At 32.5% G+C, this 130,363-nt stretch overlaps 6 protein-coding genes across 11 annotated transcripts; 3 read left to right on the top strand and 3 right to left on the bottom strand.

Annotated features, from left to right (window-relative positions):
* Positions 1-23,214: 23,214 nt before the first annotated feature.
* On the bottom strand, positions 23,215-36,161 carry LOC111418132 (Ubr1 ubiquitin ligase). 2 transcript variants are annotated; one of them, XM_023050955.2, is made up of 2 exons: positions 35,960-36,161; positions 23,215-28,848 (listed from the first exon to the last, which is right to left on the bottom strand). In XM_023050955.2, the coding sequence occupies exon 2, from the start codon at positions 28,834-28,836 to the stop codon at positions 23,557-23,559; it is 5,280 nt and encodes a 1,759-aa protein (XP_022906723.2). In that variant the 5' UTR covers positions 28,837-28,848; positions 35,960-36,161; the 3' UTR covers positions 23,215-23,556. The 2 variants fall into 2 exon arrangements, with proteins under 2 accessions (XP_022906723.2, XP_022907463.2); XM_023051695.2 differs by lacking the exon at positions 35,960-36,161 and adding an exon at positions 35,872-35,953.
* Positions 36,162-38,229: 2,068 nt separating this feature from the next.
* LOC111413062 (ras-related protein Rab-33B-like) lies at positions 38,230-39,159 on the bottom strand. Its single transcript, XM_023044275.2, has 3 exons — positions 38,857-39,159; positions 38,530-38,805; positions 38,230-38,465 (listed from the first exon to the last, which is right to left on the bottom strand). Exons 1-3 carry the CDS (start codon positions 39,067-39,069, stop codon positions 38,301-38,303), a joined length of 654 nt encoding a protein of 217 aa, XP_022900043.1. The 5' UTR covers positions 39,070-39,159; the 3' UTR covers positions 38,230-38,300.
* Positions 39,160-39,478: 319 nt separating this feature from the next.
* On the top strand, positions 39,479-41,235 carry LOC111413061 (TNF-receptor-associated factor 6). Of its 4 annotated transcripts, none has more exons than XM_023062323.2 (5): positions 39,479-39,577; positions 39,667-39,803; positions 39,860-40,172; positions 40,229-40,764; positions 40,813-41,235. In XM_023062323.2, the coding sequence occupies exons 1-5, from the start codon at positions 39,572-39,574 to the stop codon at positions 41,000-41,002; spliced, it is 1,182 nt and encodes a 393-aa protein (XP_022918091.1). In that variant the 5' UTR covers positions 39,479-39,571; the 3' UTR covers positions 41,003-41,235. The 4 variants fall into 4 exon arrangements, with proteins under 4 accessions (XP_022918091.1, XP_022920589.1, XP_022903482.1 ...); XM_023064821.2 differs by having other exon boundaries at positions 39,510-39,603; XM_023047714.2 differs by lacking the exon at positions 39,479-39,577 and having other exon boundaries at positions 39,584-39,803.
* LOC111415321 (SET domain binding factor) lies at positions 41,045-68,705 on the bottom strand. Of its 2 annotated transcripts, XM_023048075.2 has the most exons (14): positions 68,090-68,705; positions 67,953-68,038; positions 67,744-67,899; positions 67,554-67,682; positions 66,219-67,369; positions 66,137-66,151; positions 65,860-65,968; positions 58,610-58,930; positions 57,384-58,558; positions 56,503-57,321; positions 49,779-51,132; positions 49,515-49,724; positions 49,022-49,462; positions 41,045-42,189 (listed from the first exon to the last, which is right to left on the bottom strand). In XM_023048075.2, exons 1-14 carry the CDS (start codon positions 68,142-68,144, stop codon positions 42,097-42,099), a joined length of 6,114 nt encoding a protein of 2,037 aa, XP_022903843.2. In that variant the 5' UTR covers positions 68,145-68,705; the 3' UTR covers positions 41,045-42,096. The 2 variants fall into 2 exon arrangements, with proteins under 2 accessions (XP_022903843.2, XP_022904556.2); XM_023048788.2 differs by lacking the exon at positions 66,137-66,151.
* A 3,846-nt stretch (positions 68,706-72,551) lies between these two features.
* On the top strand, positions 72,552-81,279 carry LOC111414465 (leucine-rich repeat-containing protein 24-like). The gene has a single exon (XM_071199891.1). It carries the CDS (start codon positions 72,826-72,828, stop codon positions 74,548-74,550), a length of 1,725 nt encoding a protein of 574 aa, XP_071055992.1. The 5' UTR covers positions 72,552-72,825; the 3' UTR covers positions 74,551-81,279.
* Positions 81,280-93,330: 12,051 nt separating this feature from the next.
* On the top strand, positions 93,331-94,020 carry LOC139432146 (trypsin-2-like). Its single transcript, XM_071200508.1, has one exon. The coding sequence runs from the start codon at positions 93,331-93,333 to the stop codon at positions 94,018-94,020; it is 690 nt and encodes a 229-aa protein (XP_071056609.1).
* The last annotated feature ends 36,343 nt before the right edge of the window (positions 94,021-130,363 follow it).

Below are 130,363 nucleotides of genomic sequence, written 5' to 3' on the forward strand. Positions count from 1 at the left end.
TATTTCTATAACTTTATATGTTACTAAAAACGTTGGGTTGGGTCTCATATTACAATATGTATTTAAATAGTTAAAATAAAAATTGAAATAAAACTATAGGTATATGTAAAGTAATACGTGTAAGGGAATATAAAATTATTCCGTAAGGAATAGCAATTTTCATCATTACCTATCGGAATTGTCTTGCTCGGATAGGATCCAATATAATCTTTCATCTCGCATAGGAAGAACAGCGTATCGTGAGACCCTTAGTGTCTCCACCGGAAGTAGTAGCGCCACATTCGCTGTTTATCGGGAAGTCTCCCGCCTCCGCCCCATCGAAATTGGTTTACCTTTGACACCGGTGAAATATAAGAAATATTACTTTAAACGACGTGCGCCCTGCGGGACAAATCCCATGGCCTGGGCGGATGTATCGCGTATCCCCGTTTACCTGGAATATTGATAAGGGAGCGACAGGCTGGGAACGAAACGGGAATTGGGAAAAATATGCGAACCATTCTGACCCTCGCTCGTCTATAGCTTTTGCGTTTTCCGAACGAGGTCATATTATTATAACAATTACGATTATCTATGTGACAGATATGAAATTTTAATTCCAAGAAGACGAGGGCCGGCGTCGCGACGTCATCCACGTCTTTATGCACCCCCCTTAACCCACACACTTCACCGGCGCCTGCGGAATGTCTGATCAACGGGGGTAATATTACATTCTTAGCGTCATGAATGATTTGTGTTCCCGTTTTAATAGAATAAAAGGCGGGAGGGTTCCCAAGTCTCCTTAAAGGGTAGATGCAGGAGCGCGCATCTCATTCTCTCAGCAATTAGAAAGGTGAAATACGAATTTCGCCAGCCGAGTTGGTTGTAAATGGCTTTAATTACTTTCGGTTGTCGGTCTTACTCCGCGGGGGAGGCGAGACGATCGTTACGCTAAGTATTGGTTTAATCCGGGATTTACTGCGGAAAAATAAGCTTTATCGGCGAAAAACTAGCTGTGGGCTACGTTTTTTGTTTATCGCGGACAAACTTTGCGCGACTGACGCGGTAAAATGCACCACCTCGTAAATAAATTCGGTAACGAGCGACTCGACTTGTTTCACTACGCCATAAATTATGCTCAGCCCTGGTTTTAATTATGCAAAAGTAATTCCATAATTAATTCCCTGAGAATTCTAACACATCTTACCCTAGTCATCATCTCAAATTTTTACCAAAGTTTTCGAGAGAAAATTGCTGTTGCTCTTTAAAATTAAATCCGGGGATTCCATCGCATTGGGAAGCGGGACTCAATTTCGGTATCTCGGCGAACACTCGCCTGACAAAAGCCTCTGGGAACATTCTTCTCCAACGACGTACACCCACGCACAAGACCTCCCGAAACCCTCAAAACGACGACTAGGATATATGTTACATCAATCGAGTTAAGATAGAATACGAGTTCCTCAACTCACGATAATTCTTTTATCTTTTTATGGGAATCTCATTAAAATTGAATCAATGAATGATCTCGCCATTCTCATCGACATTGCCCTTTCCCCCTTGGGTTCCGTAGCAATTATTGCAGGTACGGTGTAAGTGGAATTGCCACGATTACGGCACGACCATGTAGCTATGAGACGCAAGGAAACGACTAACGCGTTTACTTTGGGCCGCCGACACGACGTAATAACTATAATGACTGTAGGGAGGCTAAATGAGACAGTTTGCGTTACCCGTTACCTGCCCGTCCTCCTTTTGCACGCCTTCTCTTCGTCAGGTCGGGTCTAGACCAGCCGGAAGGGGATTTCAAATAACTGGAGATATATGAACACCTGCACATCCGCTCTAATACGGCACGTCCGTAATTTCTTCCACCAGCAGGGAAATTACGATCGCGCATCTTATTGGGGCGGCTGTGCACGGTTATGTGCCATTCGCGAATAACTTTACGACTTCATGTGGATTAATACGACGTAATTTTGAGTGTTTTTGCGTTTATAAAGTAAGTTCGAGGGAAACAGGATGCGAGGAGAGACTTCGGGAAGGGTAGTTCCGGTTAGGATGGGAACAGAAGGTGCATCGGGACAGAAGATGGCCGGCTTAAACAGGAAGAGACGCCATCTGACGACGACGACGCCCAACTTTGAAGAGAGGAAGTCCTATGCTAGCTTCTACTGAAACTAACTGCCGACGACCGTTAGTTCGACGTCATTAACCCATTATGTCATTATTACGTCTTTCAACTGTAAACTACTTATATTCCGGATTACTGTTTTTGTGTTGTGTTATGCATTTAACTATGCTACTCATAAACCAATAAACTTCATCAAGTATTTTGCATTTATACATATTTTTGTTCAAATTTTCATTCAAAGAACATTATCAAGTTTGTTGTTTTGGTCATTTTGACATTGTTTCTGCAAAACGGCAATAAGCAAACTTAAACAGCTTATAAATTATGGTTTTCTGATCCATTAAAAACAATTTCTCTACATAAAGTGTTTCTCCATCTGTTTTAGCTTTTGAGCAACGATTGATTCTTTAATAGAAAGCAGTTAAGTTTGATATTTTGGTCATTTTGACATTGTTTCTGCAAAACGGCGATAAGCAAACTGAAACAGCTTATAAATTATGGTTTTCTGATCCATTACAAACAATTTCCCTACATAAAGTTATTCTCTATCTGTTTTAGTTTTTGAGTAACGATTTATTAAAAAGAAAGTTGTCTAATTTGATATTTTGCTCATTTTGACATTGTTTCTGCAAAACGACGATAAGCAAACTTAAACAGCTTATAAATTATGGTTTTCTGATCCATTACGATCAATATCTCTATATAAAGCTTTCCTGCATCTGTTTTAGCATTTGAGTAACCATTGATTCTTTAATAGAAAGTAGTCAAGTTTGATATTTTGGTCATTTTGACATTGCTTCTGCAAAACGGCAACAACCAAACTTAAACAGCTTATAAATTATGATTGTCTGATCCATTACGAACAATCTCTCTACATAAAGTTTTCCTGCATCTGCTTTAGCTTTTGAGTTACCATTGATTCTTTAATAGAAAGCAGTCAAGTTTGATATTTTGGTCATTTTGATATTGTTTCTGCAAAACGGCAATAAGCAAACTTAAACAGCTTATAAATTATGGTTTTCAGATCCATTACGATTAATATCTTTACATAAAGCTTTCCTGCATCTGTTTTAGCTTTTGAGTTACCATTGATTCTTTAACAGAAAGTAGGCAAGTTTGATATTTTGGTCATTTTGACATTGTTTCTGCAAAACAGCGATAAGCAAACTTAAACAGCTTATAAATTATGGTTTTCAGATCCATTACGACCAATTTCTCTACATAAAGTTTTCCTGCATCTGTTTTAGCTTTTGAGTTACCATTGATTCTTTAATAGAAAGCAGTCAAGTTTGATATTTTGGCAATTTTGACATTATTTCTGCAAAATGGCAATAAGCAAACTTAAACAGCTTATAAATTATGGTTTTCTGATGCATTACGAACAATTTCTCCATATAAAGTTTTCCTGCATCTGTTTTAGCTTTTGAGTTACCATTGATTCTTTAATAGAAAGCAGTTAAGTTTGATATTTTGGTCATTTTGACATTGTTTCTGCAAAACGGCAATAAGCAAACTTAAACAGCTTATAAATTATGGTTTTCTGGTGCATTACGAACAATTTCTCTACATAAAGTTTTCCTGCATCTGTTTTAGCTTTTGAGTTACCATTGATTCTTTAATAATAAGCAGTCAAGTTTGATATTTTGGTCATTTTAATATTGATTCTGTAAAACGGCGATAAGCAAACTTAAACAGCTTATAAATTATGGTTTTCTGATGCATTACGAACAATTTCTATACATAAAGTGTTCCTGCATCTGTTTTAGTTTTCGAGTACCCATTGATTCTTTAACAGAAAGTTGGCAAGTTTGATATTTTCGTCATTTTGACATTGTTTCTGCAAAACGGTAATAAGCAAACTTAAACAGCTTATAAATTATGGTTGTCTGATCCATTACGATCAATTTCTCTACATAAAGTTTTCCTGCATCTGTTTTAGCTTTTGAGTTACCACTGATTCTTTAATAGAAAGCAGTCAAGTTTGATATTTTGGCAATTTTGACATTGTTTCTGCAAAACGGCAATAAGCAAACGTAAACTGCTTATAAATTATGGTTTTCTGATCCATTACGATCAATATCTCTCCATAAAGTTTTTCTGCATCTGTTTTAGCTTTTGAGTTACCATTGATTCTTTAATAGAAAGCAGTCAAGTTTGATATTTTGGCAATTTTGACATTAATTCTGCAAAACGGCAATAAGCAAACTTAAACAGCTTATAAATTATGGTTTTCTGATGCATTACGAACAATTTCTCCATATAAAGTTTTCCTGCATCTGTTTTAGCTTTTGAGTTACCATTGATTCTTTAATAGAAAGCAGTTAAGTTTGATATTTTGGTCATTTTGACATTGTTTCTGCAAAACGGCAATAAACAAACTTAAACAGCTTATAAATTATGGTTTTCTGATCCATTACGATCAATATCTTTACATAAAGTTTTCCTGAATCTGTTTTAGCTTTTGAGTAACCATTGCTTCTTTAATAGAAAGTAGGCAAGTTTGATATTTTGGTCATTTTGACATTGTTTCTGCAAAATGGCAATAAGCAAACTTAAACAGCTTATAAATTATGGTTTTCTGATGCATTACGAACAATTTCTCCATATAAAGTTTTCCTGCATCTGTTTTAGCTTTTGAGTTACCATTGATTGTTTAATAGAAAGCAGTCAAGTTTGATATTTTGGTCATTTTGACATTGTTTCTGCAAAACGGCGATAAGCAAACTTAAACAGCTTATAAATTATGTTTGTCTGATCCATTACGAACAATTTCTCTACATAAAGTTTTCCTGCATTTGTTTTAGCTTTTGAGTAATCATTGATTCTTTAATAGAAAGTAGGCAAGTTTGATATTTTGGTCATTTTGACATTGATTCTGCAAAACGGCAATAAGCAAACTTAAACAGCTTATAAATTATGGTTTTCTGGTACATTACGAACAATTTCTCTACATAAAGTTTTCCTGCATCTGTTTTAGCTTTTGAGTTACCATTGATTCTTTAATAGAAAGCAGTCAAGTTTGATATTTTGGTCATTTTGACATTGTTTCTGCAAAACGGTAATAAGAAAACTTAAACAGCTTATAAATTATGGTTGTCTGATCCATTACGAACAATTTCTCTACATAAAGTTTTCCTGCATCTGTTTTAGCTTTTGAGTTACCATTGATTCTTTAATAATAAGCAGTCAAGTTTGATATTTTGGTCATTTTAATATTGATTCTGTAAAACGGCGATAAGCAAACTTAAACAGCTTATAAATTATGGTTTTCTGATGCATTACGAACAATTTCTATACATAAAGTTTTCCTGCATATGTTTTAGTTTTCGAGTACCCATTGATTCTTTAACAGAAAGTAGGCAAGTTTGATATTTTTGTCATTTTGACATTGTTTCTGCAAAACGGTAATAAGAAAACTTAAACAGCTTATAAATTATGGTTGTCTGATCCATTACGATCAATTTCTCTACATAAAGTTTTCCTGCATCTGTTTTAGCTTTTGAGTTACCACTGATTCTTTAATAGAAAGCAGTCAAGTTTGATATTTTGGCAATTTTGACATTGTTTCTGCAAAACGGCAGTAAGCAAACGTAAACTGCTTATAAATTATGGTTTTCTGATCCATTACGATCAATATCTCTCCATAAAGTTTTTCTGCATCTGTTTTAGCTTTTGAGTTACCATTGATTCTTTAATAGAAAGCAGTCAAGTTTGATATTTTGCTCATTTTGACATTGTTTCTGCAAAACGACGATAAGCAAACTTAAACAGCTTATAAATTATGGTTTTCAGATCCATTACGATCAATATCTCTCCATAAAGTTTTCCTGCATCTGTTTTAGCTTTTGAGTTACCATTGATTCTTTAATAGAAAGCAATCAAGTTTGATATTTTAGTCAATCAAATTTTCGTGGAAATCTTTAGTGCCACGATTCTGATGAACTTTGATGAACATAACGTTGTCGTCGATTTCAGTTCATGACAGCTACATCTCCTCACATTTTCAACACCAAATAACGTTTCTCCTCTTCATTATGAACAAAGATTTTGATTCAGTTCTTGCTTGAAATCTTTCCATTTCCATACTTCCTTTTTTTTCATTTAGTCCACGACACAATATGGGCTTTTATTGTCTAAAATATAAAGTGCAAAGCTCTAATATTACCTGTTTTGCATTTTAGTGTTAAAAAGAGACAATAAAACATGAAGTAATCTAAATGTTTAATAAAAAAGCAATATTTGAATTAAAAAAATTGATTTTTTTATGTCATTACATATGGAATTCGAAGAACTCTTCCAACATTTTCACGTTTTATCCCCTCGGAGGGTGTTCTGCTGCGAGCGTGTGCTTAAATATTCGCGGTCGGATAACCACGAATGGACCGTAATGTTCCCGGGGCCATTCTCGCAATACGCCGTATCCAGGTATGGTGAAATTCAGCGGAAAGGAACGCGGCGGGGCCTAATCGACAAAACACTCAATTCGAAAAGTTGACGCCATTTCATGAAACGACTGCCGTCCCCCTCGACCGACACGACGCGATGGGAGCACATCTCTTCCACTGGAGATCGACGACGATCTCGCCGATGGAAGATAGCGTCCGTCAAAAAGATAGGTTTTCATCTACCGGAATTGTCATCATCCCGAACAATGCATAATATTTCTGCCGAGGACGTGAAACGTTATTAGAAACATTTCTATGTTATCCGTTCGAAACTCGGGGCCACTTCCGTTTCTCCACCGGCGTAGTTCTTTTTATTTTAAGAAAATACGAAATAGAACTTTTTTCAAAATAATATACTTTACGTCTGCAATAATGAATACGGATTCAATTTGTGATGAGCAATCGTTATGGTTCAAATCAAAGTCAGCAGTAAATCATAATAACGGACGTTAATTACTGGTGGACGCATGTTTGGTGGTTCTGGGAAGCAGATGGGACACGTGTCGCCGTTTGTCCGGTTCGGTTTTTAGACCCGGTCATTAATTCGATAATAGTCGGGCTTAGGTTTGACCAGACGTTTGGCATCTGGGCCATGCATGTCCCTGGTCGCGTAAATGTGCACGTTACGTCTCTCCCATAAATGCAGATAATGAGAGGTGACGTGCGATTGCAAATTTTGACGTGGTAACAACGATGAAATTATCTCACATGAGTATCATTCCTTAACCCTTGAATAGACGAAAAATAAGAATAAAAATATATTGAACCGTTTTTGTGTTGCATTCATGCACGTGTCCGATTTGAATCCCATGAAAGGTGAAATATTTGTTTTATTTATTGAGAATTTAGACTAAAACGTCACTATTAATGAGATGCTTCCAGCATTTCGTGGTCGTTGTGGTTTCCGGCAATATATACCGTCAAAGCCAACAAAATATGGTATAAAAATCTTTTGTCTTGCTGACGCAAAGCTTTTTTATACTGCCAACATGGAGATCTATTGCGGCCAACAACCTGACGGACCTTACAAAATGTGATCATGCGAATTTCAGAGTCAATTTATGGAAGTGGAAGAAACATGACCACAAATAATTGGTTTACAAGTTTAAAACTTGTAAAAGCTTTGGAAAAGAAGAAAATATCATACGTTGGAATTGTCCGAAAAAACAAGAGAAAATTACCACCAAGTTTTGCTTTGCCAAAACGTAGAGATAGTATGACAGCATTTTCGGTTACACAAGAAACGAAACCCTTGTCTCCTACATGCCAAAAAACGGTAAGACTATTGTATTGCTATCCAGCTTGCATACGTCAAGCAATGAAGTGGCAACTAATAGACAACGGAAACCGGAAATTATCGAATACTATAATAGTACAAAATTTGGAGTGGATGTAGTGAACAAATTGTGCGCTACGTACAACGTTGCTAAAGCAACAAGGTCGATGGTCATTTTTTATCATTTATTGAATGTAGCAGCGATAAATGCTAGAATTGTTTTTTTGGGCAATGGCAACGAATATATTTCAAGACGAGACTATCTAAAAAAATTATCTCTCAGTTTAGTTTCAGAACAATTGACGAGGAGATCGCTTATTCAGTCATTACCAAATGAACTGAAAACCATGCTAGCAAAGCATAAAACAGCAATACCAGACGACAACAATCAACTTGGAACAAGTCGAAGATCTGTCAAAAGGAAACGATGCGAAGCTTGTTACATAGAATCGAAGAAGGACGCCAGAACAACCTTTACATGCGAAAAGTGTAATATAGTAGAAACAACGAGAGCTGGAAGTGACTTAGCGTTTAAAAATGGTATGAATCAAGATTATATATAGATTATATATATATATACGACTTATACGGTACTTTAAAATACCGGTAGTTCTAAACACTCATTTTAAACTGTAGTTATCGATTCGGCGCATTTAGAGCTGTCGGTACTTTCCACTATACAAGGGTATACAAGAAAGAATCTGTATAAAAAACGTCGCAATCCGCACTGTAAGATTTTTAGGTACACTTTAAACTTATTCATCCAGATGTGAGGTTAGAAGTTTAGTGAAAAGTGGTGCTGTTGAATTTTGTTGTTCAAAAAGGTATTTCTTTGATAAATGGTTATTAGGTGTGATTATTACAGATCATTTTAAAAAGAAAACATTGATCTTTAATTTAAAATAAGTTTCATTCCTTAATTTCAATAAATACGGCTTACAAGAATTTTTAAATTAGCATCTTTTTTGACACTTTTAGGTTATTCGAAAATGTAAGTTTTGTTTCAACTTTTTTTTCTCTATATTTTTCCAATCCAACCCAACAATTATTATACATCATTTTAAAGAGAAAGCTTTGAGCTTTAATTTAAAATAAGTTTCATTCCTTAATTTCAATAAATACGGCTTCCAGGAATTTTTAAATTATCATCTTTTTTGACACTTTTAGGTTATTCGAAAATGTAAGTTTTGTTCCAACATTTTTTTTCTCTATATTTTTCCAATCCAACCCAACAATTATTATACATCATTTTAAAGAGAAAGCTTTGAGCTTTAATTTAAAATAAGTTTTATTCCCTAATTTCAATAAATACGGCTTACAAGAATTTTTAAATTAGCATCTTTTTTGACACTTTTAGGTTATTCGAAAATGTAAGTTTTGTTTCAACATTTTTTTTCTCTACATTTTTCCAATCCAACCCAACAATTATTATACATCATTTTAAAGAGAAAGCTTTGAGCTTTAATTTAAAATAAGTTTCATTCCTTAATTTCGATAAATACGGCTTCCAGGAATTTTTAAATTAGCATCTTTTTTGACACTTTTAGGTTATTCGAAAATGTAAGTTTTGTTTCAACATTTTTTTTCTCTATATTTTTCCAATCCAACCCAACAATTATTATACATCATTTTAAAGAGAAAGCTTTGAGCTTTAATTTAAAATAAGTTTCATTCCTTAATTTCAATAAATACGGCTTACAAGAATTTTTAAATTAGCATCTTTTTTGACACTTTTAGGTTATTCGAAAATGTAAGTTTTGTTTCAACATTTTTTTTCTCTATATTTTTCCAATCCAACCCAACAATTATTATACATCATTTTAAAGAGAAAGCTTTGAGCTTTAATTTAAAATAAGTTTCATTCCTTAATTTCAATAAATACGGCTTACAAAAATTTTTAAATTAGCATCTTTTTTGACACTTTTAGGTTATTCGAAAATGTAAGTTTTGTTTCAACATTTTTTTTCTCTATATTTTTCCAATCCAACCCAACAATTATTATACATCATTTTAAAGAGAAAGCTTTGAGCTTTAATTTAAAATAAGTTTCATTCCTTAATTTCAATAAATACAGCTTCCAGGAATTTTTAAATTAGCATCTTTTTTTGACACTTTTAGGTTATTCGAAAATGTAAGTTTTGTTTCAACATTTTTTTTCTCTACATTTTTCCAATCCAACCCAACAATTATTATACATCATTTTAAAGAGAAAGCTTTGAGCTTTAATTTAAAATAAGTTTCATTCCTTAATTTCAATAAATACAGCTTCCAGGAATTTTTAAATTAGCATCTTTTTTTGACACTTTTAGGTTATTCGAAAATGTAAGTTTTGTTTCAACATTTTTTTTCTCTACATTCTTCCAATCCAACCCAACAATTATTATACATCATTTTAAAGAGAAAGCTTTGAGCTTTAATTTAAAATAAGTTTCATTCCTTAATTTCAATAAATACAGCTTCCAGGAATTTTTAAATTATCATCTTTTTTTGACACTTTTAGGTTATTCGAAAATGTAAGTTTTGTTTCAACATTTTTTTTCTCTATATTTTTCCAATCCAACCCAACAATTATTATACATCATTTTAAAGAGAAAGCTTTGAGCTTTAATTTAAAATAAGTTTCATTCCTTAATTTCAATAAATACAGCTTCCAGGAATTTTTAAATTAGCATCTTTTTTTGACACTTTTAGGTTATTCGAAAATGTAAGTTTTGTTTCAACATTTTTTTTCTCTACATTTTTCCAATCCAACCCAACAATTATTATACATCATTTTAAAGAGAAAGCTTTGAGCTTTAATTTAAAATAAGTTTCAATCTTTAATTTCAATAAATACGGCTTACAAGAATTTTTAAATTGGCATCTTTTTTTGACACTTTTAGGTTATTCGAAAATGTAAGTTTTGTTTCAACTTTTTTTTTCTCTATATTTTTCCAATCCAACCCAACAATTATTATACATCATTTTAAAGAGAAAGCTTTGAGCTTTAATTTAAAATAAGTTTCATTCCTTAATTTCAATAAATACGGCTTCCAGGAATTTTTAAATTAGCATCTTTTTTGACACTTTTAGGTTATTCGAAAATGTAAGTTTTGTTTCAACATTTTTTTTCTCTATATTTTTCCAATCCAACCCAACAATTATTATACATCATTTTAAAGAGAAAGCTTTGAGCTTTAATTTAAAATAAGTTTTATTCCCTAATTTCAATAAATACGGCTTACAAGAATTTTTAAATTAGCATCTTTTTTGACACTTTTAGGTTATTCGAAAATGTAAGTTTTGTTTCAACATTTTTTTTCTCTATATTTTTCCAATCCAACCCAACAATTATTATACATCATTTTAAAGAGAAAGCTTTGAGCTTTAATTTAAAATAAGTTTCATTCCTTAATTTCAATAAATACAGCTTCCAGGAATTTTTAAATTATCATCTTTTTTTGACACTTTTAGGTTATTCGAAAATGTAAGTTTTGTTTCAACATTTTTTTTCTCTATATTTTTCCAATCCAACCCAACAATTATTATACATCATTTTAAAGAGAAAGCTTTGAGCTTTAATTTAAAATAAGTTTCATTCCTTAATTTCAATAAATACAGCTTCCAGGAATTTTTAAATTAGCATCTTTTTTTGACACTTTTAGGTTATTCGAAAATGTAAGTTTTGTTTCAACATTTTTTTTCTCTACATTTTTCCAATCCAACCCAACAATTATTATACATCATTTTAAAGAGAAAGCTTTGAGCTTTAATTTAAAATAAGTTTCAATCTTTAATTTCAATAAATACGGCTTACAAGAATTTTTAAATTGGCATCTTTTTTTGACACTTTTAGGTTATTCGAAAATGTAAGTTTTGTTTCAACATTTTTTTTCTCTATATTTTTCCAATCCAACCCAACAATTATTATACATCATTTTAAAGAGAAAGCTTTGAGCTTTAATTTAAAATAAGTTTCATTCCTTAATTTCAATAAATACGGCTTCCAGGAATTTTTAAATTAGCATCTTTTTTGACACTTTTAGGTTATTCGAAAATGTAAGTTTTGTTTCAACATTTTTTTTCTCTATATTTTTCCAATCCAACCCAACAATTATTATACATCATTTTAAAGAGAAAGCTTTGAGCTTTAATTTAAAATAAGTTTTATTCCCTAATTTCAATAAATACGGCTTACAAGAATTTTTAAATTAGCATCTTTTTTGACACTTTTAGGTTATTCGAAAATGTAAGTTTTGTTTCAACATTTTTTTTCTCTATATTTTTCCAATCCAACCCAACAATTATTATACATCATTTTAAAGAGAAAGCTTTGAGCTTTAATTTAAAATAAGTTTCATTCCTTAATTTCAATAAATACGGCTTACAAAAATTTTTAAATTAGCATCTTTTTTGACACTTTTAGGTTATTCGAAAATGTAAGTTTTGTTTCAACATTTTTTTTCTCTATATTTTTCCAATCCAACCCAACAATTATTATACATCATTTTAAAGAGAAAGCTTTGAGCTTTAATTTAAAATAAGTTTCATTCCTTAATTTCAATAAATACAGCTTCCAGGAATTTTTAAATTAGCATCTTTTTTTGACACTTTTAGGTTATTCGAAAATGTAAGTTTTGTTTCAACATTTTTTTTCTCTACATTTTTCCAATCCAACCCAACAATTATTATACATCATTTTAAAGAGAAAGCTTTGAGCTTTAATTTAAAATAAGTTTCATTCCTTAATTTCAATAAATACAGCTTCCAGGAATTTTTAAATTAGCATCTTTTTTTGACACTTTTAGGTTATTCGAAAATGTAAGTTTTGTTTCAACATTTTTTTTCTCTACATTTTTCCAATCCAACCCAACAATTATTATACATCATTTTAAAGAGAAAGCTTTGAGCTTTAATTTAAAATAAGTTTCATTCCTTAATTTCAATAAATACAGCTTCCAGGAATTTTTAAATTATCATCTTTTTTTGACACTTTTAGGTTATTCGAAAATGTAAGTTTTGTTTCAACATTTTTTTTCTCTATATTTTTCCAATCCAACCCAACAATTATTATACATCATTTTAAAGAGAAAGCTTTGAGCTTTAATTTAAAATAAGTTTTATTCCCTAATTTCAATAAATACGGCTTACAAGAATTTTTAAATTAGCATCTTTTTTGACACTTTTAGGTTATTCGAAAATGTAAGTTTTGTTTCAACATTTTTTTTCTCTATATTTTTCCAATCCAACCCAACAATTATTATACATCATTTTAAAGAGAAAGCTTTGAGCTTTAATTTAAAATAAGTTTCATTCCTTAATTTCAATAAATACGGCTTACAAAAATTTTTAAATTAGCATCTTTTTTGACACTTTTAGGTTATTCGAAAATGTAAGTTTTGTTTCAACATTTTTTTTCTCTATATTTTTCCAATCCAACCCAACAATTATTATACATCATTTTAAAGAGAAAGCTTTGAGCTTTAATTTAAAATAAGTTTCATTCCTTAATTTCAATAAATACAGCTTCCAGGAATTTTTAAATTAGCATCTTTTTTTGACACTTTTAGGTTATTCGAAAATGTAAGTTTTGTTTCAACATTTTTTTTCTCTACATTTTTCCAATCCAACCCAACAATTATTATACATCATTTTAAAGAGAAAGCTTTGAGCTTTAATTTAAAATAAGTTTCATTCCTTAATTTCAATAAATACAGCTTCCAGGAATTTTTAAATTAGCATCTTTTTTGACACTTTTAGGTTATTCGAAAATGTAAGTTTTGTTTCAACATTTTTTTTCTCTATATTTTTCCAATCCAACCCAACAATTATTATACATCATTTTAAAGAGAAAGCTTTGAGCTTTAATTTAGAACAAGTTTCATTCCTTAATTTCAATAAATACGGCTTACAAGAATTTTTAAATTAGCATCTTTTTTGACACTTTTAGGTTATTCGAAAATGTAAGTTTTGTTTCAACATTTTTTTTCTCTATATTTTTCCAATCCAACCCAACAATTATTATACATCATTTTAAAGAGAAAGCTTTGAGCTTTAATTTAAAATAAGTTTAATTCCTTAATTTTAATAAATACGGCTTACAAAAATTTTAAATTAGCATCTTTTTTGACACTTTTAGGTTATTCGAAAATGTAAGTTTTGTTTCAACATTTTTTTTCTCTACATTTTTCCAATCCAACCCAACAATTATTATACATCATTTTAAAGAGAAAGCTTTGAGCTTTAATTTAAAATAAGTTTCATTCCTTAATTTCAATAAATACAGCTTCCAGGAATTTTTAAATTAGCATCTTTTTTTGACACTTTTAGGTTATTCGAAAATGTAAGTTTTGTTTCAACATTTTTTTTCTCTACATTTTTCCAATCCAACCCAACAATTATTATACATCATTTTAAAGAGAAAGCTTTGAGCTTTAATTTAAAACAAGTTTTATTTCTTAATTTCAATAAATACGGTTTACAGGAATTTTTGAATTAGCATCTTTTTTGCCACTTAGATTATGCGAAAATACGTTACTGAGGTATTTTGATAATGTTTTAATTCTGTTTGATTCTGTCACAAAGTTTCAAAATGTTTGACTTCTTGGGACACAAAGAGTTAAGTAAGTATTATTTAAACAGTGGTTCATAATTTAGTCATTAATTATTAATTTATTTCATTTTCAGCTTGTGAAAACACAAACGTTCACAAGACGTTTCGATTTGAGGTTATAATTATAGAGTGACATCCCTTAGAAGAACAGACGTACTTTTTCGACGTGGCTATTTAAATTGTACCGCAGACATATTAAACTGATGCTATCTCTTTCTAACACACATTACTTTCCAGCGGTTTGTGAACTTTAATTTACTAGGTATGGCATTTGTAAGAGCGGAAAACGATGATTTACTGCCAGCTCTCGTGGCGTCTACTATAGCTATATATGTTTGAAAAAACACGTTAAATCAATTTGTCAAAATTGTCTTGAGTAGTGAAAGAGACGTGGATAATGAAGTCAGGTTTAAAATACTTTAATAAACCAACCTGTTGTAAAACAATTTAATTTATAATTCAAAGTATGTATAATATAAAAATTGAGCTGTTTTCTGATATGGGACGTGTATTGGCGTTACGTATACAGGCGCTTCTACCCAAGGGTTAAAAATATTAATGTGATTAATTAGTTTAGTAAAGTACATCTTGTATGTTCAACAGATCTTTGTGCCACTTGACTCTGGTAGCACACGGTAAGAAAATCCGAAATTCGCCGAGTCGGCTATAAAGTTTTATCCGATAAGGGGGCGCGCGGTGGTTGCTGGAGCGGTGCTCGGCGACTGCCGGAGGCTGTAAATTACAGGGTAGCATCGACGCCAGGGGCACGAACGAGACTCGCCGCCAAATTTAATATTATAAGACGGTCGCGGGAGGAGACCCCGTAGTCGTCTCGGGCTCGGCGTTCGTGGGGCCACTTAACTACTCTTGCATTATCAATGTCGTCCATCTTAGGGCGTGCTCGCCGCCCCCGAGACGTGCGGGTCAGACCCTGCACATATCTCATAGTCTAATTTCCGGTGGGTAGCTGACTAATAGCGCGACTGAGCCGCTCGCTCTCCTCCAGCTTTTACATAAGTTCGGAACCACCGAACCGTTTCCGGCGCCTCCGAAACGTTTATCATTTACGGCTATTAGGTCACTTTTGAAAAAGTTACTATAAAAAATAATAATTTCGATCAAAAGAAACTAAAAACTACTCGGGTTAATTACGAAACTTCTTTCACATTTCTTTTAAATCACGTCTCAACTATTAAATTTAATTAATCTAACTTATCTCTAATTCATCTTGGTTCATTTTTAAGTACCACATATTAAATACAAATATTCGATATTACCCTCTTTCTTTTAAAGCACCATCCTAGTTCAACTTTTCTAAAATTCAATATTTTCCGAGACTTAGCTTCGGTATTAACGTCGCTGAATTCGTGGATGCGTTATGAAGCGAAGAACCCAAGCAGTTCAAGGTTTTGGGGAGAACAATCATCAAATCGTAATCAAGACGAGTTCTAAATCACAGTCCACGAATACCCCGTGACTTTGCCAGCTGTTACAAAGCATCCGACTGCGTGAGTTTACTATTCGAAATCCGGTCTTTCCGGAGACAACATTAGCCACGCGACGGCGATCTCGGAAACGTTTATTTTTCGACGGATTACGGATTTTGGGATTTGGACGATAATAAAACGATTAAAAGTTTCAAATTGCGCTATGGTATTGAGGTTCGAGGTACTGTAGTCGTTGCCATTATATTATTGTACTTTATCTTTCTTGTGTAAACGAGAAGTCTGCACTACTTATTGAGGAGTGTTTATCTTTTCTAATTGAATACATTATCATCGACGTGTTTGACCAGGAACCGTTTGAAGCGCCCGTTTGGTGTCGTGTCGTTCCTCCGTTCAGTACATATAGACGGTAAACGTACCAGTGTTGTAGATCCATGTTAATTGAAATTACCATTTCAGTAAGGAATGTATCTAGGGAGATATGTCAAATGTCAATGCATTTTTATTACGTTTGAAACTGTTTCGAAACTTCTAATAACCAGAATATGTCGAGTATAATAGGTATGCACTTTTGAGGTTCAGAAAATTCAGAGAATTTAATAAGTCTTCAGCTGGAAATAAAAATTTTCAATGACGATACTAAAACCGAAAGCTTCCATAATTTATTCAAACTATGTCTACAACAAAACTTTTGTCTTTCTAATGGTGTGATGGACATATTTTAATATTCAAAGTTACATAAATTATTGTTATTGTATAAGTTGCCAATTAAACAGTTTTATTACATTATCGAGTTCAAGTAAAATCCAATGCACCTCGCCATCGGAAGTGTTAAGTTACACTTTGGCCATCGGAAGTGTTAAGTTACACTTTGTAAAATTTTTCATAATACAACGATGGCCTTCCTATGAGCCCACCATTAAGTGGAACCATGGCTGACCTATTTATGGATGATATAGAGAAAAATTATATTATCAACAATAACAATCCTTATCTTACAGAAATCATAACATTTTTATTAACCCTTTGTGTCCCGACGGTACTTTAAAGTACCGCTAGTTTCAAACACTCGTTTTAAACTGTAGTCTATACAAGAAAGAATCTGTATAAAAAATGACACAATCCGCACTGTAGGGTTTTTAGGTATACCTATTTAAACTTATACATCCAGATTTGAAGTTAGAAGTTTAGTGAAAAGTGGTCTTGTTGGATTTTGTTGTTCAAAAAGGTATTTCTTTGATAAATGGTTATTAGGTGTGATTATTACAGATCATTTTAAAAAGAAAGCATTGAGCTTTAATTTAAAATAAGTCTCATTCCTTAATTTCAATAAATACGGCTTCCGGGAATTTTTAAATTAACATCTTTTTTGACACTTTTAGGTTATACGAAAATGTAAGTTTTATTTCAATATTATTTTTCTCAATATTTTTCCAATCCAACCCAACAATTATTATACATCATTTTAAAGAGAAAGCTTTGAGCTTTAATTTAGAACAAGTCTCATTCCTTAATTTTAATAAATACGGCTTCCAGGAATTTTTAAATTAGCATCGTTTTGGACACTTTTAGATTATACGAAAATGTAAGCTTTATTTCAACATTTTTTTTCTCAATATTTTTCCAATGCAACCTAACAATTATTATACATCATTTTAAAGAGAAAGCTTTGAGCTTTAATTTAGAATAAGTTTCATTCCTTAATTTTAATAAATACGGCTTCCACGAATTTTTAAATTAGCATCTTTTTTGATACTTTTAGGTTATACAAAAATGTAAGTTTTATTTCAACATTTTTTTTCTCAATATTTTTCCAATCCAACCTAACAATTATTATACATCATTTTAAAGAGAAAGCTTTGAGCTTTAATTTAGAATAAGTCTCATTCCTTAATTTTAATAAATACGGCTTCCAGGAATTTTTAAATTAGCATCGTTTTGGACACTTTTAGATTATACGAAAATGTAAGCTTTATTTCAACATTTTTTTTCTCAATATTTTTCGAATCCAACCCAACAATTATTATACATCATTTTAAAGAGAAAGCTTTGAGCTTTAATTTAGAATAAGTCTCATTTCTTAATTTCAATAAATACGGCTTCCACGAATTTTTAAATTAGCATCTTTTTTGATACTTTTAGGTTATACGAAAATGTAAGTTTTGTTTCAACATTTCTTTTCTCGATATTTTTCCAATCCAACCCAACAATTATTATACATTATTTTAAAAAGAAAGCTTTGAGCTTTAATTTAGAATAAGTCTCATTCCTTAATTTCAATAAATACGGCTTCCAGGAATTTTTAAATTAACACTTTTTTGACACTTTTAGGTTATACGAAAATGTAAGTTTTATTTCAACATTTTTTTTCTCAATAGTTTTCCAATCCAACCTAACAATTATTATACATCATTTTAAAGAGAAAGCTTTGAGCTTTAATTTAGAATAAGTCTCATTCCTTAATTTCAATGAATACGGCTTCCAGGAATTTTTAAATTAGTATCTTTTTTGACACTTAGATTATGCGAAAATGTTAGTTTTTGCTCAATATGTTTTTTCTCGATATTCTATCAGATTTTGATAATTTCTGATAAATAAATATTCAAATTTACTGCGTCCACGAAAATGTTGTAGCGTAAGTTCAAAAGAAAGAGGAAGTTGCCAAAATTGTTCTGCCAAAGCTAGACCCCACTCAAAATGTACTTTGTGCAATGTTTATTTATGTTGTAATGAAAGAAAGAACTGTTTTTGTATACTGAAAATATATTTTAATGCTTGACGGTACTCTCAAGTACCATTATCCCCCTGGAATGGGGGGATTGCATATTTTGCTAAAATTGATTCCAAAGGCCTCTACTGAATGTATTTTGATAGCGTTTTAATTCTGCCACAAAGTTTCAACATTTTTGACTTCTTGGGACACAAAGGGTTAAAGATGATCATCAGATCAACAACCTTCACGAATACATAAATAGGCTGCACCCCAAAATTAATTTTACAGTGGAAACTGAATCGAAAACCAGATCAATTTTTTCGATTTCACACTTAACGTTGTCAAAATAAAATAAAATTTGATATATACAGAAAACCTACCCAAACCAGTACTATTATACCATATGATTCGTACCACGATCACAACCAAAAATTTGCAACTTTTAGATCGTACATACATAGAGTCTTCACCTCGAATCTATATAAGAACAACAAGAAATACAAAAGGAATTCCAAATTATCCAACAAATTGCTACCGAAAATGGTTTTAGACACCAACAAATTAAAAGACTAGAAAAAACAACTTCTCTTCACAACACAAAAAACGCAGAAACTACTACAATATATATACAACAACAATATAATAATGTCTTTCAAGAAAAAGAACACCATTAGAAATTTGTTGATTAACAACAAAGACAGAACACCTCTATTATCCAAGAGAGGAGTTTATATGTTACAATCTGATACATGTTCAGCAACATATGTAAATGAAACTGGGAGAAGCCTGCAAACCAGAATTAAAGAACATAAAGTCAGCCCAAAATTCAACTTCGATAGAGATTTAACCTTCAATAACCATGTGTTTCAAGAAGATAAAAATGTTAAACTTTTACACCAATTAGAAAAATGGAAATTATCGAATCTTACGAAATTAATAGCTTTATCCTGAAGAATCCATTTCCTAAACTAAATAAATACAATTCAATTAAAAATTAATAATATGTGCAAGTGAACGAGAGAAATGAGCTTGGTGGCGGCCCATTTTCTGCACCACTTACACCCCACGCCCCTTAAACTAAACTTATTAGTTATCTACTTTACCCACAATTCATCTTGTCACTGTGAACTTGAATTTAACCTCTAATATCGAGACTTGATTTATAAATTCAATGTTTAACAACAGTTTTATTTTAATGATATCAAGTTCATTCTAATTAACTAGTTAAGAACCTTTGTTTGCAGATATCTTAATGTGAATATTGTATATGTTTTGCAAAGTTTTAATGTTGACGTGAGTTTAATTTTTAAGTTTTTTTATATACATTATTTTCAATGCTACTTTAACCTTAATTTTTTCTAATGTTACTATCTTATATTTTTGTACATTGTAGGGTCTAATCTACTGATGAAGAGCAGGGCCCGAAACCAGGATAAATTAATAAATTATCACCAAAATATCATTACATAATTTTTCTTTTAAAATATTAACACATGGTGAAAATGGATATATCCTATTACAATAATATAAATATTGTTATCAAGAATTACCTTGTAGCCTATGCTGAGAAGTTGAGTTCCAGCTTTCATACTATCTCAAAGACTTCCGATTTGCTCTTGATCCATCTTTGACTATTCTTCGTAGTCTTAAAGCCTCATAGATGCCTAAGGCAAACATTTCTTCGAGAATCAGGTACCATGAGAGATGCCTGAAAAAAGAAAAAGAATACTTTAAAGATGTTAAATGATACTAGATTACAATGTTTATTGATTAAGACAGCATTGAGGCTTGTTGGTGTATCCCAAAATGGTAATTATTGGTCAAAATCACCTCTGGGTTATTAGAGAAAGCAATGATAAATTAGTAACAACAAAGGAGATGTTTACCATAAACTTCGAATACTTTTGACAATATAAAAATCTTATTGGTGTGTATCAAAATGGTATTAATCGATTGGAAACACCTTCAGATTACTTGAAGAAGCTAAGATAAGTTAATAATACTAAAAAAATATTTTACAGAAAGTTCAAAAATTTCTGAAAATGAAAAAAAATGATTAAATACAACTTTAGGAGAATGGCAGAATTAAAAAATAATATTGTGAAGTTGTTACAAAGTATTTCAAAGATACCAGGAAATAATAAAAGCTTGTTGGTGTATGTCAAAATGGTACTAATTGATTGAAAACACATTTAGATTATTTCATGAACCCAAAATAAGTTGATAACACTGAAGGAATTGAATACCTGCTCAATGCGCCTCACCTCCATGTGTGCAAATGATTTAAGTACATTTTCTCTAATGTTATTAAAGACTTAGACGTTCGTCCGAGTCCTTTACTAAAGCATTGCCTATAATTTCTATGTATAATGCCTTTGTAAATAGTATTTTGTGTTTCGGAATCCTCACTATGTTATTATGTTAATAGAATAGAGAAAATTTAGATTAAGTTTCTGAAATACCTTTCCTATCGATTTCGGCATCCTTATACAAATTGTGCCAAATCTACCATATGCCCACGCTTCAGCAGCGTAGATATTGCAGTGATGGTTATTACAACTTCCCATATTTTCTCTCAAGAATTGACTTGCATGTTCCTCCTCGTCGGTTACAATATGATTTCTTATTTTACACACCAACAGCTCAAACCAGTTCTTATAAGAATTCTCCAATCATATGGATGGAAAGAGCATTATGTAGGTTGGACATACTTGTCCTCACGCCAAACAATTTTAGACGTGTTATTCGAAGCGCCATACTCAGTTTTGTACCCATTTCAGTTTTTTTTAAGTTATATATGTATAGTATAGTTGTGAGGTAGCTCCTAATGGGACTTGTCCTGATGAGTCCTAGATGAGAGTCCAAATGAGAGGCTAATTGCTCGAAAGGCTTTAAGATCCCATTCTTTGGTATAAAGGTTACTGTAACCCTCCTCCAGCTAATGGGGGCTAAACCTTCATCAAGTGTGTTTTCATATCTTCTAGGCTCTATTGAAGAAGAGCAGGAAGATACCATCGAGTCCGAGTTGGATCCATCAACTCGTTCTGTACAACCTGGTTGGGTATCTGCCAGTCATGTTTGGTAGGAGAGTTGTTTAATTCCACTTGGTGTAGAAGCGTTGAAAAATCTTGCAGAGAACCTGGAAAATTAACATCCATTAGTAAAATGATTCTTCTGCATCCTTGGCAAAACTGCCCTCGTTCTTTTTTAGAATAGTGATAGAGAGATAGTACAGTGATAAGGAAACATTTAAAGTAGGGTTTGCAGCGCGCCGCGAAGTGATGGGGAAGAAAGTAGCCAACTTGCCAAGACCTGCATAATTTGATATTTAGTTTACAATGGAGCGTTTTCAAGCCTATTTTCAAAACGGTGAGATTTCGGCAAACGGGCAAATCATAGGTCCATATTTTTTTGAAAATGAGGCTGAAAATGCCGTTACCGTTAATTCTGTACGATACGTTGCAATGATTCAGAATTATCTAACACCACAACTTGAAGGCCTTCCAGGGAATGAAGACACACTTTTTCAACAAAACGGGGCAACAAGTCACACTACAAGAATTTCAATGAATGCTGTATTTGCTTTGAAACGGCGATATCAGTTGGCCCCCTCGGTCTCCCGACCTAACCCCCTGCGACTTCTTTCTTGCAGAACTTCTTTATGCAAAACTTTTAGACACGACTCCTAGAACGCATAAATTTGAGGAGGATATTTGGCGGATGTAGTATTCAAAAAATAATTTTTTTGACTTTGTAAACCAAATTATGGCAAATCATGCAGGTCTTGGCAAGTCGGCTACTTTCTTCCCTACCTTAAATCTTTCCTTTTCACTTCCGAACCCTGTATTTCGTTAAGGCAAAAACCTCTCCAGCCTTGTCGCTTCTTTTGACGTACCAGACGTTTGAATTCTGACTGGTGAGTTTTAAACACAGTCTAGTTTGTTTTGCTTTATTAAAAGCCTTCTTGCAGGTGAACCTCAGTGAATGGAGATGGGAGATCTTTCACCTTCACTCTTCTCTCAGGAGATGCACTGTGGAAAGCCTGAATCAGTGTGTCACAAAAACATCCCTACGATACTTAATGAGGCATTTGAGACACTTATGGGTTCTTAATTCCATCTTTAAGATACAGTAATCAAATTTTTTTATGTCCATCATTTTTTGGCATAGCTACTTGTATACGAAATTCCAAGTCTACCTCATTTTCAGGTATTCTAATGTGCTATTTCAGATCCTCACACGATTATTTCCTTACATTTTCAGAAATCTGTTCAAAAACACAAGGGTCCACAAATTTTAAATATGTCACGTTATGCTGTAAATGTTATTATGTAAAGTTACAAAAAAATTCTAAATATTCATTTATCTACCTCTGACATCCTCAACCCATCCTACGTTTTTTGTTAATATATTAAACCAGTCTAAAAAAAAATCATTCTTGTTGTAGCGCCATCTCTTAATGGAAAGATTCTTATTTTATTTCTAGGGTACTAATTTAGCTTGTAACGATTTCTTTACTTTATTTTTATTTCTATTCACAAATAGATGGAGCTCCACAAAACGATCAATTTTCCACAATCAAGATTTCATCCTAAAAATTTATATACAAAGGTTGAAATTAGATAACTAATCTTACTCAAAAATTTTATTTCTTACATAAACTTACGCACATAAAACAACAAAAGAAAATCTTGTAACATTCCATATTATTTATGTTGTTGAAACAATTATGAAAATAATAACCTTTCCTAAGTTATCTTGAGATTCAAACACACCACAACGGTAATCAAATATTTAATAGTTACAAAAAAAAAAACAAATTGATAGATAACAATAGGTATACAAAGTAATTTACATTTACATGTAAAATATATTTCTCGAGAGCGTCATGGATAAATTATTTAATAAAGACCTACTGCTCAAAATAAGTACTAAATAAAAATTATTAATTAATATTTTCCAAGGTATTTTCCTAGAGGTGTTGCCACATCGTTGGTAATATATTGCTGATATTACTCGATTCGATCGAACGTGCAATTTCCTCGTGAATCGTGTGATTCAACCACATGTTTTGGAACTTTTTGTACAAATCTTGGCTAAGTTTTAGAGGGTTACCACGTTTCAAACCTTGATCTGTTTCTCCATAATCGTCTAAATACGGCGGTGCTAACAACAAACCGCGATTTGGGCTGGCTAAGAATAAAATTTCACAATCCCTTATACGCAAAAAGATACCAACTCCAGCCCCACATTTATACGCGTGATAATTACAAGCCCCAACAACAACTTTGTTTACCTCAGTTTGACAACAATAGTTTTGCGAACAAAGAATTTCCCCGCAAACTAAGCACATCGTAGGATTTCTTGAATCATCATGATCCCTGTTTGGGCAAGTAAACGAAGAAACCGTGTTAATTAATTCGCTGTAATCGACTGGTAATTCTACCAATTTGTTTATAGCTAAAGGTTCTAAAGGTTGCGGTGCTGGTTTTTGGCAAGTTAATAAAGATTTTAATTCGGGGTGTTTTAACCAATTATTAACTAAGTAAAGTACTTTATCTTCTATAAATAAATCGTTAATATCAGTTGGTAATCCCAAGTATACGCAAATATTTTCGTAAGTATCACCTCCAACTTCAGTTAGAATTTCCCCTGGGGGGTGATCAGTTAGATGTTGATACAATAAAACCATACAACGTAAAAAGGGGATACACGCCCTTTTAATTTCGTCGTAGTAATATTTCCAATCATCGCATTCTTTCGTTAATATCGAAATAATTTTAGGTGTATAATCAATAACTTCGCCGTCTACTTCCATTGATCGATCGCCGTCATTTAAACTTTTTAATACTAAGATCTTAACGATATGAACGGTTAAAAGTAACCTAGCAGTGTGTAATTCTAAAGTTCCTCCGGTTGGTATACACAAATTTTTGCCACTGGTGAAAATACTAGGCAAAGAAAATGTTAATGAGACTAAAAATCCAAAAGAATCCCATTCAAGAATCGATGGATCATCTTCACGACACGCTATTAATAAAGATAGAAGTTTCGCGGCGTGTGATGCTATCACTTTATCGGTCAAACAGGTATTTCCTAACACAGCCATAACCCTAACGAGAGATTCAATACAATCTCGATGTCTGCTCGATAAATTCCCCAATAAAGGTTTATTTGCGTCACGCAATATCATTTCAATAGTGTGAATCGTGTAGGCGCATGATTTCCAAGCCATTGGTGCTATTCTGCGGTCATCTGGGTGTGATCCAACATTTAAACCTCTTGTATATGGCGCTTGGGCGTACAAATCGATTATTTCTTGTAAATTATCCGATAACTCAACAGAAGAAATCGGGAATATTTCTTTAAAGCTTTCTTTTTTATCACCTAACGATTGCAACTCTTCAAAATTCGGTGGTATACAAATTTGGTGCATTCGATCCTCGCAAGATTCGCCGCAATCTAAATAATTTCCTATATTTTCGCATTCCAAACAAGGGTTACTCGCGGTTTCTTTGCAATGAAACGATCCGTGGCAAGTCCCTTTAGTTTGGCGTACTATATCGTTAATGGCCGTTAACCATTCGGAAAAATTAACGGGTTCCCCTTCTTTGGAGGGCGAATGAAAATTAGTTAAAGAAGGTAAAAGGGGAATAGCCGTGTTGCTTAAACATTCGCAAAGAGGGCATAAAAATTCTTGTTTTTCAATATCAAAACTAGCGGGGTGTCGTAATCTATATGGTCTTCTGTTTTCTTTTTGCATCACATTAACGAAGTAGCGTTGCCAACAAGCGCTGTGCATAACATGGCCGCAAGTGCTTGTGTATGGGGCGGGACCTAAATCTGAATTTAAAAATAGTGGGTCCCCACAATCGTGTTCTACGTTTCTATTTCGGCATAAAACCGTTGCTTGGTGTACGAAAGCGGCTAAAACTAAAGCAGGCCCTTCCGCGGTTACTTTTTGTTCTTCTTGGCATAAAATACAAACGTAGTATTTATCAGGAACTGAGGGTATTTTTTTGTGTTTTCCCAACAAAGCGGTGTTGTTGTTTTCGAGTTTTTCATCGATAATACTAGAGGGTTCACCCAATTTTATGTTGGATTGTTCTTTATCGGTTAATTCTGAATTAGTTTCTTGAAATAATTTCGCGTGTTCTTTAATAAACGAGTTTTGCATCGCGGCCATTTGGGCCATAATTTTCTCGCGTCTTTGCGCGGCTAATTTCGCCCTGCGTTCTTTTTCTTTATCCTCTTTTTCTTGTTCGCTCTCCATCGAGATTTGTTCGGATGCCACCTCAACGTTCTTCCCGACTTGTTTATATAAATTTAACGTCCATTTAATTAGATCTTTATGGGCCTCAACTCTCGGGCTTTTCGATAACTCCTCTAATAAATATTGTAGTTTGTATTTAACGGATTTTTCGCTAAATATTAAAAACGGGTAATAACCGGTTTGTTCTTCTTGCAAAGCGTATCCGATTAGGTGAAGAACTTTGTGGAGTTGTAACTCGGAGAAACTCACGGCGCGTAAATTCACTGATCGCTCTAAAACTGTTTGCATGATGTGTAACATTACGTCGCATTGTAATAAGTTTACGATTAAACTGAAGTTTTCGCTTAATTTTGGGAGTTGGGGTGGGGGGCAACATTCTAATTCGCCCGCGGCTTTGCGCCGCTTTCTTTGTGCCTCCTCGGATTTTGAAAGTTCTTCTCTTGTGTAGTGATAAAAGAAAATGTTGTATTGTTCGAAATAAGGGTCTTTTAATTCGTAAACGCCTTGCCCGGTTCCTTGGGTGGGTTTTTTAAATTTCGCGATGTCATGGGTCACGTCATCGATTCCGGTGTCGCGGGGAACGATGTTTTCAGGGACTATTTTGTATAATTCGGAATGAAGTAAAGGTTTGATGCATAAATGTTGGATGATTTCTTTTTTGATTCGTTCTTGTTGCGAAACTTTGCTAATCCCGGGAACCCAACGCTCCCCGATTATAACGATAAGTAATTGAAGGAATTCTTCAACAAGCGTGATTGTTTGTCGAATACTATCTTCCTCGCTTTGTTTTGGGTTACCACTTTCGAAATTTAAACTCGCCCATTGGCACAAATTATATTTATTTAACAAGTGTATCATGAAATCGTTACTTTCAATTAACGTAGCCCCAATTTGCAACAAAATTATATCCCTATCTAACATCTCACTTCGACACTTCGCGTTATGATAAAAATAAAGTTGATTTAATAACGCGTAACCGTTTCTTCTCCACATCCCGGCGTGCACTTGCGCGATCATAACTTGGGTTCGCAAAACCGGCTCAATAATCTCAACGGGAGTCGGTTTATCGATTTTAAATTCAGCCCCATCAAAAGACAAGTTATATTTTTCCAAGTGTAAGTGCAACCCAGCCAAAAATCTCGATAAAGGGAGATGAATCGAAACCGGTTTTGACGCAACATCGTAATGAAGACAGGTCACTGTATGATCGGCTAATTCGCGTATATCAAGACTCGTAGAGAGCTCATTACAAGGATGATCGTGTAATTGTTTCAAAGTTAATCGATAAGCTTTAATCAAAACAACCCGATCACTCCCACACCACTCCAAAGCCAAAGAAATACAATAAGCGAGTTTAATGTGTAAATTAAAAGCGGTTTCCCACTCTGGCTCATACTCCATGTGTTGCCCAACTTGTCGCACGACCGAATCCATTCCTTGCATCATCGTTAATAACTTTAATAAAAGCGATAATCCTTGCAAAAAATTAATGCGTAAATCGTCGCTCCATTCCTGCGGAACCGAACTTAATAAATATCGCAAATCATAAAGCATGTATTGAGCCCGTTTAAACGTTTGGCTAGTCGCGTTTCTTTCAAACTCGAGTTTACCGTTTTTATTGCATTTTCTGCTACACTCCGAAATGAAAGTGTTCAATAAAATAAATAGAGCGTCATCGTTTGCAATTAAATGATGAGCGATCGTTGGGACGGTGAAAATTTGCACCGAAAGTGACGAGATTGAAAAGGTGTGTTCGTGATCGTCTTTAATAAAATCTTTCATGACGTTTCCAAAGTTTTTCATAAAAATTTTCGCGAAAGCTTTTTTATTTTCGTACTCTAATAACATCCCGGATATAATTAAAGTGTGCCAATGCGTTCTCGCGCTTTTCCACAGTTGAGAATCGCGGAGTAAAATTCCTTTAATTATACACGGATCCGCTTGTTGTGGTTTTAAAGCGATTTCAGAAAAAATCGATCGAAATCCTTCGCCGTGCCCCAAAAATGTTTGCAACCACGATAAAAGTTTCATCGCAAAAATTTGATGGGCCACAACGTGAGCGTGAACAACTAAAACTTTTAACGGTTTATTCCCATGTCTTGAGGTGTATTTCTCAATTTCAGATTTTAAATTACTACAATGTTGAAAATCGGAACATTTAACGATAGCTCTACCTTCCCTATCGATATTTGTAACGTATTCAATTGCAGTTCTTTGTGGGCATTTAATAACGCGATTTAATGTGCTAATAACTTGTTCGAAGGTGTGGCTTTCGTCGTTATACAAAACCGTACAATATGCGTCGAAAAGATCGTCTTCATCTAGATTTGATTTTAATCCAAAATCGGCTGAATGTTCCAGCGTTAATAAATTATACGCATACCATAAAACAGCATCATAAACAATTCTCGTTCTTTCAACCAAACTTTCCGGAAGTTGTACGTGTAATTGTTCATGTTGAAGTCCTAAAGCGTGAGTTTCACAATATGGATCTTTCTTCCACGCTTCGGTATCGCCACAATCGCAACAACCCCCACCGCACGAAGCCCCCATCTTGTATTTGTGATTTCGATGCTCGGATTTTTTGAAACAATTAACGCACAAAACGCACGTGTTATCCATCCCGCATTCTCTACAACTATAAGTTGGCTCGCCGTGTTTAAAAACGCGCCCGCAAACTGACGGTTTTTTATCTTTTTCCGTTAATTGTTGCCAAACCGCGACCGGATCTCCATTACAAATGAATTCTTCTAAAGGTTGAAATAACTTTCGGGATGCTTCGTCTTCGTTAAAATTAAAATGAAGGCAATTATCGTTCATCCCAGGACTGTAAAGGCGAGGGACCCAAGTGCGCCAATACTCTTTGAAGTGCGAACTTGATAAAACACCTTCTTCAAACTTTTCCATCCATTTCTTTACTATTTCTTTCGTTACCATTTCTTGATCTGATATCATCTCGACGTCGACTATATCGTCCATTTTTTATTTTTTCTAAAACAAAATTTAATTTAATTAATAAAAAAATTTTTTTATTGTATTTACTCATTCAATAAACAAATATTTAAATTAACCTTTGTTTCATTTATTAAAGTACACAAAGTATAAATAAATATGTAGTGCTTTCACACCAAAGTAGGGTATTATTTATAATTTGTTGCGAAACATTAATCTCGCAACGTGCGATTAATAGATCAAGTTCTACCAGTTTATTTTTTTACGACTTGGAGTGAAACCAACTTAAAAATCTTTGAATATTTGATTTATAAATTTAAAACTAAAAACACTAATTTACAAGAAAAATCTCGAAGACTGATATTTTTTTTATAACGTAGAATGTTGTGTTGATTCTGAAACTGTCTTCAGTTTTTCTTCATCACGTCTAGTTTTTGAGATATATCCAAAATTAATAAAATTATTACAAACAACTTTTTTTAATAAAGAGGTATTTTAACTGTTCCAGGCACTAAGTACTAATGATGGTATAAAGTTGCAAGTAAAAATGAAATTAGAATATAAAAATAAAACACAATTTATGAACTTTACACTTGCAGAGATTATTTAATTTCTATCGGAACCGGTTTCGAAGTTTATAACTTCATCTTCAGCCGAAAATGTCAGAAAGTGAACCCAACAGGTATAATCATTTGAAATTTGAAATGTTGAAAAATTTGTTAAATCATCAAATAATAGCGAGAATATAAAATATGCGTCGTTAAATTTGTGGTGCAAATGCGTGGTGCGTTATAACAACATTACAATGAAATGTTACAGCAAATGAGGTATTAAAGATTAGATGTCTCTGTCTGTTCTTGGCGGAGCGAGAAGAAAAGACTCAGGAGCGTTTTTGATTCATTGATTTTGTTGAGTTGTTTTAGGTTGTAGCAAAATAACGAAGAGTCCGATTTATGCCATCAATATCTCAAAATGTTCATCTGGATCTCTACTTCCATGTTCATATAGCTACAGAAGCACACTATGCAAAATAAAAAATATACTGAACATGAACCATTACTATGCTTTTTAATTAACGATTTTCTACGTTTTTGGGTATATCTCGAAAACTGGACGTGATGGAGAAAAACTGAAGACAGTTTCAGAATCAGCACAACATTTTACGTTATAAAAAAATATCACAGTCTTCGAGGCAAAAATTGATTAAAATTTGTAAACTACTATAATTAATCTAATTAAATTAATTACGCAAAACTAAGCGGATAAAGAGATAGAGGTTCAAACATCCCCGTGATGTAGTCCAAGATAAGTAAATCGTAATCTACAAGATACACAACAACACAGTGAGAGGCCTATCAAGTACTGATAAACTGTAATAACAGTTATATAACATTTACTTTCTCACGGTTTTATTCCTCCCACCACTTTTCCGAATACATATTTAAAATTAGAAGTGAATATAACTCAAACCAATTCCTTGCAAGTCAATAATTTCTAAAACGCAAAAATTAATCCCGTTTATTACTAAAGAAAAAAATTTTAGGTGTGCAATTATCAAATTAAAAAGGATTTGAACGAGAGATGCAACTGAGAATTCATTCAACTCGTCTATAAAACTTACAATTTTTTGAAAAATTGAATTCAAACTTGAAACATTCACAATTTATAAAAGAAGGTATGTACTATTACATAAACAAAACTGTGCTTGAAAAACTTTATGCATTTTTGAGATAATAATTATTGAACTGAACCCCAATTACACAAAGTTAATATTCTTATTAAATTATATTTTTATACGATTTATAAAAAAAAGTATGTATAGGATGTCCCAAATTCGTTGTCCGAATAGGCTATCTTCGAACCTAAAAGAGATAGAAAAAAAGTAGCTTACGTTATACCTTCGCATTCATTCTAAAAAATTGTAGTATATTTTAAAAAATAACGTTGCTTAATGATAACCATATATTAGTATTATGATAAAAAAATCAAGGACAGTAGAATCTAACAGGACAGCTACATCCATTGTTGTTTTGTAGCCCACTACGGGTTGGTTGCCCGAACTCTACGTCACATTATTTGCCACGCCCAGTTAACTGTCATTGTGTTCTATGTGTTTGCTGTTGTGATTTTAAAGGTTATATAATAGGCATTAATACGTCTAAAAAACTTCAAAAATATAAAAGCTTTCCTACTCTGCACGACATGGCACCAGTATAACGTCATAGTGCAATTAAGTGTAAGTAAGTGCAAGGTTATGGCAACTGAGTGCAGGTTAGAAAAGTGTGTAAAGCGTGATCGCAACGAATAGGTTTTTATCAAAAAAGTTTATAATATTTGAAATGGACGAACAGATGAGATGAAATCATCGCAGAATGTTTTTTGTGTAGGGATTCATCCGACAGTAATGTAGAATCAATTAATATATGTTCTTATAGAATTGTCAAGCACGTGAGGACAACCATAAAAAATTATTGCACTGAAGTAAAAATAAAACAATTTGGACATAAATAATTGATTTTATCTCCATCTTCATTTATTACAAAACACGCTTCCAAATATTCCGCCATTTTAGTTACACTGAATTGCACTGCACCTATTGAACTTAATCGAAAGCAAGTACAACAAAATCTGCACTAACTTGTACCGGCTACACGAAATTGCACTGCGTATGAGTGCAACTGCACTAAACTACACTATCCCCAACATCTACACTAAACTGCATAGTGCAAGTAGTGCAGTCCCAACGAACAAAGCTAAAGATTTACTTTTGAAGTTAATATGAATACGTTTATGATTAAGTTACTTTGAGGTAGGTTAGTTTTGTTTACAAATGTCAATCAACTCTGAAAAAAATATTGGGTAACGTTATGATAGGTCAGTTTCCTTTTGTACCCCAATTATAGCGTGAAGGAATGTTAAGACTGGTAGCTCTCTTTTGAAACTCCATTAAAGCGTGAAGGAATGTTAAGACAGGTTAGTTTTCTTTTGAACCCCAATTATAGCGTGAAGACCCTCCAATTAAAGCGTGAAGAAATGTTAAGACAGGTAGTTTTCTTTTGACACCCCATGAAAGCATGAAAGAATGTTAAGACAGGTAGGTTTCTTTTGAACCCCAATTATAGCGTGAAGAAACTCCAATTATAGTGTAAAGGAATGTTGAGTAAGGTTAGTTTTGTTTTGAACCCCAATTATAGCGTGAAGAAACTCCAATTAAAGCGTGAAGGAATGTTAAGACAGGTAGTTTTCTTTTGACACCCCACGAAAGTGCGAAGGAATGTTAAGAGAGGTAATTTTCTTTTGAACCCTAATTATACCGTGAAGAAACTCCAATTATAGCGTGAAGAAATGTCGGTTTTCTTTTGTACCCCAATTAAAGCGTGAAGGAATGTCAAGACAGGTAGTTTTCTTTTGAAACCTCAATTATAGCGTGAAGGTATGTTAGTATAGGTCAGTTTTGTTTACGGCTGTCAATCACCCCGGAAAAAAATTTTTGGGTAAGGTTAATTTTTCATAATTTTCGAAATTCATTGTAAAATTTTTAGCAATCGATTGCTATGGCGGTAATTAGAGGGGCGTGGATTGACTGTTAGCGTCAAAATTGACGTGTTACATGTCTACTTCCCATAGTAATGGACTGCCACCAAAGCTACTGTCATCGTTAGTAGCATTATATGTAAAGCCGACGTTACACGTAGCAATCGACTGCTATGGCAGTAACTACAGATGGGAGTGGTTTGACTGTTAGCGTCAAAATTTACGTGTTACGTGTCTATTTCCCATAGTAATGGACTGCTACCAAAGTTATTGTAATTGCTAGTAGCGTTATATGTAAAGTGTGGGTCACACCAGTCGCGAGTTATGGAAGCAGCTACTGCCATCAGCAGCCATCAAGTAGCTTGGTGTGAGCATAAAATTCGCCGCTGGCACCGCCTTGTGAGTATTCGTCAGCGGCTGGTGAAATTGGACATGTTCTATTTTGGTAGCCAGGCAACAGCGACTCATGAAAGTACTGAGAAAAGTAGAAGTGGTAAAGTACTGATTGTGAGTAAAACAAAGCGATACACTGTTGAACCCAAATTGTTCATCACAGTCCTGAAGAGTGCATTCAAAACAACTGGATTGGACCCAAAAAGGCATAAACTTAGGATAGCTTTGGAGATTGAGGGGTTGATAGCTGTGTATATCTTGGCTATGAGGTTCGTGTATCGAGAGATAATCAAACAAACGAACTAAACAGAAGGATCACACTCTTATGGGCAGCCTATGAGAAACTTAGAGACATCTTCAGGGAAAAGGCCAAGGAAGGCTTTCAATCAATGCGTGTTTCCGGTTGTGACATACGGCTCCAAAACTTTAATATTAACGATAGCCACTGCCAGGAGGGTCCAAGTAACGCAAAGATAGAGGGAGAGGTCGATCCTGAGTGTAACTCTGAAGGACTATATACGAAATGAAGAAGAAATGACGTAAATGATGTGGTCAACATTGTGGCAAAGCTTAAGTGGAACTGTGGACAAGTGGACAAAACGGTTGCTTGAGTGGAGACCGTAAGCGAACAGACGAAGTAGACGTCAAAAGAATTACCAACAATTGGATTCAGACAGCACAGAATAGAATCAAATGGAACAGAATAGGGGACGTCTTTGATTGTTGATAATTCCTCGTCTTCAACGTCCATTTCATCATCTTAATCTTCATTTTTTTTTTTGGAATCTGACATATTTTCACTGGTATCAGTTTTATACGCACTGTTTGTGTATTTACCCTGTGTCGGAAAAATACCCATTTTAGAAATGCCTACCTGCCGAATATTTACCCAGCGCCTATCACTTATAATCTCTGATTGGGGTTCAGTTGGCAGTGATGCTCGTTAAGTACTTCTAAACTAAGCACACTCACACCCACCCTTAACAACTGCTTAATTAATTGTTAGAGTGGACCCACAGACGATATGGTTGTTGAAAGCGACTAAACGAAATAGCAGGCAGTGTGACCGAATTGCCCGTGCTGCTTACAGTGCTACTGCCCGCCGCTGATCAGCAGCCTAGTCACTGTATAACCAGAAGTGACGCTGGATGTATCCCGCCAAATCTGTCGCCATATTGTTGCGAGGAAGCAAGGTATTGCTGCTATTGGTGGTAAATTAAGTTGTTACAGTGCCATTCACAGAGGTCATAAAACGAGACGCCGCATCAAATAAATCGTCAGTGTCATTTCTGGTTATTCTGTGGCCTAGTGTGACTCGCGCTTAAAGCCGACGTTACACGTAGCAATCGACTGCTATGGCAGTCACTACAGAGGGGCGTGGTTGACTGTTAGTGTCAAAATGTACGTAATATCTATTGCCATTATAATGGACTGCTACCAAAGTTACTGTCATGGCTACAAAATTTTCTACTTTTGATATAACGTAGTTTTTTACGTTAACAGTCAAAGTTCCCTAAAGTTCTCTATACAATGTTTTAATTGGTAACTGCATCTTTGGTAATAAGCTCATAGGGCGAAAACAAAAGACAATAGCCATAAACAAAACTGTGCTTGAAAAAAAGTTAGCAACTTTTTGCAATCATTTTTAAGAAATCGCATTCTTAAGATATCTTGATAAAACATTCACTATGTTTTATCTATTCACTAGTTTTTCTTAAAATACACTGCACTTCAAAATTTTTATTTGTTTTTACAACAATAATTATTGAACTGAACCCATTTCTTTTTGTTTTCACCAACTTAACAAATTTCTACAAACATTTTCAAAAAAATCAACACATTTTGTCATCAAAAGTATTTCAGATATTGTCAATAACATGCCAGTTGATTCATCAACTTAAAATTTTTATTCCAACCTAAATTAGAATAAGTTCTGTATTGCGCAACACAGTTTGGTGGAGGAGCTTGAAGCCATGACAAAAATTCAAAGTCCACAAAACGGATTTCCTTTGCTTTTTTCATATCCAATGAAGCTAGGTAAAGATTATAGTGCAATAGATGCTATTCTCTTCAAACAAGTTTTCATTATAATAGATTTTAATCAAGATTTTGATTTAAAAAGACGTCTATGACTTCATTTATAAATCTTACATTCACATCTCTGCATTGTAATAATATTGAATCTTTTGTGCCATTCTTTTGTAATAATATCAGTACATTTAATTAATAATTTTTGTATATTTCAATTATTTATCCAGCTCCTTGAATGCAATGGCAGTTTCAAGCCAAAACTAATTAAATTTAACTTTCATTTATATAACTAAACAAATAGAATTTAATTTTCTTTGTAATATATAGGGGTAATTGTTTTATCTACATCTATTCCATTCTATTTGGTCCCAAGATACCAGTTGTTTGGAAACTCAAACTTTATTTCTGATCCAATTAATCCAAACTTTGTAGTAATTATTAAGGTTCCATTTAGTATCCAAAAAGAGGTTCTCCAATATTTAGGGTTAAATGAATTTATAAAAACTTTGAACAAAACATTAACTGTAAATAATTAAAATTTAAAAATATAAAGTGATTGTGTGAATAACACTTAATGAGATTAATTGATTAAAAATTAAATAAACACTTTAATGTACTAAATCAACTTTTTAAAAGATAATTATTAATTATGAAGGTAATCTATTAAATTGTGTGGGCAATTTGAAAATTAACATATTGTGAATTGCGACAAAGGACAATTAATTGGTAGAAAGAGAGTCTACAAGGACTAATTGCAAATGAAATCGTTACACTTTGGTATAAATTAATTCCGATACGGTGGGCTATTTATATGTATACACAAAAAAATAAGATGTTTCAAAATCTTGCAAGTCAACGTAAGACAAAGGTTTATTCAAAATTATATTATTGACCCCCTCAACAAAACACATTGTCCAGGAAGTACATTGGCGTTATGTAAATCGAAGTTTTCTAAACGGCTGTTTAAAGCAGGTGAAAATGTAGGAAGTAAAATTAGACATTTTGAATGTGTCATACTCGAAATGATCAATGGAATGCAATGAGGGAATGGCTAAAAATTGTTTAAACTTAATTCTAAAAGGAAAATCGATCACGAAAACTTACTCTTTTTCCTTATCACATTAACGATTTATTTTTAACTGGCACCGAAGCAATGAAATAATAAATACGCACTTGGACGTGTTTCACTCACCTTGTGGTGTCTCCTCTTGTCTACGTCTTTACAATTACATTTACCCTGCTTTTCGAATTGTATCACCTTGATAAGTTACAATTAGCAAAGTTTATTTATTTGTTCAACGTTGATAACGAGGGTTTATTCTGTTCACTAGCAATTTTTCGTTTACTCAATAAAAACGACACGATATATGTCATATGTAGGATTTTTCTTTTAACTTACAGTTTTCGATAACCTTAAATGTCAATGATTGTGCTACTAAATGACAGATAATCGTTCAGAGCCATCTATGTATTAAACTATTAATTAATACAAAAAAAATTAATTTTATTTAATAATTTGATAAATAATTTTGAATTTAATAGTAAGATTTAAACTATTTATTATTTTAAATTAAAAATATTTAAATTTATTTACCTTGTAGTTATTTACTTGAAATGTATAACTAATCAACAAAAAGCGCCATCTCTTGGTGTAATTGATTATTAATGTTAGAAGAAATAAATTTATGAGAAATGCAAAATTATAATACGTTTTATTACAATACTTGTATAAAATCACATACTTTTTACAATATTTAATAAATATCAACAATACCAGTTGTTTGAATAATCCATATTTGACGATTCTAAATGATCGATTTTTGGTCTCCTCATCATGGGTTTTTTATTTTTTAATAAGTTACAATTAGCAAAGTTTATTTATTTGTTCAACGTTGATAACGAGGGTTTATTCTGTTCACTAGCAATTTTTCGTTTACTCAATAAAAACGACACGATATATGTCATATGTAGGATTTTTCTTTTAACTTACAGTTTTCGATAACCTTAAATGTCAATGATTGTGCTACTAAATGACAGATAATCGTTCAGAGCCATCTATGTATTAATCTATTAATTATTACAAAAAAAATTAATTTTATTTAATAATTTGATAAATAATTTTGTATTTAATAGTAAGATTTAAACTATTTATTACTTTAAATTAAAAATATTTAAATTTATTTACCTTGTAGTTATTTACTTGAAATTAATCAACAAAAAGCGCCATCTCTTGGTGTAATTGATTATTAATGTTAGAAGAAATAAATTTATAAGAAATGCAAAATTATAATACGTTTTATTACAATACTTGTATAAAATCACATACTTTTTACAATATTTAATAAATATCAACAATACCAGTTGTTTGAATAATCCATATTTGACGATTCTAAATGATCGATTTTTGGTCTCCTCATCATGGGTTTTTTATTTTTTAATAAGTTACAATTAGCAAAGTTTATTTATTTGTTCAACGTTGATAACGAGGGTTTATTCTGTTCACTAGCAATTTTTCGTTTACTCAATAAAAACGACACGATATATGTCATATGTAGGATTTTTCTTTTAAATTACAGTTTTCGATAACCTTAAATGTCAATGATTGTGCTACTAAATGACAGATAATCGTTCAGAGCCATCTATGTATTAAACTATTAATTATTACAAAAAAAAATAATTTTATTTAATAATTTGATAAATAATTTTGTATTTAATAGTAAGATTTAAACTATTTATTATTTTAAATTAAAAATATTTAAATTTATTTACCTTGTAGTTATTTACTTGAAATGTATAACTAATCAACAAAAAGCGCCATCTCTTGGTGTAATTGATTATTAATGTTAGAAGAAATAAATTTATGAGAAATGCAAAATTATAATACGTTTTATTACAATACTTGTATAAAATCACATACTTTTTACAATATTTAATAAATATCAACAATACCAGTTGTTTGAATAATCCATATTTGACGATTCTAAATGATCGATTTTTGGTCTCCTCATCATGGGTTTTTTATTTTTTAATGATAAGTTACAATTAGCAAAGTTTATTTATTTGTTCAACGTTGATAACGAGGGTTTATTCTGTTCACTAGCAATTTTTCGTTTACTCAATAAAAACGACACGATATATGTCATATGTAGGATTTTTCTTTTAACTTACAGTTTTCGATAACCTTAAATGTCAATGATTGTGCTACTAAATGACAGATAATCGTTCAGAGCCATCTATGTATTAAACTATTAATTAATACCAAAAAAATTAATTTTATTTAATAATTTGATAAATAATTTTGTATTTAATAGTAACATTTAAACTGTTTATTATTTTAAATTAAAAATATTTAAATTTATTTACCTTGTAGTTATTTACTTGAAATGTATAACTAATCAACAAAAAGCGCCATCTCTTGGTGTAATTGATTATTAATGTTAGAAGAAATAAATTTATGAGAAATGCAAAATTATAATACGTTTTATTACAATACTTGTATAAAATCACATACTTTTTACAATATTTAATAAATATCAACAATACCAGTTGTTTGAATAATCCATATTTGATGATTCTAAATGATCGATTTTTGGTCTCCTCATCATGGGTTTTTTATTTTTTAATTTATGCCCCAACGTGATAAATATAGCTTCAATATGATCAGCTTGAGAGTCAGCATTTGCGGAAGTTTCAAAGTACTAATAAAGTAATAATTTATAAATTAATTATTTTTAGGTTAGAAATACAATTCTTGGTTCTTACAGGCATATAATGTTCATCAGCGAATCTAATAGCAACATCAATACTAACAGCCTTTGGTAAATCGCATTTATTTCCAATTAAAATCCTAATTATATCAGCTTTCTCATCATTATAAGGCATATTTAAATTCACCTCTTCAATACACTTTTTCACTTCATCAAATGATGCTAAATCTGAAACATCATACACAAACACTATAGCATCTGCGTTTCTGTAATAACTTTTTACTAAGGAGTTTCTAAAACGTTCTTGACCTGCAGTATCCCATAATTGCAACTAAAAAATGATTTAATTTAGTATTTGGGTTTTAATACATTTTTATGTTACTTTAATTTCTTCTCCATCTAGATTTAATACACGTTGGCGATAATCTAACCCAATCGTACTTTCAGGATCTGATAAAACTTTACCTTCACAAAATCTATAACTCAAAGTTGTTTTTCCAACAAATGCATCACCAAGGACTATAACTTTGTACGTTTTAACGTCACTATCTAAAGAATTTAATACGCGGATGTTAGAGGAAGGATCCAAATCCATTTAAAATGCTTATTTTTACTTAATTGTGTTTAAACATGTTTTTTATTAAGATTATTTTTATTGTGGGTTGGTGTTGGTAGTAGTGATGTGTCAAAATCTTAAACGTCAATAATAAAAAGTTAGAAAATTAATTAAATTTGTGCTTTTAAATGATTTTTATTATTATTATTAATTCTTATTTTTAATTGTTGTATTAATTTATTAATTTTTGTAATTAATAAATAACTAATTGTTTTAAATCACATTTAGTTGGTAGTAATGAGCGTCAGTTTAACGTCAAAATAATTTCAATTTTCAAAATAAATATAAAATAAGATTAAATAAATCTAATTTTAGGCTTAAAATTCGATAAAATTGATTTTTTACAGGAATCTATTACATTACCATAAATGGGATTGAAATTGAAGTTTCCTGCTTTAGTAGCATAACAAGCAGTAGCAGGAGTAGCAGGAATGTAGTGGGAGTAAATCACGTATTAACACCTGTTAGTCAATCCTAAAGAATGCAGGTTAGTGGTGAGATCACATTACAAAAGTAAAACCACGTAAAATTACGATGGCTGAAAATGCATCTATTAAAAACGAACTACTTGCACAGGAAAGTTCCATCGCGGACAGCATTTCCGCCCCGGAAGCCCGGTTCGAGTGCCCAATTTGCTTAAATTGGCTGAGAGATCCCGTGTTAACATCCTGCGGGCATCGGTTTTGTAGGAGATGTATTCAACCTTGGTTAGAGTAAGAATTTTGATGTTTTTTTTTGAAATAATGTTAATTTTTAATGTTTATTTGAGGAGAGATAATCCCACTTGTCCCGTTGATAACATGAAACTTCAAAAAGATCACGACATCTTCCCCGATAATTTTACAAGAAGAGAAATATCGCAGCATAGAACAAAGTGTCCAAATATCGTGAGGGGTTGTTATGAAGAATTATCTCCATTAGACGTCGAAGCTCATTTAATAATTTGCAAATTTAATCCGCCCCAATTACCAGATAACGAAAAATTAAGATGTTTATTTGTTGATTGCGGGTGTGAGGAGAAATTCGAGGATGAACCCGAACGCCAAAAACATTTAGAAAAAGATATGCAAAGACATTTAACGGTATAATTTATTAATTAATTAAATTAATAAATTAATTTTTAGAAAAATTGTTTTAGTTGATGTCTCAAACTTTAAGTAAAGTGGTTATTAATAATACATCATCAACTTCAGCTTCTGCAATAGCGCAACAAGCGAATTTTTGGGATCCACAACCCAAAGGCGAACAAAACTCAAATTTTACCTCAAACGAATCTATTGATGCTTTATTAAAATCTTTGTACGAAAAGATTGTTATTTTAGAACAAAAAAGCCGCGAACAAGACATTATCATTTCAAACATGTCCAATCAAATCGCCGCGACGAATTTGGCGATGTCTAAAATTGCATTGAGGCACTGCAACGGGTGTTATTTATGGTTTATTAATGATATAAAAAATAAGATTAATACAATGAGGAATAATACTTACACGATGTTTTATAGCCCAGGTTTTTATTCTTCACCCAATGGATATAAGCTTTGTGTTCGTTTTAATTTATCAACAAGAAATAATAGTTATATAGCCGTTTTAGTTCATATGATGAAAACGGAACATGATAATGCATTAGATTGGCCGTTTAGTGGAAGAATCAGCGTTTCGATTGTACATCCAAAGTAAATATTTTTAATTTTATAATTTTTGTGATTTATTCGAGTTTTTAGCGACCCAAATAAAAATATAAAAGAAACGATGATGACCCGGCCTGAATTAGAAGCGTTTCGACAACCCGTCCAAGAATTAAACACAAAAGGCTTTGGTTACACCGAATTTGCTTCATTAGAAGACATCATAGAGCAAGGATTTATAGACGCAAATCAATTAATTATTAAAGTTCAAGTACAACCTGTGTAAGGTGTAAATATTTATTAAATTAAGGATTAAATAAAAAAAATCTTTTCATTTGTAAATTAAATGGTCGTTTATTTCCATTATTTTTTTTTTTTAATCAAATTAACTTTGGCAGTTAACCCATTAAAAGAAAAATGCGATACAACAAATACACATGAGAAAGGAACCGAGAATGTAGTACAAATTAATTAATCAACAAGAGTATCACATGCAAATAGTATTAACAAAAAAATAAAGAGGTTAATTAATTTGAATGATTGAAGGAATGTCCTTATAAAACAAGAAAATAATGATCGATGGATCGCTTAAACGTGGATTACTGCCTTAAAGTGGATTAAGGTGATGAAATAAAATTAAGGTTAAAAATGAAATGGAATAAATGGAGAATTCGTGTTAATTAGAGAGCGTAAAAGGAGAAAACATCCTTACGATTTAGGTTCTGCGCGAAGACATCGAACACGGATTATTGCTAACATTCATACAATAAAAATGTACTATATAAAAATCACAAACACAACTGACGTTATAATATCGTTTTTTTTTTTATAATCTATTTAAGAACAAAAATTGTTTACTATAAACTTAAAAGAACAAAGAAAAAATAAAAGATCTCTTGGTTTTGTTGAGATTAATTCTGAGATTAAATCTGAGATACTATTTTTTTTTTAGATTTTGCATTTATCTTTCATTTTTTAATATTAAAATACACATAATGATATATCACAACGGCGAATAAGCATAGACTTAATTAATTATTTAGTTAATATACTCAATAATTTTTTTTTCTGTTGGTGAGGTTCCTTTTTGAGCTTATTTACACAGATATAATAAAAAATATAAAAGTCAGTAATATGTATACAAATTGATTATTAAAAAAAAACTAGAAATAAAATATAATTTGCGCATAAATATAATTTACTACTTTTTAAATAACATATAAAAAAATATAAATAATGACTGGTTTTCTTTTCTATTTTTTTAAACCTTTTTCTTGTTCTATTATTGTCTATTTAAACAAATCAAAAATCTACGTGACTATACAAACTTTGGGTGAAACGGTTTAGAACTATTCTGATTTTCTTTTTTTTTAATTTAATTTATTGGAGACAAGCTTGTAACTTTTCTATCCATTCTTGAGCCGTCGTTGCATCAACTGCACAAAAATTATAAGTTCTCCTACTTGTACGCAACTAAAAATAAGAATAAAAGTTTTAGTTCAATAAAAATATGCAAGAATCCAGCGATAAATAACAATTAAAACTAACACTAATACTAAATGTAGAACTAGAAACATTCTGGTTTAGCCAAACATCTCTTAAGACGGCTAAACCTGAGTGTTTTTAGTTCTAAATTTAGTGTTGAATGAACGATTTTGGAGTTGTAAAAATTCATATCTTTTTGGAAAATCGGCTGCGAATGACGAAATTTCCACAATTTGTTATTAAAAGTGTACTAATTACGATGAAATGTGCTAAATTATTATTAAAATAAAAATGAAAAAGTTGATTGAAGTGAAAATGCCGAAAAATGAACGATTTTGGAGTTGGATAAATTCATATCTCTTTAAAAAATGAGGTTGGAATGATTAAATTTCAACAGTTTGTTACTAAAAGGGTGCTAATTATGGTGAAATGTACTAAATTATTATTAAAATAAAAATGAGAAAGTTGTAGGACATTAAAGTGAACATGTCAAAAAATGAATGATTTTGGAGTTGGATAAATTCATATCTCTTTGAAAAATGAGGTTGGAATGATTAAATTTCCACAGTTTGTTACTAAAAGGGTGCTAATTATGGTGAAATGTACTAAATTATTAATAAAATAAAAATGAGAAAGTTGTAGGTCATTAAAGTGAAAATGTCAAAAAATGAACGATTTTGGAGTTGGATAAATTCATATCTCTTTGGAAAATGAGGTTGGAATGATTAAATTTCCACAGTTTGTTACTAAAAGGGTGCTAATTATGGTGAAATGTACTAAATTATTATTAAAATAAAAATGAGAAAGTTGTAGGACATTAAAGTGAAAATGCTGAAAAATGAACGATTTTGGAGTTGGATAAATTCATATCTCTTTGGAAAATGAGGTTGGAATGATTAAATTTCCACAGTTTGTTACTAAAAGGGTGCTAATTATGGTGAAATGTACTAAATTATTATTAAAATAAAAATGAGAAAGTTGTAGGTCATTAAAGTGAAAATATCAAAAAATGAACTATTTTGGAGTTGGATAAATTCATATCTCTTTGGAAAATGAGGTTGGAATGATTAAATTTCCACAGTTTGTTACTAAAAGGGTGCTAATTATGGTGAAATGTACTAAATTATTATTAAAATAAAAATGAGAAAGTTATAAGTCATTAAAGTGAAAATGCCGAAAAATGAACGATTTTGGAGTTGGATAAATTCATATCTTTTTGAAAAATGAGGTTGGAATGATTAAATTTCCACAGTTTGTTACTAAAAGGGTGCTAATTATGGCGAAATGTACTAAATTATTATTAAAATAATAATGAGAAAGTTGTAGGACATTAAAGTGAAAATATCAAAAAATGAACTATTTTGGAGTTGGATAAATTCATATCTCTTTGAAAAATGAGGTTGGAATGATCAAATTTCCACAGTTTGTTACTAAAAGGGTGCTAATTATGGTGAAATGTACTAAATTATTATTAAGATAAAAATGAGAAAGTTGTAGGACATTAAAGTGAAAATGCCGAAAAATGAACGATTTTGGAGTTGGATAAATTCATATCTCTTTGGAAAATGAGGTTGGAATGATTAAATTTCCACAGTTTGTTACTAAAAAGGTGCTAATTATGGTGAAATGTACTAAATTATTATTAAAATAAAAATGAGAAAGTTGTAGGACATTAAAGTGAAAATGTCGAAAAATGAACGATTTTGGAGTTGGATAAATTCATATCTCTTTGGAAAATGAGGTTGGAATGATTAAATTTCCACAGTTTGTTACTAAAAGGGTGCTAATTAAGGTGAAATGTACTAAATTATTATTAAAATAAAAATAAAAAAGTTGTAGGTGATTAAAGTGAAAATGCCGAAAAATGAACGATTTTGGAGTTGGATAAATTCATATCTCTTTGAAAAATGAGGTTGGAATGATTAAATTTCCACAGTTTGTTACTAAAAGGGTGCTAATTATGGTGAAATGTACTAAATTATTATTAAAATAAAAATGAGAAAGTTGTAGGTCATTAAAGTGAAAATGTCAAAAAATGAATGATTTTGGAGTTTGATAAATTCATATCTCTTTGAAAAATGAGGTTGGAGTGATTAAATTTCCACAGTTTGTTACTAAAAGGGTGCTAATTATGGTGAAATATACTAAATTATTATTAAAATAAAAATGAGAAAGTTGTAGGTCATTAAAGTGAAAATGCCGAAAAATGAACGATTTTGGAGTTGGATACATTCATATCTCTTTGAAAAATGAGGTTGGAATGATTAAATTTCCACAGTTTGTTACTAAAAGGGTGCTAATTATGGTGAAATGTACTAAATTATTATTAAAATAAAAATGAGAAAGTTATAGGTCATTGCAGTGAAAATGCCGAAAAATGAACGATTTTGGAGTTGGATAAATTCATATCTCTTTGGAAAATGAGGTTGGAATGATTAAATTTCCACAGTTTGTTACTAAAAGGGTGCTAATTATGGTGAAATGTACTAAATTATTATTAAAATAAAAATTAGAAAGTTGTAGATCATTAAAGTGAAAATATCAAAAAATGAACGATTTTGGAGTTGGATAAATTCATATCTCTTTGGAAAATGAGGTTGGAATGATTAAATTTCCACAGTTTGTTACTAAAAGGGTGCTAATTATGGTGAAATGTACTAAATTATTATTAAAATAAAAATGAGAAAGTTATAGGTCATTAAAGTGAAAATGCCGAAAAATGAATGATTTTGGAGTTGGATAAATTCATATCTCTTTGGAAAATGAGGTTGGAATGGATTTTATAGGATGGATTTTATAATCGAAATACACTTCGTTGTATAGCACCGATTTCACAAAATAATATAATTCATCTAAACAACCTGACTTTTATTTGATTTAATAACACTTAAGATGCCCCTGGAGACAACACTTACATATATAAATCAGAGATATCCCAAAAACTACAAACACTTTTAAGAATGTACCATTCTTAAAAGGATGAAAAATGAAGATAACATTAACTTCCTACATAGTGCCATCAATAACGAAGTAACCCCAAAATCATTCAAAAGGCTACAAAATTGATCTAGAAAAAAGACTCATAAGAAAAAGGTTAAGACAGCTTTACAAATGACTTGACTCTGTTGATCTAACCATAAAAATGAAAACCCAACTAAGAAGACATTTTAGTTGGAAAGTTCATTTTAGTTTTAGTAGAAAGACATTTTGACTGATAACAATAAAATCATTAGTAATCTAAAACGCTGTAGAATAGAACAAGGAAAAAAGAATAGTCGAAACGATATAATTAAGAATAAAAATACTTGTTACATGAAACAACAACTCCTCCCTACTTCTAAACAAATTTCAAATCTTAAAAACACTATCAAGAAAGAAAAATTAATAATAACGTTAGGAGACAAAAAGTCTGGGGTTATTATTTTGAAAAAAAGACCAATACTTACAAAAGACAGAAGATTGTTTCTTAGAAAATAAAGTATTAATAATTAAATCCAATCCAACCTTAACTTTTAATAATAAATTATAAGACATAATATAATAAATTACTAAACTATTAGAGTCGCTAATTATTATACAGAGATTACTACTTAAAGATAACTCAATAAATAATATAGAAGTACAAGATATTATTACTTTTATAGAAACTGTATGAAGTCATTTACTGATGAACCCAAATTCATCAACAAGGTCATCTTATTTTATAGAAGATACATACGTTGATGACATATTCACCATTTTCGAAAGAAATGACGCTCCAGCCTTTCACAAAATTTTTAAAAATCTATGTATACTAGAATTTACCTCAGAACTTGAATCCCAAGGGAAATTAAATTCACGAAAGTCTTAAATTTGATATTTTTAGAAGAAAGACCTACACTGACGTGAACATCCCTAAATTATCTTTTAACTGTTTAAAGCTATAAATACGCCAATTTTAGATTCATGTTTATCAGAATGTTAAATATGCCTCTGGAAGAGAAAAATATTGTAGTCGAGATCTATAAAATATTAAAAATAGGTCTAAACAATGACTTCAGTTTAGCCAATATACAAATTTTTTTTAATAAAACACAAGTTTCGTCAATGAACTTATATATCCCACTGTAAAGTCAAAAACTCAATATCTAGCCAACTCATTCAATCCATTACTGGAATAGAAATTCAAGAACAATTGGAAGAAATACAACATTGTACTCGCGATCAATTCAGGTAAAATATCAGGTCAACTTATACAGGGTCCTGCAACTGTACCCTAGGACAGTCATATTTTTTTGAAGAAACCAAGGCCTACTATTTCACATTTTAGGTAAAAAAATGAAGTAATCATTAGAAAATTTTTTACAAAAAATCTGAGCACGCTCTGCATTAAGCGCCTTTTGAAATGGGCATATACCAAATTTTATCAAAAATGGTTACAAATTAACATCGTTACAGATAACGAAAAATATAATTTTTCTAAGTAAAAAAATATGGGGGTGCCATTTAAAAAACTTAAGTTATGGTACCTAATTTCCAGAAATTTCCAAAAGTCCAAATTTCGAAAAGTTAACGTGCCATAGTAAAGTGACCAAAGGATCTATACAACCGTTCTTGGCACCAAAACATACTCCATCATGTTGCTTAAGCATGTTCTCAATCCTAAATTGATATCCCAAAAATCGAGTGTTCTCTGATTTTTTGAACAAATGTCTGCTGGAGCATATTTTTCTAGAAAAATTCGTATAACTCGAGAAAGAAAGAATCAAATTGCAAAAAGTAAAGTTATTTATAAACCTTGAAAGCAGACAAATCCAAATATGTAAAAATATACAGCGTGTTCTATTTAAAAAAATAAAGTAGGTGTCGACGTCCGGTATAACCGGAAGTGCTAGAAATCTGAAAATATTTTAGTCGAAGAGAACGCAATTGATAATGCTTAAGTCTGAATTCTCAAATTTTTATTTTGGGCAGAACCCCAGAAACGTCTAATGACCGGTCTTGCTGAGACACCTGTATATCCCAATGTAAAGTCAAAAACTCCATGTGTAGCCATACCATACAATTCATTACTGGAATATAAATTCAAGAACAATTTGAAAAAATACAACATTACACCCGCGTTGAAATCAGGTAAAAAAATTTCAGGTCAACTTATCAATAATAAACATAGATTTAATTTCTTAGAATTAAGCGGAGTGTATCTATATATAGGTCAGACGGGCAGGAATCTGAGAGTCAGAGCACGACAACATCTTACTTAGGATTCCTCCACTTTCTTCAAACACCTGAAAGAATACGAGCACTCTGCAGATATGAGTTTACTAAAACATGTCAACAAATCCATGGAACTTGACCTATTTGAAGAGTTTTTTATACATTCTCAGAAGGATAATCTAGGATAATGCCAGTGTCTGAAGACGCACGGCTAAACCCGAAACTTTCCAGTTCTAGGTCTAGTGCTAGTTCTAGTTTTAGTTCACTAAAAATATAAAACATAGTGATATTAAAAATAGGATAAATTTAAAAAAATCGTGGAGGTCTTAAGCGCCCTTCACACGATCAATATATATTGTCAATATCTAAGTATTGACAATATTATTGAACATGTGAGTAGAAAGATTGACATACTTATTGCCAATATTAAAAATATTGATGGGATGGTTTGACGAAAACGAAAATATTTTATATATTGATAGTCTGAGGGAGATATTGACAATCCTACGTTAGTAGAATTATATTACGAATTATATCACGTAATAATGAATTCAGACAGATATACTTTAATGGATGAAAGTGATGTTAACTCCCCTGATGGTTCATTAACAAATGCAAACATGACATGACATTTTTGACTGCCAACGCAAAACTAAGTATAGTTCGTTTTTTTTCTATAATACTAACTTGTCAATGTAAATTTTTTAGGGTTTCTGTTGGTATTATCTAGGACCCTTACAAAATTTATGTTGTTTTCCTGATTTTTAGTAACATTTTCAGTAACTAAATAATTGAGGTTAAAATACTAATAAATTTTTAGATAAATACGATTTTAACCAAGTACATATTTATTGTAAAAACGTGCTACATAGTAATTAAAGAGAACAAAACACCTTTTTGTAGGTAAATAAATGCCAAATACACACCCCACAACATTTCTTTATGCACGTTTTCTTTTTGAATAACGTCGGCAGAGTCAAATAAACGTCAGTGTGACATATTTATTTCAAAACATCATATAACAAAACTCCCTGTTAGTTTTGCCAACTTTACAACAATTTGACAGGTATTATAGAAAAAAAATGAACTATAGATTGTTAATAAATATTGATAGTCTGACGCAATTATAGTTTGTCAATATTTACTGGCCATATTGACAATATTTTATTGACAATATATATTGATCGTGTGAAGGGTGCTTTAGTGTTGAGAAGTATGAAATAATTTTTATATCAAATTAAAGCCGAAATCTTCCTCTTTCAGAAAATATGAAGGATATTGTTATAGCATTAATGAAATTTGGTAAAAAAGAAATTTTTAAAGTAATGATTTTTGAGATATAAGATTCAAAAAATCATATTTTTGAAAATTATCAAACAATTTCTATATCAAATTAAAGCTTAAACCCTCCCTTTTAAAATTAAATTAACTTCTACAGTTTTTCTTTACAAATTTCTAGATTTTTTCTAGTTCTAGTGTTAGTTCTAGTTTTAGTTCAATAAAAATATACAACAATTTAAAGCTGAATAACAATTAATTTAAAACTACAGCTAAACCCAAATCTTTTTAGTTCTAGGTCTAATGTTAAAAATTTAGCAGTTTAAAAAAAAAATGATTTCCTTACATCAAAGAACGATTTATCATCCGTTTTTTTCGGAGCACCCGGTGTAGCTTGCGCAGACATAACGGACATAACCTCAGCTAAATCAATGTATCCTTTACAATGTGAATCAACCATCGTATCATAATATCTCAATTGGTGTTTAATCGTATCCAAAACGAACCATCTTTGTTTCCAACCTTTCAGCAAAGCCCCCCGTTTATAAAGGAAACCCTCGTGAGTCCTATTTTCGGCGACATTCGACGAAAATTGCTCGTAAAAGTGCTGGCTGGAAGTTTGTCGCGCACTTCCTGAACTCACCGAACCGTTATCTCCGCCACTAACGGATATCGCGGTATTCATGGCGCTATCCGTTACCGATTTGTACTTTGTGCAATTTTTTGGGACCCTTTCAATGCATTTTTCGTGGCAGCTATATCCGCAATCAACGCATCTCATTCCCGTCTAAACATAACAACTTTATTAATAATAAATTAAAAAATTGATTGGTTTATACCTTAACTGGTCCCCATAATACGCTTGAACAATAATCGCAATAAGTCGGTGTTGTATAATTATACCGATCAAATCTGTGCGGATGAGAATAAACCAAAGCGGCCTCCGCCGCTCCAACCATTTTACCACGCATCAAAATTTCTAAAGTTGAACGTTTATGAACTAAACGCCCGTGAGATCGAACTAAAGCTGTACTAAACGATGCGTGCCTCTAAATTTAGATTATCTTGTATTAAAAAAAAAATTATAAAGTTATAAATCTTACCGTTAAAGAATCAGTACTAGGAACCTCTAATTTTTCCCACAAAATTTTCCATTTTTGCGGCAAATGCCCCATTTCCGTTTCTAATTTATGAATCTCCTCCAATAAATGTGTAAAAGCATCCGGAACGTTTTTATTAGCATTATCATAACCCATTGTAACAATTTTTCGCATCGACTTATTATTAACCCCATCAGCAGCTTCAATTTCCTCCTCCTGTTGAGTATCCATTTGAATAATCTCCGGGTCATAACTCGGCCCATGCGAAAGCTCCTCATCCAAATAATACTGCCACAATTCCAAACAAGCTAAATGCGATTGTGGGCGAAGAACCGGATGTTCAAAATCAGGGGTGTACATAAAATTAAAAAAACCCGGACTTCTCGCATGTTGTTTTTCGATATAATCAAAAACGCTTTGTCCCAAATTTGGTCCTAAAGAAATCCCCGCCATCCGACCACCTGGATAAACATTTTCATCATCCGAACAAGTATCTACACTTTTATGATGCGAAGTTAATGATCCTCTTTTATCTTCGACCGCGGCAACCCCGCATTCGACCCTTTCTAACTCGCAATCAAAAAGAAACGTACGAAAACGACACGAAACCGAATGATAAGCAAGAAATCGTAGGTAATAGTCGTTAAATTCAAAAGCCATGGGGAATTGTTTTTGAATTTGATGAATTACGTCGAGGAATTGGAGAAAAGTTGGGGCAAAACCGCTCGCTTGTGAATTTGCGTTTAAATTTGAACGGTGACTAAATCTATGTCCAAATCCAATCCATTCCTTTTCAACTAAAATCCTAAAACCCTCTATAGTACGATAAAACGGATCTAAACAAAGTTGCGCGACCGAAGCAACTTGAGCTGTAACATCCCAACCATCCTCAAGACAAATCGCAACACTCGAACCTTGAAGATCTAAAAGATCAATTACAGCCCCAGAAAGTTGCATGATATTTTGTAATTGCTGCAACCATTCCGAATTTTCAATCAAACGATAAAAACTTTGTTCAGGCTCTACCGTCGTCGAACTTGGAATGCAAGCTCTCATTAATTTTTTAAACGCCGCTTTAGTGTGTCTTACATCGTAATATTCAACGGGAATAAAATCAGTCATCGAACTACCTTCGATTCTAGCACCCTTCATTTGTGCTTTTTCACCTAAAATATATAACGCAGCCTTTTGTAACGTATGAACACTCGCTGCCGCTTCAACGTCCGTCGAATGTCGGATATTTCCTCTTTGTTGTTGCGTTGTACTTAGAGAGGCTTGAGAATTTTGTCTTCTATCTTTTAACGAGCTTCGATTAAAACTTTTTGGTCCTTTTCCACCACTAGATCTAGGAAATACACTAAAACAAAAATGTTAAAATTAAATTAATTAATGAAGTATTAAAATAAGTGCAAATTTTAGAAGTTTTTGAATTAAAATTAGATGGATTCCATGTTGCAACTAGAAGAAAATTTCTAGAAGATGTACTCTGAGGGATATCCAGTTAGCCACCAAACAAAGTAAGCAGATGGAAATAAAACTCAAATATGATGGAGGGGGCCAAGGTGCTAGCCAAAGAGTTATAAGGAGATTATAATGTAACATTGTGGTCATTAATAAGAAAGAATCTGGATTGGTTCTATCGATTTAATGTTAAGAGTACAAAATCGGAAATAAAACTAAAACTAGAAATTTCCGGATGTTTCTAGTTTCAGTTTTATTTCTAATAACACTGGCCGTGGACGCCTATGAACGAAATCGTGGTATGATACGGTACAAAACACAAGTTAACCCCATTAAGACCTCCTTTTACCATCCTCCAGATAAACTATCAAGAAGATAGTTACCATCTATCAGATAAATCTATCAAGAGGTGGTAAAAGTGGCCATAAAGGGAGCTATCATACAGTTGTGGGAAGTAGTTGGCAAAACTGGACGTAACATCACGTACCGCATAGAACATGAATAAGAAGATTGCTAGTTGTACTCCAGAAGAATTCCTACACTCTGAGGGATACCCAGGTAGCCGCCAAACAACGCAAGATGGAAAACATGGTAAATACTGCACCAGCCTTATGTTTCAGGTGTGATGAAGGAGACGACTAAGGTGCTAGCCAAAGAATTATAAGAGGTATAAGAAGATTTCTCATTTCTATCTTGCTTTGTTGCTTTCCTATAACCGATCAAAAATGCACCATGACTTTATGGACACACTGTATAATTAAAACATTGTGGTCATTAATGAGAAAGAAACTGAAATGGTTTTAATGATTTAATATTAAGAGTATTAAAATCAGAAATAAAACAAAAACTAGAAACTTCCGGATGTTGCAACTAGAAGAAGATTTCTAGAAGATGTACTGCAGAAAAACTCTGAGAGATATCCAGAGAACCACCAAAGAACGCAAGCAAATGGAAAACATGGTAAGTACTGCACCAGCCTTGTTTATCTACCTCCTTTATATTCAGGTGTGATGGAGGGGTGCTAGCCAAAAAGTTATAAGGTATAGTTACCATGGCTACGGCGATTTTAAGCGCTCTCATTAACTAAGAGCTGGATTTATCTATCAAGAGGTGGTAAAAGTGGCCGTAAGGAGAGCGGAAGTTTATTGACTGTCTTGCAGTTATGGGAAGTAGTTGGCAAAATTGGACGTAACATCAAGTGGCGCATAGAACATGAACAAGAAGATTGCTAGATGTACTCCAGAAGAACGGCTGCACTCTGAGGGATATCCAGCGAGTCACCAAACAACGCAAAATGGAAAACATGGTAAGTACTGCACCAGCCTAATGTTTCAGGTGTGATGGAGGGGACTAAGGTGCTAGCCAAAAAATGATAAGGAGATTATAAGAGGGATAAGAATATTTCTCATTTCTATCTTGCCTTGTTGCTTTCTTATAACCATATCAAGAAGATAGTTACCATGGTTACGGCGATTTTAAGCGCTCTAATTAGCTAAGAGTTGGATTTATCTATCAGATAAATCTATGAAGAGGTGGTAAAAGTGGCCGTAAAGGGAGAGGAAGTTTATCGACTGCCATGCAGTTATGGGAAGTAGTTGGCAAAATTGGACATAACATCAAGTGCCGCATAGAACATGAACAAAAAGGTTGGTAGATGTACTCCAGAAGAACTCCTACACTCTGAGGGATATCCAGTGAGCCACCAAACAACGCAAGATGGAAAACATGGTAAGTACTGCACCAGCCTAATGTTTCAGGTGGAAGAGACTAAGGTGCTAGCCAAAGAATTATAAGAGGGATAAGAAGATTTCTCATTTCTATCTTGCTTTGTCGCTTTCCTATAACCGATCAAAAATGCACCATGACTTTATGGACACACTGTGTTATTAAAACATTGTGTTCATCAATAACAAAGAAACTTTAATGGTTCTAATGATTTAATGTTAAGAGTATGAAATCAGAAATAAAACGAAAACTAGAAACTTTCCAACGTTAGAGACCCATCCTCCAGATAAACTATCAAGAAGATTGATACCATGGTTACGGCGATTTTAAGCGCTCTCATTAGCTAAGAGCTGGATTTATCTGTCAGATAAATCTATCAAGAGGTAGTAAAAGTGGTCGTAAAGGGAGCGGAAGCTTATCAATTATTATGCAGTTGTGGGAAGTAGTTGGCAAAACTGGTCGTAACATCAAATGCAGCATAGAACATGAACAAGAAGATTGGAAATCCGGAAGTTTCTAGTTTTACTTTCTATAAACGGTATCGTGGTATGATACGGTACAGAAGATAAACTAACCCCATTAAGGCCTACTTTTACCATCCTCCAGATAAACTATCTAGAAGATAGTTACTGTGGTATCTTGTCTTTATAATAATTTTATATAGCAACGCAATCTTGTTTGTACATGTCGTGTGCACAGTATGCTACAGCCACTTCCCCTCTTATAAAGACTAATAAAAAGAGGAATATGGTGTTCAAAAAATTCTTACTTAAAAATTGAAAAAAAACTTTAATTGAATTTTTATGTTATCAGAATTGATTATTTCGCCGTAGTGACGTGTTAAGTTTTCTCTTAAAAAGAATACTGATTTAAGATTATTGATGTTAACAGTTAATTCTTGGTTGTTTTTGAAAATATTTCAGAAATGTTTTTATTACTTTAAATGGGCCTTTATTTATTATTGCGTTTACTGGTTTAAGACTAGAGAATGTTTCTCGTAAACTAGATAGCAATGGATCAGATTCCAAAGGGTGTTGATTATTAATAAAAAATTCTCCAGGAAGTGGTTGACGGTATACTAATTCGGTTGATGAGCAACCTAAGTCTTCCTTAAGAGATGATCTGAGGCCTAGGAAAACTATTATGTATGAATTTGACGTGTTCCTAGAAGAGTGTGAAATTTTGAAAAAAGTTTTGATTCGAATTGTCATCCCTGATCGTGGGTGATTGTGCTAGGAATGCCAAATAGGCTGAAATAATGCCGAAACAAAGTATCCACAATTGAAGTAGAACTAATATCTTTGAGAGGAAACGCTACTGGAAAATCAAATCGGAATTTTGCTACTAGGTGATTTTGTGAACTTTTGTTTGTTAACATTGCAAACCGGTTTTAGTCCATAACTGAATGTGTTTTGTCACGTGCGGCCAAAACAATCGTATTTTGATGATGTGTGTAGTAGCGCGAATACCAGGATGTGTTAAGTTGTGTAATTTGTTGAAAATTGTTTTACGAAATGTTTGTGGTATGTTTCCAAAACTTTGGATCTGAATGCGATGTTGTTTGTTGCGATAGGTTATATTTAGTAGTTTGTGTGTTTGAGTATTGTTTGTTTAGTAAATGTGTTAATTCTGTATCATTAAATTGTGCGTTTTTAAAGTCTGTGTGTCAGTGTACTATGAATTTAGAGAATCAATATTTGTTTTGGACAACGTGTCCGCTACAATGTTTGATTCCCCTTTAATGTACCTTATATGTGATGTGTATTGTTATGTAACTAAGATATCTTGTCTGATTAGTGGTTTGTGGTCAGTGTAAACCAGAAATTGATATCCATGCAAAAAATGTTTAAAGAATTTGATACTAGTGTAAATTGTTAACAATTTTTTATCAAAAGTTGATTAATTTATTTGGCTTGAAGATAATTTTTGAGAAAAAAAATGTTAAAGGTTGTGTTTTATTGTCTATAGTCTGTAATAAAACTGCTCCTGCAGCTTGTGGTGGTGGGTCTACAAGAGTGACGGATTTTGATGAAAGTTCTTTGGCTGTAGTGAAATAAATGTCGTGATGATGTATCCAGGAAGTGATTGATTTAAGTTTTTGTGAATAAATTGTTTTCGATAAATGATGTAAAGGAACAAACAATTTTTGAGATGTTTGGCAAAAATCTGTGATAAAAATTTATCATTCCTAAGAATCGCTGCAATTGTTTAAGTGTGGTTGGTTTTGGAAATTCAGTTATGGCATTAACTTAACTTAAGGGCGAATGCCTTCTGTAGAAATATGATGACTTAAATTTAAAGTTCAAACTCTAAAAACACATTTTTCCGTTGAATATTGATATTACAAGAGGTTAACCTCTCAAGCAATAGTTGAAATCAGAATAATGTTCTTCTTCATTGCGACTGGCTACTAGAATATCATCTAGATATACGAAAAGGAAATCTAAGCCAGAAAGAACTTCGTTTATAAATCTTTGAAAGGTTCAATGGCAATCGCAAAGGCAACGCAATCTTGTTTATACATGTCGTATGGACAGCATGCTACAGTTACAGCGATTTTCAGCGCTCTCATTAGCTAAGAACTGGATTTATTAATTAGATAAATTTATCAAGAGGTGGTAAAAGTAGCCGTAAAGGGGGCAGAAGTTTATGGACTACCATGCAGTTGTGGGAAGTAGTTGGCAAAACTGGACGTAACCAGTTAGTGGAGTGTTAAAGCAGTAACCACTTGTCTTTACTGGTTTAACATCAAGTAGCGCATAGAACATGAACAAGAAATTTTTTAGATGTATTCCAGAAGAACTCTGAGGGATATCGACACTTCGAGGAATATCCAGCGAGCCACTAAACAACGCAAGATGGAAACCTTTACTTGAGGCGTCTGTCATTAGTGAAAGAGTAGCTTGTAGTGATGGGTGTGTAAGAGTGACGGATTTTGATGGAAGTTTTTTGGCTGTAGTGAAAGAAACGTCGTGATGATGTGTCCAGGAAGTGATTGATTTGAGATGATGTAAAGGAGCAAAAATTTTTGAGATGTTTGGCAAAAATTTGTGATAAAAGTTTATCATTCCTAAGAATCGCTGTAATTGTTGCGTGAATGCCTTTTGTAGAGATCTGATAACTTTGGAAATTTAAAGTTCTAACTCCAAAAACACATTTTGTTGGTTGAATATTGATATTGATAGATAATGTTCTTCTTCATTGCAACTGGCTACTAGAATATCATTTAGATATACGAAAAGGAAATCTAAGCCAGAAAGAACTTCGTTCATAAATCTTTGAAAGGTTCAATGGTAATCGCAAAGGCTTCAGTCACCATGGTTACAGCGATTTTAAGCGCACTCATTAGCTTAGAGCTAATCAAGAGGTGGTAAAAATGGTCGTAAAGGGTAGGCATAACACCAAGTACCACATAGAACATTTATGAGTGTCTCAAAAAACTTGAAGAGTTTCCAGTTATTTTAATGTTTCAATCCTGTTTGTAGTCGTAATAGTTTTAAAAACGAACAAATCTTTTGTAATAACCCTATATTTTACTTACCCTAATGTTCCCATTGCTTTATTAAATGGATTCGGCCTTCGCCCCATTTCCGGTGTTAACGTTCCCGCAGTTAAAGGATCTTCAGCGGCCAATAATAAAGAATCAATACTTAAACTACTATCAGAAAGTGCCCAATCAGCACCTTGTCTCAACGCAAATAAAGGAGTAGCTGAAACCAAAGCGGTAATATATTTTTCTTGTTCACATGATGAAGTTGTATCGGTCGAAGTGGTCGTTGTTGGGTGACTTTTCAACATTCCCATTACACTTTTTCCGTGATACCCCGCCCCGCGTAATAATAAAGCTTTCGTTCGTGGATGTCTCCAAGTTATCGTTGGAATCCTCCCCTGTCTATAACACCTACAAAATTTCCTAATACTTTCGTCGGGAACCGGAGATGGTACGATAATTAACGCGGGATAACTTCGACACATCATATAAATTGAGTTAACGGTTGTTAATCGAAATTGTTCGGTTGAATGTTTTGACGAAGGCGATGTATTCGTCGAACAAAGTCCTAATCTTTGCCAATCTCTCACGTAGCTTCGCTCAACGAGGCGCTCCAATGTTTTTGAATCGGTTGTAGCGGGGATTATTGACGTTGAAGATGGGCCGGATTCAAAATCATCAATTGACATATCATCATCGTGATTATAATCGTCAGGAATTGGAAGACTCATCCGACCAGGAGATGTCATATATTTTGAATTATTGTTTACACCCATGTTGGGAAGGACGTATTTTTGACGTTTTGAGGTGGGTTTTTGTTTAAATCCGGCTTTTCTTGCTGTTTTTAGAAGTGTTTTTTTCGCAAAGCCCCTAATTAAGAAATCAAATTTTTTTATTATAATAAATTAATTATTTTTTTTTTACAAACTTACTTTAAAGTGGCATTTTTTTCTTTATTTTTATGTAAAGGTGTTTGAGTAACAACAACTTGTCCGGTAAAAGCGAAATGATGGAAGACGTCTGGAGGATGTCGTATTTTATGGATTAATTTTCGCAATGTATCAACGTTTTCGGGAGTTACTTCATCGTCGAAGGCGAGTTTCATTAATTGAAACGTACAAGAACGAATTTGAAGTCCTTCTTGTAACCATTGATTTAAATGGCTAAGATATTGTTCGCCAACTTTTTTTTCTTTAGTTAATGACGTGACGGGAAAAGATCTTACTACGATTTGTTCGCATGCGAAAGAATCGCAAGGAATTCCTTTAAAAATAATTCTGTAATTGGTTAAAAATATCGCTCCTTCGGCTGGTAAAAGAATTGGTCCTCCTAAATTACTCGTCGAACTTTCTTCACGTCCATCTGGCAACAAATACACCCTCAACCCTTCCATAATACTTTCCTCCCCAACTAACATATTCGGTGTTAAGATCTTTGGTTTTTGTATTGGTGGTAATCGTTTAGATTCTCTATAAACCCCTTCTAAAGTTTCGATATGAATATGAACGACTCCCGGTACCATTTGATGAAGATTTCGAATGTGTTCTCGACTAACTCCGCCTTCATTACACACTTTATCGATAAATCTCGAAACTTGACGTATAACGGTCGCCCCAGTTTCACTAGAATCTTCCTCAAAACCACTTTCAGCGTCGATACTATCACTTTCAGCGACACTATTCGTTATGCTATTACTGGCACGTTCGTCATCGATGTGGTGATCTTGTTTATGGATTTTATTTCCGATATCTAAAGGGATTAATAAAGAAACCATTCGATTCGCATAATGTATAGCTTGACTGTACATGGTACTTTCTTCGCTCGATACTAATTCTTTTTGTTTTTCGACATCAAACATAGTCCAAACTCTCATTTGTTCAGCAGCGATTTCCAAAGCACTTGGTTCTTGTACCCGATTTAAAATCGAACGGCGATTTTGCCAGGAATAATCTTTTGGGTCACGCGGAGATGTTGGACTAAGCATTTCTGAGTTAATTCGAGAAGTTAACATATCAGCTCGTGGGAGATACAAAGCTTTAATATCTTTTTGAACATCTTGATAAAAAGCTGATTCCCAAAATTGTTGGTTTTGCCAAACAGCATGTTCCTAAAATTCCATCTTATTAAAAAAAAATAATAATTTTTTAATTTTACGTACTTGAATGCATGTATAAGCGAATTGTATAACCCCAGTACACAATTTTCGGCAAAAAGCCGTCGCTAAAGGTAATAAAGCGTAAGCAACTCCATATTCATCCATTGCCGAATCATCTTGTAAAGCACAATTCATTAAACGGACGACTAAATCGAATTGTTGGTGTTCTAACATTGCTTTATTACCAACGACGTGTTGAGAGAGTTCGTTGCAAAGTGCCAGACGGGCTTGTTTTGATTGTAAAGCTCTTAAAACAGCCGGGAAAGTTTTTCGTGCATCCGAAATTTTGTTTTCAAATATGCAGTTGACGCAATTTCTTAAAACCTGTTATTAATTTATGTTAGTTTAAATTATAAATGAGAATTTTAAGAAATTATTAACCCATTCGCTGCAGAAAAAGAATTCTCAAAGATTTAATAATCAATTTAATTCTCATTTTAAGGAAAATTTTCAAAAAATCGTAAAATCAAAAAATTAAGGTTGTAAAGGATGTAAATTTGACAGTTTCTGGAGATCGATCTTGGAAAAAACGCGGTCATACTTTTCGTTTCGGAGTTACAACTCTTGCAGGTAAATTTTCAACTTACTATAAAAGTTGTGAAGTATGGGAAAAGAAAAAACTTACACATCCTGAAGAATCTAAACAATAGCTCGAAGAGCATGACGATTGTGATGTAAATCATGAAGGATCGGCTGCGAAAATGTAGCTTGATAGTGTGAAGGAAATGTTTAGTCACTCGATTGACGAATATGGTGCAAAGTATAGCCGTTATATTGGTGATGGTGATAGTGCTACATACAAAGGAATAATAAGTGTGAAGTCATCGAAGTAGAAAAATTAAAGTTTTTACTATTTACATGTAAAAAAAGAGAATGGGAACGTGATGTCGAAACCTGAAAAAGCAAAGTAAGGGCTTAGGAGGAAACAGTAAAAATACAATGAAACTAACTGAAAAAGTAATCAATAAACTCCAAAAGTATTACGGATTAGCAATTCACAGACATCAAAATAATATATATAGGGAAATTTGGGCTACATTTTATCATTTATGTTCCACCGACCAGAACGCCAACCATGAAACAGCCCTGAAGGTGCGGAGACTCAACAAATGGACATGACAAATTTCAAACATGAGTACCTTCCGTTAGATACGCCAGTGGCAGAAGCTTTAGAACCAATTTATACAAATTTAAGTAGAAGAGACTCAAAATAAAAATGAATAATCCAAATAGGCTATCTGCATTTAAAGAAATCAGTCTCATATTATTCTGATTTTACATTTTTAAATGCTGGCCACCCTTTTCTTGTATCTATTTTACAGGGAATGCCTCATTTTGTATAACCCAGCGTTTAATACTGTGGACATACTTCACTAAAAAAATCATTCTAGACATGTATGAGAGAATGGTTAGCAAACTAAAGAGTGGCTGAAGATATAGCATTTACTACCGATCTTTGGACTTGTTAAGCAAATAATGCCGCATTTCTGAATTGCACAGGACACTGGACATCAGAAAACTTTAATCTGAGTGATTTACCTCTTACACACATCAGAAAATATCAAAAGAGAAAACTCTACTTCCTTCAGAGCGGTGCTTCATACATACTCTCCAGCTGGTGATAAATAATGCATTAAGAAACAGTTCCCCAATAACAGAAATTCTGACTAGTGCCCGGCGCATTGTGACACATTTTAATCACTTGGGATATAGAAAACTTGAAAGTATTCAATCTAAACTTGGACTGCCTAAACATAAACTAATTCAAGATATTCAAACTCGCTGGAACTCAACATATAACCTACTACTTGAACAAAAAAGAACAATATCAGTGTCAAGAATCAAGATTTTTGGAAATTTGACCAGGGACCAGTGGGAGATTATTGAACAACTGTTAAAGCTCTTAAAACCTTTCGAAGAGATAACAAAAATAACGAGTTCCACATATGCAGCTATATCACTATAAAACAGTTTCATTAACCAAATACGTAATAAAAGATGCGCTTATTTAACAAACTGAATGAATTTATTGTTGATTATTTTAGAAAGACGTTAATAGAAAATATGCAAGCCATATCACTTAACGACATTTTTAGATTCCCGCTACAAGAACTTTTTCTTTGACACTGCCCAAACTGAACGAGTCCATAGAGTTGCCCTCAAACAAGGTGTTACAATTAAGCTTTCTTTAGATGACGAAAATGGTGATTCGGATCCAGAAATGGCGTGCACAAGACCTCGTTTAGACAATGAAAGTGGGAATGTCGATTCAGAAAGTCATAAAATATTTTGGGCATGTTTTGAAGAATCTACGACAGAGCAGCCTTATGAAGAGCAACCTAAGAATGACACTGCTGAAGAAGTTGTTCACTACATCGCGTCCCCATTTGAAATAAGCTTGCTAAACGATACTTAATCACACCAGCAAACTCTATTTATTCACTCTATTATCTGAGACAGGTTTGATTTTTGAAGAAAAGCGCAACCGACTTGATCCCAATCGTGCACAATCTGCCCCTTTTGGACTTTAAATATTAATTAAAAAGCCTAACTAATTAACTTCAACATGACATGACTGATTTTTGGCTATTAACAACTATTTACATTAATGATAATAATTAGTACTAAGTATGTTTTGTTTTTTAAGAAAAATTGATTATTATCATTTCTTTCCATCTTGTACTTATAGAATGAAACTTAATTTTTGCACTTTTCAATGAATTTTTATTTTGTATTTTAGGTTCGACCTCATTATGGCGGCTAAAGATAATAACATTAAAACCGCATTAATTTGTTAAAGTTATTTAGAGTTGTAATAACCAGAAGTAAAGTTTTTGAGTTGTATATTTTAACCGATTTTAACATGGTTTGTGAATTCATAATGACGTGCTTCCTGAAGATGATTTAAATTAAATCGAAACTGGTCGAAAATTGAGGTTCATTCTATAGTTTTTTTGTTCATTAAAACTTTATTTTAGACAACTATTCGCTGAATGTAGAAAATAGCAGCTATTCGGTATTCTACGAATTATAAAAAAAATGTCGAGAAATGCAGAACACCGAATAATAGCGAAAAAGAGGATACTTTAATTAATAATTGGTGATATTTGCACAAGGATCCTTCCAGAAATTAATTTTATAGCGAATTTTGAAAATTATCGATGAAGATTTCAACATCGTTTATTTTATCAAAACTTCAAATATTGTTTTCTCAAAAACTAAAAGTTATTTTTCAAAACGGGTTGGTTCATTGGAAAGAGGACACTTTTATTAACACTTTGGTATATTTTCATAATCCTATTCCAAGAACTGGATTTTATACGAATTTTTAAACTTAATCGGCGAAAATTGCAAAATTCGAAATAATTTTCGATCATTTCAAAAATTTATTTCTGAAGAACTGAAAGTGATTTTTCAAAACGGCTTTTTGCATTAAAAAGAGGATACTTTAAGGAATAATTGGTGATATTTCCACAAGTATCCTTCAAGAAATTAATTTTATAGCGAATTTTGAAAATTATCGATGAAAATTGCAACATCGAAAATTGTATTAAAACTTCAAATATTGTTTTCTCGAAAACTAAAAGTTATTTTTCAAAACGAGTTGGTTCATTGGAAAGAGGACACTTTTATTAACACCTTGGGAAATTTTTATACTCATATTTCTAGAAGTGGATTTTATACGAATTTTTAAAACTTAATCTGCTAAAATTGCAAAATTCGAAATAATTTTCGATTATTTCAAAAATTTATTTCTCAAGAACTAAAAGCGATTTTTCAAAACGGCTTTTTGCATTAAAAAGAGAATACTTTAATTAATAATTGGTGATATTTCCACAAGGATCCTTCAAGAAATTAATTTTATAGCGAATTTTGAAAATAATCGATGAAAATTGCAACATCGAAAATTTTATCAAAACTTCAAATATTATTTTCTCAAAAATTAAAAGTTATTTTTCAAAACGAGTTTGTTCATTGGAAAGAGTACAGGGTGTCCCAATTTCGATGTCCACATAGGCTATCTCCGAAACTAAAAGAGATAGAAAAAAAGTAGCTTACATGTCATGATCTCGTTTTTCGAGAAAATGCTAATGCCGAAAACTCCGAACAGCTATCGTCTTTTGTTTTCGCCCTATCGGCAAAAACTGAAAATTTTGCGAAAACGACAATAGCGAATATCTCACTTATTATCAAAGATGGAGTATTATAAATAAAACATTATATGGGCAACTTTTTACAAAGAATTCAGTGGCGTAGGTAGAATTTTTTTCCCATCTTTTATTGTCGAGATTTGAGACATAACTTTATTTTTTTAAATGGAAACCATAGTTGGCTATGACCTAAAATAATTTGTTATTTTCTTCTGATAACAAATATATATAGTTTGTGGGGTATATTTCTTATAGTTATTGAATAATTAACAAAAATTCATTTTGTTCTATCTAAAACTAATGTATGTATTTAAAAGTTAATGTTGCTATGGTGATAACCATACATACTATGATGGAACATAATGTATCAATTTTTTTTGTTCTTTCTAAAACTATTGTATGTATTTAAAACTTAATGTTGTTATGGTGATAACAATGCCACGATGGAAAACATTGGGTACGTTCAGCAGGTGTCAACAGTTGAATTAAATCAGTCAGCTAGTTGTATGAGCTTTAATACAGCGGAACGAAATCGGCTGAACAAGCAATTGAGAATTAGCAGTTCAGCATAACCTAAAACTATGGCCAACAATAATATTTTTGAAAATTTTGTGTTATTACAAGAGATAATGGATGATGATGTTGATTTTAAGGCTCATTTCATTTTATACAGTTCTGCCAGTTTTCAAAATTAAAGGGGAGAAACAAAAAATATTAATCTTAACCTAGAATTTCACAACCGCTGACAAACTAAGCGCAGATTACTTACGCTGAGATATTTACTAAACTGCTGCGTAACAGCGCTGACTTAGCATATCGTTCAGCCGCGACTGCTAATATAGCAACATAACAGTTGACACCGGCTGAACGTGCCCATTGTTTCCAATTATTGCCAAAGTTTGTAGTAGTATTTAAAAATTCACTGACAACTCTGGCATTATGTGCTGGTGCTCCGTCATATTGAAAATATATCATTTGAGACTTATTTAATGGCAAATTGTCGACCAAAGGCACAATGTGCTGCCTTGATATATTGAGGTATTACCTGAGTTTAAGTTTTTATGGTAGATACTATATGCCAACATTCTATTATCTAAAAGGGCACACCATACATTGAACCTCAACCTTCTTTGAACACTCAGAGACTTCATTGGTCCAGATGACATTTTGAACAAACAGCAGATTATTTAATTTTTCTAAATATCATCTACAAAATTCTAATCTTAGATTGACATCTCCTGCACGTAAATAATGAGTTAGGCCCGCTTTGTATGGTTTATACATATTTTTCTTTCATATTCGGAAGCAGCGGTTTTTGGGTCAGACGTCTTGTTCAATTTCTCAGCAAGATGTTGATGGATTTATCGCAAGTGAAGCCAACATATTGACTTCATCCTCTTGCAGGCCATTTTGGTATGTTTTTGCACGTGGTTTGGGGATGGGCCAAAAATCTATTAAATTTTCTGCTAACCGGCTGAAGGTTCTTACGTGCGGTTGTCTTCTTTCCGAATACCTTGTGAAATATAATTCCGCGGCTAACGTCGCATTCTTATCTGATAACATATAGCATTCCATCATGTTACATTTTCATAATTTTCGAAGTTCATTGTAAAGTTTTATTTAGTTTTGTTATACTTTGACACCTAACATGCTGGTGCATCATACCAGCTCATAATGCCAGAGTTGTTATCGAATTTTTAAATACAAACTTTGGCAATTATTTGATACATTATGTTCCATCATAGTATGTATGGTTATCACCATAGCAACATTAACTTTTAAATACATACATTATGTTTAGATAGAACAAAATGAATTTTGGTTAATTATTCAATAACTATAAGAAATATGCCCCACAAACTATATATATTTGTTATCAGAAGAAAATAACAAATTATTTTAGGTCATAGCCAACTATGGTTTCCATTTAAAAAAATAAAGTTACGTCAAAAATCTCGAAAATAAAAAATGGGAAAAAAATTCTACCTACGCCACTGAATTCTTCGTAAAAAGTTGCCCATATAATGTTTTATTTATAATACTCCATCTTTGATAATAAGTGAGATATTCGCGATTGTCGTTTTCGCATAATTTTCAGTTTTTGCCGATAGGACAAAAACAAAAGACGATAGCTGTTCGGAGTTTTCGGCATGAGCATTTTCTCGAAAAACGAGATCATGACATGTAAGCTACTTTTTTTCTATCTCTTTTAGTTTCGGAGATAGCCTATGCGGACATCGAAATTGGGACACCCTGTACACTCTTATTAACACTTGGGAAATTTTCATACTCATATTCCTAAAAGTGGATTTTATACGAATTTTTAAAACTTAACCGAAGAAAATTGAAAAATTCGAAAAAATTGTCGATCATTTCAAAAATGTATTTCTCAAAACTAAAAGTGATTTTTCAAAACGGCCTTTTGCATTAAAAAGAGAATACTTTAATTAATAATTGGTGATTTTTCCACAAGGATCCTTCAAGAAATTAATTTTATAGCGAATTTTGAAAATTATCGATGAAAATTGCAAAATCGAAAATTTTATTAAAACTTCAAATATTATTTTCTCAAAAACTAAAAGTTATTTTTCAAAACGAGTTGGTTCATTGGAAAGAGGACACTCTTATTAACACTTTGAGAAATTTTCATACTCATATTCCTAGAAGTGGATTTTATACGAATTTTTAAAACTTAATCGGCGAAACGGTATTTTTGAAATTTGCTGCAGTTCTAACTCAAAGACAACTTATCCCATTGACTTGAAATTTTAACAGACTATTATAAACATGTGTTATTTATTGTATTAATCTAGGATTTTTTTGATTGGATGAAAACTATCGATTTGACAGCGATTTTTTTTTATAAAATAATAAAAGTTTTTCTTCAAAACTCATCCTAAGTCATAGTAAGGAGAGTATCTTCTAGTTTAACATAGAATTTCACGAGTGTGTATAAAGAAGTGAACATTCGATGAAATACTTAAAAAAAATCCCAAACATCACGTAAATTCTTTAGCAATCACACTGGTATGAATATATAGCCCCTTAATGTGTATATTTGCAGCGAAAGGGTTAATTTTCCCTACCTATTTATATACTTACTTCTAATTTTCTCGCTGAATTACTAACAATATTCTTGTTTTCACTCAGATTGGAGATATGCGGCCCCATCGGGACTATTCTCGGCTGAATTGGTCTGAGAGATTGCAGCCTAATACGTAAAATATTATCACTAAAAATTTTTGAGTGCGACAAAAATTAAAAGAAAAATCTAAACAAAACACATTAAATCTAAACAAAACTACGCTTACAATTAAAACATTACATCCATACATTCATTTTTTTTTAAATTTTTTGAATCACCTTTATTTTTTCTTACCAATTTATATCTCCACTTTTTTAAGCAAAGAAGATAATTGTTAATAAACTTAAATAATTAATTTAATTCGAATAAAACTCACCTTGATTTTAAATTATTTCTGGTTAAACCTTCTTCAATGATACATTGAACTTGTTGAGAATCAATTAATGGCAAAGTAGGTTGATGAATCCTAGTGAAAGCTCCTTCAGGAGGCACAGGTATTTTTTGTGCATATGATTGAGGATTTGGATTTTCATTTGTGTATAATTGTTGGGCGAGTTCTTGAATATGCCCCAACAATAATCGAGATTCATGACTCTCACTTTTAATAATCTCTCCAAAATTACTATATAATTCATCCCAAACATCGCAAGGCCTCCAAGGAGATCCCCTTTCCGCCACAAAACTCGTAAAAAACATACTATCCAAAACTCGCGTTGTAAAATCACAATCCGTCAGATTTCTTTCCCCCAAAAACGATGCTTTATGAAACGTTATAACGGGTTTTGGGTGGATCCGAATTAAAGTTAAACAACTTCGATATCCTTGTAATAATTGCGCAAATGTCCGCATAAAAACAGCGCGAATTTCTTTATCCAGCATTACGTTTTGAGGCGCTCTCACTGCAAGAGGTGGAAACGCGTGGTCCGCAAAATTTAATTCAGGTTGTAATATTACACTTAAAGCTTCTTGAGTGTTACTGAGTAAAGGCTCAGGAAGTAATGGTAAAGAAACCCCATCTGGTACAATAATTGAACCTCCATCTAAATCCGCAACAATAACATCCATCAATTCAGCCACTTCAGACTTTAACGACGAATGAACCCCCATAATAAATGGAGTTGGGGTCGACAAAACCTCAACTAAAGGTGCTGGAAGAAGTGGGATGTAAACGTGAGTGTATCGAAACGGGTACATCAACGCTGTTAAGGCTCTACACGCTTCTGTGAGTCTGTTATAACTCTTTGAGTGAAAGAGAATTTTGTGTTCAGTCATTATGGCACAGAACAAAATTAAAACGTTGCGAATTCCCAATTGTTGGAATATCAAACTGACGGTTGTGTGTGTTACAGGTAATGAGGGGCTTATTGGGGGTTGGAGAGCTTGACGGTCACCCGCCCCTATACTAAAACGAACTTGGGGGCCTCCCGGAGGAGGTACTTGAATACAACCCAAAATGTTCCCTACTAAAGTCTCCAAAGGAACTCCAATATTTTCTATGTAAACGGTGTAAATGATTCCTAAACAATTCTGGAAATTAAAACAAAAGGAAAAATGCGCAATCAGAAAGTAATAACAATAAAAAATGATAAGGGGTAAAGATAATTTTTGTGAATCATAAATCTGAGTTGCTTAACAAGAATTTTATGAGTGAATGTAATTCATTAAAACAATGAGAAGTATTTATATCAACAAATTCTTTTTAAATACTCACTCTAAATGTTTCTATATAATCCAGTCTCGAAACTAATACTAAACATTTTGGAGCGTACATTATGCTATGGTGGCATATTGTAGGAATTGGTCTTACAAGAGGTGCTTCTGTATCTAAATTATCTTCCTCCTACAAAAAAAAAAAATAAATCACTTACAATAAAAACGAATTAAACTAAAATAAATCTTACCTCATCAACTGGTTTACTTGGTGTAATAGACACAGTTTCATTAAACGATAAACAAGCACAATAATGACGGTTTGCGTCTATATCTGTAAGAACAGACACGAAAAATCGCGGTTCTTGTCTCTCCGTGGATAAAGCCCATCCTTGAGGCTGACAAAACTAAATAATTTTACTTTATTTATGATAATACAGAAAAAAAAATCAAATCTTACCCATTCTATACCCTCAATGAATGGAGTATCACCCCAATCTTTCTCAGGAAACCTTTGCAAAATAATCCCACTGCTTATTCCACTACCTAAAACAAACTCTCAAAACACTTTTAAAAAACTACAAAAAAAAAACTTACGCTCCTTTTCGTGATCATAACCAACGACAACAAAATAATCTGCCAAACGTGACATTCTGCACCAAATTATCGTATGCCCATCGTCGCGGGGCGAACATTGTCAGATAAACTCGGGCATTGCGAGCAGCGCGCTGTCACTTTGACAGTTCCCACTATTTTTTTTTTTTGACGTTTAACCTAATTCCAATGGACTTTGGCGCGCGGACCAAATAACCGTTTACTAAAATGCTAGAAACGTTTACGAGCGTCTCTGCTCGGTCTGCGCTTCTTCGTTCGGTCTATTATTAAACGAGATAAGCCACACCCTGCTATTAATTCTCCTCTAAACAAAATATTTACGCCATTTTGACACATCCAAACGTGCTGCCCGCGTGAATGTAGCATCAAATTCGAATTTAATTGTTACCAATATTGAAAAAATAAAAAATTAATAGGTTCGTTCCAACTACACTTTTGACGGTTACAAGCTTGCGCAGTTGAAAAGCGCCGTTCCATCCGAACCGTGGATTAATCCGCGACAGGTTATCATGCGTTCCAACGACCGTCGGTTCCAAATGCGTACTTGGTTCAGAGATGCCAGATGCGCAGGCTTAAAAATACCTAAATGTCTCATAAAAATTCCCTAGATTTAGGTTTTATTAAGAATAAAATAGTTGTCTTTTTTTCTGATAACAGGTCAAAAATTAAATAAACCATATTAAGCTGTTAATTTTAATTATCAAATATTCGTGTATTCACTTATTTCGTACTAAATTATTACGAAGACAAGCTAATTTTCAGATAGTAAATACAGGGTGGTTCAAATTCGATGTCCGAATAGGGTAGCTCGGAAACTATAAGAGTTAGAAACAAAGAGACTTACATGTCATGATCTCGTTTTTCGAGAAACTGCTAATGCCGAAAACTTCAAAGCGCTATCGTCTTTTGTTTTTCCCCTAGAGGCCAAAATTGAAAATAACGTAAAATCAACAAGTGCAATTATCTTGGTTATTATTATAGGTGGAGTGTTATAACTAAGACATTATATGGACACTTTTTTACAGATTTATCAAGCGTCGTTCAACCATCACCAACTTTCTAAAGCATTCGACTTGAGTCTAGTTCTAGATCTAATGTTAGTTCTATTTCAGTAAAAATGGACAACAATTTAACGGTTAGTAACAATTAAAACTAGAACTAACACTAGACCTAGAGCTAGACCTAGAACAAACCTACAGTTCTAGGTCTAGTGTTAGTTCTAGTTTTAGTGTAATAAAAATATACAACATAGTGATATCTAGCAACATCATATTTGGACTCATTTTAATGTTTATTTTAATAAAGAATACATCATAAATGAATACCATGAAGGTGACCATTTGTCTATTATATGATAACTAACTTCAAATTTAAAATGTCAACCTCAATTTTGACATATTTGTAATGTTCATTAAAAATCCTTTAAAATAAGTACAAACACGACATATTTATCTTCAATATTAATGAAGTTATGGTCAACTTCCGGTTAGAAATGTCAACGTCAATTTTGACATATTTGTAATTGTCGTGAAAAATCCTTTAAAATGAGCCTAAAATGATACGTTTAATTCCAATATTAGTCGAAATATAAGCAACTTCCGGTTTGAAATGTCAATGTCATTTTGACGAATTCTTAATTTTTATAAAATGTCTTAAAATTTATCACAAAAACAAAAATGCAATAAAAAAAAATTTAAAATTAAGGTTGGTATTAATATTTAACAATTAAATTGGTATCTTAATTGTTGCTAATTTCGGGTTTAACGTTTTTTTTATTCAAACTTTTTTGTTATTTGAGATAAGTGCATCATGATGTTTGGACTCATTTTAAAGGTTTTTTTAATAAAGAATACATCATGAAAGAACACCATGAAGTTGTCTATTATATGATAACTAACTTCAGATTTAAAACGTCAACCTCAATTTTGACATATTTGTAATGTTCATTAAAAATCCTTTAAAATGAGTACAAACACGACATATTTATCTTCAATGTTAATGAAGTTATGGTCAACTTCCGGTTAGAAATGTCAACGTCAATTTTGACATATTTGTAATTGTCGTGAAAAATAAAAATCCTTTAAAATGAGCCCAAACATGATACGTTTAATTCCAATATTAGTCGAAATATAAGCAACTTCCGGTTTGAAATGTCAATGTCATTTTGACAAATTCTTAATTTTTATAAAATGTCTTAAAATTTATCACAAAAACAAAAATGCAATAAAAAAAAATTTAAAATTAAGGTTGGTATTAATATTTAACAATTAAATTGGTATCTTAATTGTTGCTAATTTCGGGTTTAACGTTTTTTTATTCAATTTCTTTTTTGTTTTTTGAGATAATGACGCACTCATTTTAAAGGTTTTTTAATGAAGATGACAAATATGTCAAAATTGACGTTGACGTTTCAAACCGGAAGTCATTGTATTTCCATTAATATTAAAGTTAAATATGTCGAGTTTGGACTCGTTTTAAAGGATTTTTTATGAAGTTGACAAATATGTCAAAAGTAAAAGTTGAAAGTTCGTACTTTTTGGTTTTTTGAGATAAATACGTCAAGTTTGGTCTCACTTTAAAGGTTATTTTATAAAGATTACGAATATAATAATAAAATTAAAGTTGACATTGACACCTGAAGGTTTTTTTCACGACTAAACCCGACCTAGAACTAGAAATATTCGGGTTTAGCCGAATAAACCTAAAACTTTCTAGTTCTAGGTCTAGTGTTAGTTCTAGTTTTAATTGTTATTTAACCCTTCTAATTCTTGTACATTTTAATTGACCTAAAAATATTTTTTTTTGATTTAATCCACTTACCTTGCTTATAATTTCATCCATTTACCCATTTTGAATTAAATATAACCTTTAAATCCAATTAATTATGTGTTTTTCATTAAAAAAACTTAAATTCAACGTCAATTTTGACAAGCACCTGCAATATTTGGATCTTAATCACCATGGTAACCGAGTCAAGTTGGATAACCTAACAATAATTAAATTATAACTGTTAATATTTCGCTTTATATTTTAATATTTTTTTAATTTTATATGTATCTATATTTTTATATTTTTGTATATTGCTTCTTAAGTGAAATATCTGTAAAAATAAAAACAGAAATGTCAATTCTTCCAATGACGTCACGGCAAGGCCTTTGCGGGGGGATACGTTCATAACAACAACGTTCATATGGAGTTGGATATTCTTATACAGCATGTTTACTCAAAGGACCTTGCCTGTATAGTTGAATATTGTTAAAAAAATGAGTAAATCGTAGAAAATAGCTTCGTAGAAATGCAACTCTTTAAACAACAACTTCGCACTCTAAATTGAACACCTGTGGCGCCATCTGTTGGGGATATTTTGGAATTATTCAGCTAAGAACCGAACCACTAGAATACAGGTTGGATCGGGTTTATATATAAAACCTCCGATCACAGAATAACTGTTTGAAAAGTGTAAATTAACGTTCCGACTGGTTGGGAATCCCTTAGATGCAATTACTTATGGCAATTATACCTGTCAAATAATGCCACACATTTGAATATCACTGCATCATATGACATGTGAGATTGCATCTGTCGAGCTTCCAACAACTTATAACATTAGCTGAAACAAAGCTATAATGTCAATTATAATCTAATTATTTAATCATACCATTATTACTTTAATATACTCTTACCGAAAAATCACTTTAAAATGACGTTTTCATCTGTCATTTTGAACAAACTTCAACTTTATAATTTTAAAAGTTGAAGTTAGCTGCAAATTTAAAAATACAACACGAATTGGAATCTATACCTTTTAAATTAAAAGAATGATACTGGTAATAATTGTTATTGCTATCTCTCATCATTCCTATTATTAATAATAAAATTGTTAGTTTAATCAAATTATTTTAGTATAGACGGTAATGCCATCTTACGGTGGGATTTCGACATACAATCAGTCCCAAGTTCTCCTATCAAAGATCCCTGGGGCTAATTTGTCTTATTAATTTACGTTATTTATTTTTAAACATTAAAATAATCATATAAACTTATCTTTTATAAAGGATTTAATAATAATTTTTTGTTTTAATTCTAACAGATGTGGTGTCATCTACCGAATTATATCAAAACTCACGATGGTTCATTTAATCGTGTAAAGATGACGCTTCTAAAACATTTTATATTCAAATTTGATATTTTTTTAATTATTTTTCTCGAAGTTGATTAATATTAAATTTGTGGCAAATTTATGATGATTAATACAAAATTTGATGTAGAATTTGTTGAAGTAGCTTTAATTTGGGAAATCTAAAAATTGTAGGGAATATTTAAATTGATTACAATATATGGTGTAAGGTTCTGGGAGGGTGATTTGTTATTATTAAATCTTTTCCGGGTTCGTATGGACGTTGAGCGTCGCGCAGCGTGACGACGCCGACGCGTTTCGGGCGATTCGAGGTTCTGCGGAGGCTCACAGTGCGGCCAACAATACTAAGACGAGGACGTTGCGCGGATGCGGGGAGAGTAGACGCGAACGCGAAGTTCTATTTTCAAACGGGGCCACCTAAAGTGAGATTTTCACAGCCGGAAGTATAAAATGGAAACGATTGTTTGACTCTTAAGTGTTAAATTTTGAAGAATAAGACAAAGTTAATGTCGAAGCGGTGAGAAAAACCATTTAAAACGAAGTGATTATGGAAAGGGAAAAAACGTGATGATCCCGGGGGATGGCGGTGTGGCCCGTGTTATTGTTAGTGGCGGCTTTGGCCGTCGGGGCCCCAGATTGGACGGATTGTCCAACACCGTGCCGCTGCAAATGGTCCTCCGGGAAAAAGACAGCTTTTTGTAAAGGAGGTGCATTCAAATCAGTTCCAGATAATCTTGACGCTGAGATGCAAGTGTTAGATCTTTCATTTAACTCAATATCCAAGTTAACCCCAGATATTTTCAAAAACGCCGGATTAATTAACTTACAAAAAATTTTTATACGAGAAAGTGGATTGAAAGAGATCAATCGAGATGCTTTTCAAGATTTGATCATTTTAATTGAAGTCGATTTGAGTAATAACGATATATCAAACTTGGAACCGGGTACTTTTCATGGAAATCAAAGATTACGGGTGTTAGTATTGAACGGTAACCCCATAACGAAGCTTATATCAAAACAATTTCCTTCGTTACCCCACTTAAAAAGTTTAGAATTGGAAGGTTGTCAATTGGAAATTGTCGATAGAAACGCGTTTGTTAATCTTCACGCTTTGGAATCGTTGAATTTAAAAGGAAATAAATTGCGGAATATATCAGAAGAGGTTTTTATGAATGTGGCTCATTTAAAAACATTAACTTTAGATGGGAATCCGTGGAGGTGCGATTGCGATTTGAGAGGATTTAGAGATTGGTACCTCGCGAGTAATTTGCGGTCGATGTCTTTGGTGTGCGCGGAACCGGAACGTTATCGTAGTGAACTGTGGGAAAATGTGCAATCAGTTGATTTTGCGTGCCCACCAAAAGTTTTCGTAACCCCTTATCCCCAAGTGCAAGCGGAAGCTGGAGGTAACGTAACTTTCAGTTGCCATGTTATTGGGGATCCAGAACCACAAGTAACGTGGATGTACGAAGGAAGACCAATGAATCACACTTCGGTTATTGTTGAAGCTGAGGAAGGTTTATTGGATAAATGGGCTAATATTAGTGTATCAAATGTGAGTGATATAGACGCGGGATTATATAGTTGTGTTGCAACGAACTCGTTGGAAACGGTTAGCGGAAACGTTTCTTTGGTGTTACCTGAAATAGTAACAGCAACTACGTTAAGTAAATCCGAAACGAGAGTGATGTGGTGGATCGTTGCTTGTGGCGGCGGCGTTGTAATCATTTTGATTCTAATAATAGCATCGGCAGCCGTTTGCATAAGCACTAAAAACCGTACCCGAAGGAGAAACATGAAAGCGAGCGTTAGTTTCACAGAACAAGAAAAAAAACTTCTCGATGTTAGTATTGCTACGACTACTGACAGGGGTACCGGAAGTTGCGAAGCTCTCGGTCCCGACCTAGAACTGATAGAGCCTCCGGTTCACATCACCATTGAAAGCGAACCACTTCCTCTCGCAGTATTTCCGCCTCCACCCGAATTCTCCACCAGCGCTTTACCTGCTGGTGCTTTCGGGAATATTTTCATATCGGTTTCCGTTACCAGAGATCCGAATATGGTGGATACATCAAGATGTCCGGATCTTTTAGATCTACCCCATCGGACGAATAAACCGGTTTATCACGGTATGGCTACGTTGCCGAGAAGGCCATGTCAAGGACCACATTATGATAATATGGGCCCTAGAGTTACGGCTGGGGGCAGTTCGACTTTGTCACTTCCGGATTCTACACTGGACGTACCTCCTCCACCTTTACCACCAACCTGTCAACCGCTCACCCCCGAATTCGTCTCTCTTTAAAGGTACCTTTGGACCGAGCATAATTTTTATTATCAATATTAATTTAAAACATTTCTTTTTTAAACTTTAAATTTACTTTGAATGCTTAAATTGTTATTGAATTCGATTTGTTTATGAATTATTGGTAATTAAATGATTTTGTTATAATTTAATGTGGCTAATCTCACATTATTAACATAACTACAGGGTGGTTCAAATTCGATTTCCGAATAGGTTTCTCGGAAACTATAAGAGTTAGAAAAAAAGTAGCTTACATGTCATTATCTCGTTTTTCGAGAAACTGCTAATTCCAAAAACCTCAAAACACCAAAAATTGAAAATATCGTAAAACCAGCAAGTTTTTTACAAAGAATTTGATAACGTAATCAAAAAAAATTTTTCGCTTTTAGATTTTGAGATATTATAACAATTTTCGTTTTTTTATTCGCTTATTAAATTCGTTATTTTTTTCTGATTACAAAATATGGGGTTATATAGGTCTATTTCTTATTGTTTTAGAATAAAGATAAAAATAATCTTTTTTTTAGTGTCGTCAAAGGAATTAAATTTACAGTTTCCTGTAAATTACGGTACGATAATTAAAAATTATTCTACTAATAATTTATATAAAATTTACTTTATTTTCGAATATGTAACATTCTAACATGTTAAACTTTTCGTAATTTTCATAATCCATCTTAAAATACAGGATTTTTAATTTGACACTTCAGAAAATTTTTGAATACAAACAAATATCGCAAAAATATATGAGCGCCATCTATCAATAATTTATTAAGTCATTTAATAATAACATTAAATATTAATAAAAAATGTGAAATAATGCAATCTATTCCAATTTTGTTGTAAAATAAATATAAATTAAATAGTTCAGCAAGTGTATTTGTTTCAAATAACAAAAATATGTTTTTTTAATTTTTAGTGGTAATTTACAGGAAACTGTAAATTTAATTTCTTTGACAACACCAAAAAAAAAATTATTTTTAGCTTTATTCTAAAACAATAAGAAATAGACCTTATATTTTTGTAATAAGACAAAAATAACGAATTTAATAAGCAATAATTAATTTAATAATTTAATAATCAGTGGTTGTTTCCATTTAAAAAAACGAAATTTGTCATGACATCTCAAAATCTAAAATCAAAAAATTTTTTTTGACTACATCAAGAAATTCTCTGTAAAAAAGTGTCCATATAATGTCATAGTTATAATACTCCACCAATAATAATAACCAAGATAATTGCACTTATTGGTTTTACGATATTTTCAATTTTGACCTCTAGGGGAAAAACAAAAGACGATAGCACTTTGAAGTTTTCGGCATTAACACTTCATCAAAAAACGAGATCATGACATGTAAGTTACTTTTTTTCTAACTCTTATAGTTTCCGAGTTAGCCTATTCGGACATCGAATTTGAACCACCCTGTACAGTGTGTTAATTAATTATCGTACCCGACGTCATCATTGCAAGTATGCAACCAATATCACAATATTGGTATTGCAATACGCGATTTGCGTATGATGCGTATTGCACTGTGATATTGGTTGCATACATATATAATTAATTAACACATTGTAGATAAGGACTGAAACGATTTATGACGTATTTGCGACTGATTTGAATGGTGTCAAGTGGGTTCAAAAACTCTCAATTCTATTTTAAAACATCAAAAAGCATCCGTGTTATTTTAGATTCATATCTTGGAGGCGCAAGGTTAAAGAGATAATTATTATATTTTATTTGATGACCTCAAAAATGAGATAAGCGATTAATATTGAACTCGACCTAAAGGGAGATTTTGCATGAATTGAGTCAAGTTTGATGTGACATCACAATTTCGCTCTCATCTCTTACAAGTCTCTGTTATTGTTTTCTCACTATCACGGATTATATACTCCCACAAATGCAACAAAAACATTTTGAATCGATATCGCAACGTTGCATTTTCAGCATAAACACAATCATAACGTTTCAGATATATTGAAATTGATTTCTCTAACGCTGGCGTTATCTGTTAGGTGTTATGAGAAAGGATTGATGTAAATTGGATAGAGTTTATGTTAATAATTCAATTTAGGCATAGGCTTGCGATCATAGTGATAAAAAGAAATGACATATTTATAGAAAGTTAATTGAAGCATAAATTTTCAAGATCGCAATATTTGTCTCAAATTTCCAAGTCTTTGTTCAAAATTTTGGTTATGATTGTATCTCCTTCTGCTTGGATTCTGTCGCGTCGTGTTGATTTTTGGACTTAAAAGTAGTTGTCTATCTCCTGTTCTACCACAGTTTTAGAAAAACCAATTTTCTGTAGCTTTCTGTATTCCTCAAGACCAGAACAACATTTTCTGATCAATACTAGTCATGGGAGAGGTCTCTTGTAGATTTGGAAAAACATTCTCTGCACGGGCACCTAATTTGTGATGATTCCTTTAGGATGCAAAAAATCTTTGGTGCTCCTTTTGACAGTATTGTAATTGATGTACTAAAAATCGCAGATTTTGGACAAAAAATTGCTTCATCCTGCAAAAGCTGTTTACGGCATAGCATTTCCAATAGAAACGCGTCAAAAACTCTTTATAGTTATTATATAAATTTTCCATCATTTTGGCACAAAATAAACTTGATACTTCAAACCTCCAGCTTGTGTTTCTTCAAAATTTTGGTTGTGATGGTCATTTATGTTCCATAGAGGCAGCCTAATTTTTGTAATTGAAACATATATCTTCAAGGTTGCAATATTTGTCTTCTTGGTTGCTTAGCTTGCATTGCTGCTATCTTTGGGTTATGCCTGGAAGTTTCCAGTTTTAGTTTGCTGTCAAAAACTTAAAGCTTATAATCTCTGCTCCCTTCTAGATTTTGAAAAAAATGTTCTCTTCTTGGACATCTAATTGATTGACTTCTATTTCGCCTCTAAACAGATTTGATGTAACCTGGAGTGCGAATTTTTATAAAAATAGTTTCTGAACATTCTTGGATTTGTTGGGTTAATAGTTGTTTGTCGATTTTTGAAAGTAACTTTAAGATATTCCAGGTTTTGGAAATACCTCTCCAATTTTGGAAAGAAAAACAGATTCTGTTGTTTTCTGCTTGAGTTCTGATAGTTCGAATTCAATTTTTTTTATAGAACTAACATTTTCTTTTGGCACAAAGTAACCTTGATGCTTTAAACCTCCAGGTTTTGGAAAGAATTTTGTGAAAATAATTTCTTTAAATTTTTGGTTATGATTGTATCTCCTTCTGCTTCGATTCTGTCGCTTTGTGTTGATTTTTCGACTTAACATTTTATAAAAAACCCATTCTAGGTAGTTTTGTATTCCCCAAGGCCAGAAAATCATTACCTGATCCCTATTAGTCATGGGAGAGGTCTCTTGTAGGTTTGGAAAAACAGGTGCAAAAAATCTTTGGTCCTCTTCTTGATGGTATTGTAATTGATTTTGGACAAAAAATTGCTTCATCCTGCAAAAGCTGTTTACGGCATAGCATTTTTAATGGACACGCGTCAAAAACTCTTTACAGTTATTACATAAATTTTTCATCGCTAACATTTTCTTTTGGCACAAAATAAACTTGATGCTTCAAACCTCCAGGTTGGATTGGTTCAAAATTTTGGTTGTGATGGTCCCTTCTGGACGCCAAGTTTCTTATAGAGCTAACATCTGTTGCACCTAAAATCGTGGGTATGATCCCCACTGACGGAAATTTGCTGTATGCTCCTCAACTCCCTAACCTGCCTTGCCAGCATGGGGTTTTAAAGCAAATACACCTGAGTTTATTTCACCAAGTAATCCCGTTGTATCTCCTTCTTCTTGGATTGTGCCGCTTCGTGCTGATTTCTTCGACTTAAAAGTCAATCTTTTGGTCTATCTCCTGTTTTACTGCAATTTTGGAAAAACCCATCCTTTGTAGCTTTGCGTTTCCTAAAGCCAGAAAAACATTTCATGATCAGTACATTTCAGTACATCAATAAATATCCTTATTATTTTTATTATTATTAGTCATGGGAGAGGTCTCTTGTAATTTTGGAAAAACATTCTCTGCTCGGGCGCCTAATTTGTGACGATTCCTATGGGGTGCAAAAAAAATCTTTGGTCCTATTTTTGACAGTATGGAATTGATGCAGTCAAAACCGCACATTTTGGACAAAAAATCCCTTCATCCTGCAAAAGCTGTTTATAATAGCATTTCCAATAAAATCGCGTCAAAAATTCTTTATAGTCTTATATAAATTTTTAATCGTTGTGCAAAAACTTGATAACTTTAGCATTGTTTGACATGGTAAACCCAAGACTACTCTCCCGTGGGTGAATGAGTTGGGATGGCTTATTACTGCCATTAGGTTATGAGGAAATTGGCTTTGCTCATTCTTGCTATTGGACAAGTTTTTAGACAAACAGTTTGTGTTTTAGGTTCGGTTGGAATAACTTACCATAATAGATCAGAATAGCTCTGCTCAATCACAAAATCTTTTCTGCTATCACCTTCTTACTATCTGCTGGTTTTAGAAAAGCAATCCTTTCTGTCTTCTGGTTGGGTTAGGTTCGGTTGGATTTCGTTTACAACCACCTGAAGTGACTACAAATGAAGTAAACTATTTTCAAAATGAAATAATCAAAATATTATTTTATGGGAATCTTGTCAAAATTGGTTCCAAGTTGTGCAAGAGATATTGCAGTATCCCCATCACTTGGAATTGAAGCCTGAAGACGATCCTCGAATGTACAGGGTGGTTCAAATTCGATGTCCGAATAGGCTAACTCGGAAACTATAAGAGTTAGAAAAAAAGTAGCTTACATGTCGTGATCTCGTTTTTCGAGAAACTGTAATGCCGAAAACTTTTTCTCCTAGAAGCCAAAACTGAAAATATCGTAAAACCAACAAGTGCAATTATGATTATTCGCTTATTAAATTCGTTATTTTTTTTTATTAAAAAAATATAGGGTTGGACAGGTCTATTTATTATTGTTTTAGAATAAAGGTAAAAATAAACTTTTTTTTAGTGTTGTCAAAGAAATTAAATTTACAGTTTCCTGTAAATTATAACTAAAAATTAAAAAAAAATATATTTTTGATATTTGAAACAAATACATTTGTTGAAGTATTTAATTTATATTTGTTTTACACCAAAATTGCAATAGATTGCATTATTTCACATTTTTTATTAATATTTAATATTATTATTAAATGACTTAATAAATTATTGATAGATGGCGCTCATTTTTTTATTTGCAATATTTGTTTGTATTCAAAAATTTTCTGAAGTGTCAAATTAAAAATCCTGCTTTTTAAGATGGATTATGAAAATTACGAAAAGTTTAACATGTTAGAATGTTACATATTCGAAAATAAAGTAAATTTTATATAAATTTTTAGTTATAGTACTGTAATTTACAGGAAACTGTAAATTTAATTTTTTTGACGACACTAAAAAAAAGTTTATTTTTAACTTTATTCTAAAACAATAAGAAATAGATCTATCTAACCCATTATTCGAATTTGAACCACCCTGTACTCACTTTACCAAGAAAATCGAACTGGAGAGAGTTAATAACAATGAAATTGCTTTCTCTTCTCAGAGTGACAAGATATACTACTTTTTTTATCTATAATTCATAATCACTCAAAATACGTTTATTATATTTATAAAATGTTACAAGATTGTAAAAAAAAAATTAGATTTAGATTTTTTAAGAGTGAAATCAAAAAAAAATTAATCAAAATAACGTTTTAATCGAGACTTAAAGACTGAAACTTTTCAACTTTCAGTTAAAAAGTTTTGATGGAAAAGAGTTTCCAACATTTTGAGCATTCAAAGAATAAAAAGTAATTTTTATTTAAAGATGTATAAATTTTTGGTAAACGCTTGGTCTGAAAATGTATTAAAATTAATGTTTGAGAGACGATCCGTCGAAACCTTGACTTCCCTTGTGGTTAATCTTCAATTAGTGCCTTGCTCAACGTTTGTTTCTCCCCATAAATCGATGTGTTGACCTCCCCCCACCATCCATCCTCCCATAATCGTACCCATTTCGAACAATTTCTTGTCTCCACGTCCTTCTATTCGTAATCGATCACTAAAACACAATAACCCCAAAAGCCACAACAAAACACAGCCAGCATATCAATTGATCAATATACAGGATATTTCAAAACGTAATAATATATTTAGTTTTGTCTATTTAATAAGTTGTTTAATTTTTAATTTTAAATTTCTATGTAATTCATTTAACAATAAGTAATTAATCTTAAAATAGATAATAACGTGAGTAATATTAAGTTCGTTTATTCATTCCAAACGCATTTATTAAAAATCGTTCGAAATATCTTGTATGTAAAAATTGTGTTTTTTTATGGTATTTATAAAAAAAATTTAAAACTTTTTGGAAATTTTCTCCTATTCAACGTACAAGTTGTATCAAATTCTAACGTTATTGACTTTAATAAAAAAAAAATATATATGAAGGCGATAACTGTGTATATAGGACGTAAAGTGCGTTTTGCAAAAATCCAACAGTGATTGTAATTTTAGCTCATCATCGTTCCGTGTTAAACCCGTCTTATTTTGGTCATACCATTCTTATTGTTTTTATTTTTCATCTGCCTTTATCGTTGAAAACACGTCTAATTAAAAAAAAATGACATTGATGGAACGAGAGGCGAGAAAATGAAAAAGTGAGGAATAATAATAACTGATAATTATGAAAAATAAATTGAACTTTGTAAAATAATCGGGTTGTGTTCTTTTATTTATTTTCCTCACCTTCCATGATAATTAAAACAACGATAATTAATTGGTGTTTTTAACGGTTAAGTAGCTGCTCTGGCTTCACGTAGCACTTGATTTTCTCCGATCAATTACATGTTTCAGTTAATTCGTTACGAAATTGCGAACCCTTGTTACGATGTCACGTTTACGAACGATGCATTTCACTGGAATGGTTCGTTTAATGAACCTATCGAGTTGTTGCGTCGGTGAGATGGATCGCCTTGTTCAACTACGAATATTAGGTAAATTAGTTTCATGATGTTAATTAGTTACAAATTGAAACTATTTAAATTTATTGGAGAAGAGAATTTTTAAGATATACTTAGACGAGGATATCAAACTTCAATAGTTATACGAATAGGGTTGTATCACATTAAAAACTAATTAAATTTGCTTCAAAATGCTTCTTGTTTCATGGTGATATCTCAATTAGTTATTGAGATACGCTTTTTTAAAATTCGATTTTATTAATTTAACTATTATAAATGATGGGTTGAATTAAAAAATCGTAACATTGAAACCTATGGAAATAAAGAAATTATTTTTAGTTCGATGAATTTACATTAAATTTGCTTCAAAATGCTTCTTATTTCATCAAGATATCTCAAACAGTTATTGAGATACGATTGTTTAAACTTTTTTGATTTTAAACCGAAGTTACATAATTACAAAACAAGGATGTATTAAAAAAATGATAACATTAAAATGTGAGTACTCAAAGGAATAACCTTTGCCACATTAAAAACGAATTAAATTTGCTTTAAATAGCTTCTTATTTCATGGTGATATCTCAATTAGTGTTTGAGATACACTTTCTTAAAATTCGATTTCATTAATTTAACTAATATAAATGATGGATTGAATTAAAAAATCGTAACATCGAAACCTATGGAAATGAAGAAATTATTTTTGGTTCTATGAATATACATTAAATTTGCTTCAAAATGCTTCTTATTTCATCTAGATATCTCAATCAGTTATTGAGATACGATTCTTTAAACTTTTTTGATTTTAAACCAAAGTTGCATACAAACAGGGTTGTACTGAAAAAATGCTAACATTAAAATGTGAGTATTCAAAGGCAAAATCTTTACCACATTATAAACTAATTAAATTTGCTTTAAAATGCTTCTTATTTCATGGTGATATCTCAATTAGTTATTGAGATACGCTTCCTCAAATTTCAATTTTATTATTTTAACCGATATAAATGATGCGTTGAATTAAAAAATCGTATCATCGAAATCTATAGAAATGAAAAAATGACTTTAGGTTCGCTGAATATACATTAAATTTGCTTCAAAATGCTTTTTATTTCATTTAGATATCTCAAACAGTTATTGAGATATGATTTTTTAAACTTTCTGGATTTTAAACCAAAGTTGCAAAATTACGCAAACAGGGTTGTATTGAAAAAATGATAACATGAAAATGTGAGTAGTCAAAGGAATAATCTTTACCACAATAAAAACTAATTAAATTTGCTTTAAAATGCTTCTTATTTAATGAAGATATCTCAATTAGTTTTTGAGATATGTTTCCTCAAATTTCAATTTTATTAATTTAACCAATATAAATGATGCGTTGAATTAAAAAATCATATCATCCAAATCTACAGAATTGAAAAAATGACTTTAGGTTCGCTGAATATACATCAAATTTGCTTCAAAATGCTTTTTAGTTCATCAAGATATCTCAAACAGTTATTGAGATACGATTGTTAAAACTTTCTGGATTTAAAGCTAAAATTGTATATTACGCAATCAGAGTTGTATTGAAAAAATGATAACATTAAAATGTGAGTATTTAAAGGCATGAGCTTTACCACATTAATAACTAATTAAATTTGCTTTAAAATGCTTCTTATTTCATGGTGATATCTCAATTCGTTTTTGAGTTTTACTTTCTTAAAATTCGATTTCATTAATTTAACTAATATAAATGATGGGTTGAATTAAAAAATCGTAACATTAAAACCTATGGAAATGAAGAAATTATTTTTGGTTCGATGAATATGCATTAAATTTGCTTCAAAATGCTTCTTATTTAATGGTGATATCTCAATTAGTTTTTGAGATATACTTCCTCAAATTTCAATTTTATTAATTTAACCAATATAAATGATGGGTTGAGTTAAAAAATCGTATCATCGGAATCTATAGAATTGAAAAAATTATTTTTGGTTCGCTGAATATACATTAAATTTGCTTCAAAATGCTTCTTATTTAATGGCGATATCTCAATTAGTTTTTGAGATACGCTTCCTCAAATTTCAATTTTATTAATTTAAATAATATAAATGATAGGTTGAGTTAAAAAATCGTATCATCGAAATCTATAGAATTGAAAAAATGATTTTTGGTTCGCTTAATATTCATTAAATTTGTTTCAAAATGCTTCTTATTTCATTAAAATATCTCGAACAGTTATTGAGATACGATTGTTTAAACTTTCTGGATTTAAAGCCAAAGTTGCATATTACGCAATCATAGTTGTATTGAAAAAATGATAACATTAAAATGTGAGTATTTAAAGGCATGAGCTTTACCAAATTAATAACTAATTAAATTTGCTTTAAAATGCTTCTTATTTCATGGTGATATCTCAATTCGTTTTTGAGTTTTACTTTCTTAAAATTCGATTTCATTAATTTAACTAATATAAATGATGGGTTGAATTAAAAAATCGTAACATTAAAACCTATGGAAATGAAGAAATTATTTTTGGTTCGATGAATATGCATTAAATTTGCTTCAAAATGCTTCTTATTTAATGGTGATATCTCAATTAGTTTTTGAGATACACTTCCTCAAATTTCAATTTTGTTAATTTAACCAATATAAATGATGGGTTGAGTTAAAAAATCGTATCATCGAAATCTATAGAATTGAAAAAATGATTTTTGGTTCGCTGAATATACATTAAATTTGCTTCAAAATGCTTCTTATTTAATGGCGATATCTCAATTAGTTTTTGAGATACGCTTCCTCAAATTTCAATTTTATTAATTTAACCAATATTAATGATAGGTTGAGTTAAAAAATCGTATCATCGAAATCTATAGAATTGAAAAAATGATTTTTGGTTCGCTTAATATTCATTAAATTTGTTTCAAAATGCTTCTTATTTCATTAAGATATCTCAAACAGTTATTGAGATACGATTGTTAAAACTTTCTGGATTTAAAGCTAAAATTGCATATTACGCAATCAGAGTTGTATTGAAAAAATGATAACATTAAAATGTGAGTATTTAAAGGCATGAGCTTTACCACATTAATAACTAATTAAATTTGCTTTAAAATGCTTCTTATTTCATGGTGATATCTCAATTCGTTTTTGAGTTTTATTTTCTTAAAATTCGATTTCATTAATTTAACTAATATAAATGATGGGTTGAATTAAAAAATCGTAACATTAAAACCTATGGAAATGAAGAAATTATTTTTGGTTCGATGAATATGCATTAAATTTGCTTCAAAATGCTTCTTATTTCATGGTGATATCTCAATTAGTTTTTAAGATACACTTTGTTAAATTTCGATTTCGTTAATCTAATAAAAAATAGGTTGAATTTAAAAAATTGTAACATCGAAATTAATTGGAATAATAAAACGATTTTTGGACCACTAAATACATATTGAATTTACTTCAAAATGTATCTTATATCATCATGATATCTCAGTCAGTTATTGAGATACGATCTTTTTAATTTTGATATTAAACCAAAACAGCATAATTATACAGAGTTTCATTAAAAGAATGATAACATTAAGATTTGAATTCTTAAAGATTACCACTTTAAGAATTAGTTAAATTTGCTTCAAAATGTAAATTTCAAGAAATATATAAATACGAATATGATTTGATTTTCGAAAAATATAAAAGAATATTTGAAGATCGTTACTTTATGCATTAAGTGGCGAATTGAGTCAAGTTTTCATGTTATGGGGTTTGCCAACACGAGAACATTTTGTAAGTTTTCCTGGCAATGGTTGGTGAAAAGTTTCTGAATGGTCTTCGATAGACGTCGATGCATTGTGTGTTGAAGTAAAAGTTTGATATTACGGTGTGCTTTCTGGGTCTTTCGGCGAACGTAGGATATGAATTATTTAAAACTTTAATCTCGCTACTGCTTTTATATTACTATCGAGCTTAAAGTTGTTATAAAAATATTTGAGTTTTCTCTGGCACATGTCAGTATTTTCAACCAACACATTCACTGTATAATCGCAATTATTTCGAGGCGAAATATAAACACATTTCAGTGGGTTTCGTTTTATTTCAGTTAGGTTGCAGCGGCGGAGTTGAATACAAACTGGTATACAAAAAGGACACGAATTTATGAACGGGATTTAAACACAAACCGAGTCCCACATAGCTTGTTTATAAATCCCAATCTCTCGTTACATTGATTTATTTAATGTAGTAGTAGTAATCGCACGCGTTTGTGCGTGCCAATGTCCCGTATTTTCACCGAACAAATTTCAAAATCGACAGCCTTCCTCCTTTTGTCCGTTGACCTGTTTTCACGTTTATTTTCGTTCCAGGCCCGACTGTTTTACGACCAACAGAAACCCCGTTCTTCGTTCCTACGGGACCCAACGTTAATTCAATTCGTTAACGTCACCACTCACTTGCACTCTATTAGCATTTCTATCGGTTTATCCAGTCGAAACCGAGTTTACAAATTAACGTGGCCGCGTTTGATTTCCGAGAAATACGTTCTAAACAAATCGTTTGCAAAACTTTCGAGTATTTATTAATTACGGAATCAAATCGTGTAAATAACGCGAACACGCTTTGTATTTTCTGTTTTGACAATAAAATAAAAAACGGATTGGAAAAAATAAACAGATATCCGATAAAAACTAGAACAAAAAATTAAACCTTTTATTTTATTTTTAATTTAAACTGAAATTTTGAACTTTTAACCGGGATTTTTTATCAAATGAACTTTTTTTTTGTTTGCGAATTTACTTTTTTGAATCCAGATTGAATTTGCTTTTATTTGTTGTGTATCCGATATTTTGATCAACAGATTTCTCTTGTTTATTTACATTCATGGTTTAAGTTCCAATTTAATGTTTAATTTTCTTCTTTTTAAACCAAAGTTGCAAAATTACACAAACAGGGTTGTATAGAAAAAATGATAACATGAAAATGTGAGTACTCAAAGGCATGATCTTTACCATATTAAAAACTAATTAAATTTACTTTAAAATGCTTCTTATTTCATGGTGATATCTCAATTAGTTATTGAGATACGATTTCTTAAATTTCGATTTTATTAATTTTATTGAAATAAATGATGGGTTGAATTAAAAAATCGTAACATCGAAATCTATAGAAATGAAAAGATGATTTTTGGTTCGCTGAATATACATTGAATTTGCTTCAAAATGCTTTTTATTTCATCTAGATATCTCAATCAGTTATTGAGATACGATTTTTTAAATTTTTTTGATTTTAAACCAAAGTTACATACAAACAGGGTTGTATTGGAAAAATGATAACATGAAAATGTGAGTACTCAAAAGTATGATCTTTACCACATTAAAAACTAATTAAATTTGCTTTAAAATGTTTCTTATTTTATGGTGATGTCTCAATTAGTTATTGAGATACGATTTCTTAAATTTCGATTTTATTAATTTTATTGAAATAAATGATGGGTTGAATTAAAAAAATCGTAACATCGAAATCTATAGAAATAAAAAAATGATTTTTGGTTCATTGAATATAGATTAAATTTGCTTCAAAATGATTCTTATTTCATCAAGATATCTCAATTAGTTACTGAGATACGATTGTTTAAACTTTCTGGATTTTAAGCCAAAGTTGCAAAAATACACAAACAGGGTTGTACTGAAAAAATGATAACATGAAAATGTGAGTACTCAAAGGCATGATCTTTACCACATTAAAAACTAATTAAATTTGCTTTAAAATGCTTTTTATTTTGTGGTGATATCTTAATTAGTTTTTGAGATACGCTTCCTCAAATTTCAATTTTATTAATTTAACCGATATAAATGATGCGTTGAATTAAAAAATCGTATCATCGAAATCTATAGAAATGAAAAAATGACTTTAGGTTCGCTGAATATACATCAAATTTGCTTCAAAATGCTTTTTAGTTCATCAAGATATCTCAAACAGTTATTGAGATACGATTGTTTAAACTTTCTGGATTTTAAGCCAAAGTTACATAAATACATAAACAGGGTTGTATTGAAAAAATGATAACATGAAACTGTGAGTACTCAAAGGCATGATCTTTACCATATTAAAAACTAATTAGATTTGCTTTAAAATGCTTCTTATTCTGTGGTGATATCTCAATTAGTTTTTGAGATACGCTTACTTAAATTTCGCTTTTATTAATTTTATGGAAATACATGATGTGTTGATTAAAAAATCGTAACATCGAAATCTATAGGAATAGAAAAATGATTTTTGGTTCGTTGAATATACATTAAATTTGCTTCAAAATGATTCTTATTTCATTAAGATATCTCAATTAGTTACTGAGATACGATTGTTTAAACTTTCTGGATTTTAAGCCAAAGTTGCAAAAATACACAAACAGGGTTGTATTGAAAAAATGATAACATGAAAATATGAGTACTCAAAGGCATGATCTTTACCACATTAAAAACAAATTAAATTTGCTTTAAAATGCTTCTTATTTTGTGGTGATATCTCAATTAGTTTTTGAGATACGATTCCTTAAATTTCGATTTTATTAATTTTATTGAAATAAATGATGGGTTGATAAAAAAATCGTATCATCGAAATTTATAGAATTGAAAAAATGATTTTTGGTTCATTGAATATACATTAAATTTGCTTCAAAATGATTCTTATTTCATCAAGATATCTCAATTAGTTACTGAGATACGATTGATTAAACTTTCTGGATTTTAAGCCAAAGTTACATAAATACATAAACAGGGTTGTATTGAAAAAATGATAACATGAAACTGTGAGTACTCAAAGGCATGATCTTTACCACATTAAAAACTAATTAGATTTGCTTTAAAATGCTTCTTATTCTGTGGTGATATCTCAATTAGTTTTTGAGATACGCTTACTTAAATTTCGCTTTTATTAATTTTATGGAAATAAATGATGTGTTGATTAAAAAATCGTAACATCGAAATCTATAGGAATAGAAAAATGATTTTTGGTTCGTTGAATATACATTAAATTTGCTTCAAAATGATTCTTATTTCATCAAGATATCTCAATTAGTTATTGAGATACGATTTCTTAAATTTCGATTTTATTAATTTTATTGAAATAAATGATGGGTTGAATTTAAAAAATCGTAACATCGAAATCTATAGGAATAGAAAAATGATTTTTGGTTCATGGAATATACATTAAATTTGCTTCAAAATGATTCTTATTTCATCAAGATATCTCAATTAGTTATTGAGATACGATTCCTTAAATTTCGATTTTATTAATTTTATTGAAATAAATGATGGGTTGAATTAAAAAAATCGTAACATCGAAATCTATAGGAATAGAAAAATGATTTTTGGTTCATGGAATATACATTAAATTTGCTTCAAAATGATTCTTATTTCATCAAGATATCTCAATTAGTTACTGAGATACGATTGTTTAAACTTTCTGGATTTTAAGCCAAAGTTACATAAATACACAAACAGGGCTGTATTGAAAAAATGATAACATGAAAATGTGAGTATTCAAAGACATGATCTTTACAACATTAAAAACTAATTAAATTTGCTTTAAAATGTTTCTTACTTCATGGTGATATCTCAATTACTTTTTGAGATACGCTTTCTTAAATTTCGATTTTATTAATTTTATTGAAATAAATGATGGGTTGATTAAAAAATCTTATCATCGAAATCTATAGGAATGAAAAGATGATTTTTGGTTCGCCGAATATACATTGAATTTGCTTCAAAATGATTCTTATTTCATCACGATATCTTAATTAGTTACTGAGATACGATTGTTTAAACTTTCTGGATTTTAAGCCAAAGTTACATAAATACACAAACAGGGCTGTATTGAAAAAATGATAACATGAAAATGTGAGTATTCAAAGACATGATCTTTACAACATTAAAAACTAATTAAATTTGCTTTAAAATGCTTCTTATTTCATGGTGATATCTCAATTACTTTTTGAGATACGCTTTCTTAAATTTCGCTTTTATTAATTTTATTGAAATAAATGATGGGTTAATTAAAAAATCATATCATTGAAATCTATAGAAATGAAAGAACGATTTTTGGTTCGCTAAATATACAGTAAATTTGCTTCAAAATGCTTCTTATTTCATCTAGATATCTCAATCAGTTATTGAGATACGATTCTTTAAACTTTTTTGATTTTAACACTAAAACTACCGACCGGTCAAAATGACCGGTTATATCAATTGTTCACAAGATTTTCTCTTTAAATTTCATTTAATATTTTATGATAATATTATGACTTTCTAATTTTATGTATTTAATAAAATTCTAGTTTATTTTGATTTTCCGCTTTCTTTTTTATGATATATCTATGTGATATACCTATATATACCGACCGGTCAAAATAACCGGTCGTTATTTTTAACATTTTCAATATGAAAACAACATGAAAACTTCTCAGTAATGTGTCGTGAGTACAAGTACACACAAGATAGTCGTATTACTCGGATCTCGAAGATAGCCTCTTCAAGTATTTTTTTACATTCTCGAGTTAGCGGCAATAAATGACAGTTTTGTACAACGAAACAACTGGCGAAAATATATCGCGAAATTTTTTTTGTTTCAATTGGCAGAAGAACTTTCCGCAGAGTATAAAGATCCATCAGAACAGGAAAACTTGAATGACATCTTGAAGAGCCCTGAAAGTTCTAATATAAGAAAAACTTAATAAATAAAAATTAGGTTTTTGCAATGAAAATAAAACTGTTGGTTGTAAAAAACATGTTTGTGGTAAATGTACATTGAAAAAAAATTCTGTATGTCAAAATTATGGTGATCTAAATAATAACTAAACCTAAATAACAAACAAATAATATTACTTCTTTTTATGTAAATAGATGTATATATCATGTACCTACAATATTATAATGAAATTTATTTTCTTATATTTAAAACTTTTCTCTGAATTTTTATATTTTCTCAACTAAATATCAAACCGGTCAAAATGACCGGGTTGGTAGAAATAGGTATATAACAATTGATGGTATTTCTAGTGTTAAACAAAAGTTGCATAATTACACAAATAGGGTTGTATTGAAAAAATGGTAACATAAAAATGTGAGTACTCAAAGGCATGATCTTTACCACATGAAAAATTAATTAAATTTGCTTTAAAATGTTTCTTACTTCATGGTGATATGTCAATTACTTTTTGAGATACGCTTTCTTAATTTCGATTTTATTAATTTTATTGAAATAAATGATGTGTTGATTAAAAAATCGTAACATCGAAGTCTATAGAAATGAAAAGATGATTTTTGGTTCGCCGAATATACATTGAATTTGCTTCAAAATGCTTCTTATTTCATCTGGATATCTCAATCAGTTATTGAGATACTATTCTTTAAACTTTTTTGATTTTAAACCAAAGTTACATACAAACAGGGTTGTATTGAAAAAATGATAACATGAAAATGTGAGTACTCAAAAGTATGATCTTTACCACATTAAAAACTAATTAAATTTGCTTTAAAATGCTTCTTATTTTGTGGTGATATCTCAGTTAGTTTTTGAGATACGCCTACTTAAATTTCGCTTTTATTAATTTTATTGAAATAAATGATGTGTTGATTAAAAAATCATAACATCGAAATCTATAGGAATAGAAAAATGATTTTTGGTTCGCTGAATATACAGTAAATTTGCTTCAAAATGCTTCTTATTTCATCATGATATCTCAATTAGTTACTGAGATAGGATTGTTAAAACTTTTTTGATTTTAAATCAAAGTTGCATAAATACACAAACAGGGTTGTATTGAAAAAATGATAACATGAAAATGTGAGTACTCAAAGGCATGCTCTTTACCACATTAAAAACTAATTAAATTTGCTTTAAAATGCTTCTTATTTTATGGTGATATCTCAATTAGTTATTGAGATACGATTTCTTTAATTTCGATTTTATTGAAATAAATGAATTGATTAAAAAATCGTAACATGGAAATCTATAGAAATAAAAAGATGATTTTTGGTTCGCTGAATATACATTGAATTTGCTTCAAAATGCTTCTTATTTCATCTAGATATCTCAATCAGTTATTGAGATACGATTTTTTAAATTTTTTTGATTTTAAACCAAAGTTACATACAATCAGGGTTGTATTGAAAAAATGATAACATGAAAATGTGAGTACTCAAACCCATGATCTTCACCACATTAAAAACTAATTAAATTTGCTTTATAATGCTTCTTATTTTATGGTGATATCTCAATTAGATATTGAGATACACTTTCTTAAATTTCACTTTTATTAATTTTATTGAAATAAATGATGTGTTGATTAAAAAATCGTAACATCGAAATTTATAGAAACGAAAAAATGATTTTTGGTTCGCTGAATATACAGTAAATTTGCTTCAAAATGCTTCTTATTTCATCTAGATATCTCAATCAGTTATTGAGATACAATTCTTTAAACTTTTTTGATTTTAAACCAAAGTTACATACAAACAGGGTTTTATTGAAAAAATGATAACATGAAAATGTGAGTACTCAAAGGCATGATCTTTACCACATTAAAATTTTAATTAAATTTGCTTCAAAATGCTTCTTATTTAATGGTGATATCTCAAATAGTTTTTGAAATGGAGTATTTTAAACTTCAAAGTAGAAATTGATTTAATCAAGTTAAATTTGTTGGACATCTCAATCGTTTGTGAAGTCACAGTAACGAAAATGGGTGCTGGAAATTAACGGAGCATAGTAGAACAGAGGCACACCACAACGACCGCATGTCCTGCAGGCGATTGGGGCGATTGGTTGGCCCCCATGTGACCTCTCACCCGTAATTTCATCCTTTTACGGTTCCGCAGGAATAAGGGGGCGAGGGTGCCAAGAACCTGTTTACAATGCGCCAGGAACAAATTTATTTCAACGTCAAATCGTTTCTACGTCGAATATTTTTGTTCAACTAAAATAAACGTTTCGACTTTAAAGAAATTCTTAGGTATAAAAACATGGCTGAAATAGAGGAGTCCGTAATTAATTTTGTTTACGTTTCATTACGTAAAGGGAAAGAAGCTTTCGTTCGAAATAACAAAGCGTCTAATTATTTAAGGTTCAGACATAGCAGGAAATTATTTAATTACACCGTGTAATTCGGTTCTTAAATTCATCGTACAGTTATTAATTGAAATGTACGTGAAAGCGACGCGTTCCCTTTATGAAATTCATCTCGAAATAGTCACTTTGTGAGTCACATTTCGTGTTCTAAATTTATCTCGAATAATGCACAAAAGTGTTTATCACGTCCTTTTTTTTTTCTTATTATTTTACCACGTCTTTTTGAAGTTACGTAGATTGCATTGTAAATTGAATGGACTCTGTTGCCGTAATACCACCATATTGTTGCTTTTGTTGGCTTCTTGAGATTGAAAGGAAATTGCTTTTCAATTTAATACAGTGTACCACGAACTGCGGCTGATCTTTCAAATAGTATGCAACCTAATGTGTTTCTTTGCAGATTCGAAACGAAAACATTACGGAGTTGAAAAAGTTTTATTTCTCATTGACACACTAAGTCAATTTCAAAGTCAATTTCATTTATGTTCCACAAATTAATTATTTTATGGTTAATAATTTCTGTAATAAACATAAATGGCTTCAATTCAATTAATCCCGAAAACTACGCCACATCATATAATTGTACAGAAGACGAATATTTACATTTAGGAACGATAATATTCAATGAAGTATTAAACATAAAGCATTGTGGTGGTAGCTTAATATCGGAGAAATGGGTTTTGACTGCCGCGAATTGTTGCAAAGGAATGAATTACTTCAACATCAATAACTTTAGGGTACAATTTACCCAAAGCGTCGTATTGAATATAATCGAACCAATTCGTATAAAAAAAGTGGTTGCTCACCCCAATTATAGACACGTCGATTACAACAGCGATATCTGCTTAATAAAGCTTTCAAAAGCAATTGAAACCGAAACAAGAGGCGTTAAAATAACCAAATTAATTTCATCAAAAGCTTTCGATAAAATGTTATTAAAAAACGAGTGTTGTCACGCGACCACTATGACATTTAAAAATCAAAGTTACTTAATAAGTAACGCCAGTTTAGATAAATACCGCATTCAATGCAAATTAACCACCCTTATGAATCGAAAAAATTGCACAAATTCGTTAAAAATGAAATTTAGTGAAACTTCGTTTTGCGCTTTAGATACAATTAATTCTAATTCGCAAATTGCTTGTAAAACTGCTACTGGCGCGCCGCTTTTTTGTAACGGATTTCAAATTGGAATAGCATCAGCAGCAGAGTTTGGATGTGGAGTTCCTGGTTTATATTGCAGGGTCGATTTATTTGAAAGTTTTATAAAAACTACAATGCACGAATTTGAACGATCCATACTTATCCCGCCATCAATTCGAGCACAATCTTTGTCAATTACACCTCGTTTATACAACGCTTTATTACTATTTATTTGTATTTTATTACTTTATTAAAACGAAATTTATCGCCGTGTTTCTTTATCTTTTAATTTAGGTTGCTTATAAAAAGTTACGAGATCGTTTAGGAATAAACGTTTTATCGCCCCCTCCTCACATAAGATGTTAAATTGGCTTATCTTGGTGTCCTAAAGGTGCTTTTAACCCGAATTAAACCCACCAAGCAAATTTATAAAACAAAAGTGGTTATCTCCCTCTTTCATTCTTATTTTACGATTTAATCTTTTTTTTTTTTAGTATTTACCTCTTAAACACACTGTTTAAATAACAAGATATTTTAAATACATCATAAATAATCAAATTTTTGGAAAAATCAGAAAATTTTAGCCTAATTTAATATGTCACACTTTATATTTATCATAAAATTCATTTTTTATGATATACAGGATGGTCCGTTACTAATGGGACACAGAGCAACAGTGAATTCCTTACATATAATTATTACGATTTAACCCAATTTATCTTAGTCCAATTGTTAATAATAACGAAGATACAGATGGTTAAAGTTAATACTTTATTTTCGTTTTTCTTTAATAATTTCGTTGTCTCTTACATTATGAACATGAAAATTGGTACATTAGTATTTTTTTAGACGATAAATAATAAATTGGTATTAGTTTTGATTTCTTTTTCAGATGGCGCTGTCTACCTTAAAAAACCACCCTTAAAGCAGTCATATCTTTTTCATCGTTAAAATTTTTACAACTCACATAACATAAAACAGTTTCTCAGACATTTTTACATAAATTTGGTATACCTATCAATATTCTCTAAAGTTCTCCGTTCCCGAGATAATCACTGTTTAAGCGCACATTGCAAAATTTCACTATGCTCAATAAACATTAGTTGGCGGTGAAAAAGTCTTTATTTACAATTGGACTAAGATAAATTGGGTTAAATCGTAAAATTATTACGATTTAATTCAATTTATCTTAGTCCAATTGTTAATAATAACGAAGATAGAGTTGGTTAAAGTTAATACTTTAATTTCGTTGTTTTTTTAATAATTTCGCTTTTTCTTAAATTATGAACATTAAAATTTTTATATTATTACTTTTTAAGATGATAAATGATAAATTAGTATAGTTCTGATCTATCTTTCAGATATAATTTAACTATCCACAAACATAAGTTGATGTTACAAAAATATTAACATAATTACTATATTAAAAATCGATTTTAATAACGACTATAATTTATTTAAACATTTTAATAATAATAACATCGAACAAAAAGAGGAAACAATAATAACAATTAAAATGAACTGCATTAGAGTAAGTGTTCAAAGTGACCACCGTTAGCTTCAGTGCATTTTCCAATCCGTTTAGAAAATGATCTTCTTATGTTAAATAATATTTGTTCATTCTTAATGATATCCACTGCCTTTACAATTTTTTGCCACAGTTCCTCGCGAGTTTCAGGATTGTCTTTGTAAACAAGGGATTTTACAAATCCCCATACGCAAAAATCCATAGGATTACAATCGGGACTTCGTGGTGGCCAAGTGTAATGACTACCTCGGCCAATCCATCTTCGTGGAAAATTCATATCGAGATAATCTCGCACTTGCCTGGAAAAATGGGGTGGTGCTACATCTTGCATAAACCACATGACAGTCCAAATATTTAATGGTAACTCAGCCAACATATCGTCTACTTGGTTTTGCAAAAACTGTAAATAATTGTGGCCGTTCAAATTATTTGGTAATTCCCGCGGACCCACACCAAACATTTATTTTAAATTCATGTTGAAAATGCCGTTGCCGTGTCATGTGTGGGTTTTCAGTTTCCCAAACATGATAATTTTTAAAATTAAAAACCCCACTACGAGTGAATGTCGCCTCGTCAGTAAATAAAATGTTGGCAATAAACGATGGGTCAGAATTTTGCCGATTTTTGATAAAATTAGCAAATTCTAACCGAACTCTTAAATCAGTAGGCAGTAAGGCGTGTACAGGTACAAAGTGGTATGGATACAGTCATTCTTTTTTTAATATTCGTAGAATTGACGACTTGCTTAACCCGGTTGCAGCTGACAAACGTCTAGAGCTAACTTTTGGGTTGTTACTAACTCGTACTAAAACTTCATCTTCTTCATCAACGGAAATCTTTTTTGGACGACCTGTATTTCGTTTAGGACGAAATGAACCAGTCTCACCTAAGCGGTCATACAAATTTTTAAATAACTTGTGATTTGGTTGTCTTCTGTTGGGGTATTTTAATAAATATCTTCTGCACGCTTCCCTTCCATTAAACTTTTCTTGAGCGTATATGCACACCATATCACGCATTTCCGTGTTAGAAAAAAAATTATGCCGGGGCATTATTTCAAAGTAACAAATATATTGATTACAATAATACTGAGCGTAAAATGAAACTGAATGCCAAACTGATTGTCTAGTGTTTGACTAAATAAAAACTTTGTCAACGCCAACTGATGTTACTGAGATATTAAATTTTGCAAAGTGCCCTTAAACAGTGATTATCTCGGGAACGGAGAACTTTAGAGAATATTGATAGGTATACCAAATTTATGTAAAAATGTCTGAGAAACTGTTTTATGTTATGTGAGTTGTAAAAATTTTAACGATGAAAAAGATATGACTACTTTAAGGGTGGTTTTTTAAGGTAGACAGCGCCATCTGAAAGATAAATCAAAACTAACACCAAATTATTATTTATTGTATTAAAAAATGATAATGTACCAATTTTCATGTTCATAATGTAAGAGACAACGAAATTATTAAAGAAAAACGAAAATAAAGTATTAACTTTAACCATCTGTATCTTCGTTGTTATTAACAATTGGACTAACATAAATTGGGTTAAATCGTAATAATTTAATGTAAGGAATTCACTGTTGCTCTGTGTCCCATTAGTAACGGACCACCCTGTATATGGCACAATTTATTTGTGTTTTGTTTTCGGCCATCTTGAAATTTTAATATCGTTCGTGTAAAGTGCTGCTTGATTTTTTACGGATAGTTTTATGACTTGCTGATGTTGGATTAAACTCATCTTATAAACCCGACATAATGTTTTTAAAGAAAACTAACTTTACGTAATAATACATAATAAACCACTTACCTATCTAGCATTATCACCACCCTTCCTCTGTAGCCTCCCTCATCCATCCTCTTCCAAAATTTACCTCCGATTCCTCCCTCAGCTCGCTACACCCTCTCATGATATGTTCCAGCCTCTCCACATCGTCCGCCCAGCACTTGTTCGCTTTCTCCTCATTGCCACAACACCTAATCTGCATCCTTCTCTCCTGTCTCTGGACGTTCCTATCCTTGTCGCTTAACTCCCTCCACATCTCCACGTCTTCTTCTATTATTTATTTCTGCCTCCGAATAACCCGTCCTTTTGTAATATTTCCTTCTATCTCCTTTATCATATCTAATCTTCCCTTCCATAACTTCCTTCCAACACTTTATCCACCTTCACTTCCTCCCTCACATTGTACCCACCTTCAGTACCGATTCTGTACGTCCTCCAAAATATCCTACCTCTTCTATTTCTTCCAACCCTGCTGGAAAAAAACAAACCATCAAACATAATCTTCTCTTTCTGATATCCCTTCCAAACACTCTTTCATCCCCAGTCCTACCCCACCACCTTTCTCGAGATGATTGACACCTCATAACAAAACTAACCTTACTTAACATTCTTTCACGGTTTAATTGGCATTACAAAAGAATTCGCGAGACGATTCACATTTAAAAACAAAACTAACCTTATTTAACATTCTTTCGTAGCATGATTGACGTTTGAAAATAAAACTAACCTTACCCAATATTCTTTCTTGGAACGATTTAGGTTTCTAAAAAAAACTAACTTGGACTGAGGTTTTGTTTTATTTACTAATTTTTTTGCCAGACCATTCACCATTACTATACATGGCTTTTTTAATTCAAGTAGATGTCTTGTGGTAGTTTTTTCAAGTTTCGTCAAGACGTCAGTGGATGTTCTTTTTGTTGAGGTCATATGGCTGTAGTACTTTTACCTATAAAGGCTACGATCTTGTCAATTTGTAATTGGTTGTGTAATTGATCATTAGAGATATAGCACTCGGAGTCTACTGCTAAGGATAATATTTTGTTTTGTAATACCTGAACCTTATTAACATTTGATTTAGCCGAGTTTCCTCAGAGAACGCAGGCATAGGTGATGAGTGGTCGAATGAGGGTTTTATAAATTAGGATAGTGTTTTCGCAGTTGTTTCAACTTTGCGTAACCTAGATTTTTGCTATATTCCAAGACTTAAACCATTTGACTAGGGTGGTTATAGCTATTTGCAGATTTTCAGTCGCATCCTCGAGTTCAGAGCTTTAGACAAGAGCCAGTTAGTTACTAGCTTGTTGTGGGGTTTTCTAAATTATAGTTTGATTTGGATTGGGTAAAGTATTTGAGTGTTTGGAAGTTTGATGATGATAGAGTTGAGTTCCCTTTTTCCTAGAAAATGATATTAGCTAGGTTGAAAGTGGTTCAATAAACAATTTTCCTGTGCATCTTTGCAATTTATCATTTTGAGGCTTTGAGTACATAGATTGGGTAAAGTTGAGATCAAGATGTAAGGTTTGAGTAGTAAGGATTTGGGTTGGGTTGGGCAAAGTTCATTCTTCCCCAATACTTTATCATCGGATAAACAAAAAATTAATCGTAATAGACTTTGATTGATCAGCAGATATTGCCCCAATTAATACTAGAAAACATGGAGAAGAAACTTCTATGTTAGAAATTCCATGGGGATTTTGATAGCAAGTATTTAATGATATTGTATAAACAATATACAAGGTGATTAACTCTTTGAAATGCCTCAATTGGTCTCAACTTGCTACCAATTAATACCCTCGCTACACTCACAACGTATACCAAATTTGGTTTTTCTAGTTTAATGTATTACGAAGATATTCAATGTTTTAAAAATTTAAGACCCAACTTTAAAGGCCTATAACTCCTCAGGGGTACAACTTAGTATAGAGATAAGTTGCGTTAAATCATCTTCATTTATTGTCCTCTACATATCTCTGCTCTATGTTGGCTCTTATGTGAATCACCCTGTATTGTAATATACAGGGTGAGTCAGAAAGAATGGGAAATCCGAATACCGGAGATACTAAACACCAAAATATGATGATTTAACCTTACATTTCTTCTAAAATTTGGTAGTTTTATGTTTTCGAGCATGAGAAATACGAAATTTGTTTTGTTATTGCTCGTAAAGGGCGCTAAATCAAATTATAAGTTTTCTAGCTGTCGAGCTACGGCCAATAAAAGCTACAAATCACAAAGAGCATTCAATTTTACATAAAAAGATACTCTTATTTAAATTGTCTAAGTCTATCAGTCGAATTATTTACTTTTAAATGTTTAAATGTATTTTTTCTTCTAAAATTTTTATTTTTTAACATAAGCAAAGTTGGCTTATTCTTCTGTTTCAACAATTGTTTCTTAATTGTCAACATTGATTTTATTTCCGTGTGCAATAATCATTTTTACCAACAATAAAGTTGTTACCAATTTGATAATGCCACGACATAATGAGTTTTCTAATAGTGAGGATTTTTGAATATGGTCATAATATTAATTGTTATTGTTATCGATTATTATCGTTACTAATTGCTATAGTTATTGTTTTAAATGTTAACCTTAAAATTACTTTGAAACAATTAAAAGCAGATAACTTGGAAATCAGTAGACTTAGACAATGTAAGCAAGACTACCTTTTTTGTGTAGAATTGAAAGCTCCTTCAGATTTCTGGTTCTAATTCACCATACCTCAATTGACAAAATAGTCATGACTTGATATCTCAAACGTGCAGTGTGTATCTAGCGCCCTTTACGAGTAACCACAAAACAAATTTCAAATTCGTATTTCTCATGCTCGAAAACATATAAATATATAAACATATATCAAGAAATAAGAATTTAATTTTTTGTATAAGAGATGTTAGGTTAAATCGTCATATTTTGATGTCTAGTATCTGCGGTATTCGGATTTCCCATTCTTTCTGACTCACCCTGTATATTACAATACAGGGTGATTCACATAAGAACTGACACAGAGCAGAGACATATAGAAGACAATAAATGAAGATGATTTAACGTAACTTATCTCTATACTAAGTTGTACCCCTGAGGAGTTATAGGTCTTCAAAGTTGGGTCTTAAATTTTTAAAACTTTTTTAAAATTTTTGAATATCATCAAAAAAAAATGGTTTACATTTAGTTGTTGTTTTTTTAATTAAATCGTGGTTCAAACGAATATTGTACACCTATACAAATTCCAGTTATTTTTCGAGTAATGAATTTGGTTTCGAACCATATTCGAATACGATTCCCAATTTTCCTGTTAAATTGAACTTCGACATTCATTTTAACGCAAAATGGTACAAGGAGCGGTCCGCGGGGGCACACAAAGGTGCTTAATTTCCGGTTTGGTAAATTTGCTTTCGGTGTCGTGACCGCGGGTCATGACTATCTTCGCCCAGATAATACTAACGATGATTAACGAGCGTGTTCACTTAGCGTTCTACAAGCGAAACCCAGTAATCTTTTTCTAAATAAAACAATAAGTTTTGGTCTTTCCCACTTGTATATATATATAGAACGGACGTGTTTTCCTGCTTTGTTTCCCCTTGAGATGTCGTTTCCGGGAGTATTCTTTTCACGTCTCATAGAATCATCGACAAATTTCGAAACGGACGCCTTCGAGGTATTGCTATACAGAACGTTGCGGCGCAATTTTGCTACTGCGGAAGGGAAATCCGGTTGAACATGGTTCGCCCTCTTTTAGATCTCCGGTGAAGCAACACGGCGTTTTTCTTTCGAAAAGTATTGATTTCGAGTGAATCGTAATTCTTCATCTTTACACAAGCGACTTATACTGCTTGGATAAGTCACCATTATCACACTCATTTGAGGTGATTTGAGTTACGTAATGAAGTTCATTACCGCACTGGTTTCATTATATAACGCATTTTTAGCAACAATACAAGAGGAAAAGTGCTACCTATTTAAAGAGAAACAATGCTATTTATTATAAACATTAATTGTTATGCTTTTACACGTCAAAATACTTATTCTAGATGAGTAAACATGTTATTGAAACTGACATTAATTCAAAATTATTAACAATCATTTCAATTGTATATTACAGTACAAGTGAGTAAACTATGATTTTTCATTAACGCGTATGTCGGATTAGAAAAGACATACAAGTTAATGGAAAATTATAGTTTCCCACGTGTGCTGTATAGCGTTTTGTTCAATCCTACTATTTAGTGAAAACCCGTCTTAAAATTTGATAATTCACCATTTCTTAGGTTCAAGCCAGGAATTCTCAAAAAATTTCTTAGGTTTCTTAGAACTTAAGAAATGGTGATATCTATGGTGGCATTGACTATGGATTATGTTATCTTGATTCATTATCATTAATTTTTATGGGAAACGTTTTTCTCTATCACCTTTAATTTTCTAATTATAACAGAATTGAACGCAGATGTTTGTCAATTTTGAGAATTCCTGGCTTGAACCTAAGAAATGGTGATATCTATGGTGGCATTGACTATGGATTTTGTTATCTTGATTCATTATCATTAATTTTTATGGGAAAAGTTGTTCTCTATCACCTTTAATTTTCTAATTATAACAGAATTTAATGCAGATGATTGACAATTTTGAGAATTCCTGGCTTGAACCTAAGAAATGGTGATATCTATGGGGGCATTGACTATAGATTATGTTATCTTGATTCATTATCATTAATTTTTATGGGAAACGCTTTTCTCTATCACCTTTAATTTTCTAATTATAACGGGATTTAACGCAGATGATTGTCAATTTTGATATTTTGAGAATTCCTGGCTTGAACCTAAGAAATGATGATATCTATGGTGGCATTGACTATAGATTATGTTATCTTGATTCATTATCATTAATTTTTATGAGAAAAATTGTTCTCTATCACCTTTAATTTTCTAATTATAACAGAATTTAACGCAAATGATTGTCAATTTTGATATTTTGAGAACTCCTGGCTTGAACCTAAGAAATGATGATATCTATGGTGGCATTGACTATAGATTATGTTATCTTGATTCATTATCATTAATTTTTATGGGAAACGTTTTTCTCTATCACCTTTAATTTTCTAATTATAACAGAATTGAACGCAGATGTTTGTCAATTTTGAGAATTCCTGGCTTGAACCTAAGAAATGGTGATATCTATGGTGGCATTGACTATGGATTTTGTTATCTTGATTCATTATCATTAATTTTTATGGGAAAAGTTGTTCTCTATCACCTTTAATTTTCTAATTATAACAGAATTTAATGCAGATGATTGACAATTTTGAGAATTCCTGGCTTGAACCTAAGAAATGGTGATATCTATGGTGGCATTGACTATGGATTTTGTTATCTTGATTCATTATCATTAATTTTTATGGGAAAAGTTGTTCTCTATCACCTTTAATTTTCTAATTATAACAGAATTTAACGCAAATGATTGTCAATTTTGATATTTTGAGAATTCCTGGCTTGAACCTAAGAAATGATGATATCTATGGTGGCATTGACTATAGATTATGTTATCTTGATTCATTATCATTAATTTTTATGAGAAAAATTGTTCTCTATCACCTTTAATTTTCTAATTATAACATAATTTAACGCAAATGATTGTCAATTTTGATATTTTGAGAACTCCTGGCTTGAACCTAAGAAATGATGATATCTATGGTGGCATTGACTATAGATTATGTTATCTTGATTCATTATCATTAATTTTTATGAGAAACGTTTTTCTCTATCACCTTTAATTTTCTAATTATAACAGAATTTAACGCAGATGATTGTCAATTTTGAGAATTCCTGGCTTGAACCTAAGAAATGGTGATATCTATGGGGGCATTGACTATAGATTATGTTATCTTGATTCATTATCATTAATTTTTATGAGAAACGTTTTTCTCTATCACCTTTAATTTTCTAATTATAACAGAATTTAACGCAGATGATTGTCAATTTTAAGAATTCCTGGCTTGAACCTAAGAAATGGTGATATCTATGGGGGCATTGACTATAGATTATGTTATCTTGATTCATTATCATTAATTTTTATGGGAAAAGTTGTTCTCTATCACCTTTAATTTTCTAATTATAACAGAATTTAACGCAGATGATTGTCAATTTTGAGAATTCCTGGCTTGAACCTAAGAAATGGTGGTATCCATGGGGGCATTGACTATAGATTATGTTATCTTGATTCATTGTCATTAATTTTTATAGGAAAAGTTGTTCTCTATCACCTTTAATTTTCTAATTATAACAGAATTGAACGCAGATGATTGTCAATTTTGAGAATTCCTGGCTTGAACCTAAGAAATGGTGATATCTATGGTGGCATTGACTATAGATTGTTATCTTGATTCATTATCATTAATTTTTATGGGAAACGTTTTTCTCTATCACCTTTAATTTTCTAATTATAACAGAATTGAACGCAGATGATTGTCAATTTTGAGAATTCCTGGCTTGAACCTAAGAAATGGTGATATCTATGGTGGCATTGACTATGGATTATGTTATCTTAATTCATTATCATTAATTTTTATGGGAAACGTTTTTCTCTATCACCTTTAATTTTCTAATTATAACAGAATTGAACGCAGATGATTGTCAATTTTGAGAATTCCTGGCTTGAACCTAAGAAATGGTGATATCTATGGTGGCATTGACTATGGATTATGTTATCTTGACTCATTAGCTTAACGTTCCACGTGTGCTGTCCACCGTTTTTTAGTTAACAACATTCAACACTCGTATTTAAGTTAGAAACTCACAATTTCGAAGGAAATAGACCTTTTTAGAGAAATTGATTTTTAAGTGATATTTAGCAGTCGTAGATAATAGTATTATTATATGAGCATATAATGAGGACATAATTAACCTGACAGTTAAGTACGTTTAATTTTTGTAACGAATTAGTTATTATTGGGTTGTAAAAGTTATGTTGTGCATTTTTCTCAACCTAACCTAACTTTTTCAAGGACTATTTAACTCGTCCAAAAACTAGAAATTTTAGGTTACGTCGTGCGTCTTTGACGCGTGAATAATTTAAAATGATTCAAATAGTGATTAAATTACATTTTATATAAAATGAATGAACTTACAAATATTTTTAAATTGACATAAAAAAGATAGGTTATGTCCAAAACTTCAGTCCTACATAAAAATCGTCTAAAATTGGTGTAAGCAAACGATTTGGATGGTCAAAAATGTCTTTAATTGTTTCTTTCGGTTGAATCGCACCTTTTTTCGCAAAAATTAATAACTTTTTGTACGAAATTTTTCTAAATGTCAAAAACACGATTAATATGGGGGATAATCACTAAATGGGGGGGGGTGACTGAAAAAAGATTTAATTAACAAATTTGAAATAATTTATAAAAATTTAATAAAAATTATGTTTGTATTTAAAAAAATCGATGATTTTCGATTTAATTGAGCGTTAATATAACAAAAATTCAATAAAAAGTTATTACAACAATTAATTAATGTTACTAAATTTCACTAGATGGCGCTCACTCTTACGCGTCTTTTTCAAATGACATTTTTGACGTTTCATTAAAATAGTTATTTATGTACCAAGTCGGCAAAGTGATGCTTTATTGAACGAATATAAGTTTGCGAGTTGAGCGAGCGAGGCGAGTAACAGGTGAGTCTTTTTCATTAAAAAAATTATTTAACTTATTTCTTATAACATCAGCAGTAAAGCCGGTAATTCTTATGTACGTCCCAACCTCACTTTTACAACTTAACCTCACTTCAGTAATCCGCTTTATAACATTTTAGCGATTTATAAGAAATAGCTACAAAAAGTAAACTCGGCCGATTTCGAAGACGTCGGCCGCCCCCGAAAGCACGAAACATCCATTTACTCAAGTTGCGAGTAAAGATCTAACTCAAAGTTCTGATGTCTCGAAATCCGTGATGGCCGTGTTGGTTTAAAGCTGTGCTGAAACATGATGAAGATTTTAGTTTGTTATCTACCTTGTCTCGGTCCTAACCTGACTTTTCTAAACCAACCTAACCTCACTTTTTGAAGTGTCATTTATGACGTTTCATTAAAAATGTTATCCATCTTTCTGAATCGCTTCACTTCTTCTGAAGCGCTAATTTGAAACAAAATCGGTGAAGACGCACTACGTGAGTAAAATAACTGTGTTTTTAATGAAACGTAAAAAAATTTCACTTGAAAAAGTGAGGTTAGGACGAATATAAGATAGATAAACAAAAATAACACATTTCCTAGCGCAGTTTTAAACTATCACGGCCGTTTTCGAAGACATCGGCCGCCCCCGAGGACACGAAATGTTCATTCTTGCAAATGCGAGTAGAGGTTTTCATGTTTCAGCGCCTAATTAATTAAATACATTTTTGAATGAAGTTTAAACGTCAATGTGACACAAATTCAATGTTACCAGCTGTAACCAACTTCACAACAATTTGTCAAAATTAAATGTCAAATAACTATTATCTATGTATATAGGATGATTTTTTTCCAAACTTGAGTACTTTGTATCTTTTCATTAAGCATGTTTTAAATTTATAAATTTATAGATTTATAGAGAGCGAAGCTTTGATAGCATAGTTGTCGAGTGGGTTATAATTAACGACTTCCGATATTCCTTTCTGGCGACCTTTTCAAAACATACGCTAGAATTTATTGCCCCCCTTTAATCGATCCGATGATTTTCGTAGAATACTCTGCTTTCCGATTGGCCTCGAACCAAAACTTCCGGCGGCAAAATTCTTTCTATCGGTGTAAACAAAAACAGATAACCGTGAAAGCTTGGGATTTCCGAAATTCCTTTGTACACGTCCGACCGTGAATTTCTACGTCGCAATTCTCCGAATATTTGGGCCGGAAGCGATCGGAGCCATAGAAAGGGATAGGAGCAATATTCGCGGATTTGCCTCCTTTAAGAATTTATCGGCCAAAGCTCATCTTATTGCGTTTCGCGGAATTTTTCGAAACTCGCGTACTTCATCGTCGGAAATAAAGGAAGATCATAAAACGAAGGGGACAATACTCCTACAAAGTCCCTCGCGTAAAACGCAATCCACTGTTGGTTTAATGAAACGTGCTGCACATGACAAAATGCCGCAATCTGGACTGGAATTTCGAAATGACCTCCCCGTGGCAGGAAGACTCCCGTTGCATTCGAAGTGAGCTTTTCTTAGAATTACAGCTAGCACATGCACATTGAATTGTGTTTTTACTCCAACACCACTAAATTAATCCACGTACTCGTTTTTTTTACAATTTAGTTTCAATACATCATTCTAATACGAAGAGGTGACGAATGGTGGAATGAAGTGGAGCTGATCCATGAAATATTTCAATCTTCTATTCATGTAGATGGGGGGCGAAGGAATAGAAAACGTGAACCCATCACTGCCGTATAAAATGAAAATGTGTGAATATCAAATCCCTTTTCGTTTCGTTCCCATTTTTTTTTTTGATACATAAATTGGGACTAATAATGTTCCTAACAGCTACGACAATTAAATAAATCGCCTCGTTTCCGTTGGTGCGATTAATCCTCGTAAACAAGCGAACCGCGTCGTTTCGCTTAAAATTTTTAATAGCCGGTCACCGATCAAAAACGACGATTGGCAGTAAAAACGGACGATAAACTGATACCATCCCTCCATCGGACAAATTGTCGTCGGTTCGACAATATGTACGAGTTGAAAATTATTACGAGTGGGGTACAATGAAATCCACGTTGCTGAAATTTATATTTTTGTACTACACGTGAAATATACACCGAGCGATTCTCTCTACCGACCGACTTGAACAAGTGCCCATATTGCTTTCCCTTTGTATTGTCGTTCGTGTTTACCGCGTGACTTTTATTGTGTCGCTATTATTATTCGAACAGCTATTGAAAAAGGTTTCATATGAAATATTGATATAAAAGACTAGGATTTTTTTTAATGTCAATAGTTATAGCGAAAAATATTAGTGGGGGAGCCGAAAATGGATATCCGGCAACTATCCGGCTTTGGCAGGATATTAAAAACCTATTACTTAGTACTCCACCATTCACAGGAATTAGTATCTCTCTTATTAATAATAATAATAAATAACAAAATAATAATCAATCAAGAAATATACAATTCACAATTCAAGCTTAATGGGTGCAAGAGCAGAAAAGGCAAAAGTACCACTGATTTAACTTGCACTCTATAAGGTTGGCAAACATCGTAGTAATAAGCGTTATAAAAATAACTAAAGTAAATAATATATAAACTGTTATAATGAAAAAATAAGTATATAATATATACTTTCCTCGCAGAAGCAGGAATCAAATTCCAAAAACGAACAACCTGGTACGAAAATGAACACTTCAACTTTGAAGACCTATGCGAAGGAATGTTTAAACAAAATCTGTGCCGAAGATTCAAGTTATGAACATCCAAGTCCTGAACGTAATTTTACGATTCAGATAAGGCGGCTTGCCGGATGTAATAAGACCGTAGATGAAAGACAAGTAGTGAACCACATCCCTTTGTTGCATATTCAGCCAGTCACTAGATAACAAAACTTGCGATACATGATCATCTCTTCGAAGATTATACGTAAAACGAAGACACGAATTCTGCACAACCTGAACCCTCGTGGGATAAACATGAACTAAATACAACATCACAATAATTAAAGTGAAAAAATTACAAAGGAGTCGGAAAAACATCTTACTACAGTAGAGCCTTCTTAGGGAGCCTACATAATAAATTAATATGCTCACCAAACGCGATCATCAATAATAAGACCTAAACTCTTAACCGAATTGGTTAGTCCTAAGTGTACTCCAAGCATCCTAATATTAATATCATCCTTATTAACAAATAAACTACCCTTTTTAGTAAATATAATACATTGAGTCTTGTCAGGGTTGACTAAAAGAGAATGTCTCTTAATTTCCATACATAAGTACATCAGCATAAAAATGATAAGAACAATACAGGGTTATTATAAATGATGGACCCATTTTTAAAGATGAATATTTATTAAAGTACAGATCCAAAATGAACTATCTTTATACCAATGGAAAGAGGAAGTTTCAAAGTTTTTTTGCAATACACTATAAATGTTCAATGTGTCCACCGTCCGCTGCACGGCAAACATCTATGCGGTAGTCGAACTCGTCCCACACACGAGCAAGTGTATCTACTGTTACTGAGTGCACAGCAGCTGTGATACGGTTCCGCAGATCGTCCAGAGTTGTTGGTAGAGGTGGGACGTAAACAGCTTCCTTAACATAACCCCATAAGAAGTAGTCACATGGAGTGAGATCAGGAGATCTCGGTGGCCAAAAGTGGAGAGCCAGGTCTTCATTTCCCCTGCGACCTATCCAGCGTTGAGGAAGGGCTGCATTCACAAAGCCTCGTACATGAAGGTGCCAATGGGGCGGAGCTCCGTCCTGTTGGAAAATGAAGTCCTGTGAATCTTCCATAACTTGATGAAACAGCCATTGTTCCAACATGTAAGTACGTTGTTCCAGTTACAGATCTTTCCGCAAAGAAAAATGGTCCTGGAAAAACCTTAGTACGAGATACGGCACAGAACACGTTTACTTTCATTTAGCTAATGTTGACTCTATATTCATCGTATCTGTCACACATCGAACACGTTACAGTGAAGTCAAAAAGAATTTCAAGACCTGTTCTGCAAATTGTATTCCGGTCGTCATCTTGCAAAATACCGATTTTCAAGCATTAATAATTAATAAACACACATACACACATTAACATATATGTATATATAGTTAAAAAAGAGAATTCGACCCTCATGTAAATCTTTAAACTCTAACTTAAAATTATGTACGTCTAAATAACGAATTATCTCCATTGCCTTTGCGATGTTAAATTTATATAGATCAAATCCTCCATTTGCTACATCCTAAGACGACGTGCCTGAAGAAGACCAACTTATTGGTCGAAACGTAGCATAGCACCGATTTAAAGATTTAAAAATTAAATAAATATCTTTCATCGTTCTCAAACAGTGGTTTTTTTGGAAAAATTCACACCTATAATAATAACGTTTACTTTCGGTGAGTCTCTTTCGTGTTGTAATGTCAAATGTGGATTTTGCAAACCCCATATGCGAACATTATGTCTGTTGACTTTTCCACTGAGGTGGAAAGTCGCTTCATCACTAAAAATGATACGCTGCAGAAACGCGTCATCCTCCATCATTCCTAGCACATAACTACAAATTCGAAACCGAATTTTGTACGAAATGCCTGCTGCACTACAATTTGTGACTCATTTCTTGCGAACTCAAGAACGCAGAAAACCTTGTGCTCCACGGTAGCCATCTCACTCACTTTTGACGAAGACGTACATATTTATTGTTATAAGACAAAAAGATGAATAATAAAATTATGTCTATTTGTCGCTATGGTGCGATATACCCCAATCGCCTTCTTTTCTACTTAGTATTTTTACAGAGAGGAAACGAACGGATGATATCAGACATTGCAAAAAAACTTTGAAATTTCCTCTTTCCATTGGTATAAAGATGGTTCATTTTGGATCTGTACTTTAATAAATATCCATCATTTATAATAACCCTGTACTTTAACTTTGAGAATAAATTCCTGGTATAGATTGTAAATAAGATAGGAACACCAGCAACCAATTCAATAAAATCAGAACACTGTGACCCCACCTTAACCGCCTGCGTTCTATCAAACTCACACCAACAAACTTAAGAATAGCCCATAGATTTTAGGTGTTAGACACTACTGGTAATAATCAAGTTCAACCCCAATAGGACTTTTTTCATTGAATACAACTTTATTTATATCAGATTTGTCATTAGCAACCTCATTGTAACAAATCAAAAAGGTATGAGTCAACGGTGTTAAATAGTTTATTAGACTAACTTTTCAGTGCTACAGCTGTTTCGGCAAAATTGCCTTCATCAGGCACGACTAAAAGTAAAGTGTTCCATTAAAAATAATAAAGATACTATCAAAAAACTCCTTACCGTCAACGAGGTTAAGTACTAAGGATACAAGTTACTGGAAGCATGTTACATCAAACGCTTATAAGTTTTGTTTAAATTAAATTAATAATTAAAAAAGTAAAGGTCTGAAGGACAGGTTATATCCAGTAAAAACTTAAGAAGTCACATCAATAAATCGACATCTTTATAAGACAGATCGTTTGATCAAATCAATACATGCGAATAGACACTAAGATAAGGGTATGCTAAGAGTTGCCGAAATGAAAACGTTGTAAACCACCCTGTGTAAAGCTAAAAGAGACCGGATAAGAAATATCGATATCAAGGAACGATGTATCACTGGGGAGACAAAGAAGAAGAGGAGGCCATCTTTTTGATTGCTTTTTGACATCATATGTGCTTTCAAGATAGTCCATTTTTCAGATTATCAACAGATTTGAGGTGAACTCAGTGTCTCTAAGAGATGTCTAATCCTAATGACTGCAATGTATTAAATCCTAAGTTTTTCAACATTTTTTGGAGTCTCTTGATTTCAAGGGAATAATTACTTCTTAGTGTGCAATTAAATTGACGATGTGGATTTATTTTGAAACGATTAATAACTGAATTTGTGAGTTAAGCCGATGAAACATAAGAAGACTTGTGCCGACAATTGCAACAAATTTCCCGGCTGGGTATAGATGATGCACGATAACAATGGAGGTGCAGAAAAGGAAGTTATTAACTCATCTGATACACTTGGATTTTTGACACAGTATCTTTTAACTTCATAGAAGTTGAAGAATAACACACGTAATCAAAGATGTGAATTATCCAATTGAGATCAGAGAGCTTGTCAATGAAAAACGAAAAACGATGGCAAAACTATACTTAACAACAAAAAAAGGGAGAAAAGAAATGCTTATTAATCATTATCAATAACATTACAGCTTTCAGATTCTGAATCAGACGAATTTTCGAAGTTACATTCTTCAAAAAAATCTTCTCAAAAAGATCTGTATACCTTTATCATTTAGCAGAACCAAGCGGAAGAACATATGTCAGAAGGCAAAAGAAGATATTAGTTCTAAAAAAAAACTTGGCATCCAGCAGGGACCAAAATTTCGAAAAAACTGTTTTCCAAAAAACTGTTCTACCTTGATACATCAAGGTAGAGCGAAAAAAAGATGTTAGGTCTATAAAAATTTTGGAACTTTGGAAAACCAAGCAGAAAAGAGCAGAATCTGTTTTTTTTAAATTGACAAACAATAAATCAAACTCAACCTACCCCAACGAATTTGATTTGCACTCCAGAATACATCAAAACTGTTTAGAACCGAAATAAAAGTTTCGTGCGGATTTCTTAGTCTTAAACGCAGTTGTCTCTCCCAAAGTTTTGAAAAAACAAACCACATTCTTTGTTGTTTTTGCTTTCCTCAAGACCAAAAAAAAAACATTTCCTGTTAGCCGGATGATTACAAAACGATAACGGAGGTAAAATTGATTCTCAGAAATTACTTTTGGGGTCTCCAAAGACCTCACAGTTTTTATAAAAAGTGTTCGCCGCTGCGTGATATCAACAAGTAGTAGCTGGACGTAGCTTAAGAGGAGATATACGCAGCGCCAGGGAAAGGCTACTGCATTATTTATTCTTTAATACTCCCGCAGGATCCAACGCTGCTTGGGCGTAGTGGTAAAGTAAGCTACCTTCAGGAATGCTCGCGAACGGAATGAATGGGTATTGCAACATTAATGGCAACGTAAGACAACGCGGTCCCGTTTGATAAGAGGGGCTTCTAAGAATAGAGGAGTGCAATATTCAACGTGGGGATTCCATTTTAGAAGAGATAAGCAACAATAGATGCGAAAAGTTTTAACTGAAGCACCAAAAATTTCATTTTGCGTAATTAAACTTAAATAATTGATCGAATTAATTTAACATAGTCCGGGTTATATTTCAAACTTACTTATTAATAATAAATCGTATTGGAAACAGTATCAATATGACACACATTAAATTAATAACTGCCTCGGAATAGGTAATAATTCACAAAAGGGAATACCGACATGAATATTTCTCTTTGTCTTTCGTTATTACGTATTCTATTTCATCTAATGAACCGGACTCCGTTGGTAATTAAGTTACGAGATCGTAGACTTTTGATCGCCACACTGCAAAAAAAGAGAAGGAAAGGAAGTTTTTCAGATAAATTGGCGAAAAGGGACTCGGAAAAGTGAAAAAAGCGGATCCTGTCTTGGATGAAACAAAACAAACTGGAAAACGACGTAATGAGCTTTCATAAGAAACTAAAGAACAAAAAATTAAGTAATTACTTTATAATTTATGTAACAATTTATGTAGCAATTTAAAAAATTGAAATGAAATAATCATTTTATCAATAAAACAATAAATATTAATTATTTGTTTTATTAATTAACTATATTGATGAGTTGTTGAATAATAAACAAAGCCTATTATTATTTTTTAATGCTTATATTGATTATGGATTAGGAAATATTCATTATTCATGTATCGCGCGGTTCAATAAATACGGATTTTATTGTTTTTACGTGGATTATGTTATTAATGGGGGATTATTTCATTCGTTTTGATCGAAAGTGAGGTGATAATTATTATTCAGGGCGAATCGCAATCGCGTGTAATTGCCTCGTGCATTTATCTCGAACGTCGACGTTTCGAGAAGTGGAGACATTGGACCATGTCCAAGCAGTCCCATAACTCCCTCGGGATCTAACGGTTATTCTCTCCCCTTGCCCTACATAGCCAACTTCTACATAGACAACTCCCACTTTGACGTCGTAATACAAGAACGTTCCCCCAAGCGACAAAGTTTTACACTAAAACTTAGGAAAATACAACGAAATACAGAACCACTTTCGAGAAAAAGAAATGATTAAAACTAAAATTTTCAATATTTCGTCGATAAATTATTCGATTTGAGAGTGGGGAGAGCTTTGGCTTGGTGTCGCTGGTCCTGGGTCGCGAAGCTTTAGCAAAAATTGAAAATCCGATATTCAAAACGTGACGGCGCCGACGTCGGATGGCCGGCGACACGGGAATAGGTGACATTAATCCGTCGGCGATAGCGCCCCTCGCTGGCCATGCCATAAATCACTCGCATCACGCCGGACGTCCTATATCTGATAGAGCTTTTAGGGCACCATCTAAACGCTAACGAATGCCCCAAAAGCCCTCTCTCTCCAACCACCAATGACCGCAACTCAACGCTTCTAAGCCTTATAAACTTACTTTGAAACTTTGTGGATCAAATTGCCAGAATATTAATGATTATGATGTAAAGTTGTCTAAGAAAAAAGTCTCTTTGATGTAATATTATTTTATCATAAGAATTATTCGTCAAAAGTTTAATCTTCTAGCTTTATACTATATAAAAGAAAACTTTGAGGAAATTATTCGTTAGTACCGAAAGAAAAAGATATGAACGAAAGATTGCATAATTCCAAAAATATGGTGAAACTTGTCTCCTTTGTGACCAGGCTAAATTTTGAATTATAATGTCTTCAGAAGAATTTAGAGAAGCAGTTCTAAGTTTTTAATCAGATTGAGGTTACAACGTTCAGGGTGATTAACATCAGAAAAACAGATTAACATAAAAAATTGAGCTTTTTTGGAGATATAAAAATTTATTGTGTTTGGAAGTTATGATATTTTCAGAAGATGTACTTAATACAGTGGAGAATCTGATGAATCATGATAAATTGTATTAAAAATTGAAATAAATCTGTTCTGGTTGATTAAATTGCTTTTGGAGATATTAAAAAATCATGACGTGTTAGAAAACCTGATTAGAATCATGAAATTTTCAGAAGTTGTAGTAAAAAGAGTGTAGATTTTGATGAAACATATAAAATTGTTTAAAAAGTTGAAATAAAGCAGTACTGGTTGATTATATCAAAAATGGTACAAAAGTTCATGACGTATTAGAAAATCGGGTTAAAATCATGAATTTTTCAGAAGTTGTAGAAAAATGTGTGTAGATTTTGATGAAACTTGTTAAATTGCTTAAAAAGTTGAAATAAAGCCTTTCTGGTTGATTAGATCAAACATTGTTCAAAAATGGGCGTTCTTTAGATATAAAAATTTGTCACATATTGAAAAATCGGGTTAGAATCATGAAATTTTCAGAAGTTGTAATAAAAAGAGTGTAGATTTTGATGACACATGTTAAATTGTATAAAATGTTGAAATAAACCCGTTCTGGTTGATTAAATCAAAAATTAACCAAAATTGAGCGTTTTGGAGGTATAAAAATTCATGACGTATGGGAAAATTGGGTTGGAATCATGAAATTTTCAGAAGTTGTAGTAAAAAGAGTGTAGGTTTTGATGAAACATGTAAAATTGTTTAAAAAGTTGAAATAAAGCCGTACTGGTTGATTATATCAACAATTAACCAAAATTGAGCGTTTTTTGAGGTACAAAAGTTCATGACGTATTGGAAAATCGGGTTAAAGTCATGAATTTTTCAGAACTTGTAGAAAAATGTGTGTAGATTTTGATGAAACTTATTAAACTGTTTAAAAAGTTGAAATAAAGCTTTTCTGGGTGATTAAATCAAACATTATCAAAAAATGAGCGTTCTTTAGATATAAAAATTTGACACATATTGAAAAATCGGGTTAGAATCATGAAACTTTCAGAAGTTGTAATAAAAAGAGTGTAGATTTTGATGAAACATGTTAAATTGTATAAAATGTTGAAATAAAGCCGATCTGGTTGATTAAATCAAAAATTAACCAAAAATGAGCGTTTTGGAGGTATAAAAATTCATGACGTATTGAAAAATTGGGTTAGAATCATGAAATTTTCAGAACTTGTAGAAAAATGTGTGTAGATTTTGATGAAACTTGTTAAATTGTTTAAAAAGTTGAAATAAAGCTTTTCTGGGTGATTAAATCAAACATTATCCAAAAATGGGCGTTTTTCATACAGGGTGAATCACCCTGTATATAAGAATTTGACACATATTGAAAAATCGGGTTAGAATCATGAAACTTTCAGAAGTTGTAATAAAAAGTGTGTAGATTTTGATGAAACATGTTAAATTGTATAAAATGTTGTAATAAAGCCGATCTGGTTGATTAAATCAAAAATTAACCAAAACTGAGCGTTTTGGAGGTATAAAAATTCGTGACGTATGGGAAAATTGGGTTAGAATCATGAAATTTTCAGAAGTTGTAGTAAAAAGAGTGTACAGGGTGTCCCAATTTCGATGTCCACATAGGCTATCTCCGAAACTAAAAGAGATAGAAAAAAAGTAGCTTACATGTCATGATCTCGTTTTTCGAGAAAATGCTAATGCCGAAAACTCCGAACAGCTACTGTCTTTTGTTTTCACCCTATCGGCAAAAAGTGAAAATTTTACGAAAACGACAATCGCGAATATCTCACTTATTATCAAAGATGGAGTATTATAAATAAAACATTATATGGGCAACTTTTTGCGAAGAATTGAGTGGCGTAGGTAGAATTTTTTTCCCATCTTTTATTTTCGAGATTTTAGACGTAACTTTATTTTTTTAAATGGAAACCATAGTTGGCTACGACCTAAAATAATTTGTTATTTTCTTCTGATAACAAATATATATAGTTTGTGTGGTATATTTCTTATAGTTATTGAATAATTAACAAAAAATCATTTTGTTCTATCTAAAACCAATGTATGTATTTAAAAGTTAATGTTGCTATGGTGATAACCATACGATACCATGATGGAAGACATTGTTTTCAATTATTGCCAAAGTTTGTATCAGTATTTAAAAATTCACTAACAACTCTGGCATTATGTGCTGGTGCTCCGTCATGTTGAAAATATATCGATATATAGATATAGATATATCTATATATCGATATATAGATATATAAGAATAATAAATAATGAATATAAGAATATATAGATAGGGCGAAAACAAAACACGATAGCTGTTCGGAGTTTTCGGCATTAGCATTTTCTCGAAAAACGAGATCATGACATGTAAGCTACTTTTTTTCTATCTCTTTTGTTTCGGAGATAGCCTATGCGGACATCGAAATTGGGACACCCTGTAGATTTTGATGAAACTTGTTAAATTGTTTAAAAAGTTGAAATAAAGCTTTTCTGGGTGATTAAATCAAACATTGTCCAAAAATGGGCGTTCTTTACATATAAAAATGTATCACATATTGAAAAATCGGGTTAGAATCATGAAATTTTCAGAAGTTGTAATAAAAAGAGTGTAGATTTTGAAGAAACATGTTAAATTGTTTATAAAGTTGAAATAAAAACGTTTGAATTGATTAAGCAAACCAAGTTTTCGTCTTTCTTATATTTCTTTCCAATCTCTATTCAGTTCCTTTCTTCTATTACCAACTTTCCTCTAGTCTTCTACTTCTCGTGTAGTCCTTTTCTGCCTTTACAGTTTTTTACCCTCTTTAACCTCTCTTCAGACCTTTTCTGTTGTTACCACTGATACATTCCAGTATTCCTTCACTTCATCGCCTTCGTTTCGCTTTTTCATCATTAATAATTTGTTCAAAATTTATAATTTATTAATTAAGGTTGTTATACCAATTAAGCCTTATTTATTCTGTTTACAAAAACATAAAACTTTTGCGAATTAAATTATGTACAATATTATAAATTAATGAGGAAAATGAAATTTAACACGTCGTTAATTACTACGTGAATTTCGTATTCGGTTTGTTGTTTGTGTTTCAAGTTTATTTCAGGCTATTACTACCCCAATTTTAAACTTTAAATCCGTTATAATTCCATGTTGAACATCTTCGCATAACCCTAAAGACGATTAAAGCCATAACAATCGAACTAATTGTTCCAATACTATTCGAAACTTTGTCGATTAATGTTAATTTTGTCTCCTTAAATTTTTATGTTAATGTTTGTCGACTACTATTGAAACTTATAGGGTGCCACACCCTTAAATGCGCCGATAAAATTGAAATAAGATAATAGAAAAGAAAATCCGATGGGATATAAACGTAAAATAAAGAATTCGTTCAAAAAGAATTGTGTATATATGACGTTATTTTTGGAAAAGGGAAATAAAACCACGAGAAGTTTCCATTTTTATTTCGCATGACGAGAGCACATAAAAACGAAGTCGAAAACAAAACACAATAACGAATGAGGGTGAGATAAAGCTACAATAAGGAATTCAGGCTCGCGTTTAAGTGAAATACGGCTTGACTCCTGGGACATATAAATTTCAATAGAAGAAGAAGTTTGCCCAATTTTCCCCACAAAATTTTACCCTGTAACCAAAAGTTTAACGTTTAATTACGTGTAGTTGGTGGTTTTCAATCTGATAATGGAGTAATTCAAACTAGATACGTTCAAAATAGCTACACTATAGGTAAATAGGTTACATTGAAGCCAAACTTGGTCAGTATTAAAAAGGCTGAAAAGGGGAACAGCCCCTTTGAGGCATACCGGGTCGTATTTATCTCTAAACGGCGATAAGGGAACGAGACCCCCTTTGGGGGCCTTTAAGACTACCGCCCTTTTAGTATGGGGCGAATTGCGGCGGATTCGGTACAAGAGAAGGCCTCTTGAATAGAACATGACAATGCTTATTCATTGTTGCTTTGGCTGGGGGTGGATGCGGAGTCAGCAGATCGCCTCATCTCACCCCCTTTCTTCCCACTTGACGCCTTCATTCGTTGTAAATTGATTCGATGAAGGGAGACCGCGAATTAAGCTGAAAGCCTCCTCTCCGACCCCTGAAACAATCGACTCCTCTCAAATAAAAATCTCCTCCCCTATCGTTTTTTCACGAGATTGCACCCCGCCACTTAATGGAATGGAGAAAAAACCTTCCCCTTCACATCTCCAACACGTAGACATTGTTAATGAGTACCTTCGACGATTGCGTGAAGGTTTGTTCTTATCGTCTCACCATCTATCCCCAAAGGATCTTTTTAGAACTTTTTAAGAGGATTAAATTTCAAATGTTAGCTGATTTTAATACAGGGAGACTACGGGGAGAAAAGAAACTTTTTACCCCTATAGAAAATTATTTTTCAGGATGTCATTAAAGCTAAACTTCGCAGTTCCGCCATTAGAAGCTGCCGCATCGTCCTCCTTCCACTCAAAGGTTTTGTCGGTACATTTTTGTTGTATCACCAATGTAAAATGCTCTCCCTGCGACGATGTCGAAAGCCGATGGCGTTCGCGTAACCGCAACCGGCGCTCCGCATTTGCTATGCAAAGAGTGTCGAGCGACCCAAATATGTTATACTAATGGAGTTGGCCCGGTTTTTTTCGCCCCCTTCTGCTCTTACCGTTCAATAATTAATGACACTCTTAGCGCCGAAATATTACTTTTCCCGTAATGTGTTCGTAATTCTCGAAAAAACCCAACGAACATTAGCGGTAATGGGATGGTTATATTTTTTATTGTTATTTCTGTTTTATTTTTAACTTGTATATGGGATGTTAACATGTTATATAGCCAGGATTACTGTTTTTTAAACATATGCGATTTAAATGGAAATAAAATAAATACACTGTTGGAAATAATTCACGAGCACACCCTGTATAATCTGAACGCGTGTGTCTAGCGCAATAAAATTTGGTATGGAAGTAGTACTAAAGCAGTGTAACTTACTCTTACATGGAGAGCGGCACAACTCTGCTGGGAGGAGAAACATCAATAGCGAGAGTATCCCCCGTGAGCTTCGCGTACCATCGCTACACGACGTGGCATGGAGTCTATAAGTCGCTGTATTGTAGCAAGAGGGATGACCAACCATGCCACCTCAACTCGCCTCCATAGCTCCTCAACGTTAGCCGAGGAAGCCGGATAACATAGAAGTCATTTCCCAAACATGTTCGATCGGATTCAGATGCGGAAACCGAGCTAGCCATGGAAGCATTCGTATACGGTGCTCTTCCACAAAGGTCTGTACAACACGCCCGATGTGCTGTCGTACGTTGTTGTGCATGTATAGCAGACCTGGGAGCCGCCGAACTTAGGGAAGCAGAACGGACCGTAGCACCTCATCTACGTATCGTTGACCCGTCATGGTCTGCTATACACGCAGCAGACGTGTACGTCCACCATGTGTAATAGCACCCCAAACCATAATGCTCGGTTGCCGGTGGATAGGGCATTCTTGCACGCACTGCTCGAGTAGACAATCACCACGTCTCCGACGAACTAAAATTCGCGCACCACCGGTGCTCAATTCGAATCTTGATTCGTCGGAAAACAAAATGTCCCTCTACTCGGCAACCCACTAATGCCTAGCGTTGACCCATTCGTGACGTAGTCGCTGTTTCGCACGACGCACGCGCAGTCCACTATCTACCAAACGCCGCCGTACAGTTCGCGTAGCGAGTGTGCCTTCCCCTGCCGGTGGCCAAACAGCTCCAAGTTGCCTTGAGGAGGACTCACACGACGCTACAGCACTGAGCACAAGAGCGCGATCCTCGTGTGCTGGGGTCACGCAGGGCCCTCCCGGCCGCGGCTGAAGGTGCCTATGTCCTACCTCAGATCATTCTCGCCATGCCCGTTGCACTGCCGATAACGACCGGTCGAGACGACGCGCAATTTCACGAAACGATACACCCTCAATGTGCATACCCTTAAACATTCCTCGTTCAAACTTGCTTAAGTAACGCGATCGCCCATCCATTGCGCACAGAGTACGATAACAATGTGGTTCCTCACACAACATTAAAAACGACCGGTATTTTCCATCCACTTCGGTCTCCATAGCGACGGAATGTTCCACTTGGAAGAGCGGGTCAGTCAACAATGCCGCGACGGAACAACTCGAAACTCGATGAATAAACTCGTCTACAGTAAACCTTTGTGCTCCGCAAATATCATGGATTTATCTTCACGCGTTCAAATTATATAGGGTGTGCTCGTGAATTATGTCCAACAGTGTACAACAAATAATAGGTACCCTGTTTTTCCGCTAGAAGCCGCATTCAATATAAGCCGCGGCTTATTAAATGTTATACTTTTTTCATTTTTTCTACATTTTATCCCTACTAAGCCGCACACAAATATAAGCCGCACTCAAATACAAACCGCTCTCGATTATAAGCCGCACACATTCAGATGTGTTGGGCAGTAAGGGTCATTTTGTTTATTTCTTTCTGCAATGTGCGCTGCGCCGGTCGCATGGTGTTCTTATTGTTAGCTGGCTGTTTTGAGAGAGGTTAGGTTACTGTTTATTAAGGTAAGTTCTAAATCACGAATAATAATTAGGTAAGTTGTTTATATTTAATAAAGGCGTTTACGAGTTATTCAGCTACTTTATGTTAATAATATTTTATCTTTGTAGAATGTCCGCAAAAACCGCAAAAAGACACTCATATACAGCAAAATTTAAATTAGAAGCAATCCAACTTGCTAAAGCGAAAAGTAACAGATATGCTGCTAAACATCTGAATATTGACGAGTCAATGGTATGTCGCTGGCGTCATAATGAAAAAGATTTTGCTGAAATGTCGAGCACTAAAATAACAACAATTAAGCGGAGAAGAACTGCACGTTGGCCACAAATAGAAATTCAATTAAAAAATTGGATAACTGAAAAAGAAAGCACGAATACAAGTTACTGGTAAACAGGTTCTCCGACAAGCAAAATTAGTAGCCGAAGAGTTAGAAATTACATTTAAAGGATCTCCAAAATGGGTATATAATTTCATGAAAAGAAATGATTTTGTAAGAAGAGCTGTAAACCGGTGGGACAACATTTGCCTGCAAATTGGGAGTAAAAGTTAATACAATTTCAACATTTCGTAACCGAAAACAAAGCAAACGTGGACTTACCTAACATTGGGAATATGGATGAAGTACCAGTGAGTTTTGACTTACCATCAAAATTTACTTTTGCAAAAAAAGGCAGTGATGACATAAAAATTGTAACTACTGGACATGAAAAATCTAATTTCACAGTGGTTTTAAGTGTTCTTGCTAGTGGCAAGAAACTGCCACCATATGTAATATTTAAAAGAAAGACACGCCCAAAAGGAAATTTTCCAAAAAGTGTTATAATTTCGGCTAATGAAAAGGGATGGATGTCTTCGAATGAAATGGAGCTATGGCTAAATGAAATTTGGAATAAACGGCCTGGATCATTTTTTAAAAGGGATAATGGCCTATTAATATTGGACTCCGCACCTGGACATCGCACCGATGCTGTAAAAAATAAATTAAAAAAAAATCAAACAATACCTGCAGTTATACCTGGAGGATTAACGAAACTGTTACAGCCGTTGGATATTTCAGTTAATAAATCTTTTAAAGCAAAACTAAGAGAATTGTGGGAGAAATTTATGATCAATTCTTATAATGCTTATAAAGAAACAGGAAAACCGATAAAGCGAATGTCTTATGAAGAAATCGTTAATTGGATTGACACAGCATGGCAAAATATTTCTGAGGACGTCATTAAAAACGGATTTAGAAAGACTAAAATAAAATTCTACAATGAAGAAATAATTCCAAATGAGCAACTACAAGAAGATGAACCTATAAATGAAGTGGAAGTAAACGATCAGGAAGAAAGCAACGAAAATAATCACGAGGACGATCATTTACTAGTCATACAGTTTTTTGTCAGGCTTCGATTCGGATGGACCAGGTCATGAAGAAGACATGGATTTTATGATCTCATAGAATACTTATCTACCTACACATAGTAGTAGGTACATAATTTGTTTTATTTCTCATAGAATATATCTTTTGTTTTAATGTAAAATATATTATATTGTTTCATTAAAATATATTTGGTTTTTTTAATTACCTAGATATCTACGTAAGTAAACTTTTATCAAAAACAAAAAAGAAAATTTTAAAATTTTGGTATTTAAATTCTAGCCGTCAAAGAAAACCGATCAGAAAAACATTTTTAAAATGAATAAAATTTTAAATGGATAAATATAATGTAAATATAATTCTAATAAATACTTAGGTACATTTTGTACATATCTACAAGCCGCAACCTTTTATAAGCCGCATTTCTTTATAAGCCGCGCTTTGAAACCACTTTTTCTTCATACGAAACCGCGGCTTCTAACGGAAAAACAGGGTACTTCAATTCGTATACAGGGTGTTTCAGGTTTTTGTAGCAGAACTTTAACAGTCGATAGATCTTTTTAAATTAACACAAAAACTTCATATAAACATAGGTCGACAAACGCTTTGTTTTGGAGATACAGGGTGTTCAAATTAAATTTTTAAATTTATTTTTATCTAATATTACACGTATATTTCAACCGATTCTTATCAAATTTGGTATACGAAGGTTTTTGGTCAATTATGGAGTCCGTTTAACAATAACCGCTCTGTAACGTATTCTTTACGGATTAAAATAACAATAACTTTTCTGGCAGTATACTTCTTGGCTTTTTGAATAAAAATGTTTATTCTCGGTACTTTTTTAAGCAAAAAGGGTACTCTTATCAAAATGCGCTAAAGTTGATCGTTTTCAACATAATATTCGATATAGACCAATTTTTCTAGAGGATTATTAAAGATAGGTAAGTTCACTAATGTTTTAGTTTATTGTATCAAGGTCAAATCACCAGTAGTTGTTGATCAGTGTTAAATTAATTTTTCTTATTCGTTAACATGTTAAATTCATTTTTAATGTGCTAAATTCATTACCCTTTTTCCTAATCGTGTTAAATTGTTTTTTTTTTAATTTTTTGTTTGCTGCATAAATAATTGGTTATCATAGTTACTCATGGCTACTGCTATTTTCATCATGTCAACAAATCTGAAGTAGTTAAACTTTAAAGTAATTTTTCTCGAAAATTTTCTTATGTAAGCAATATTAATATTGACTGTACTAGATTCAGAAAAAAATCTTCTTTCATATTCCGTAATAAAAATGGGGGATTGCCATTTGAAAAAAATACCGATGACGTCATAACTCGCTTAAAAATGGAGGAAGAAATTTAAAATCTACACCAAACAATTGCAAAAAATTTAAATCTTTAGACCCGTTTCGGGGATTTTTCCATAAACCGTTTATAATGATTTTATCACCTATATCCGTTACTTTACGGACACACTGTATATAAAAAAATTTTTAGAAAAATAAATATTAAAAAAATATGACATTTTAGATTAAGTTTTTGTTGTTCGATTAAAATTTTTTTTCTATTTTACGCTTGGGAATACCTAATCTAACGAACCAGTTACGTGAGACACCCCTGTATATAAAAAGTGTGACATTGGATTACATTTTTTGGGTAGTGTGAGAATAAAAATTTTTTTTCTATTTTATGATTAGGAATGAAATAACCTAATTTTGTGAGTTAATTTAGAATTGTTTAACGATTTTAATGTAAAAATCCGTATTTTGATATCTCGATTAGTTTCCGAGAAATTATGTTGTAAAGTTGAGCTTAACCTCAAAAAACATTAAAATTTAAAAAAATCATTCCATCTTTATTCTTGGGAGTTAAGAAATGATTTATGACTCAAATTGTAGCTAAAATATTCTAATTTAAGATCTTTAATAAAATACAATTTTTCTATATAAATAAATTTTTAGAAAAATTAATTTTAAAAATATATACAGGTGTCTCACGTAACTGGTTCGTTAGAACTTTTTCAGGTTCCACTATTTGTAGAGATTTGAAATTTTGTTAGCATGGGTGTTCATTCGGAGCTTTCGATCTAAAATATTTTCAAGATGGCCGCCACTTCCGGTCTACCGGAAGTAGACCATAATTTCGCTATTTTAAATGAAATGCTATAGTTTTTATTACACCGTTTAATTGTACGTAAAAAAATAGGTTGACTTTGATAAAAGTGATTTCGTTCGTTATTAAGTTATATTCGAGTTATTTCGGTTTTAAGCCTTTTCTGGTAAATTTCAAAATGCTCTTTAAAACTCCATATCTCAGCCAACATTCATTCAAAAAAGATCTACGTTGGCACGATTACTCTTCAAATGTTGTCAAATAGATTGTCATTTGTTGTATCGAAGTATCTTATACAGGATGGTCAAAAATTAAATTACTGTTTCTCCACATTCAATGGCGAGAAAGAGAATTTAATTCTCTACAAATTATCTACAAACATTCTCATACCTATTTATTGTAATTTACCTCATATTGCGAAATTTATTAAAACATGCACGAAATTTACCGGAAGTTGCAGCCATCTTGAAAATATATTAGATCGAAAGTTCCGACTGAACAACCCATACTACCAAAAATTCAAATGTGTACGAACCTAAAAAAGTTCTAATGAACCAGTTACGTGACTTGTTATTAATTATACATAATAATAATATATATAATAATATAATATATAAATATTATTGTTAAACTTGTTATTAACCTGTACTAACAGGAAATAAATTGTACGCTGGTTCCAAATGATCGGAACTTAATTATGATTTTAAATTGGTAATGGCGATATGTGAACGAATTTTTGATGGGGAATTATATGGAAAACCACGACACGCGAACAGGGTGGTTATTCCGTTACCTCGTCGCTAAAAGGGTGTTTTTTATACTGGTAGAGTTCGTGTGCGAGCGACACGAGCTTCCCCACTTACATATTGATTTCCCGTCAGAGATATGCGGCTGTGATGCGATTGCCCGTTCATATCTCCTATATTTAGAATATTCCGCGGAAGTTTATGCACGAACTCGTCGAATTTTATCACGTAACTGTGGGATGCTTTTTCGGGAACACTCACTCATATCATCACTCGATACGATCGGCTTTTTTGAATGTAAATCGTCCGACTTCTTTGGCCTACTCCGCGTCGACGATGCTTGGGAATATTTCAACCGAATTTTTCAGTGAATGTATTTCAAATCTACATAACTGCCTGCATGGGAAAACATAGAATTTTTTGCGAGATCTTTACCTTCACCGGGCGTCTTTAAATTTTATTTTAAAGTATGATATCGAAATGTACTTTCTTGTATCCTCTACTCGCAGTTTGTCATTTTACTCCTTCCTTTAGAAATTGTTTCTGAGCACTAACAAACTCCCCAAGTCCCAAAGGCAATCCTTCCGCAATTGCGTTGCTACAAATTGCACTTATGAATTTTAAAAAACCCACGTTTTTCTTTCATTCCTATAGAATATATCTGCATAAATCTGCTCTTTTTAGAATAGAATATTTACGACAAATCCATTAAATAAAAATGTATGCATCAAAGGGATTTTTCTCATCTTTGCTGAAATGTTGTATAAATTGCTGAATTTGTTATTTTTCATATAAATAAATAACATCAATAAGTTACGTTCCATGTGTTACTGAAATTTGTTTCAACTAGAAAAGAAAGATTGAATTATTCATACCGGCATTTGGGTTAAATAAATACATCGACGTGAAAATATCGCTGTAGTTTTGCGTATGTCGTCGCTTTTCTTGATACAAGTGCATGTAAGAACATTCCAAGGGTGCTGCACAGCGCCTCTTGTGGCGTATGCGAGCATTCCTGAAAGTCCTGAACCCTGCTCGAAATTACTTTGTCCTCGGTAATCGCCTAATGTGTTTCGACGGGACATTTTGACCGAAACTTTTCGCTGAACAAACAAGTTGAACTTAAATTAAGTCAAATTGACCATTTCCTTGTTACGTACCAAAAAAATGTGGCATTGACACGAATTTTCGCGAATACACCGAATGTTATTTCTAGCGGAAATAACTCCCATTTCGAATTGTTTCAAGTAACAAAAACTCGGAATTGTAGAGCACGCATGATTTGATTAAAACGTCATCGCGTTTAACAAGAGCAAACAGTCTGAGTCATGAACATAATATACTGAAAATAAACTGTAAGTTATAAGACGAGGCTTGTAAATATTTACGGGATTGGGCCGGGATGGATTGGAAAATATTATCCGCTGCGCACGCAAATTTCCTAAGTTTGTTTACGAATTCGCTTGAAAATAGATCGAAGTTTGATGTAGTTTAGAAACAAAACGCGATTGTTTACTAATACAAAATCACAATTACAAATTCAAACGATTCTATGTTCTTGGTTAAATCAAGGTTAAAACAAATTTGTGGAATCGATAAAGAAGAGCGCATCGCGTTTTCGATTAGAAAATTAATTATACCACTACCCGTTATCGAGATATTACGTTCGAAATTTATGCGACGTTAATAGGCAATTTTGGCAATATTACCACTGATTTAAAACGGGCGTCGGATCCGTAAAAAGCGTCCCTATCGGAGGAAGGAGATCATTATTTGCACGTATAATTTTAAAGCTGTCCCAACCGTGCCAACCCTAAATGATGAAAAGCATTCTAAATCGATTACATTTCGTTTTCAATTTGCATTAAATCCGCAAATGAGTACTTTCCACTCCTATTCCATTTTTTTGGAACTAAACATTGTAAATATATCATTTTACTACTGTACAGGGTGTCCAAATTTCGATGGGTTTGCAGGGTATCTCAGTTATTATGAAAGATAGAAAGATTCTACGTGCACCATTGGATTCAACGTGAAAAAATCTATTAGAACCCGTTTTTACGTTTTCGGATAACCGAGATACAGGAGGTGTCTGCAAATCGTAAATTTCAAACACTCTCTGTATATCAAAAACGAAGAGGGCTATGAAAATTTGGTTTGCGCCATTGTAAGTTTCACAAAAAAGTAGCTCAGGTTCGCGAAAACCGCAACTTTCTATCTTTTATAATAACTGAGATACCCTGCAAACCCATCGAAATTTGGACACCCTGTACAAAACGCTAGAATGGGCTCCAATTTGATGGGAGTGCTATATCTTTGTTATCTCAGATACTGGTTGGGCAAGCAGAGAGATGTTACTCCAGCTGCTTGCAAATCCAGAGTTGGCAAAATCCAACTTAGATGTCCCATAACTCTAAAAGTAATTTATGGCAAGTTCTGGTACAAAACCTCAAGCATCTAACTTTAACAGCGGTGGTGAGGCGTTATCTTGTCAGGAACCTCATTATGATGTAGTGTTCTTTCCTGACACTGATCTTATCAAAGACTGTATGAGAATCCAAACGATGCCAAAGTTCTGGCGAAAAGTTGATACAAACATTAAGGATCTGTATTATAACATACAAGTCTTCGTCTCCAATCGCTGGATAAACACCTTGATAAGTTAATTCACTTCAAGGAATTAGTTCCATCGATAACTACACCTCATAGAAAAATTGAAGTAAATTACGCTTTTCAAAATATGCTTTAATAAAAGAAAAATTGCAGAAAATCTCAAGAATGAGTGGAAATGTGAAAGGCATTGAACACGACTGACGATAAAAAGCGAGCTTTTAACGAGCTATGGAAACTTCGGAAGCTTCACGTACAGTATAGGCCATCACGAAAGGTCGCTGAGCGAGTATGAAAAAAGGAGACCGCGTATCACGTTATGCTACGTTGGCCAAACGAATTCGAATGGCGCTCTAAAATCGATGGCAAAATGCTGCCGACCGGATTAGAATAATCCAAAAAGCGAAGAGGAGTTGGAGATAATAGAAAATCCTGTTTGAAAAAAATTGTGAAGTGAAATATTCTGGACTAAAAAGCTACACGGTAATGTGCGCAAACAGCATACAGTTATTAATCGTAATAGTGTACATTATTACTGGGGGGGGGTAATTCTATTGATTATTATTGCTTCTACGGCATCAAAATCTTCGAAAGGAAGACGACAGCGAAGCAGTCACCCTGTGGAGATGAATGTCAAAGACGAAGTCCTAAATGATGCCTGTCTTAGAAGAGACGATGATTCGTGACTCCTTAGTAAACACCTTAGCCTCCACTTAAGATTGGCAGAAACCTTATAATATTGCTCCATAAACATATCTACTAAGTAAGTGCTAATTTATCCTTGTCAACTTTTCCATTTGCCTCCTAATCACATCCTTTACTCCCAAAGTACTTATCCATGAACTCCCAAAAAGTAGATTCCTGGAATCTCAAGGTCACAGCAATCTTCTCATGGCTCAATAACTTCTAATTCACCATCCTCAAAGGTGCTATTTTTGTCTACTCGACTCCTCAAGATGAGGAATATCATACCTTTGCATATCCATAAATGCTTCTTTAACCATCTTTTCACAAATTAGCTAAGACATACACTTTGGAGACTCATATTGATGAAGCGAACATCTAATATTGTTGTCTTGATCTGGATTGACTCTCCATCCTTAAAATAGTCTTGATTCCTGAAATCTTGAAGTCAAGGTTTCGTACTGTTTAACATTGAGGCTCTTATGTCGTATTCGGGTGTTTGACACATAATTAATTTATAATCATTGTTTCGAAATCTGTCGCAAGAGATAGAGCTGTCTCAAGCTCTATCTGAGCTTGATAAATGGGGTGGAGATATGGAGATAGAAGAAGTAAGGCCTCTTAGAAGATGTGCAGACCAGATACTGGAGGTGGGTGTTGGGGTTGGCTTGTTCATTGTAGTAGAAGGGCTACCAAAGTGCCTGATGATGGAGCGGGATGAGGCGGGGAAGAGGTTGGTAGCCAGGTTTAGGAGTGGAAATGAAGAAAGGCCCAACAGATATTGGATGGAAGATGCTGATAGAGAGTGCAAGCTGTGTCGGGAGGGCTGGGAGTCTACACCATCTGCTGGTGGAGTGTAGTCAGTTGAGGAAGGAGGTGATGGATTGGAGACAGGTGTTGGGGAAGAGGACGGAGGGAATGAGATGGATGGGGGGTGATGGCAGAAAATTCTAGGATTTAGATTAGTTATAGATAATATTCTTTTTTTTAATATTGTAATCTTCTGCGGCCTAGATAAAGGTACCTCTGTCATACAAGCGGAACTGTGCGCTATCAAACTTGCTGCAGACTATATTGTTGACTCCAATGAACGCGGTAAGTGTTACACTATTTATACAGACTAAGCGTTAAGCAGCGTTAAGTTAACGTCTGCACTAATAATGGACTGCCATCTAACACTGGAAGAAGCCACGAAATACAATCGTGTCACTATCCAATGAATCAAGGGGCACTCCGGCTCTACGGGTAACAAACATGCGGATAGACTGCCAAAGCGTGCTGCCAGCAGAGTTTCCTGTGCACTCGAGCCGATAATTACTCCTCATGAAGCTTCACTCACAATTTGAAGCTTGCAAACTCTCCTCTCTGTCGAGCCTGTGAACAGGACGACGAGACCGCTAGATACATCTTGTATGATTACCCCTTTCTAGCAGATCTCAGAATGAGGACGCTCGGGGAGGCATGGCCGACCACAGATGATATCAGGAAGTTACCACTGAGTGATATCTTGGCCTTCGACAAATCCCTAGGCTATTGATGTGAAAAGAGATAATGTTGGGAGTATGCACACACATACATCTTCAGCAGACAAAAAATTATTATTAATTAACAACTGATGATATTCTTTTGGTTCAAAAAATCGAATTTAAAATAAACGAGTTTGTATAAAAATTATCACAGGATGCGCTTTTGAAACTAGAAAAATTGCATTGGCTAAAGTAATTTTTCACCAGGCGTAAAATTTTATAATTGAATTTACGCTTCTACTCATCTCGTAGGCGGCATGAAAGCGAGTGACCACGGTTCACTCCCCGTTGTCCGTAGCCATAATTAAATTACATTGCAGCTGTATAACCCGAGAGCATCGACGTGACTCCCAATTCGACTCCATCACCTCCACCGACTCCAATTTACCGTTAACAGGAGCGTCGGTTTCAATCCAATGGCCAAAACAACGACACGAGTGCGCCTGTCGTTTCGCGGAAGTCCACACATTCCTTCCAAGTCGCACGGTCTGTATATCAAAGCGAAATATCGCCGTTTGAAAATTCGGTTTGATTTGTAGGTGGCCGCCGCTGCCGCCTCTACGTGATCGGGGGGTCATTATTTAGGGGGAAAAATGTTGATTTATTTGGGGGAGCGTGCGCGAGCAAATGGAGCTGTCCGGCTAGCGAACGGATAGAATTGTTATTCGGACGAGAAAATACTTTATCTGTAAATAGGATGCTGCGCACCGCGTCGTCTCGATCGTTTTCTGGCCCTTCCACGTCTCTTGCTCCTTCCTGCCGGGTCATCCCGTCGCCCGCTGAAAGAAATTGCATTTTCCGATAAGGTTTTTATCCTGAAAGTTAAATCTCCTCCACCTTAATGGGATACGAAACATATAAAAAAGATACTTTATGTTTTGTTGTAATTTTTAATAGTCTTTGGTTTTGGCAGTTTATGTTGTTCCAATTTCACCCTCCGTCGATCGAGCAATTACGGAAAATTGGTGTACAGGTCGAAACCTTGATTTAACGGTTCTTCCCACCTTGATTTAGCTGCGCAATTCG

The sequence above is a fragment of the Onthophagus taurus genome, chromosome 11 (genome assembly GCF_036711975.1).
Source record: "Onthophagus taurus isolate NC chromosome 11, IU_Otau_3.0, whole genome shotgun sequence".
Taxonomy (NCBI): Eukaryota; Metazoa; Arthropoda; class Insecta; order Coleoptera; family Scarabaeidae; genus Onthophagus; species Onthophagus taurus.

Bases quoted from the DNA above. Each gene is read 5' to 3' on its own strand.
- LOC111418132 (XM_023050955.2), bottom strand. From the start codon at position 28,836: ATGGACGATATAGTCGACGTCGAGATGATATCAGATCAAGAAATGGTA.
- LOC111413062 (XM_023044275.2), bottom strand. From the start codon at position 39,069: ATGGATTTGGATCCTTCCTCTAACATCCGCGTATTAAATTCTTTAGAT. The intron at 38,806-38,856 runs GTAACATAAAAA...ATCATTTTTTAG, and splicing joins TAGATGGAGAAGAAATTAAA to TTGCAATTATGGGATACTGC. The intron at 38,466-38,529 runs GTAAGAACCAAG...TTACTTTATTAG, and splicing joins CTGATGAACATTATATGCCT to TACTTTGAAACTTCCGCAAA.
- LOC111413061 (XM_023047714.2), top strand. From the start codon at position 39,625: ATGGCTGAAAATGCATCTATTAAAAACGAACTACTTGCACAGGAAAGT. The intron at 39,804-39,859 runs GTAAGAATTTTG...TGTTTATTTGAG, and splicing joins TGTATTCAACCTTGGTTAGA to GAGAGATAATCCCACTTGTC. The intron at 40,173-40,228 runs GTATAATTTATT...AAATTGTTTTAG, and splicing joins ATATGCAAAGACATTTAACG to TTGATGTCTCAAACTTTAAG.
- LOC111415321 (XM_023048075.2), bottom strand. From the start codon at position 68,144: ATGTCACGTTTGGCAGATTATTTTGTTGTCGTTGGTTATGATCACGAA. The intron at 51,133-56,502 runs GTAAGTAAAATA...TTTTTGTTTTAG, and splicing joins AAAGCAATGGGAACATTAGG to TGTATTTCCTAGATCTAGTG. The intron at 42,190-49,021 runs GTAAGGAAATCA...TCTTATTTTTAG, and splicing joins ATGATAAATCGTTCTTTGAT to TTGCGTACAAGTAGGAGAAC.
- LOC111414465 (XM_071199891.1), top strand. From the start codon at position 72,826: ATGGCGGTGTGGCCCGTGTTATTGTTAGTGGCGGCTTTGGCCGTCGGG.
- LOC139432146 (XM_071200508.1), top strand. From the start codon at position 93,331: ATGAATTACTTCAACATCAATAACTTTAGGGTACAATTTACCCAAAGC.